A 119,046-nucleotide genomic window follows, 5' to 3' on the forward strand; every position below is an offset into this window, starting at 1 on the left:
GTACTGTATTATAATAAGTAAGTGAGAGCTGCTGAAGCCATGCATAGAAACAGTGCACATTAATCGTATTATGTTTTAGATTCAGTGTTAAAAAGATAAACATTAACATCTAGATTCAAGCAGCGCAGTGATGGATGACTGAGTTTCAATAAGCAAAAGTAATACAGGTGCCCATGGAACAAAACCTCAGTGAGAGATGTGTGTCTGAACTATTTTCTGTCAGAGGTAATAAATAAGTAAATCTTTAGAGAGCAGGAAGGTGGAGATATTTCACCTAAATCACTAGAAAATCCAGAGACGGAAAAATTAATTGTGTGGAGAACACCGCCCTCTGGAGGCCAGAAAGCGAAACTACAATGATACATTCAAATTTGTTACCTGATCAAGACGTGAGCTTATAAATACTGTGTATGAATACATTTGTCTCTTTGTGGTTATGTTACTGCCATCAAAGTGGTTAAAAGCATATTCATTGATATTTATTTTTACTCATTTATCTTAGCAGTGTGACGGAATTTAAGGAGAGTGCAAAACCATCACATTCAGGCAATCATTAAATGGCTTTTGTGGGATGTATCCAAACTGCAGGAGAGAGTAAAGTCTTCCTGCTGGACATTTCTGGACTCTGCTGTCCTGCATTTGTTCCTTTCCTCCTGCAAATATTCCTAAAATGACTATGTTGGGAATATCTGCTCCCTTTGACATCATACAGAGTATAGAGTAAAAAACTGTCTGAAACAGATTTTTTTTAGAGCAGACTGAAGCATGAGCTTTCACATATTCTGATCTCATATTTGAACCTTTGACCATGTCTAATAGGAACATCCACTAATGGAAAAGTGTGTAGAATGTACAGTGAACTAACTTTGCTGTAAATACAACTGTTAACATCGACCTCCACCTGGATGGATCTAAAAAAAATCATTTTTTTATTGATTAGTGAGAGGTGCTTTTGTTTGTCAGCACTAAGCCAGGCTGCCGTGCTCATTTTTTTTCTCCTGGCATGCCTAGGATGGAAAACACCAATAAACAAAAATGACCACACGCAAACAAAAATGTGACTAAGAAACATGAAAACAAGAGTGGGGAAAAGAAACTGGCTGAAAAAAGATAAAAGAAAAATAACAGCAAGGAGTTAAATAACAAAAACCAATCATTAAAAAATGACCAAAACAGGGCCAAAAGACCTACATAGGACCATAAAATGGCATAAAATACTAGAAAAACTATAAATGAATGAGAGGGCGTGGTTTGCTACACAGCCCCGCCCGTCGCCCTTAAACCCCGCCCCTCCAGTCTGCAGCTAAAGTCCGGTCGGTGTCCTTCACCAACAGCGGTAATACTGACGAAGGAAGGAAGAAACGGTGAAAATAACCACGAAGAAGAAGAAGAAGAAGAAGAAGTAGTAGAAGAAGAGGAGAGGAAGAAGAAGAAGACGTTTCTCCACAAAGTGCACAGGTGGGCCTTTGCCTTAAGACGCAGTTCTTCGTAATTCAAGAGAATATCGTGTGTGTGTGATTCGGAACTAACGGAGCGCAGCGGTGAGTTTTACACGTGGGGTGTGAATGAAGCACGCTTTCGTTAAACTGTGGGTGACTTTCAGATAAACGGGGTACTTCATCTGGGCTGGGGTCAAACTGCTGACTGTCAGGGTGGAGGTGACGTGGGAAAGCACGTGACGGAGACTCAGAGATAAGCAAAATATAGTCAAAGTGACCTTTAAGCTGCAGTTTGAGTGAAAGGTTTCGAGTGCGTGCAGCCATAGACATACACACTTAGACCGCCGCCATATTGGATGTGGCAAAATCGGCAAACAACATGACAGAGATGCTGCGCTCTGGTGCTGCGTGGCGTTGTTGGAACCATTTTACAGTCAAAACGGGATCACATGGTTTTACCTTTCACAGGTAAGACTGAAGAATTGATTTGGCCATTCTAGCAGTTTGAAAACAGGATTTTCAGACGCTGCAGTGACACTGTGGAGTCCTGCGGTGCACCTCCAAACAATGAAGTCAATCTACATTGGGCCGAACTAACAAATACAGATATGATACAAATACAGACTGATTAAGGTCAAATCAGACCTTCTGTTTGCTGCTGAGTATTTTTGCATTTGTGCTTCTTGGCCCTTGTTTTTGTGTAGTAGTAATAATAGGAGCATTTAATTTATGAAGCACTTTACAAAAGTTGGATACAGCGCTTTTTTTTGTTGTTGTTTTACCTTTTAACCATAATTTTTTATTGTATGCAATAACGTATGGATTATAATTTTAGTATACAGTTTTACTGTTAAAAGAAAATGAAGTAGATCAGTTTCTATTGCAGTTTCTTATTTTAATTCATAAACCTGCAGATGTTATATCTACATGTCAGGATCTGGTTATTGTAGACGTTTATCATGGCAGTAACAGTGTTACAAACATCAGTAGCTGTAAAGACTCATAAAAACATTAGAAATACAATTATGCTGCACCCTATAACATACGTGGATTTAACATTTTTAATTATCAGAGAAAGTTAAGGAAGTATTTTGTGCCTGGCAGTTTCCCAGTGTTTATTAGTGCATATTTGAATGTGTGAATGAAACGCACTAAATAACTTTGTAGCTTTATGAAGTTCAGTCCATTCACTTGGATTAGTTTATATCGCAGATCTGCCACATCCAATATGGTGGACGTGCTGACGTGTCACAGCAACAGGCCGTCTGCTCAGTGCGGCTGCTTATCTGTGTCTTTGGGTGCAAAGAGATGTTTTTAGCAGAGCGGCTCTGAGGCGTGTGACCAGGCCTTACCAGCAGGCTGATTTTCCATGATTTTTTTTCTCTCCAGTGCAGTGGAACTAGGAATGTGCAAATATTCACCCTCTAATTTCAGTGACAGCTCTGGCTTCCAGCAGCTGTGTGTTTCCAGTAGGTTGTGAAGCTGCTTGAGTTTAAATACCTGGGGTCAACCATCCAAATCAACTGACAGTGAAGAAGAGAGTGGGTGGAGACGAGTGTCAGGGGTGATTTGTGACAGGATGGCAGCAAGAGTGAAAGGGAACGTTTGCAAGATGGCAGTGAGACCTGCTATGATGGATGGTTTGGAGATGGTGGCGCTGACACAAAGACATGAGGACAACTTGGAGGTGGCAAAGCTTAAGATGTTCGGATCTTCACTGGGGGATGGACAGGATTAGAAAGGAGTCCATCAGAGGGACAGGTCTGCTCATAAAGGCGAGGCTGAGATGGTTTGGACATGTGCAGAGGAGAGATGGTGGCTCTACTGGACAAAGGATGGAGCTGCCAGGCAGGAGGAAAAGAGGAAGACCTCTGAAGGTTCATGGATGGGGTGGAGGAGATGCAGAGGGTTGATGTGAGAAGGGAGGAGTATTTCCTTCCAATTACAGTTGGTCTTTGTTTCTTCCTGAAATTTCTCCCTTCTGCAGTACACTCGGCATGTGTGATGTAGATTATTAATGATGAAAACAAAGAGTGCAAACAAACATGGATTCCCTCCTCTGTGGGCAGATGTTTAGACTGTGGCCACAGTAACTTCAACCTATAAATCACTGACAGGACAACCTGTCTGTTACTCACCTGTCACACCTTTTCTCTCCACAGAGCCCTGATGCAGGTCACTCCTCCGATCCTCTCAGTCACCCGGAATCGGGCTCTGGTTGATGAGAAGTTCAAAGTGCTGGTGGAGAATCTTCCTCCGGGATGTCCGGTAACCGTCCGATCCCTCCACCGCTCCGAGGACGAGGATGACTGGGAGGCCTACGGGCACTACGTCAGCGACCACAGAGGCATCGTGTCAGGTGGGCTCCTCTGTTTTCTTTTTTCACATTAAGAAAACAGTTACCTGAAGAAAAATTAACTAAACCAGTTAAGGGAATGTGAAGATTGGACATTATGAATGATGAATGATGATGAATGAAGTTTTATTGCCATGTGGGTGAACAAGTTCACACATTGGAAATTGCAGTTACAGAACACCATCCAAATACACAAACACAACACACATAGGGGGATATGTGTCCTTGGGTCATGCAGCCGTTTCTTACGGCGCTACCTTTGGCAGGAGGAAAAACAACACATCATGGGGAAGTTAGGTTAAAAAAAAAGTCATCTGGTACAGTGCTCAAAAAGAGCACTATACCAGGGTCCAAAAAAACCACCTTAGCAAAGCATTTGCACATGTAAAGCAAGGACAGCGGCGGTAGGTGAGGTCAGGGCGGGAGGGGATGCAGAAGGAGACGAGAGGTGGGGGCATTGTGGAGCCAGATGCCAGGTTCCAGCCAAAACAGTTTGCTGATAGTGGTGGAATTTCATCAGCGGCCGTGATACACCAGACCCAGCTTCACAAATCACAACGCGGAGTGGGGGGGAGAGCAGCCGCACACAGTGCCCTGGAGAGAGATATGGTTGCCAACCCAAGGCCGGCAGGGGAGCCGAATTCCTGATAACAGAAGTTGTTTTGGAACAGGCTGCTTGTTTTTCCAACAGCCTTCAGTCTTACTGGGAAACCATTCAAAAATCCAATATTCCAAATTAGTTGATTGCCGTCCTCACTGTGCAGAACCGAACTATATCTCCTGATCTAACCCCTCTCGCCTGCGAGCTCGCTAATCTTGCGGCTCAGGTCCACCAGGCTTTGAGTCTGAGTTTGTGCGGCTCTGCTCAGCCCTTCCACCTGGGTCGGCAGCCTCTGCAGATGTCGAACCGCCGTCCAGATTTTCTTAATTTGCCAGTAAAGCAGGTATCCACCGAGCCCAAACAGAGAAGATACTGCTACCAAAAAGCCGAATATGTAGGCGTCTTCCACGTCTTCCACTCCAAGGGCCGAGAAGCACACAGGTCTCCACGAGCTCCAAGAGTCGATGACGTATCCAACCGGGTCAGTTCCACTCGGACACGCAGGCTCCCCTGTCCCGGATCTCATAGTGGAAAAAATTCGATCAATGATGGAGAATGCCCAGTTTGCCAGATCCATGTTTCAATCTTGTTCTTATTCGGACAGTGTGTAAAAGACGCTCTCACAGCAAGCAGCAGCGGAGAGATGGGGAGGGCAGGGAGAGAGAGATAGTGCGACCGTCTCCGACAGAGCAGGAAGAGAAGAGGTCCAAGAGGTCTGTGTCTTGTTGTGCAGAGACATCGGCTGAAGTTAAAAATTACACTGATGGAATGCACTTTGACCACACTTTCCTTCTTTCCTTAGTGAAATTTTGCACAACGTGAGACAAACAAACATTATTCAAGTCATCAGACTTTGGTGGCTGGCACACTGTGGTACCTGCAGCCCATTCGGGTCACACATGTGTGGTCCAGTTTTTTTTTTTTTGGTTTGGTTTTTTTTGCATTTTTGGCCACAGCGGCTTTTTATCGGCAGCAGAGAGAGACAGGAAATGGGGGAAAGACGCAGGGGAAGACCACTCGGGCAAATCGGCAACAAGGCCGGGACTCAAACCCGCGCCACCCACACGCAACGCGGCATATTGCATGTGGTCGCCGGCTTCACCACTAAGCCAACTGGGCACCCCTGTGTGTGGTCCAGTTTAACTGACTCTGTTACACTGAGCTGAGCACGTTGTCTTGACTTTTTTTTTTTGAGCAGCATATTTTGGTAGCTTGAAGAGAGCAGAGGGTCAGAGGGTGCCGTTTTTATAAATGAACACATAAATGTTTGATTAGGCCAGTGAAGGCCGCGCCCCGTTAGGTTCGGCTTGGTTAACGCCAGGTCTCTGGCAAATAAAACCTTCATTGTAAGGGACTTCATCACTTCCAGTATCCTGGATTTTCTCTGTATAACGGAGACCTGGATCGAGGCTGGTGATTCCAGTGTTTTTGTGGAGCTTTTACCGTCTGGATTCTCCTACTTAAGTTCCCCTCGGACTTCCAGACGCAGAGGAAGTAGCTGTTTACAAGAACAACTTCAAATGTAAGCCACGTCATATACCATCCTCAAGCTTCGAGGTAACTTTATTTGAAGTGAATTGTTCTAACCCGGTGCTGTGTGCCGTCGTCTACCGTCCCCCGAAATTGACAAGGACTTTCTAGGTGAATTTTCTGATTTTTTTATCAGGTATAATGACTGAGTATGATCATGTGCTTATACTTGGAGATTTTAATATTCATGTATGTTGTCCTGCGAAACCGATGGTGAAGGACTTTCTTACTCTTATAGACTCTTAATTTGGTGCAGTGGGTGACCGGCCCCACACATGAACATGGTCATTCATTGGATCTTATTCTCTCTTATGGCTTGCCTGTGACTGATCTAGAAATAGGTGATAATATTATCTCTGATCATATGCCTGTCTGTTAAATGTTGTTCTATCTGCTGCCACAGTCAAACCTCTCCTTCCCGCTGGTCGTGTCGAGTTTTTAACCTCTTCTACTCTTGCACAGTTTTCTGCTGCCTTTGAGCAGCTTAACATTCCCTCTGACTTAGATACAGAGCAACTAAGTCTCTGGTTGACGGATCTTGTAAGTGTATTTTGGGATGCTGTAGCACCTAAGAAAATCATGCAGTCCAAAGTAAAACTGATCCGTGCTTAATGAACAAAACTCGCACCGCCAGGCGGGAATGCCGTAAGGCTGAACGTAAATGGAAGAAGGACAATTTGCAAGTTTCCTTCCAGATCCTCAAAACTGTTGGCGACACTATCAGAACACCGTCAGGGAAGAAAAAAGGGAATACCTATCCAAGATTATTGTGTCCCATCGTGATAACTCACGTATGTTGTTAAAATGATTGATTATGCCCTTAATGCCCCGCAGCCTGCCTGTGTAGAGGCATGTCCTAAAGCATGTGATGATTTTCTGCACTTTTTAAAGATAGGGTAGCTGCTGCAAGAGCCCTTATTTTACCACCTATTTATGATCCTTCCTGTATGGCTCCTTATCCAGCCCTGTTTGAAAAATTTGAATCAGTGAATCTGACTTTTTTAAAGGATATAGTCAAACATATCAAGCCATCAGGGTCTCCTCGTGACCCTGCTCCCCCTCAGTTTCTTAAGGAGGCCTTTCCCAGCATAGGACAGATTATTCTTGACATTGTAAACAACAGCCTGCTGTCAGGTACAGTTCCTGCGAGTTTTAAGCACGCTGTGGTGCAACCTCTTCTTAAGAAACCCGGCCTTGATCAAACAGTTTTAGCTAATTTTAGACCTATTCTAAGTTGCTTTTTATCTCCAAAGTTTAGAGAAAGTTGTTTCCACTCAGGTTACGTCCTATCTAGACGAACATAACATTGCGGAAGTTTTTCAGTCAGGTTTTAAGGCCCTGCGCAGTACGGAGTCTGCGTTAGTGTGAGTTTTTAATGATATTTTCAGGGCGAATGATGCCGGGGAGCATGTTGTTCTTGTTCTCCTCGATCTAACTGCAGCGTTCGACACAGTGGACCACAGTATTTTATTAGCTCGTTTACGAACCCAGTTTGGCTTCAGTGGCACCGCATTAGAATGGCTTAGGTCTTATCTGGCAGACAGAACCATGTCTGTAAGGTTAGCCGATTTTGAATCTTCATCTGCTTCCCTACTTTATGGGGTCCCTCAAGGCTCAATCCTCGGTCCCCTGCTCTTCTCACTTTACTTGCTCCCATTGGGCTCAATACTTAGAAAACATGGGATCTCCTTTCACTATTATGCACAGATAGCCAGATATACATGCCTTTAAAAAAAGGTACACACTCAATTAAGCCGCTATTTGCTGTGTCTTGAAGACATTAAGGCATGGATGCCTTAAATTTCCTAATTTTAATGATAAGAAGACTGAGGTAATGTGTTTTGTCCCAGTGGCTCCTACACACCATCTTTCATTGACCTGGGGCCCTTGGCATCTTATTTAAGGCAGACCGTCTCAAACTTAGGTTGTAAAAATTGATAGCGACTTTAAAATGATTCCCAGGTCAGGGCAGTGGTTAAGTCCTGTTTTTACCATCTTAGGCAACTGGCAAAGATTAAACCGATCCTTTCAAAACCACATTTTGAAACAGTGATCCATGCCTTCATTGCATCTCGGCTTGACTACTGTAATGCTCTTTACCTTGGAATTAGTCAATCCTCCCTTAAGCGCCTTCAGCTCGTCCAGAATGCTGCTGCGCGGCTTCTGATGGGGGCCAGAAGGAGAGAGCATATCACTCCTATTCTGGCTTCACTACACTGGTTGCCAGTACATTTTAGAGTTCATTTTAAGATTCTCTTGTTTTTAAATGTTTACATGGTCTTGCCCCATCTTATCTCTGTGAGCTATTAAACCCATACCTCCCAGCTCGTTGCCTCAGGTCGGCTGATCACCTGCTCCTAGAGGTACCAAGGTCGAAGTTGAAGCTCAGGGGTGACAGAGCTTTTAGTGTTGCTGCTCCTAAACTATGGAACAACTTGCCGTTGCATATTAGGAGCGCTCCTTTATTGGCGACTTTTAAAACTGCTCTTAAGACACATTTTTATTCCCTGGCTTTAATACATGCTGAGACTCGTTTTATTCGTATTATTTGTTTTATTGTGTTGGTGCTTATTGTCGTTGTCATTGTTATGTGTATTAGTTTATTTGACTCTATCTGTACAGCACTTTATTGCAATTGCTATTGTTTTAAAGTGCTTTATAAATAAAGTAGTAGTAGATTAGTCAGAAGTAGTTAAAGCCATATCCAAGGCAAATGAAAGGGCTACCCAAAATTTAAAGGGAGCGCCTTTATTCATATATGCAAAATCAATTTTCTTCACACTGTGTCAAATAACTTTCACACAGTCCAACCAAGCTTTCTCTGCCTCTGGTCCACATCCAAAGCTGTGTTACAGCAGGCAACGTGATCTTTGGTTTCTAGGTGCTTCTTTATTTTGGCACCTTAGGTAACACCTCCCGAGAAATGACACCCACCGGCAGAAGGCTGCTGACGTCCCCGGTCTGATGGAGGCATGACTCAGCTTTCACTCTTCTCTACAGAGGAAGAAGATCAGTCTGTCTTCCTCACAAGTGTCACCCTCCTCGCCTTCAGTCAGGCCCTTGGTGTATACTAGTACAGAAAACTTCAATTTAATTCATTACTTTTTGTGCTAATCCAATAATTAGTAAGAATAATGTTTGACACCATGTGAAAACCACTGTGCTAGGCCGGGAGTCCAGGAATTCTGGACTGGAATATCAGATTCAGGTTCAATAAAGCAAAATAAAACCGAATAAACTTTTGGGTTTTTTCTCTTGTAGTATCAGAGGATTTGAGTTTCGGAGGCACGTACACGGGAAAAGAGCCCATGGCTTTACTGTGGAGCATGCGGCCCGTCCCGGGCAGCCGCCCTGGCCTCAGGTAACAAGTGTTCAGTCTTGTAAGCGAGCTCGTGACATGGCTCTATAATGAGTTTTAATTATTGGATCAAGATGTCATCGGTCTGCATACAATGGCAAACAGCAAAGGCTGTTAGTCTGTGTTACAGATACAGACAGAAATCTGACACTTTCATAGGCAGGAATCTCAATTATGCTTCAGTACATGTAAAAAGACCTTTGGATGGCACCAAAATCCTGCCCTCATCATAAAAGACGGGTGAATGAGGAAGTGGGTTAAATCCAAATATGAAGACATGAAACGCAGCATTAAACTTATTCTGTGTGATTATCTCTTGATGTCGCTCCAGAACAAGCATCAAGAAGTAATGAATATTAATCTTCATATTATGGCATTTTAATTGTACTGTTTTGACAAAATGTGAACACACAGACTGAGTGCTGTTGACATTACTGAGGCTTTTAAGTAGTCGCTCCTCAGTTAATATGCATTAATCATCTCTGTACAATATCGCAGAGAGTCCAGACATCCTATATACCTGTGAAAGCGCTGACAAGGGAGTAATTTTACTTCTGATAGTTGAAGTAAACTTTGTCAATAATAATAATAATGCAGGACTTGAAGTTGCAGTGGAGTTTTTTCAAAAAGTGTTGTTACTTTTACAAAAGAGAGGATCTAAACGGTTACTGCGGCTAAAGGTGTCATTTTGATTTTCCTTTAAAAATATATTTTTGCCAAACACTGCAGGTTTAAATATTTCATGTCAGGTAAAAACGAGAAGAAGACGAAGGATGTACTAACAAGAACCCCCCCCCCCCCCCCCCCACCCGCCCCCGCACCCATCCTCGGTCCCCCCCTTCGACCCCCCCCCCCCCCGCCCCTCACACCACCCACCCCCCCCCCCCCCCCCCCCCCCCCCCCCCCCCCCCCCCCCCCCCCCCCCCCCCCCCCCCCCCCCCCCCCCCCCCCCCCCCCCCCCCCCAGCACTCTGAATAACTAAGAGATGGTCCAGGTCATCTGATCCTGTCTACCTATAAGCTATATCCAAAAGGAAAGCTCAGAGAGGGTGTCTGTCTCCCAAATCCAAACTGGGAGCTGGTTCCACAGTAGAGGGGCCTGAAAGCTGAAGGCTCTGGGAGCCAAAGGTATATGGTCCTATGAGGTCTTTAAGATATGATGGGGCTGCGTAGGATTTTAAACTGGCTCTAAATGAAACAGGAGACAGTAATGAGAGACTAATACAGGAGAAATATTCTCTCTCCTTGATCCCTGATAGATTCTGATTTGCTTTTATTAACGGGGCGTCTTCCTCACATGCAAAAGTTAGTCATTGCAGGTGGGTATCTGCAAATGTATGCCGTGTCTTCTAATATACCTTAGGGAAGCATGAGTAATGTAAATGGGACTGGTCCCAGTACAGAACCCTGTGGAACTCCATGACTAACTGTGTGGGCTGTTCTTTGTTTATCCTCTCATGTCATTACTGTTCAGGTTAAGGAAGCAGAATGTGTGCACCCCCATGGTGGTCAACATCTCGGTCCACAGTGGACACGAGGGCTTCAGGGACCGGGCCCCTCTGGCCTCAGCAGTCACAGAGAGATGGTACATGGCTCCTGGCGTCCAGAGGATCGATATTAATGAGCAAGGAGTGCGAGGGGACTCTGTTTATACCTCCAGGTACACCTGCGACACCTGAAATGATGGTTTTATTCTTTTTTTCTCTCTCTAAAATATGGATTTTGTTCATCGTTAGTGGCTGGGGTTTTCCTTTCTTAGTGGTGAAGTGTGATTGTTAAAGTGGACCTGTTCTGCTTGTCCTTATTGTCTGTCTCATGTATACTCTCACAGTGGGGATTTTCATAATAAACATGGCCTAGGTTTAAAAAGAAGGTCAGCATATCTACAAGTAACCCATGGTAACAAAGTAAAAGCTCAGGTTTCCAGGCTGCTCTAAATGCTCAGGCTTTGAACAGCATGTGGGTGGGCTCTGTGCCTGGTGTGACCATATTAGGGATGTCCCCTCTCTTTGACATTATACAGGTCCAAGAGTAAAAAAAAAAACTGTCCTCCTTCTGAGCTTTTGACTCACAGGGATTACTTGCACCAAAGTCTTTGTCCCGTTTGTCCACCTTCAGGTCCGGGACCCTTCCCTGGGCTGCTGGACCTGTGGGGAGGTGGTGGAGGCCTGGTGGAGTATCGCGCCGCCTTGCTGGCGTCTCATGGTTATGTTCTCTTGGCGCTGAATTATCTCTTGCTTAACCAGGAGTCGGCAAATGTGTTCACATACTTTGAGGTTTGTGTGAGAAATATAATATAACCTGTCCTGCTGCACCCCTACGTTTTCTGACTCCACTCAATCTCATATCTCCTTCTAAAGTAATCAGTTAACAGCAGAAAGGAATTAATCTGATTAATCTATCATCCAAAATCATGTGATGGATGGGGGGGGTTGTTGGAGCCTATCCCAGCTGTCATAGAGTGAGAGGCAGGGTACACCCTGTACAGGTCGCCAGCCTGTCGCAGGGTCGAGACAGACAACCATTCACACTCACAACTACAGACAGTTTAGAGTGGCCAGTTAACCTAACCCCAGTAAGTGCATGTCTTTGGACTGTGGGAGGAACCCACACAGGCATGAGCAGAACATGCAACTCCACACAGCTAGAGGCCCAGACCAGGGTGGAATCGAACCCAGACCTTCTAGATGTCCTTCTAGCTTTGAGGCAGCAGTGCTACCACCGTGCTGCCATGTATAATATTTAATGTTCTAATTTCCTGATATCTACCTCTCTTCAGACAGCGTTTAATATTATTAAGGACCATCCTCAAGTGATACCAGACAGAGTTGGAATTTTGGGCCTTTCCCTCGGCTCACTCGTGGCTCTCAGCTTGGTGGCCTACAGCACCGTTATCAAGGTCAGTGTTTTTTCTTTCTTTTATCCTTAAAGGGGACCTAAGGCCATTAAGCCACTCCCCTCAACCTGACTCCAGGTGGGGCCCAGGTATCCCTGTTCCAGGGTGCAACTTAAATTTCTTATTGCCTTATTATTATTGCCTTCCAGCCTCGTTGTGTTGTTTGCATCAAGCTGCAACCACTTTTATCTACCTGGGAGCACATTCATGTCCCAATTTGCAGACCTAAACAGGTGGGTCCCATGCTTTTCAGTCTAATAAGTTATTATTAACTGTTTATTAATTGCCTAAATATGTGTGATGACAGCCAATTTTCAAAGGTACGTGTGGATGAGGACAACAATCTGATATGGAAATATGCCCGCTCTGGAATTTATCGCTGACCCCTCAAAACTGTAGAAGTGAAGTGCTGTGAACTGAGGGCACTCGATAAGCTGGAACAGTTTAGTATTTGTAATATTTTTTTAAAGGTGTTCTTTATTGACAGGTAGGAAGAATTAACTGCCCGATGTTGCTGGTTAACGGCTTGTGACGATCAGAGCTGGGCCTTCGGTTTGAGACGGGCGGAGGAAGTGAGGTCACACACACTGGATGTCAAGAATACTGCAAATTTAGCAATTCTCATCTGAGTATTAGTACAACACTGTGAGGGGCAAATCACCATTCAAAGATGTTACCATTTAAAAATAAGAACCTGAGGTTAATTTGAGGTTGACCTCTGACCCTCAGATAGCCAGAATGATGCGTGAAGTTGGAAAAGAACACCTGCTGAGCAGATTAGCATACCCAGGCAGTGGACACCTGATTGAACCGCCGTTCTTGCCTCATTTTAGAGCTACGAACTTCATCATCAGAAACAGTAAACAGAAAGGTCGGTTTCACACACACGAACAGAGGCTCTGACTTCCTGTCTGTTACCTGCTGTAGAGTCTGGTAATAATGACACAAGTTCACATCAAGCACAATAATATATACCTCTGAAGTTTAGACTCAGAAATGGACGCCACATTACTCCCATAAAGAAAAATTGTTGTTTTTACACTTAATGTTGTACTGTAGTTTTCACACAGAGCTGGGTTAGTCTGCCACAAAAGAGAAACTGTAAGAGACTGTGTGCGTCTAATGTGTGCTGATTGCGGATCGCTCGTCAACTGAATCTTCCTCGGTCAGAAGGAATAGGCCAACTCCAGTGGTGCCGCTTAGAGGGTTTATTGAGGAGGCGATAGAAGCAGGTACATGGGAAATGATGAGGGTACAGAGGTTGTTGTAAGTATTTCTAGGTGCGTAGAGGTGTGCGTGTGTGGGTGTGTGTGTGGTTATCTGAAACAGAAAGCGAACAATAAAGTGTATATTAATAACCATATCAGTGGACTACAGCTTCACATGGATGCAGTATGAAAATGACCTGCAGTAGCACTGAAAATCCCATAGAGGGCAACATAACACCACACATGAATTATCGACTAAGTGCCGTATACGCCACGTGACGAAAATTATCAGAAAGTGAAATGAACGGTAAATCTAACAGTTGCTATTATAATCAGGGCATACTTGTCAAAATATAATACAGAACTTAAGTTATTGTCTTAAGTAAGCCAATGCAGAAGCAGTAGGCGGATAAGATATGAGGACAATTTTACCACCTGAGCTAATACCTAAAATAAACACCAATTTGGGTCAAAAAACTATACTTACATCATAAGACAAACACACAGCACTCATACACACAAGGTTAAAAGGGGATTGGCAGTGGATGGCGATTCCTGCTCCGTGGATGCTGTTCTCACGGCACTGAGCCCCACCGAAGCACACAAACCTGGCTACCTACGAGCGAGTAGAACTACAAAGCAAACAGGTGCATCATGGGTAACGTAGTGCCAAATGAGGGCACGGACTTTTAACAGAAACATTTGGGTTTTGATATTTATTAGTCAAATATGCTGTGTGGTGTGTGTGTGTGTGTGTGTGTGTGTGTGTGTGTGTGTGTGTGTGTGTGTGTGTGTGTTGCAGTGAAATATCTGTGGGGAGGACAAACCAAACCTCACTCGGACGCTCAGGAGGACTCCTGGAGGAAGATCTTGAGTTTTCTGCAGCTTCACCTGTGCTGCGCCCCGAGTCTCAAAGCAAAGCTGTGAAAGGTCACATGATGCTGTTCAAAATATTCCCATAATGTGCCTTTTTAAAAAAAAATTTTTAATGAAATGATGGAACTTCAATACTTGATTTGTAGTTTTAAAATAATATTTTTATCTCCCTCTGAGTTCCTGAGGGGCTCTGGATGTTCTAAGACACGTTTAGGCAACATCACATGGAGATCTGGGGCGGGGCCACTGGATTGGCAGACTCAGGTGGTGGTCCCCATCTTCAACAAGGGGGGCCGGAGGGTGTGTTCCAACTATTGGGGCCCTGATTATACAAGGGAGGCAGGAGAAAACCGAATATACACACACACACACACACACACACACACACACACACACACACACACACACACACACAGCTCAATGGCTGCAACACTTAGAGACAGAATGAAGAGTTGAGTCATTTGAGAGGAGCTCAGAGCAGAGCTGCTGTTCCTCCACAGTTTGTGGTGTTCAGGCATCTGGGATACCTGCTGGCTGAGGTGTTCCAGGCATGTCCTACTGGGACGAGGCCCCAGGGCAGACCCAAGACATGCTGGAGAGGTTATAGCTCGTGGCTGGCCTGGGAACACCTCGGTGTCCCCCCCCCGGCTGAGCTGGTGGAGCTGGCTGCAGAGAGGGAGGTCTGGGTTCCCCTGCTTAGGCTGCTACCACCGCGGCCCGGCCCCAGATAAGTGGAAGAAAATGGATGGATTGATTTTTCTTGTTTAATCTGAAAATAATCTTTAGAAAACAAATGTACTATTTTTGCAAGTATTGTTAGTATTTTTTGTTTAAAATGTGACGAACTATTTGGTTTATTTACTTGTGCTCTTTACCCTTTTTTTTTTTTTTTTTTTTTCTCTCTCCTCCTTTTTTTGCTCTCTTTCTCTCCCTTTTTCTTTTCTTTCTTTTCCTTTTCTTCAGCCTGTCAACTCTGGCACAGAGTTTGTTAAATTGTATGTTAAAAATAACTCAAATAAATAAAATAAAGGGTCAAACATCAACAAGAAGAGCCTATTGAGAACCTATAGAGCTCATCTTGAAATAGCAAATATGTTTGGCACAACAACGCATTCAGATCACAGTTCTGCTTGCAAGATCTGCCAGACATGACAGGCTTTAAAAAAGACAAAACAAATGTACTGATACTTTGCATAATATTTTGTATATGCAGTACTTTCACATGTACTATTACAAAAATAATAGCTCATCAATTAAATAAAATACCAATTGATTTCCAGTGAAATTTTTAGATATCGTGTTCTTTGATATAGAATTATATCAAAGAACAATTCATCAGCCCTTACAGAATACTGATAAATGTTTTAACACCAGTGTAATTATGTTTATTTTAATGTGATTAGTTTCAATAGCTCAGAGCTTTTAAATAATTTGTTCTTAGTGAGTGTATGTTTATGTAAGCAGTTAAAAAAGCAGGGGTCGAACAACTGAAGAGAAACACGTCACAAAAGTGCTGAAACATTAAAATTGTGTTGAAAAACGTTGACTTTTCTGTGTCTGCAGACAAATGCTGTATCAATATAATTATATATTAATATTCCTGCTTGTGTCAGCAAAAGAAAAGATATTCAGACACAAATTATAACCATATTTGTAAATATGACAGAACTCAATTTTTGTTCTATTAAGAATGAATGAGACTGACAGTTCATAACAGAGCTGTTATTGGCAGAGAGCAGCACACCTCTGAGATCCTCCAGGATGAGTTTGAGGCTGAGGGTCACACATGCAGACAGGCAGCATTCAGGAGGCCAGAGTAACCCTAACCCTGCAGAATCACTGCAGGAAATAAAGGGGTGCTAATGCCAAGCTAATAAATGCAGTCTTTACTAATTTTGGGTCAATGATGCTGAAAATTATTGGTTGGCTCATGTTTGCATGAAACAAGATGAGCGAAACCAGCAATGACTAAAATATGTTTGAAACTCTGATTTTTGGGGGGGAAAATGCCCAAGTGAGGTAGGTGCTAGCTTTCAGACAGCAGCTCTATTTAAACTTTCTCAAAATGATCACAAAGTGAGACAAAACAATGATGAAGAGATGCAAGATTACCACAAAGACACATCTTGGCTACAAATTGATGATAACCAAAATGTGAAACAACATAAGCAGAGATGCAACGCAGCCAAATCTGGGACACAAAACAAGCATAAATGCCACTGCTGCTGATCCTCCAGCTGCAGTGTGTTCTCCCTGCTCCTGCTGGTACGGTGATGGAAAACTGATTAGAGATAATGTGCAAAATACAGTGCAGGTTTCCATGAGTGGATCATGCTGACCTCTGCACCTCCTTTTGGAGTCACAGCAGCAGGAGCAGGGAGGAGTAAAACTGCAGCTGGAGGATCTGCTGACAGAGGTGGTGGGTCTGCAAACCTAAATGCTTAAAGTACTAACAAAGTTTTTGAAATTTGGCTCATAATATGAACCCTCGACTACGGACAAATCTTTCAGAGATTAACTTTGTAACTTTGTGATTTGTGCTTGCATTGTTGCAAAGTTGTAACTTTGTAGCTTGTATTCGTAACTTATTAACTTGTATTCTCAGAGAGAAAACATCTATGTTTGAGTTGGAAAACACAAGAAATACAAATCTTAAATTTATGCATGTTCATTGACTTACAATTTAGACTCCTACACATACATTCTTTTTGACAGTTATCTTACCCCATAGTTTCTTGAAAAAAATTAAAAGTTTTACATGAAAATATAATGTCCACTACAGAGGACGCACTGCACAGTGAGTACACAAACATCAGAGAGGGAAAGGTTCCTGCAAAGTTTGCTCAGAAACAGGAAAGAGCTAGAGGAAGTTGTGCTTCACATTGAGGCTACATGCAGGAACGTTGAGGGAAATGTGATAGGCAGGCAGAGTGTAGACTGCAAAGTTAAAATTTCATATCAAGCAGACTCCACAAACAACCTGCACAGACATAAACAAACTGTTCATCCATCAGTGCAATTAGAAGAACAAAACAGGATCAACCCCTCAAAGGCCCTTGGTTTTTCTGAGTGCCAGTCTGTTGTTTTATAATTTGCATTTGGAGCCCTCTATTTCAGGAACTCCAGGCCTCGAGAGCCGGTGTCCTGCAGGTTTTAGATGTGTCCCTGATCCAGCACACCTGACTCAAATGACTGAATTACCTCCTCAGTCTGCGGTCAAGTTCTCCAGAGTCCTGCTAATGACTTCTGTATGTGATTCAGGTGGGCTGGATCAGGGACACATCTAAAACCTGCAGGACACCGGCTCTCGAGGCCTGGAGCTGAAGAGCCCTGCACTACCTGAACCAGCGAGGCTTCAGACGTCATCAGTGACGCCACTCACCCTTAATGAAGCAAGTTTTCATGCGCGTTTCATAAAATGTTTTCTGGGGAACCAAAACCTTGGTACAGCAGTCCTAGCACGAATTCATACACATGGGACGTGAACGCAGCGTGACTTGAAACACCCGACTCGGTTAGAATGTTGCCAACTTAGCAACTTTTTTCTTTTTCAAAAAGCGGCTAACAACAAATTTACTTTTCCCGGTGACGTCGGTGACTTTTGGAGATAGGCCGGAAACCTGAAATCCTCGCCGTGTTTTGTGTACATACAACCTTCGTACTGCGTCCCTTCCTGCGCTTTGGCACCGCCCGGACCTCGCTTCCGCTTTCTGTGACAGCCGACGTCGCCTTTTCTTACACAAAAGTTGCCAACAGCGGCCCAGATAAAGGAGGAGGGCTGAATGTAGAGCTAGCAATCACACCCCACATAACGGTGTTTGTGTTAAATTTTGATATCTAACATTAAACAACAGTCTCAGATTAAAAAAGCTTAGGTTTGGGTGGAAATTTCTGCCTGTCAAAGTGAGATAACTGTGATGAAGAGTTTTAGGTTTATCAGAGGGGCTCTGTGGAGGGTGACCAGGCCACAGCTGCAGGAGTGTACCCGTACCTGTCACAGGTAGGTCGATTTCAGCGGACAGAGCTCTTCCTGACTGCTTCTAGTAGACAGATTTTCTTAGATCACACTGACCTCTGTAGCTTCAAAATAATTTTCTTGGAGAGAGGAAGGGGCTTAATTTTTAATTTAATTTTTTTTTAAAAATGTAGTGGCACTAAAGTTGTGCATGTACTCATTTTAATTTCAATTCCAGTAATTTTTAAAATAAGATGAACGATTAAAATGATTATTATGTCCACAACTTTTGTCAATTCCCTCCAGTCTCCAGCTTTCTTTCTCCTGAATTACATTTATTCTTGTATAAATATACGCATATAGATACAGAAAAGACACATTTGCCACAAATGGTGGCAAAAAAAAAAGAAAGAGCAAAGCAATTGTGAGCCACAAAATGACAGCAAACATATAAAGATAGTTTGATACAAAACAACCAGAAAGAATTTTTAAAATGTGATTTTTTTTTTTTTAAATAAATAAATAAGAGGTTTTGCATGTAAAACTGGGTTTTTAATGCTCTCTGGAGGCAGCGTTTTAACCTAGTCCAGGATCGGCAGGCTTAAGTGTAGACCTGTTCCAGTGTGGTCAAAAGTTACATGAACTATAGCAGTTGTCTCATCTTTCCTGTTCAGCCTGAATCAGCTGACACTGATTTCCTCATTCATTTAAACACAACAAAGTTCATTAATTTGTAGACTATCAGCCATGATGCAGATCGCTCCTCCGATCCTCTCCGTCACCCCGAGTCGGGCTCTGGTTGATGAGAAGTTCAAAGTGCTGGTGGAGAATCTTCCTCCGGGATGTCCGGTAACCGTCCGATCCCTCCACCGCTCCGAGGACGAGGATGACTGGGAGGCCTACGGGCACTACGTCAGCGACCACAGAGGCATCGTGTCAGGTGGGCTCCTCTGTTTTCTTTTTTCACATTGAGAAAACAGTTACCTGAAGAAAAATTAACTAAACCAGTTAAGGGAATGTGAAGATTGGACATTATGTCCAAGAGGTCTGTGTCTTGTTGTGCAGAGACATCGGCTGAAGTTAAAAATTACACTGATGTAATGCCACTTTGACCACACTTTCCTTCTTTCCTTAGTGAAATTTTGCACAACGTGAGACAAACAAACATTATTCAAGTCATCAGACTTTGGTGGCTGGCACTGCTCAAAATTTAAGTGAATGCTCGATCATCTCAGTGTATCACAGTCAGTTAAACTTCAGGGACATCAGTCTGTCTGGTTTGGAAGCAGAAACCACTGTGGATCCACTTTAGTTAAATAATTCTGTTATTTAACTCTGAATATCTGAATTACTTCACTTATGGCTCAGATTCAATAAAGCAAAATAAAACCGAATAAACTTTTGTGTTTTTTCTCCTGTAGTATCAGAGGATTTGAGTTTCGGAGGCACGTACACGGGAAAAGAGCCCATGGCTTTACTGTGGAGCATGCGGCCCGTCCCGGGCAGCCGCCCTGGCCTCAGGTGACGAGTGTTCAGTCTTCTAGGCGAGCTCGTGGCATGGTTCTATAAATTAGTTTTAATTATTGGATCAAGATGTCATCGGTCTGCATAAATGGCAAACAGCAAAGGCTGTTAGTCTGTGTTACAGATACAGACAGAAACTGCCCATTTTTCTGCCCCATTTCATAGGCAGGAAATGTCAATTATTCTTTAGTACACACAATCCCAAAGAAGGAAAGGAGTTTAAAAATATTTAGTAGAATGGTGGTCATTTTTCTTCAGTTCTGGCAAAAAAAACCCCAAAAAAACTTCTTTTGATGGCACCAAAATTCTGCCCTCATCATAAAAGACAAACTATAAGCTTTATCCAAAAGGAAATCTTGAAGAGGGTGTCTGTCTCCCAAATCCAAACTGGAGCTGGGTCCACAGCAGAGGGGCCTCATAGCTGATGGCTCTGGGAACCACAAGTAAGCCTGCAGTCTGAGGGTAAAATGCTTAGCTGGGGTAAAATAGTACTGTGAGGTCTTTTAGATATGATGGGGTCTGATTATTCAGTTAATATGTGAGGAGAAAGATTTTAAACTGACTCTAAATGTGATGGAGAGCCAGTAAGGACACAGTAATACAGGAGAAACATAATCTTTCGATGATCCCTTCTAATAATATTGCCTTAGGGAAGCATGTTTAATAGAAATAGCACTCGTCCTAGTACAGAACCTTGTGGAACTCCATGACTAACTTTTGTGTGTGGGCTACACTTTGTTTAATCTGTCAGATAAGTCATGTCATTACTGTTCAGGTTAAGGAAGCAGAATGTGTGCACCCCCATGCTGGTCGACATCTCGGTCCACAGTGGACACGAGGGCTTCAGGGACCGGGCCCCTCTGGCCTCAGCAGTCACAGAGAGATGGTACATGGCTCCTGGCGTCCAGAGGATCGATATTAATGAGCAAGGAGTGCGAGGGACTCTGTTTATACCTCCAGGTAAAATCCCAAACTGGTGTGTTTTAGCCTGATGTCATAGAAACACATGGGGAGTAAAGGAGAACTCGTGTTACACTTGGTTGCAGCTCCATATTTAAATTTGTGGACTTAACTAGAGTAGCTTTGCATGACTAACTGTTCTAGATAATCCTTCTTTATCTGCTGCTGGGCCTTGATGCAGTTCATGCTCTATCTGAAACAAGATGTTTTAGCTTCTTCCCCTTTAAGTCAACTTACTTATGATTGGCTGCCCCTCATAAACAGATGGATCAGTGGGTGGGTGGAGCGTCTGTGCCTGAAATTATCATGTGATGAATATCCTATTTTCTGACATCATACAGAGCTAAGAGTAGAAAAAGCAGTTTGAAACAGTGCGTTTGGTTCTGTTTTGTTCCCTTCAGGTCCTGGACCCTTCTCCGGGCTGCTGGAGATGTGGGGAGGCGGTGGAGGGCTACTGGAGTATCGCTCCAGCTTGCTGGCATCTCATGGTTATGTTTCTTTGGCGCTGGATTACACCAGGCATAAACACCCATCTGTAAATTTGGAGTTCAAATACTTTGAGGTTTGTGTGATTTACACACATGATAGTAATTAAACTCTGACTTAGGTCATTTAAAACAACAACACAAATAATAATAAAAAGCATCTTTCGATTTTCAGTGTAGTTGGACACCACAAGTGTCTTTTATATTTTTTTATATATATATATATATATATATATATATATATATCTCACACACACACGAAAAAGGGTTTCAGTATTTACTCTTTTTGATTTTCCGGTATCTCTCTCCTGTTAGACAGCATTTAACATTATTAAGGACCATCCTCAAGTCATACCAGACAGAGTTGGAATTCTTGGTAGTTCCCTTGGCTCTGTGGTGGCCTTCGCCTTAACAGCCTACAGCACTGTTAGCAAGGTAAGTGTGATGTGTAAGAGTTCCTCCTTTTTTTTTTTTTTCCAATGATGTTGGGGATCAACGATGATCAAAGTGATGAGCGGCATCTCGTAGGGGTTCGGTGTGTTGTGGATTGGGCAGCGGTCAGGCGTGAGGGCCCTGGTAGTCTGGTTGACACATTCCAAGACTGGTTTTAGAAACTTAGGAGGTCACATCTCTGATTGGGAATGCAAAGCTTGGGTTCTGGAACCAGCAGAGGGACTGGACTCTTCCACTCTGGAGCTGCCCTCGGTGAGAGGCCGCAGGCAGGGGTGGGTATACTTGTATTCACCTGCTTCAGTGGGAACGCCATCCTGATGGCTGTTTGCACCAAATAACCGTTCTTCTTAGAGTTCCTGGGTAGCGTGCTGGAAGGTGCCCTGTCTGGGGACTCCATTGTCCTACTGGGGGATGTCAGCAGTGGTGTGGGCAGATCAGGTGGTGGGAGAGGATGCTGGACAGGCCTGGCCTGCCCAAACATGTAGTGAAGGTCCTCTGGGAGCATCTAGCTGAGGCCCCAGTCTGTGAGATCTTCAATTCCTATCTCTGGCAGAACTTCAGCAGCATCCTGAGGAAGGCTGGGGACATTGAATCTGAGTGGACCATATTCCACACCTCCATTACTGAGGCAGTTGTACGGAGTTGTGCCTGTAAGAAAGCTGGGACGAGTCTTGGTAGTGTCCCCAAAACCAAATGGACACCAGAGGTGAAGGAAGCCATTAACCTGAGAAATGCTATCATGCTCGGAGAGCTTCTGGGTCTCCGAGTGCAGGCCTGGCAGCCATGGAGTAAGTCAGCCTTGTTCTGTGGAGGGTGCTTTGGGACTATGGGGTATCCGTCCCATTGCTGCAGGCTCTTTGGTTCACAGTGAGAGATTAAAATGTATTGCTGGCAATAAGTTGGACTTGCTCATGACTTGAACTAAAGTCTGTCATGGCTGCCCTTTGACACCGATTCTGTTCATAAATTATGGACAGAATTGCTTGGTGGGACGAAGTGGCGGACATTCTCCCTTTTGGTGGCCTCGGGATCACCTCTCTACTTTTTGCACCAGATGTGGTTCTTCTGGGTTCATCGTCTGATGACCCTTAGCTCACACTGGGGCAGTTTGCAGCTGAGTGTGAAGCAGCAGGAATAAGAATTAGTACCTCCAAGTCTGCGGCCATGGTTCTCAGTCAGAAAAGGGTTGAAAAATGTTTGGTTTTGTGCAACTTGATGTAGTGTTTCCCATTAATGTGCCTATATGGGTCATGCTGAGGGGGAAAAAAACCACCAAAAAATATAAAGTTTTTTCCACCTTTTTTCCCAGTCTGAATAAAATACGAACATCTTTAGATCTTTAATGCAGTTGCAGTTTATGTTTCAGCCACATTCATGGGAAATGTGCCACGTTGAAAACAAACTGGAAGCTGTTTTTAGACTATAATGAAATGTGCAACATAAAACTTGTTTATCATTGTGTTCCAGCCTCGGTGCATTGTTTGCATCAGCAGCAACAACTACTACCCACCTGGGCGCACACTCAAGGCCAGCTTTGAACAATTTACCAGGTAGGTACTGTTTGTCATTAAAATGAATGATTAGTATAAACTATTGTTACTAACTGTGTATTATAGCCAGGTGGGGATTGATGAGAACACCTATATGAGCTGGAGAAGTTCTGCTCTGGATCTCACCACTGACTCCTCGAACAACGTGGACGTGAGTGCTGTAGTGTCTGTAGGTCATCCAGGTCATGGTAGTCTTAAAGAAGTCCAGTCGCTTTTTTCAAGCTCGTAAGAGTCCTGTGTTATACTTAATACACCTGTACATGAAGCACCCGTAGAACTAATGGTACCTCTATAAGACTGAGACTTTTAGTACCTGTGGGATTTTTAAATCTGTGCTTGTTGACAGGTGGGGAAAATTAACTGCCCGATGCTGCTGGTTAACGGCTGTGACGATCAGAACTGGCCTGCAGTGGAGACAGCGGAGGAAGTGAGCTCTCACACACACACACACAAACTCAAATTTGGGTGCTTGATACCAACAGCAGTTAATATTCAAACATTCTCTGTACCAAAAATCTGAAACAAGATACAGTTATCTCTTATGTTTCTCTAAACAAGATATGATTGGCCAATAAGTCTGAGTACCGTCATTCCCTTTGTAATTGTTGTTAGCATTGCTTCAATAAATGTGTTCAAAATCTGAACTTTGTTGAAACATGTTAGCATAAATTAAAGTTGACCTCTGACCCTCAGGTGGCCAGGTTGATGCGTGCAGCTGGAAAGGAACACCTGCTGAGCAGATTATTGTACCCGGACACCGGTCACCTGATTGAACCGCCATTCTCGCCTCATTTCAGAGCTACGACCTTTGTAATAAATAAACACAAGGGTAAGTTTCACTCTTTTTTCATTAATGCAAATATAAAAATCAGCCAATCACATGGCAGCAAGGGGACCTGCTGAAGTTCAAAGTGCGCGTCAGAATGAGGAAGAAAAGTGATTTAAGTGACTTTGAATGTGGTGCCGTTGTTGGTGCCAGTCGGGCTGATCTGCTGGGATTTTCCAGCATAAACACTTCCAGGGTTGATAGAGAATGGTCTGAAAAATGCATCTTGAAGAGTGAGAGGATCCTGAGGAATGGAGAAGTGTGCTGGTACAGATCTTTAAGAACAGTAGTAGCTACAGAGGGATGAAGCTGATGAACCATCTGGAAAAGAGTTGTTGAAGCTGAATTAAGAAGGAGCTGTGTGGATTTAGACAAAGCAAATGACAGGGTGCCATGAGAGGAACTGTGGTACTGCATGAGGAAGTATGTGAGGCTGGTGCAGGACATGTATGAGGACAGTGGTGAGGTGTGCAGTAGGAGTAACAGATGGGTTTCAAGGTGGGGGTGGGAGTACATCAGGGATCGGCTCTGGGCCACTTCTTGTTTGCAGTGATGATGGACAGGCTGACGGATGAGGTCAGGCAGGAGTCTCTGTGAGTGATGATGTTTGTAGTGAGAGTAGGGAGCAGGTGGAGGAGACCCTGGAGAGGTGGAGGTATGCACTGGAGAGAAGAGGAATGAAAGTCAGAAGCAAGCCAGAATACATATGTGTGAATGGGAGGGAGATGGGTGGAAAGGTGAAGCTGCAAGGAGCAGAGATGGTGAAGGTGGATGAGTTTAAATACCTGGGGCCAACCATCCAAAGCAACAGACAACAACAAGAGAAGTGAAGAAGAGAGTGCAGGCAGGGTGGAGTGGAGATGAATGTCGGGGAGATTTGTGACAGGAGAGCAGCAAGAGTGATAGAGAAGGTTTACAAGCTGGTAGTGAGACCTGCTGTGATGGATGGTTTGGAGATGGTGGTACTGACAAAAAGACAGGAGGCTGAGCTGGAGGTGGCAGAGCTGGAGATCTTAAGAATTTCACTGGGCAGTTTGGAGATAAAGTTAGAGAGGCAAGGCTGAGATGGTTTGGACCTGTGGAGAGGACGGATGGTGGATATATTGGAGAAAGGATGTTGAAGATGGAGCTGAAGAGAAAAAGAGCAAGACCTCAGAAGATTCGTGGATGTAGTGAAGGACATGCAGAGAGTTGGTGTGACAGGAGGATGCTGGGATAGGGTGAGATGGAGGCAGACGATCTGCTGTGGTTACTCCTAAAGCTGAAGAAGAAGAGGTGGTCTGAAAAAGAGAAAATATCCAGTGAGCAGCAGGTCTGTGGGAGAAAATGTCTTGTTGATGTCAGAGAATGGCCACACTGCTTCCAGCTGATAGAAAGGGTAAACTCATTCAATTTATTGGTTAGAGCTCTCTCACTGTGTGTGTGTTGCAGTGATATTACTGTGGGGAGGACAAACCAAACCTCACTCAGACGCTCAGGAGGACTCCTGGAGGAAGATCTTGAGTTTTCTACAGCTTCACCTGCGCTGTGGCCCGAGTCCCAAAGAAAAGCTGTGAAAGGTCACATGGTGTCACATCACTGCTAGAAAACATGCTGCTGTGAGACACGGGCCACATTTTATTCTGATTATCTGCGTGCTCAAATTAATTACAACAGCAATTTTCCACTTTTTTTCCCCTGTACACCCACCAAAACACTGTACGTGTTGTACCCATGGCGGACGGGCAAGAGGGCAGACACTGTTCGGCCACACTTACCAAACTTCATGGTCAGATGGTTTATGACTAAAGCAAGGCTGGCATTGTGGGATCACAGGGGTCAAGATCCAGGTTAATAAAAGCTCTTTTAATGTGAAAGGGTGTGAGAATAAGTTTCTTCTGTGCACACTGCTTTCATAGGTTACAATATAACTCAACCCTGACAGAAAATCAAGAAATGTTATTGTAATGTTTTACTTTTTCTACTTTAGCCAGTTTATGTAATTATCTGCCTTGTTTGGTACAGTCGGTCCAAACTTCTGGCTGCATGAAGTCAAGATGTCGACGGCCATAAAACATCAAAACATGGAATTAAATAAAAACTGCATTTAAAACACTTTAAGTTTATTAAGCATGCACATCATCTGCAGTCTCTACAGTTTAAAAACTAAGGCAGATGTGAGCACATCGCTCCGTCTGCAGTAACAGTCAGTGAGATGGCATAAATAATAATAATCCAAAAACATTCAGTAGAGCATCCCAGGGACTCTGGTGAAGGCAAACACTTCCAGTCCTTATTCCTTCATTGAGGGCGACTGTGTGTAAAACAAAGTGTAAGAGCACGCTGGCCTCAGATCACCTGTGCAGTATAAGAGCCTGAATCTGCCCAACTAGTCGCAGAGTCGGTCTGCTGATCGGATAGTGAGGCGGCAGCGTCGCTTCGGGAGGCTTCACGGAGTACCTGCAGGGAGGAAACAGGTAGTCTGAGCTTTCAGACTTTCTCCTTAAACATTTCTTCCTCACATTATGTCTAATGTGAATTTCGGCCACTAAAAAAAGTGGAGCGTACCTGAACTCCTCCCTGAAGTGTGAGCGCAGGTGCTGAGCCAGCTGGCTGCTGTACTGCAGACAGGCCAGCAGGAGGTGGAGGCGCTGGAACAGCAGGACGGAGTGGGCGGGGCTCAGGACTGACTCCTGCAGGCCCGTCAGAACCAGCACCACCTGCTGGACCTGGTAATCAATGAAGGAGAGCTGCAGGGGGCAGAGAGGGATCAGGGGTCGAGTTCTTATTCTGACACAAACCTGAGATAAATCTGACGTGACCTTTACCAGGTGAGGATGAGGCTGCAGGACTCTGAGGATCCACCCGACAGACAGGAAGCTGTCAGCAGAGAAACACCTGCTGCTCTGAAACACAACAATTAAGTATGGGTTAGTTGTGCAGCTTTGTATGCGTGCTTTGTATTATTGTCTGTGTAACATCCAGAGGTCTCCGACATGGTACAGACAGACTGGTGTCCTGGTTTTTCTAAACCATTCATAAGTAGTGAGTCCTTGCTTGTGTTTTTTTTAGGGTAAAGTGCGTGCGAGAGGATGTTTGTGTTTACGGGACAAAAACAGGACAAACCAGGATTTTAAAGTGAAACAGCGTTTGGGCCACAAACTTTTCCAGCTCTTCTCTAAATTAAATATCTGTGGACTTGAGAAGTGCTGCATGAACGCACTTTTCTCACTTCCAGCTGAGACGCGCCCCTTGTTGTGTACTTTATCAAACTCACCACGTGGCCTACGAGCAGCAGCTCAAAGAGCAGAGAACTGGCGGCGTTCAGATACTCAGCGAGTAAGGCCCGAAGCTGTCAGAGACACGAGATTTAATGCATCGAAGGAACATTAAAGAAATGTGAGCAGAGAGCAATGAGCTCACCTCCAAGTCCATCAGAGATGCTCCACTATGAGTTTGTGGCTGAGGGTCACATATTAAGGCAAGCAGCATTCGGGAGGTCAGAGCTCCTCTGCAGGGAGAAAACAGTCAGAAGAGAGCAGCACGGGGCGGGAAGGTGTACTAACACCTGGAAATGAGTTAGCAGGTGGCTAACTTGTCTCAAGGGTTTCACAGGTCTACAGCAAACAGGATTTAAACTCCTGAGTGATCATTTTAAAGTGTCCTTTATTATTATTTCCCCCACTTATTATTTAGTATTTTTAATCCATATACAGAAGAAACTACCAAACACACACACACACACACACACACACTGGGGATTAGTCCTGCACCTGAAGCTTAGCAAAGCTTTCTCCTCTGGATCTCAGTCTGAAGGTCAACTTTTCCATTACACAGATGTCATTAAAAATGTTGGTCCGTTGTTTAAGGCTTGGTAATTCTGATTTATCAGTTTTTGTAGTCATCTTTTTTTTAACCACATTCTTTTTAAAAAAAACCAACACAAAACATCAGCAGTGCGGGGAATCTCAATATTTTACTCAGTATTTTCCCCAGAACAACTTTATTTTGGGACATGACCAAAATATATGCGATTGATTTTCCAACCCGCCTCAATTATGGCTCAACTTGGAGAATTTGCTTCTGATATGGTTATAAAACATTCTTTCCAACCAAATTCTGTCTGTTAATGTATCCTGTATTCCTTTTATGTTGATCCCTGAGCCTCTGGCATATTTTAGAAAATATCTTTTCAATATTCTTCTTGTAGGCATCAGTCAGAAAGTCAGTCAGCGTATTACCTTCCCTAGATGCTGCTGGTTTAAACTTTTTCACATCCTTACTTGTAGATACCTGAAAATAAATCTTTGTATTCTGTCCAAACACATTTTGTAATTCTGCAAAATGTTAAAATGTCTTTCATTAGAAAACTCATCCAATGATATGTGCCTGTAAATCTGTGGCTCCACTGCAAATGGATAAATGAGGACTGCTGGAGCCGACAGACGGCTGCGCTCACTTTTTGGCAGAGAGCAGGCTGAGTCTGGCAGCTTCCACCTCCGTCTCTCTGAACATGATGGCGAACGTCTCAACGATCAGAGTGCTCAGTCTGAAAGACAAACAGTCAATCACCTTTATTACCACAACGCACAAACACTGGAGTGGGATTTAAACAAAAAACAGCAGGAATGATGGGATCTGAGTTTTCCCAGTAACTGAGTTTAAGTTTGCTCTCTTTCTGGTAAGAAAACTCGGAGTTTCCCTCATCTACGGAGGATTCACTAAACCCTGGCTGTAATCAGCTGTCAGCCTGTCATTTAAACTATCCATCCACCATCCGTGGAGCCTGTGAACATCAGGTAAGTCACAAAAACACTGAGGCTTACAGTAGCTGATCTGCTGTGTCGAGTCCATCGGGGCTCTGACAGCCGTGAAGACAACCCTCCAGAGTGTGGACCAGGAAAGTACACACCTCACTGGACTGAAAAACAGAAAACCGAGTCATTCACCGCAGCTCGCAGGCAGTTTCTGCACATTTCACTCCCCCGGGGCAGTTTTCTTTCTTTCAGTCTCACCCTCCAGAAGAGCCGGCGTAGCATGACGTTGCGGTGAGCGGCGGTCCTCAGCTCCTGCAGCAGCAGGTACAAACTCTCCACGCTGATCCCGTCCTGCAGGAGCTCCGAGCTCAGCTGGCCGAACAGGTGAGCCGTCCGCTCCCAGCTACACACAAACAGTAAACGCTTTATTTAAACACAATCACTTATTTGATCTCATACTGGAGAGTGAGCTTATTAACAGTAACTGTGACCTACACTCGTATAGCAGCCGGTCTCTGTTATTAATGCTTTACCTTCAGTGAAACCAGAGCTTTTATGGCGCGGTCGTGGAGCGCAGCTCCAGCAGAAAACCTTTATGTGGGAATGTGCGGGATAGAGCTCAGATCATTTCAGCACAGCTAAGATTTCAGGTCACTGAACACATTTCATGCGCCTCATAAGCTAATTATTTTTATCGCCATTGCACTCAAATGTACACAGCAAACTGTAACTAAGCAAATGCATCAACATCTGCCAAAACTACAGCTCTTCATAAAGTGAAGTTGTGCAGTGTTCGGGGCGGCTGTAGCTGCTGGCTGTCTGCTGGGCTTCACCTCCACTAACTGCAGCTCTGCACTGCGTTTGTGGCGAGTCAGCATGCTGTGAGGTTCAGCTGCTCCAACAACTTTGAGTTTCAGTGAGTGAAATTCTAGTATTTTAATCTGCACCAAGCAGTCGTATGGAGGCCAAAACCAGTGGGTGATGTTACAGTGGCTACCTCCACCTTCTCCAGTGTGAAACTGATCCTCTACAGTTCCTGTTTCCACAGTAACAAACTGACCTGTGACCTTATTTTAAACAGGAAGCTACGCGCCCTCACAGTCTGCTCTCAGGTTGTTACCTGATGGCCGGAGCAGAGGATGAAGCACGGCACCTCCTTCTGTAGAGCGGATCTAACAGCAGAGTGGACCTCTGAGCACACAAACACACAACAGTCACACAAAGGGAACTATTAATATTGCGCTTTTATACCTGATCATTGAGATTTTTACTCCACACCCTGCTCTAACCAACCACAACATATCCAAAGCTAACATTTAATGTGCTAAACGTGCAGCTGCTTCAGCACAGCCAGCCTGAGTCTTCACTCACAATAATGAAACTGTTCCACGAGCTCTGCAGGTGGAAGTAAAGCCTGGACGTCCGCGAGACGGCATAGAGGTGCAGCTCCACCTCCCTCTCCTCCTTCCTGTCCACGCAGCCTCGTCTCAGCAGGCGCGACAGGACCGAACCGATCCTCCGCGGTAACTGCAACACCACAGCAGCACACGATGGGGGTGACACCCTTTCAGCAGGGTCATAATGGGAAAAAGATTTCGACCAAATTTACAGAGACGTGCGACAGACTGTCTCGTGGAAATGACTTTACAATAACCCAAGTAGATCTTTATTGAAGCAACCCATTCATACCTGAGCACTCTCGAGGGTCTTCAGGCTTTCCTCTGAGGGCGATGGAGATGAGGCAGGTGAGGTGGAGGGGGTGGAGGGAGGCTGCGGGACTCTCACGAGGCCCAAAGTCTCGGGGTTTGGGCATGAGGCAGAGCGGGTGTGCTTTAACACTGGTGGGAGCTCCTCCTTCCTCCATTGGCTGGTGGAGAGGAGAAACATAGACATCAGGTTTTATGGTTTGCTAAAAGTGGAGGGTAGGCCTATTTTACCCTAAACAAAAAAGCTAAAAAAAAAAGACCAAAACTAACAGTGAACTGTGTGTTCTACATCCTACAGCTCTGCAGCACTGAGCTGCACTGGAGCACAAATGCTGATAAAAGCCACCATCTCCAGCCTGGAAAATACGCTGTGCTTTTGGACGGGCAGTTCCCTCTGCAGGCCTCTCGATCGGGAATTTCAGCCACACTCTGAGTTTAATGCCTCTCTTATTGTTTTTCTCCACAAATGTTGGAGCCTATAAACAGGACAAGCCGTCAGCTGGTGCAAAGATTTACACAGTTGTAATGTTTATTCTCCTGAGGCTTTACGGCGCAGTTTGCCCAGTCGTTGTTCATCGTCTTCAGGTTAAACTTTTAAAGCACACTAAGGTTGGGGAGGGGTTAGGGTTTATATCAGTGAGGACAGAAAGACAGGTGTGTATGTTTAATGATGTCCCAGGGTGAGCAGAGCCGAGCAGCGGGGCACGTAAGCGTGAGACGGCTTTCAGACTTCCCGCTGTTTGCATCAGGTTTACAGCACTTTGTTGTAACCAGGCAACAGTTCAGAGTTGAGTGACAGTAAATCTGTTTCTTCCTGTCCTCGGGGATACCTGCTGTCTTTGACATCATACAGAGAAACTGTGTTTGGACCTTATTCTTCACCCAGATCCTCGGATCAGCTGCTGCGTAATTTCTGACCTCTCAGAGAAGTCCAGTGTGCCGGCTCAAATTTGGGTGCAAAAACCACCAATTCAGTTTATTTACCTAATAAATTAAATTTCAGTCCAATTCAGTTTCATTTATATAACACCAAATCACAAAAATGAACCTAACCCCACTAACTGCATGTCTTTGGACCGTGTTACTCACTCCACCTGTCGGCGTCAACGTTGGAAGATTGTAACTGGTATTTTTCACCGTTTTGTAACCAGTTGATAAACGCATGCACAGTACAGTCAGTGTTTCTGCTGCAAAGTCTACAGGTGTGACACTGCAGAGCAACATTAGAGTCACTTGGTGAACGGTGTTAAGCAGCAGGTAAACTAGTCCCTGGAGTTAATAAGTCATGAGCTACCTGAGACACTGATGGCGGTCATTATGTACTCAGGGAAAGTGGCACAGCTTTTAATAACAGAAAACCAGATTACAGTGTTAAAGTCATCTGAAGAGCTTTATTGTCCCCACATCTGAAACCCCTGTCGCTTCTCTTCAGGCCTGCAGACAGCAGCAGCCGTACAGATTTTACAGCTCAGAGTTTGTCCGACTCCCCTCAAGGAAACACAGACAGGAGCAGCAAAGTCCTAAAATCAGACGTGCAGAGCTGAAAAGCCTCCATCAGTCCACACAGAATCAGTAACTGAGGAAAACCAAACGATGAAACTCAGCAGAAATATACTCTCACTTCCACAACAGAAACACTGCTCAGAGTTCTGAGTCAGGAGTAGAGACACAGTAGAGGCACTTCAGGACTGCAGGAACCATCTTCATAGTTCTAACTCTTGGAGGAATCCCAGTTTTATGGTGTGTGTGTGTGTGTGTGTGTGTGTGTGTGTGTGTGTGTGTGTGTGTGTGTGTGTGTGTGTGTGTGTGTGTGACTGACCTCTCTGTGGAAAATCCTGGGGAGGAAATAAACACAAGATGTTTAGAGTTACAGGTAAAGAAATAAGAAGACACATGAGCTTCACTGTTATCTTCCCAGGGATCAGATCCCTGATTAAACTCAGTGGCTGAGATAAACATCGTCTCAGCAGAACGACACCTTTCATAATACCTCTGATGTTGTTACAAAAACGGGGGAAAACTTTAGTGTTGTAGCATCATGTAGTGACTGTCTGATATGAGTTACTGTGTGAATTACCATCTTTCTTCGTTACCTTGTAATGTGCTCGTTATTTCTGGACAGTGGCTGTTTTTGCGAGAGGGCGGGGCTACAGGAGGAAGCCGCTCCTTCTTGTCTCCCTTTAACCAATCATGTCGTTTCCCTGCAGGTTTCTCAGCAATGTAGATGATCCGTATGTGCTGGCAGCGTTCCCTGTCCTTCCCGCTGAGGAAATCTGGGAGGTCGTTCACCTGTGAGAAACAAAAACATCGAGGAAATAATCAGATTCTGTCCAGAAATACAAAATGTGAAAATATGAGAGGCCAGAATCTGAAATATGAAGTGTGCATTTCTCTTCATTGGCTCCCTGTTAAATCTAGAATAGAATTTAAAATCCTTCTCCTCACATACAAGGTCTTCAATAATCAGGCCCCATCTTATCTCAAAGACCTCATAGTACCATATCACCCCAACAGAGCACTTCTCTCTCAGACTGCTGGCTTACTTGTGGTTCCTCGGATACTTAAGAGTAGAATGGGAGGCAGAGCCTTCAGCTTTCAGGCTGTGGAACCAGCTCCCAGCTTGGATTCAGGAGACAGACACCCTCTCTGTTTTTAAGATTAGGCTTAAAACTTTCCTTTATGATAAAGCTTATAGTTAGGGCTGGATCAGGTGACCCTGAACCATCCCTTAGTTATGCTGCTATAGGCCTAGGCTGCTGGGGGGGTTCCCATAATGCACTGAGTGTTTCTCCTTCATTCACCTCTTTTTACTTTGTTTATACCCCACTCTGCATTTAATCATTAATTGTTATTAATCTCTGGCTCTCTCCCCTCAGCAGATGACCCCCCCCCCCCCCTCAGCCTGGTTCTGCTGGAGGTTTCTTCCTGTTAAAGGGAGTTTTTCCTTCCCACTGTCACCAAGTGCTGCTCATAGGGGGTCGTTCTGACTGTTGGGTTTTCTCTGTATTATTGTAGGGTCTTTACCCACAATACAAAGCACCTTGAGGCGACTGTTTGTTGTGATTTGGCGCTATATAAATAAAATTGAATTGAATTGAAATTGTGTGTAATAAAAGCTAAAACCAGTCTCCATATCTGGTTTCGTTTAGGGAATTAAAACTCTAAAATTTGTCAGGTTTTAATTTATTTATTAAGCCAGTTTTATTGTTTTATCTCGGCTGTTTTACTTTATTATACTTTACTGTATCATGTTCAGCTTTTCAGTGTTTTACTGAACTTTTTAGATAGTGTTGGATTTTATTTTAATGGCATTTTCACTTATTGAACTCCTTAAAAAATCTTATATAGCCTTTGTTTTATTTTCAGATTTACTTTTTAAACTCTTTATTCTGTTATATTCAGCTTTTTTAAAAACACCTTTCTATTGTATTTTATTTGATTAACATATTTATTTTGATTTTATTCATTCTATACAATTAAGTTCCTTCCATTTGTGCAATTTTTACTTATTTTCATGCAGTACTGTGCAAAAGTCTTGAGTCACCCTTCATTTCTGTGTAAAACGGGAAACAGGTGCAGCAATTTCATCCAGAACCACTAAAAATAAATAAATAAACTGATGAGAGATGGCACAAAACTTCTGCACAGTACTGGATTTAATTTTGTTAAATTCTGTTTTATTTAGCATCTATAATTATTATTTTTTTATATGTTGCATTTAATATTTTGGCTGCTGTAACACAGAAACTTTCCAACTTAAGTAAAGCTCGTCTCATCTTATTAGCAGCTTTAACTCTACTTTTGGTGCCTTTGCCAAAACAGTCTGAGATCAGCTTACTGAAAACCTGCGTTCTGTTTGTTACAGTGAGGAGGTCGGAGTTCCTGTAAGTTTCCATCTCTTCAGTGGGAGTGACATGCTTCATGTGCATCATTATTTATTCACTAAGAGGGCTCCCGCTGCTCCGAGTAGCCTCCAGAAAGTGGATAAATCATCCTGCTGAGGCCACAGAGGCCGACACAGGTCATCAGGTGGTAATCTGACTGTTAATGCAGACGGGATTAACTTTGTTAGGACCGAGTTAAACCTCTGACATAACGAGATGAAGTTAGAGGCTCAACGCCACTTTTCTGCTGGATGCTGCATGTTATGCAGTTCTGTATTATGAAGCAATGCGACCTATTTTCAGCTTTTACGGTTTAATTATAATCCGAGGATGACGGTTTCCCAATTAGCCTTTTGTTTGTGGTGTGGTGCTGTTTCTGCTGCTCTTTGGCAGGTTGGTGTTTAGCACAGATTAAATACAGATTACCGCAGTAATCAGTCAAAAAGTGAAGATGACTAAAGTCTGCAGAGCGCTCTGGTGAAGAAAGAAAATGATAAATTTTAAATCATGGATTATATTTAGGTAAAGTAAATGTTTGGTTGGTAATTTTACACCTGAAGCAAACTTTTTTTTTTACTTTTTACAGAAAAATAACTAAATGAAACAATCATGTGCAGCCTTAATCATACATACGCACATTACTGTTAATTACATTTGAGTCCTCCTGCATGAGGTTTACTACAGTTCAGGTGCAAAACCCTCATTCAGACTCTGGTTTGTCTCCATCAGCAGAAAAGGTGAGAAGTGAAACCTACAAATCAAACTGACTGATGTGTAATCTGAAGAGTTTAACAGGGATTACTCAGCAGAAGCCGGTTAGTCACTGAACACACAGCGTGACACACACACACGCGCAATTTAACTCGCTTCAGTCGTCATTTGGCTGTAACTAAAGATTATGTGACATCAGTCTCCAAAATTATTCAGTTTACTGTGAAAGAAAAATGGAGGTTACTGCAAGATTCAGCCACATTTATCTCCATTATTAAAATATGGAGTTTTAAATCCATGTGTTACTACTTAAATATGAAACTAAAATGCTGACTGTTAATGTGCTCGGTAAAAGTAATATTCAGCTACTCTGCAAATTTAAACTTTATTGGTTTTAACACTGCACTTTTTACAACCATCATCTCAAAGAGTGAAAGCCGAGCCGGCCTGTTGTACGTGAACAAATGATGCTTCAGCATCTTTCACCTCATACGAGTTACAGTTGCACCATCCACAGCTCCCATACAGACTCGTTATAAAACAGCTTCCAAATGTAATATTAATATTTATCAACATTTGCATTTAAAATTTAGACCCAGTGTCACGGTCAGCGGATGATACTGTCTGTGTGCAGTGTGAAAGAATGAGGACCCAAACGCAGGAGGCGGAGGCAGACTCACAAACCTAAAGCCAGCCGTTTTACTGCCGGCTGAAAACCCATCAGAGGCAGAAGAGGACATGAAAAGGGAACCGAGGAACCCACGCTACAAAAACTCAGCCTCACTGGAACCGGGATTCACTGGGATGAGGAAAACAGACAAACTGATGAAGGACAAGGTGAGACTGAGACAATATATAGACAGGAGGGTTCAGGGGAAGTGGAAACAGCTGGGGAGAAGAAAGGAGTACTGACTATCAAAATAAAACAGGACGTGAGTGTTATAACTAAATGGGGACGACAAACACACGAATAACAATAACTGAGAAACCGAGAACAAGATTAAATATAGTTAATAGGAAAATATGCAAAACACAATATGAACACCAAGCAAACCAACAATCAATAGAATATTTAGAAAAACAAAACTGGAAATGTTGAGCATACTAACCCAGGACCATGACAGACGTGATCTGGCTCAAAAAATAGAAAAACAGTGACGTTTGAAGGTAAACTGGCAAAATGCTACTTTCAGTATGCTTGAGTTCAAACCACTACTTTAACCTTAAATATGTGCTGTGTGTTAGAAAAGTGGAGTCAAAGTTTGCATTCAAATCACAGCCTCGCTGCTCATTTTAGATCATATTGAACTCAATTTTCTAGATGTTTGAAGACCCCACAGTAGGTTTATTTTCTCAATTAAGCGATGAATATTGATGGTCGACACAATAATATCCATGAAAGAAATAAAAACAGTCGTTTAATCAACTGCTGCAGCTCAAAAGAGGTCACCCAGGCTAAAATATTAAAATGCATTGCTTTAATTTTGTACTATTTTTCATAAAAGTTATAAAGGTTTGCTTTCCTTTCCTTTAAAATAATCACCAATTTAATAAATAGTAGAAATGTGCTTATCTTGCTTTCTCTGTTGATTTTATTTCAGTATCTACCATTTATTTATTTACTATTGATTGTACAGACAGGACGTTTGAACACAGTAGGCTTATGTTCTCGAATAATGATAACATTAAAATAATGTCCATACTTTTCTATATTCCTTAGTCAAAATATATATCTTAAATCTTAATATATATATCTGGTCCTATTTGATTAACAGCGGATTTCATGCCGTGTACATTTCTTCTCACTGGAGGAGTTATAAATTAATTTTTTTGAGATTTTCCAGGAAAAATTGGGCGATTATAAAAAGCGTTGGAGATCATTTTTCTGTCGTTAACAAACTGCTGGTTTCAGCTCTGAGCGCTACTTTGATGACTGAACCGAAACTGCAGAAACCTGCAAAAATAAACTAATAAATAAAAAAAAAAAAATCACTTTTCAATTAAAACTCACCAGCTCGATGTCACGCACACGCCTGAAGCTCACGGCCGCCGTGAGCGTCCGCGGCGGGTACTCGGTCAGGTACACGCACTCGTCGCTCAGTACCACGTGCATGTACACCTTGTTGATGGACTCCGACACCACCACGCACGGCTCGTAGGCTCGGATCCGCTCGTACACCACCCGCTCCACGTTCCGCTTCAGGAAGGAGTCCAGCCGTGCGTTTCGCCGGCACAGCAGCGTCCCGGAGCCGCTCTGGGCCATGTCGGAACCGCTCCGCGGAGGCGTCGGTAACTCCTCTGTGACTGTAACCTCCGCCCTGTCAGCGGGCAGGCGGAGGTGCATCCGTCCAGCTTGTACTTTACAGTTAAACTCCACCGGACAGGTGAGGAGACGAGCGCCGGTTCTGTCGCGTCTCCAGAAAGTGAGCAGCAGGTGAAGGTGCCGCTGACTTGGCCGGTCAGTGCGTCTGCTCTCTGATTGGCCCGCAAAGTGGAGCGGACCATTGCTGATTGGCCACACGTTAAACCACTATTTCAGGGAGTAAGACCCACTGCGCATGAGCGGATTAGCCGTGTAAGCAGGCCTGGGACGAATAAATGTAAATTGAATATTTAATAGAGTTATAAATAGATTTTTATTTCAAAATGTCTGAATTAATTTTCATAATAGTACTATTCTTAGTGGGTGATTTTTTTTTACACATTTAATGTAGATTTAAACGTCATTTGATATTTTACTGTAGTTTTTAAAGTTTTATTATAAGCTTTCATTGCATTTTCCGTCTAGATTAGTCTAAAACAGTTCAAATTAGAAACTGTAATGAATAAAATGATGTGTATCATAATGTGTATCATTATTAACGAGAAAATATTTGCTTTCACTTTTTGAAAGAACGGAGTAAGCAAAGTAAATCAGCATGGATGCATAAATAACAAGTAAATAAATAATAACAACAAAGCAAATCTAAAATAATTTGAAGTAATAAGTAAGAATAAATATTGATTTACATTTTTAACTGACATTTTACTTGCAGCTGTTAAATAACTCCACCATAGTTTGAAAAATGAAAAATACAAAAAAAGGAGCACTCACTCCCACCTGTCAAATGTAAATATGCTAATATCAATAGTAAAGTCGACATCAGTGTGTGTTTTCTGACTGCTGGTTATAATTTGATCTGTTCATTCACTGTATTTATTTAAATTATTTTGTTAATTTCTAACATTTTATTTGCTGAAAATGAACATTATATTGCGGCATTTGATATTGATCTATACATTAGATAAAGCATAGAAATGGATACATTTTATCTTAAAATTGTAAAAATCATATTTAAAAATCATGTTAATTTTTTGACTTGTGCCAAAATCTGTTCGGTGTTGTTGCACTTCCCAACTCTTACCACTAAAGGGCGCCAGACTGCAGATTATCTCAGTACGCGGCACAGTTTTCCTCCTCCACAGTTTCTTTGTGTCTCTAACGCTGTTCAGTAAATAATAAAGCATTGTGCTGCATCTCAGGGACAGACTGGGTTTCTGTAAACCAGGAAAAATGCTGAAAATGTGACGTTATGCCCTTCATCCTCCTCCTCTGCCTCATCTTCCTCAGGGTGACCCTTTCACATACACACAGAGGCAAGGCGCTGGCTGCAGCTTTGAAGGGGAGCTTTGTAACGGGGTGAAAAGATGAACAGTGCCACACACACACACACACACACACACACACACATCATGAAGGCGATGAAGGCAGTGCTGTTTCAGAGTCAGTCTTTTATACAGCTATAGAAAAGGTTTCAAGTAATCTTAAGTTGCAGTTCAATCATTTGACCTTCACCAAATTTTGTGTTTTCATTTTCTTCAGCACTGAAATGCCACCAAAACGCCACAAAGACACAAGACAGTGAAAGTTTATAAAGATTAAATGATAAAAACGAAGAAGAGATGATAATTTTTCTTCTGTTTAGCTGTCGGTGTTTGGAGTTATGTTTCACTTGTTCTAGTCAGCAGGGCTGCACTGTACTCCCTTATCATCATCATCAAGATCATCTTTCTCACCATCACTGTGTGTTTGTGTGCAGCTGCAAACAACAGCGGTGGGCTGACCGCGCACACTACCGTCTTTGTTCTGCAGAAGAAGAAGTAAACACATCTCCAGCCCAGAGCGGGAGAATATAGCCTCATGACACACACACACACACACACACACACACACACACACACACACACACACACACACCTACACACAAACACACACACACACACACACACACACACACACACACACACACACACACACACACACACACACACCTACACACACACACAAACACACACACACACACACACACACACACACACACACACACACACACACACACAGCCTGAATTTGGTTAGTTGTCACCTTTGTTGCACTTTGAAGGCGATGAGGTTTGTGCTGTGCAGAGTCATGTGTTTGGTGTTTCCTGTACACTCTCATGGCCTTTATCTACACATGCATTATTGAAATTACTGTTTAGAGTGTCTGAATTTGTTCAGTTTAGTCCTTTGCATTCCTATGCCAGGCTAGTTTCAGGCATCCTGGTTAGCAAATAGGTTTCTTGGGTTCATTAGGAGCATTTCAGGGCTGATGACGAGCACCTGAGGCTACGAAGTCGCATTCCTGGCATTTCTACGTTAGTGACTAGTAGTTCTGCTTGTTCTTCTTCTTCTGGCTGCTCCCTTTAGGAGTAACCAGAACAGATCATCTGCCTCCATCTCACCCTATCCCAGCATCCTCCTGTCACACCTACTCTCTGCATGTCCTTCACTACATCCATGAATCTTCTTTGTGGTCTTCCTCTTTGGCAGATCCATCTTCTTCCTTTGTGCAGTATATCCACGATCCCTCCTCTGCACATGTCCGGACCATCTCAGCCTTGTCTCTCCACAGTTGTGAACTGTACCTCTGATGGACTCATTTATAATCCTGTCCATTCTGCTCACTCCCAGTGAAGATCTGAACATCTTCAGCTCGGCCTCCTGTCTTTTTGTCAGTACCACCATCTCCAAACCATCCATCAGAGCAGGTCTCGCTACCATCTTGGAAATCTTCCCTTTCACTCTTGCTGCTCTCCTTCTGTCACTAATCACCCCTAGCACTCATCTCCACCCACTCCACCCTGTCTGCACTAGGCCTATAGGAGCATAACTAAGGGAGGGTTCAGGGTCACCTGATCCAGCCCTACCTATAAGCTTGATCATAAAGGAAAGTTTTAAGCCTAATCTTAAAAATAGAGAGGGTGTCTGTCTCCTGAATCCAAGCTGGGAGCTGGTTCAACTCCTGCCTGACCTCATCTGTCAGTTTGTCCATCACCACTGCAAACAAGAAGGGGCTCAGAGCCGATCCCTGATGTGCTCCCGCCCCCACCTTAAACCCATCTGTCACCGTCACTGTCTTGCACCTCACCACTGTCTCTGTCCTCATACATGCCCTGCACCACCCTCAAATACTTCTGATACTCCTGACTTTCTCATGCAGTACCACAGTTCCTCTTTTGGACCCTGTCAATTGCTTTCTGTAGATCCACAAAGACACAGATCAGCTGCAGCGTCGGCTCTGACTGTTGCTGCCAGGACAGTTACCAGTATAACTTAAATCAAAATAAGTAATCATGTCCTGAATTATGATATAATTCTTCTCATGAAATTAACATGCATGTATGTATAAATAATTAGAAAATGTATTATGATTAATTATGTATAGGTGAGAAAAGACTTTGTGCTCTGCACTGTAAGTCTTTACAGCTGCAACTTTAAAAACATAATATTGCACTTAATTATGAATTTTGGTATTTTAGTTGTTTTAATCAGTTAGTTTATAATAAATATGGAGACTTCTCTTCTGCAGATCCTTTGTGTTCAACCCTGTAAAGAACAAACGTCCAAACAAAAGACAAAGGAAGACAAAAAATCTCTCTTTCTGTGGGTGTTGAGCAGTTGATGGTCTGTTTCCTCCCAGCAGCAGCTGATCTGATCGGAGGCTGTCGGAACTGAGCCGAGCAGAGCCGAGCTGACGGCATCAGGTCGACAGCAGGAAACCCGAGCAGCACCAGGCGATAAATAGGAGGATTATTTCCCGCTTTAATTGCTCCGAACACGGTTAAACACACCGCAGGGATGACGGCTCTGAGCAGCTGGGAGCTGTGCGTAAAGTACGCGCTCTTCATCTTCAACTTCGTCTTCTGGGTAAGAATAAAAATTCAGGAGATGATATTTAAAGCTGCAAACACCCGTGTTAATTCATCTCCACAAATATCACGATTTATCTCTAAAATCTGAACCTTTGACAGTGAAACTCGGCTCTTTATTTTTGTGTAATGAGGCAGTTATCAAGTTTATTGCACAGCCCGCTTTTATTGAAGCGCGTTTTTAAAAGTCGTGTTTTTATCTGAAGCAGTTCCGTTTGCAAAGAACGAAATATTACATTTAAAGATGTTTTATTGAAGTTTGGTGCGGTAGGCGTCCTTCTCAGCGTGCGTGATAGCGTTTCAGTAAATATTATAACCACATTGTTATTTAAATCTTTTTTTTTATCATCTTGATTGGACGTGCACGTGTTCTTTTAGATTAATAATAAATAAATAATAACTTGAGCAGATGGGAGCGCAGGTTTCTGGGGGAAAGTCTTCTTTCAACTTGCAACAAAAATCGACATTTCGCATTTTTATGAGTCTAAAACAGTGAACACTGAAGGGAAGTGAATGGCTGCCACTTTCTGCTTTTTAAGTTTACTCTCAGTAGGAGCTCAGACAGAAATGAAACTTCCTCATTTAGTCTTTAGGTGATGGTGGTGGAGAGCAAGTCACCGAGGTGTTCATTTCTGTTCATTTCATAAACCTGTGCTGGTCTTATAGTTCAAATAATGCATTAAAAATCCAATAGGGGGCGTTAACGAGCCTAACATGTCATTCAGAGATGGAAAGCTTGTACAATCAGTGCTTTCACGCCCTATTAAAGTGTCCCGTGCAGCGAGCAAGGCAGTCTGAAGGCTGCAGCCAGAGACAGCAGAGGTCAAAGGTTCAACCTCTCTAGAAGTGTGTCTGAGAACAGATCCACGGGAAAATAAAACATTCTGTTACATGTTAAAGTCCTGCACACAAAATTTTATTTCATACATCAATACTGAAAATTACAACAGTTTATTAAGGGCAATATAATAAATAAAATAAATAAATAAAATCTAAGGCTGGAGGAGAGGGGTAACATTCACTAGGAAAAAATATGAATTTTCAGTGTTAAAAATGTGAACTTTATTCCTGAAAATTTATTATGTAAATCTCAAATATTTTGAGTTCAGAGTTCAGAGAAAAAATTAAATTTTTTTGGACCAACTTATTATTCGTTACCATATTAAAATAAAGAAAAACTCACAAATAGAAGTTTTTTTTTCCTGCATCTTTTTTTTCTATAGGATTTTTTTTGTTTAATTTCCTGCTGCTTTTTTCTTTGAGTCTTCAGGGACCCGACTACACTAAAGTTTCAGCTTGAAATTGCAATTTCACAGGACAGCATGGACTCCAGTGCAGCGGTGTATAAGCAGTGATCAAAGATCTGGTGAATCATGCAAATGGACTAATGGAGTCCAAGAATGAAAACACGGAGCTGAAAATTAGCTGAACGGATCATTTTTAAAGACTAAATTATATGTTCCTTTAAAAGTTGGGAAAACAAGCAACTGTTCCAGCTTTTTCACTCGTTTATGTCGAGCTGTCCACACCTTCGTCTGATAAATGATACATTTCAGTCAAGCCGTCAGAGCGCGAGCTCCTCAAACAACAGCAGTTTATCACCAAAGACATCCTCAAAGAGAAAGAGAGTGAAAGAAGAGAAGAACAGAAGAAAGGCAGTGAGAGATAAATGAGGCTGGGAACAAAGTCGGCATTGTTGGTTTCACTGGGTCCACCGGGAACTGAGGCGGTGTCGAGTCACTGCAGCAAACAACAGCGAGTCCCGGTCCCAGGAGGTGTGAGGATACACCTGTGGAGTCTTTGTCTGTTATTCTGCCAAAACAGGTTGTCTTTTTCTGGATTTGTTTTGGATTATTTCTTAGCCTACAGGCAGGAGGAAATATTGATAAAACATGCAGCATAAGACCAGCTGTGCAGCAAAGAGATTAAACTGGAAACAACACGTTTGTGTGGGTCAGAGATATCAGCGTTATTAGCTTCAACACAGCCTGTGTCTCAAAAAAGCATTCAATCCTAATAAGACAGCATTTCTTACACTTAACCAATCAGATTGCTTAAGACCCTGGAGCCAAAGTAGCACATTTTTAAAATGATGCTTTCAATCAGTTCCTGCCAAGGAAGTGCCAAAAAGTGCAGTTCCTTTAACTTTAACTTGAGACCAGTCTGCAACCATCTGGCAACCACTAGTCATGAGGGAAACATGAGTATTCCCTGACTGGTTGCTGGTAGTCACTGGGAACATGATTGCTAAAGCCCCAAAAACACAGGCCCACAGACCAGTCAGTGGCAACCACCTGCTGTTAGGGGAAAATGTGTATTGACCAACCAGCTGGCTTTGGTTGCTAGCAGATTGCTGCAGTCGTAGTTTACATGGAAGTGAAGGACTTGTCTCCAACTACTTTCTGAGAAAAGAAGGTTCGCCTTCAAAGTAAAAGTTGCCCCTTTTGAAACATGTTGGCTGCAGTGCTCAGGCACAGCTTTTACTTTGAAGGTGAACCTTCTTCTTTTCCAGTTTACATTTTCCAAGTTTTACTCCCACTCAGCTAGTAGTTAGCAAGTATTTGCACGAAAAAATAAGGCAACTACTGCAGTTGCATCACTTTGCCTCTCCGTGACTGAAGTCAGATAAATTACAGTGAGTCCAAATACAAAGTGAATTACTGTAAACCTTAAATTACATTTAATGCAGCTCATAATCTTTATTTAATATAAATCTATGTTCCTCACACAAGAGGCAGATTCAACAGCCTAATGTTCAAAGCTCAGCTACGGGTTTAACAGCCTGTCAGAATGGGAAGCTCAGTGTTAATTATCATTCACGTCCACCTGTGAGGCGTGTTATAGTTTTAATGATGGTCCATTGTGAATTATGAGGCAGCAGTGGCCTCTCCTTTCATAAAGGAAGCACTGAAGCATCTTTCTCATTATGTCTGTGGATACTTCAGGGTCACTTCACTCATTTTGAAACTTTCCTAAGAAAAACTCTCCTGTTAAATGCTTTCAGCTGGTGTTAAACCAACCAGGCTTTGCAGCACACATCTCCCTCCCTTTAGCTCCTCCCTTGGCCAGGTGAGACTCAGCAGGGCGTGGCTCACAAAAAAAGCTACCACTTCCTTTCACTTCCCTCCATTCTCCTTTCCTCCTCACTGTGTGACGGTTCGGCAGCGAGTTTTTTCTTCCAGTTTCTTCCGCTTAAGAAGGTCTGAAAACACTGAGAGCCATGGGGCCCAAGGAGTGCATCAAATACCTGGTGTTTGCCTTCAACTTTCTATTCTGGGTATGTAGCCTCATTTAGAAAATGTGAGCGGCCTGCACTGAGCTGGTGTTGAAGTGGTTTGGTTGGTTCCAGTGATCAGTGAGGGCGTGAGAGCAGACGCTGAGTACTGGAAGAAAAGCTTTAATCGTTCAGCTTTGTTTGATGGGTTTTTTCTGCTTTAACTTTTTCACATTAATTAGCCACAAGAAAGACAAAACTATTTGCAGCAGAGCTTTGAGAAGCGTCCCTCAAGTATAAATGGCTTTTTAGATGTGATCAGCTGAGGAAATTCACCTGTTGCTGCAGTCTGTCATCTAAAATTAAAACAGGAAAGAGTTTGTTTGACTGGAGACACAAAATCTAAGATTTTGGGTATATTTGATGTTTTAGGTGCTTCAAATCTCTGAAAACATCACTAAATTCATGCCAAATATTTTTTTAAATGTTTTATTTATTATGCAGTGATGCCAACATGATGCAGTCGCTGCATCGAGTCTTTTTAATTATTTGTGGGATTCAAAATAGCCTCACGCAGTCACGTGACATTTCAGCTGTTGTATCCATATTTTAATCGCAGGTTAAACTTCTTACTGCATTTGTGCGACTAACTTAAGAATTATAGTATCAGCTGGGCAGGGATAATTACTGCCTGACTTGGTGGTTTGTAGGTGCACTGAATGACACATCTCTTGGTGAACTGGTGGGTTTTTCTTCTTTGGAAGGCTTAAATTTTCTTTGAAACAGGACTGGATGTTATTCCCAACACAAAGACACGAGGACAGAACAAGGAAAACCGGATGGGTAACTTTGAGCCACTTTGTTTTCAATGTTAAGCCCCATTCAGGCACACGGGTTAAAGGATGAAAGAATCCTTGAGTTTCCTGATTAAATTTCAGGATGGGATCTTTAAATGTTGTGAAATTACAGGGTCAAGTCTAAGCAGACATGGACAGAGCGTGAGATAAATTTAAACAGAAGGTGAATAAATGGCACTAAATGTGCTTTAGAACTTACCCGAGTCTGAGGCGGGTTCTCAAACTGTGGGGTGTGGACCACAAGGGGAATGAAGTTAATGAATGTAACAGCAGCTTCATTCAGTAAAATTCAGCTTGGATCCTTTTTTATTGGTAATCATACCATAAAGTCTGAGAACCACTGATTCAGGCCTCCTGAGATGACCACATCAAGATACACAGCAATCAAATGTAAATGCATCTTTGCGTGTCTGTGCAGTCACAGCGCTGGAACATATTTAGCACCGATTGTGTCTCACACGCAGAGATGCTCCCGGTATCCACACCGCCTGCTCTCTTGTTGCTCTTATTACCTGCTGACATGCTGTACAGAACACAAACAGCTGCTCTGAGCCTAATCACTGTTTTGACGACGTGCGTATACAGTTTGTGTGTAATGACACCACATTCGGCTGTGAGTCGACAAATGAGGCGACGGCGTGCTCTGAAGAACCGCTCTCCTCCTGCAAAAGCATAAACACGAGATTAGACTGACTTATTCCAAAGACTCTGGACTGTAAGTCAGCCTCGAATGTTTCTGATTATTAACTTGAAGACATTTCCCACAGTGTGAAAGGCTATAGGGTCATCAGAACCACTGATTTTACACACGTGAAAGAACCAATATTAGGTTAATATTTGCAATAGTTTTGATGCTTTACCTGTCGTTACACTTCACCTGGCTCCATTCACTAAAACATCAGTTTTATCTCATGGAGAAGTTTTAGTGTGTGTGTGTGTGTGTGTGTGTGTGTGTGTGTGTGTGTGTAATATTTATTTATTTTTTAAAACAATTTAGACATTTAAAAACCATGTGGAAGAAGGCTGAGGAGGAGCAGCAGGAGTATGTGGCCGAAATGGTTTCGGTCCACTGAGTGGGGGAAAGGCAAAGTTTTCCTGCTTAAATGGAAGAGCTTCTTGGATGAGGAGAATCCACAGGAGCTGGAGGAAAACTGACCTTATTACTGAGTACATGCAAAAACACGTTTTGTGTTACCCTTTTTTTTTTTTTGCCCCCCTCTTCTAGTGCAGAGGTGCAGTTTATAGATTTCCTAAACACACCACGTGCACGCAGTCATATAGTTGGTGTTTTGTAAAGGGAACACCTGTTAGGACAGCTGCTGATTGTGTGTTTGTGGTTGCAGAACGGGCACACTGTGGGTTTCTGTTTTCGTGAGATCGTCAAGCGAAATTATTTGAGAAATGAAACCAAAGACAGACTGGTTCCCACTAACAGAGTTGAATTCATGTATTTTACATCATCAGCAAATATGGCAAAGAGGGCTGTTTGAGGGTTAAGACTTGGTTTAGGGGCTGGAGTCTGGAAGTTATTCGATGATTTAGCTCAGGGAAAAGAGGTTTGGGAACATGGGAATGTCCTCACAAAGGACCAAGCAAACATGCAGCAACCGCTTAGAACAAGAACCGTTCTAACAACCTGAAGCTGAGCACTGAGCTAAATCAGGTCCCCAGCAACAGACCTGTTTAAATGTTTAATTGGGTGGATAAACAGTAGTGGAACTAGGAGACAAAAAACAAAACTTCTCAAATAATTTTTAGGGTCTAATTTCAGTTCTCTGGTGTGAAATTTAAGCTGATTCAGCTGCAGGTGTGTGAAGTGTTTGTTAAAAGGGAAGCACGGAAAAAAGAGATGTAACCTTTGGGGACGTGTTGAACTTCAGTTAACCAACATTTCCCTAAGTAGGCAGTACTGCAGAATCAGTCCAGCTGCCTCATTGTGCACTGCTTGTTTTAATGTAGATATAATGTTCAGCTATGCGATCGTTAAGAGATTCATTTGGAGATGCAGAGCCTTTACCCTTAAAATTAACTGTATAAACACTTTAAGTGTGCAGGAAATGTACATTTCCTGGAACTGAGGCCAGTAACGGCGCCCCTCCTCTCAGAAATTATTCATCTCCATCGTTCCTGTTGTGTCTGCGTGGCTAATGGTGCTGCAGAGCGGCTCTGTGGCTAATGAGAGCCAACACGAACCCTCAGGAGGAAGGGCTGTTTTCATCTCCTCCACGCAAAACACTCCGAGTCCCCAGAGTGGGTTTGTGGCACACTAATACCAACATCCCCTCAGCAATCATGCCCCCCTCCATTTTTTTCTTTTTTTTTATTATTATTAATACAGAGTCCGTAATGAGACTCCTTATCTGGGTTAATTGATCTTAAAGAATCTGAACATGTTGGAAATCATGCACATGAGCTCTGCAGGCATTTTACTGTTACTCCCTACGTTGACACACAAAGTGGGCCGGAACAGTGTTTTTGGTGGTGTCAGTGAGTCGGGGTGCATCTACCTAGCACTATAGAATGAACATAAACCATTATGTTGGGGCAGGTAACTTCAAATGTGAGCGGTTAGATTTAAACTGGAGATCTAAAACTTAATGTCCTCATTTTTAAATCAGATATTGGACTATTTTGTTTTGTTTTTTGTCCCTCATATTTTGAAACATCCTGCAGAACAAACTGAGGTACACTAACTTTGTGTTATTCAAAGGTTGCATGAAAATAATTAGTGCAGATAAACGGGTTACTTTGCTGCACTGTGGTGACTTCACGGCTGTGGTGTTCATGGTCAGTGTGGTTCCATCGAGAACAGCAGAGATGAGTTTGAACTTAAGCTGATGATGCTTAGATTAATTCACTGAATTCCACCTTTATACCAACTGTGTACTATAAGCAACTGTATGCGGTGTACTGTAAAGACAGTATAAGTGGAATACTGTCAGTGGAGAGGATGGAAATCAGCCAAGATGTCTTGTGGCATATTATGTTGTTGAATTCAGCTATGTAAATCCATAAGGAGCAGTAAACCTCAGAGCAGCATCAGGTCAGCTGATCACAGCCTGGAAATAAATAAAATCTCAATAGAAGTTATTGTGATTCTTTTCCCCACACTGAGACGCTACAACCTAGAGTATCTTACGGGTCCCCACCCATCAAATCCCACTTTAACCCCCCATTGTACTCATTCTTCTGTTTAGGTGTACTTCTACTAGTATTAAATTAATACAGCACAAGGTTCAGTTAGCTTTGCACAAAAATAGCTGGTAGAAATGTTCCTCCAAAGAGCAAATTTTACTTTATTCCTTTGAATACATTTCAGAGCCTTTACCTTTTCACTTTTACTTGGATAAGGAAGTTAAATTGATAGTTCAACTTTTACCACTGTATTTATTTTTAAATACAAGTATATGTACTTCTACTTAAGTACAGAATGTCTGTATTTTTGCTGCTACTATGTCCAGAATTTCAATCACTGAAACTGAAGCAAAAAAACATGGACTGTCCATTAAATCTACTGATATGTGAAGACATCTGAAAACCCACTGACTAGATTGGACAACATACTGAATATATGTAATTTAGCTTTAGTTGAGGGTTTTTTTTTTTGTTTTTTAATCCAGTTATAATGAATGAAAGAAATGAATCCATATATCTGTCAACATATGATATATGATGATTAAATGGAGACTGGGTGGAAGATTATCTATCATTAACTAATACTTGCATTTTAAACAGTAACAGGCAAAGATTTTACCTTCACGTCTGCAGCTGTATAAAGACGTGTCGTCACTTGTGCAAGAAATGAGTCAGCTGTGCCTCACTGCTGCGTTTGAAATGATTAATCATATGTAAATGTCTGCCTACAGGTGACACCTATCTGCCCAACTTTAAGCACTTAATTTGATATTTAATACTGTTTAGAACATTTTAAAATATCTGCCATAGATGTTTTCATGCTAAGATGGACTGCTCCATCGACTGAGCATCATTCTGACCGTCTCGAGGCTTCTGCAGCAGTGAATCCTGCTATTCTAGCTCTCTTTAGCCTTTCTTCATTGTAAAACACCAGTGTAGAGATGGGAAGTGTAAAGTTATAAGAAGTTACAATAAAACCTGCAGAAACGTACACCTCGCTTTGATCTCTGTATAATGAGCAGCTGGTTTAAACAAAACTGGCTCTTGTTAGTTGACTGCAGAGCAAATAAACCAACAGCAGAGCATGGGTTCGGCATAAGCTCGAGGCTATATTTGAAGGATTTACTGATGATGATGATGATGATGATGATGATGAGCAGGTGTGTCTGACTCAAACCAAACCAGCGATGGCATGATGTCATATGCTGACAGTGATGGTGTTGGGGTGACTAAAAGGAAGATTTTGAGTCTACTTTGCCGTGATTCACACTGAGGTCACGTGTAGGTTGAGCTGAGCAATGTGAAGCAGGGTGGGTGGGTGTGTGTGTGTGTCATGTGACTGGAAAATTGGCCATCATACCATGATGTTGGAGGCGGATTAGTGACTGAGTACTGATGCATAAGGAAGTGTTGAGAATCTGACACTGAGCTGGAAAACCTGCCAAAACACAGCTGTGCAATTTGTGAGAACGAATACTTCTCAAAACGTTTGGCCACGATTAAGTCCAGTATTTTAGAGACCAGTGTCGTGGTGGTATGTTAACAGTGTGCTTTTCAGGAGTACAGCTTCAATATGATGGGTTTTTTTTTTTTTTTTAAATGGAGGTTTTAACAGATTACATAACTCTGACTCTTGGTCGCCTCTAACACCTATGTCAAGGTACTTTTATGTTAATAATAAAAAGGGTGAAATGCTCACGTTTAGTGAGCAATATTAGCTAATGTTGGCTTAGAAATAAAATTTACAGATTTTCATAATTTAACTAAAGAATTGGAAATAAATTGATTTGTTTTTGCAGCAGGCTACAAGTAACAAAATGCCCAAAGATACAATTAAAATGGTCCTTTGCTAAGTTTTTCAATATGTGTAGACGGCATTGGTTCATCCTCTGTTAGGCACCTTTTAATCCTTTGAATGATTCATAGATCAGTGTTAAGTAGATTAATAAGGAAACAAAATTCCACTGAAAATGATCAGCTATGAGGACTGTGCTGAAAATGGGTGAAAAAGCAGCCGATGTCCAAAGGGAAACTTGGAGCTTTAGAAATCCTGAAGACCTCCTGCACAAAACCACTTGAAAAATTAATAGTCTGTGCATTGTTCTGACTGGGAGGATGTTTTTGTTCATCACCTGAATCATAGTCAACAGACTGCAGTAGGAAACAGATGGAGGACATGTTGGGGCAAAGTGCTGCCATTCCCCAGGAATGCTTCATGCCGTACATATACTCCCTGTTGCACATCAACAGGCGTCAGCATCACGCTGCAGGAGTTATTTGGGTGGCAACAAAAAGCTGATGTAAACTGTGTTTTGTGGTTGCTGAGGCAATTCTGAGTCATTGTAGTGGGTAATTATTGTGGGACAAATATGGTTGTCATTTATTTAGCTGTGAATAACTTTATATCTGAGGGTTCACTCTTCATAGATTCCACACATATTAAAGTCCTGTTTCCTCGCTGTGAGCTGCTTGTTGATCAGGTTTGACTGCGTTCAGGAGAGTCGAGCAGCAGGTTTAGGTTCACTGCAGCACTCATGCTTTCATTTTAACACAGAACGTCATTCCAGGCTAGCAGCACACGGTTTAGTGCCAGTGAGGCGTCACATGATCATACCTTTAAAATATTATAGTCCTAACTGGAGTTAAAAAGCAGGATTTATCAGGTTACTACTTTGAACTGCTGCTACTGCGTGGGTGTCCACCTCTTCCATATTTCTCTGTGTGCCATTGTCTGCTGCCGCACCTCTAAATGTTCACATCAAAAGCTGTGCTTGCCTTCTTTGTGCTTGTTTCTGCAGGTCTGAGTTCATCATGCTGTTATAGGTTCTTCTGACTTAACTTTCAAATGTCCAAGATGTCCCAGCTTATTATTTATTTCACCTATGATGTTTCTAATGGTGCAGCCGATGTACATTACACTGCAGCATTTCCCCCTCTGTGTTTACTTTCAGTATAAATAATAAAGTGTAAATCTGTCATACAGTGTTGACCTAAGACAGTGGAGTGCTGTGAGGCAGGTCCAGGAGTGTCCTGTGGCTTTTAGTCGTACTACTTTCAAATCAAGGCTCATTCAGGCATTTTTGGCCTTCCAGCTCTTCTGTGTGTATCTAACCCTGATACATCTACACTCCTCTTTGGTTCTGCATGCTTCTCCAGTTCCATGCTTGTTAGCCTTCTAAATTACTATACATGTATATTTTTGCTGGTGGGCCAACTTAACCATTCAGAAACGGGTTCCAAAGCTGCCACTAGCCAATGAAATCTCATTCTGAAATGACCACGGGTGAGGGAGGTAGCTGCTTGTGCAGTTAGGCATCAAAATGAAGTAGAAGTTGATAACGATGGTGAGTGATCATGCTGTTGTTGTATATGGAAGTTGGTAATGTGTGTCCTCCCACTGAAGGAAACCTCCTTCAGTGACAGTAAAGATATTTTCCTCTTGCAGCTGGCAGGAACCGCGGTGCTGGCCGTGGGACTCTGGCTGCGCTTTGACTCCAGGACGGCAGGACTGTTTGAGGGGGAGGAGTCGCCCTCGGTCTTCTTTACAGGTAAGGCCTCTGGTGCCAGTTAAACCCTGGATGCAAAACACTCAATTACATGAAAACAAAAAAGGCTGTGAAGAAGACTTTGAGGTTGGAGGTGACTCTGTTACTTCTGTTAATGTTGATGCACTGCAGAAGAAATGAGGAAGAAACTTTACCTTTTTATTAAACCCTTTATAATTTACTGTATATGTGATTTTAATATGTTTAGTATTTGCACATGTTGGCCTTATAATTACAGCTGACATGTCTATGGTGTCTAAAGTGCAAACACAGGAAAGATTTTCTCACACTTCGTCCAACTTTAACCACGTTATGATAGACAGGAAGTGATGTTCTGCTCTGGAGATCATTAAAGTTTCATCATTTAGATTTGAGTGCACACGATGAGCCTGTATGTCTGTAAAAGCCTCTAGCTCCTCACTGATGGGACACCATCGGCGTTGGTTTCAGAGTGAGAAAAGTCGCTCATTGTGTTTCATTTTTGGCTCCATCCTGATTTAATCCACAGCTGAAAATTGTGCCCCAGGAACCGTTTCCTCCTGTTTATTAAAAACCACAACTTCAGTTGTTTTTAATATTTAATCTTTGCCTTTAAGATTTGTGGTGAAGGAAGTTTTTTCACTTTAAAGCAAAAGCACTGCAGCTGCTCATTTTATTTTTTTTTTTTTAAAAAAGGGACCAAAATAAAGGTCCATGGAGTTCTGATGGGACTGGACTAACCAGTGGGTGACTCCACAGTGCCTAGGCCCACCTTTTAATAGAGAGTTTGCGGGTGTTCGATGAAGCAGCACAGCTGAACTTGGATATAACCTGACCTCAGAGAGGCAGAGCGTTCAGAGGGGGCAGCTGAGGCCAAAGCCGGTCCACAGCGAGGCGGCTCGTCCAGCCTGGCAGATCCCTCCACACATAGCGTTCATTCTTCCCTGGTGCACAGGGACATCTTTGTTCCCGTACTAATATATTCTCGGAGGAACCGTCACAGAGAGATGGCCCTGCTCCCGCCCTCCTGTCTTTGTGTTTCGCTTCCATCAAACTCATAAGAGAAGTGGGCAGAGAGGCAACGGAGGATGGGCCTGACATGACAAACATCTTAATAACGGCTTTGGAGGAATATTTGTGTGTGGGGCTCATGTGCTCGTTGTTGTTATCCTACATTCTTTTAAAGCCTTATGATTCATCCTCAGGAAGTCACAATTGAAGTGTCAAATCATCACTCTGGAGCCGATTCCCACTCACGACATCATAATTTTACAATATTTTTGGTAAATAATTCGTCATTAAAACCATCTGGTGCCGGCCTTCGTGTTTGCTTGGACCGGAGCGACAGCAGCTCTGAATCAGCTTTGGCACGACATGCAAATCACCGATATAAATCTATATTTTCAAAGGAGACGTGACCTGTGTAAGCAAATCAGGGCTGATTCCCACTCAGCCTTCCCCACGCATCTGCACACGTGGTGAGACTTTAACTGGAACGCTACAATCCGAGAGCTCGTGGCTTCGGTTTGCTGTCAAACAGCCTCAGGTCTCTGTGAGCTCCTGGAAACTTTCCATTCGGACTCGGACCTGCTCTGCTGCTCCATGATTGGCTCACTGGATATTTGCATGGATAAGCTGGAGCTCCTAATAAAGTGCTCATTTTCTTACTTGGTCTTTGAATAATTAAAACTGTGCATTCTCATTTTGTTCGAGAGTCGAAAAGCCAAATGACTGCTGTCCAATCATGTGGAGTTGGTGTTGGGGGACGGGGTACTAATCGTCGATGACTCCATTAAATAATAAATGACTACTTTAGCCTTTAGTACCATCAGTATAATAGTGTTTTTAATTGTTTGAAAATAATTTTGCAATCCTCCAAAATTAACATCTACGAAGTAAATTAGAGGCTACTTCTTGATGTCCATGACATCTGTGTACTGTGTTAAGGAGTTATCGGCTGAAGCTGAACTAGGGCTTGGTGGTGTAGTACCACTTTGCACTATAAGAGGGTGCAGCGAGTAGATTCTAGTAGAACCAGAAATGTTGTTTAGGTTCTTATTTGGGGGGAAAAGGGAAGAAAAGAAACCTCTTCAGGGAAATGTGGGCAGGACTAAAAAGTTAGGAACCATCAGGTGTCGGTTTAAAGGGGGTCAGTCAGTAAGTCTGAACTGGTACTGAGGTTGAGATGGCATGGGCAGATGTTTTAATTTAATCACATGAATCTCCACTTCATTTTAAATGGTGCTTAAAGGGACAGTTCACCCCAGAATCAAACATGCATGCTTTTCCTCTGGCCTGTACTGAGATCAGCTGTAGAGATGTCACATCACCCACCCACTGATGGATGTCTTGTTGCAGGTGTGTACATCCTGATTGCGGCGGGGGCTCTGATGATGGTCGTGGGCTTCCTGGGATGCTGCGGAGCCATCAAAGAGTCACCGTGCATGCTGGGACTGGTGAGTGATTACTTGTTCTTTAGATTTGTCCTCTGTGTGTCCTTCAGAAACTTCCACATTTATATCATTTCTTTGAAGACTGCTGACTTTGAGTCCTTTACCATGAATTTGCTTCACGCTCAGGTTTTTCAGGTGATGCACGTGTGTTTGAAGGTGATTTTTGCGTAGCTGGAGGTGATCGATAATGTTTGAGGCTCTGCAGGAGCTGTATTCACACTGATCATCAGAAAAGGCTGCTTAATGTCACTGAGTGCCAGCTGGTGCAGCTCCATCAGAATAGTGTGCTATGACTCATGGGAGCAATTCGCTGTGTGTGGGAAGTGTTTCGTATTGGGTTTTTTTGTTTCATAAAATCATTAAAATATGTTTTTTCCTGCTGTTGATAGCAATTGGAAGTCATCTCAAATGGTGAAAGAATCTACTATAGGGCCTTAGCTCTGTCATCTGAAATCAGTGTTGTGATATCTTCTAATTTTATTTTTTCCCCCCACGGTTGCAGTTTAAGTTTTGAAACCCCTCAGTTTTACCTCCCACTCTGTCAGCTGAAGGGTGATGAGATCCACTCTGAGCTGTCATCCTGGGGAAAATGATGTCTTTCTGAATGCTTCATGCCTGGCCCACAGTTTGCACATCAGAACACAGGCATTTTTGTCTTCTTTCACCTCATGTTACCCTTGCAGTGACAGGACTTTCAGTTTTGATGCAAATTCCCCCTGCAGAGCAGTGTGTGGCCTACACAACAGCACTGAAACACGCGACAGTGATGTCCCTTTAAACAGCAGCTTTACAGGTGTTACTGATCACATGAAGCTTCATTCTGCAAATGGCATTCAAAGTTTGACTCACTACCTCCAGGTTGTTGTTTTATAGCTTCTGCTGGCTCTTCATACGTACTTCAGAAAGGAAGTGGTGACCAAAAATGGAGCTAAAAGAGTCAATATTCCAGTTTTATTCAGAGTGACTCAAAATCAATGAAATGAGGGGTATGAGCTGACGAGCAGCAGATGGAAGTATACTTGAATCAAAGTGTAAATATAAAGTTTGTACCCATGACTGATGGGTTAATGAATCAGTAAAAACAAGTTTCACACAAAATGGCTAAAAACTGGTAACTTTAGATGAGAGGGCCGGGTAAGGGTAAGAATGAACTTAAAAAAAACAAAAAAAACATTGAATTTCCCTTTTTAGGAATAATAAAATGCCTCCTCTTACATGAAACACCCAGTCATTTACATACTGAACATATTTTATTTAATAAAATAATTCTAGACTCAAAGATATTTTCTTGTTTTCCGGTTTAGTTCTTCCTCTTCCTGCTCCTCATCTTTGCCGCAGAAGTGGCTGCTGGGATCTGGGGTCTTTCCAACAGCGACCGGGTAACTAACACACACACACACACACACACACACACACACACACACACACACACACACACACACACACACACACACACACACACACCTTTGATTGGCATGTGTTGACTTTTTCCTCATGTCTTCAGGTGGTGGAGGACATTACAGAGTTTTACAAGCAGACCTACGCCAACTACAAGGACACCAAACAACCGGCACTGAAGGAGACGCTCCGCCTCATCCACTTTGGAGTGAGAACGCACACTTGGACACCTTTTTATCCATTTTTTTCCCCACATTTTGAAGAGGAACAAATGAATCTGTTGGATTGTCTGACCTCTTCCCTCTTTACAGCTGGACTGCTGCGGTCCTACAGGAACGGTGTTTGATGCCGCTAAAGATATCTGCCCCAAGCAGGAGGGACTGGAGATCCTCGTCACCAAGGTAAGGCAGCCTAGTCTCTCAGCCAAGTCAACAATAATGAGCTAAGAGAATCTGCTTACTAAAAAGGGCTGAAACTATCATTTTTAGTTTCTTTGGTTGCTACAAAGCCAGAGATGTCCCAAGCTGACATTTGCACACTTGCATGAAATATTTGGTTTAGACTAAAATGCCCAGCTCATGTCTGAGCAACTCAAACTCGGCGCAAAGTTGCCGTCTTTGCGCAACTGATTGTTAGAACTGCTGCAGATCACTTCACTGTCCTCCTGCTTTCCTCCTGTCAGAGCTGTCCGGCTGCTATTGACGAGGTGTTCAACAACAAGCTGCACATCATCGGTGGAGTCGGCATCGGCATTGGAGTTATCATGGTGAGTCTGCAGCTTACTGAAACCTTAAAGCTAATATTACAGTCTGTTTAACACAGTTTGGAATGGTCATGATGGAAATAAAATTGTGTTGTATCTCCTTTTTAAAGTAGTACAGGCTTAGAAAAAGGTGTGGCTTATGAGGACCATAGACAGAATAGAAGAGGGATATACCTTCCAGGTGTGACAAGTAAAGCCAATTCAGTAATGCCTTAAACCTGCATCCTTTTTAATGACCAGCAGGGGGTAACTCCTATGGTTGCAGAAAGACTTAAATCTGAGAAAATGACCCTGCTTGCTTCATGCAGAAGTGAGGTTATGGGCTCAGTCACGAGTATCACGTCTTAAACATGAAGCCAGATTTGTAAATCATGGTCATTGTAAGAGTCAGAGAATTATCCAGCATATGCTCAAATGATGACTATCCAATATCCAGTTTCTAAACCTCAGGGCCCGGTTGTTCAAAAGTAATCTAGTAGGATTAATCCAGGATTACGTGATTGGATAAGATCAAGTAATCCACTCCAACTTTTTATCCGAATTAAACTTCCAGTTTGTGGTGGTCAAAACATTCAAATAAGATAAGGACCCTGAGCCCAGCTGAGGGCTGGATTAAGGCTGAACTATCAAGGAAAAATAAAATGAAATCAAAGGCAGTCAAACACAAAAACCATAACTTATAAACTGAGTTAAGAGAATATTTAAACTTTTTAAGACCCCCCCCCCCTCCTTTCTTCCAAGGTTGGAGCATTTTTGTAATAAATGCTAAATGAATTATTAATATTGTGAAATTTCAATTTATCTTTTTTTAAATTCTAACACTGGATTACTTCTCATGTACTGTGTACAATGAGGTTTATCTCTGCCACCTTATTAACTCCATGTTCCTCTGCAGATCTTCGGGATGATCTTCAGCATGATGCTCTGCTGTGCCATTAAGAGGTCCAGGGACTTTGTGTAAAAACCCATAAAACTCTGTCCACCTTTAACGCTGTTGCTGCTTTAAACCATTTAAGTAAGAATAACATCCATCCGTCCGTGCGCTGCTTGGGTCTGTACAGGATGGCCTCGTCGACCTGTGAGAGTATGGAACCTTTGCAATGATGCCTCTAACTTATCCACTCTGTAGGGTCTGCGGGGAGGCTGTATTTATAAATGGAGTAAACTGAATAAAAGTAGTGCTTAGTTTTTTTTTCTTTTTTTTTCCTCCAATCTTTTAAATCAAAGTCCTGCTTTTTGTAACGGGACAGACTGATCATCCACTGAACTGAGACATTTACAACTCTGCTGCCCTCTGGTGGACATCCCCACTTTCTTTTAAATATTTTCACTTTAAGTTGCGTTTTCACAAAATGTGCTAAAAGTTTGCGCTAACGGAGCTTTTGCAGCTAACTGAATGTTAATGACCCATGTTTTACTTTAAAGCTGCATGTTAGAAGTTTTATTTATTTTAAGTTTTATGCAAATGATTTAATGAATGCAGTTAATATATCTTTAAGATGTCAAATAAAACAATGTCTTAAATGGAGTGTTAAGTGTTTATTTTATTTATTTTTTTGGTTTTTGTTTTTTAATTAAATGGGTCAAATCTGGTCTACTAGATGGCCTTAAATTTTACTGAAAATTTAACAAAAATACACCATTATTCCTGGAGCGAAGATTGAACCTTTTTTTTTTTTTTTTTTGAAGCCTAATGAAATAAAACTTGTCAATGGTATGATGCACTTTCCTTAAGATATCCAAGGCTGTTCATGTGTTTTCACAGTACTCTAAAATTACAGAAACTACTTTCTAATGAGGATTAGCGGGTTCTTTTTTTTTTCCATTTTATATTACATAACTGCATTTGTAAAGGTTTTGCTACAATTTTTTTATATTTAAGTAAATGGGAATGAAGTTTTTTTTTTTTTTTAATTTTTATTTATAAATGACTTGAATTTGTTTTGTAGGTCTCCAGAAGCAATGCACAATCTTCTTTAATAGGAGATTAAGTGTTAAAGTTATTTTAAAACCTGTCATGTCAATTAAATTGGTATTTGTAGCTGTTATTAAATGTCATGGTAGTAATGAACTGTGACACCTGAAGGCGAAAATAAAAGTTTAATTGAATTTCATTTACAAAATAAGACATTAAAAGCAGCTTTACCCAGAAGTGTGCTAGAAATGATAGGAAATCCGGTGTTACTGAGCTGGTTTAGAATTCTTAATATATCCCGTTTGTGAAGATTTCTGCTTTTATTGTGAAAAACTTTCTCTAGTAGTTGGAAAAAAAACTAGACTGTTTCTGAAAAGCAGGACTCATGTTATAAACGGCAAAACAAGTTCATATTTTAAACACTAGAATTTTTTTTTTTAAATATGAAACACAAAGACAGCCAAGCAGTGAGGTTTACAGTTACACTCCAACTGCCCATATTAAAAAGAAACAGTGGTTTCATATAAAACAAAACCTGATTAAAAGGAATAGGAGCTTGTGAGACATGATGCAAATATTTACTGAGCGTTAAGCTGGAGAACTGAAACCAGTTAGCATAAAGACTGGATATACTGAAAAATATCTTGTCTAGTTTCATCCAAAGGTAATAAAATCCACTCTAATGCTAATAGCACAAATAAAATGCTAATATCCAGTCTTTGTGCTAAGCTAAAAGAAGCTAACCTATATTAACTATCTGCAATCTTGTTCGACCCAAAGTGATGGAATGATAGCTCAAGATGGCTACAAGTGAACATGTCATCAGAAAAGGGTGGGGGGGGCAGCAATAATCCTGGATGTGGTGCAATGACAATATGTACATATGTGTTTATCTTTATAAAGACATTCTATCCAGTCCTTACATTGAGATATACCTTAAAAAGGCCATTTAACTCAATTTTTGTATTCAGGGTAGATACTGGGAACTTGGGGAATCCATTATGGCAACAACTGTCCTCACAATGCATTGCATTTCCCATGGTCCCCACAAAGACAGCTGTACAAATATGTGTGTGTGTGTGTAAATTATTCATCCCAGGTGAAATCATAAGGCTGGAAATCATCTCTCAGCTCTTTGCAGCTCTCTTCCTCCTCCTCTTTGCTCCTCTTTACTCCTTCCAGTCGGCTCGAGTTGGGATGTTTAGTACCGCCTCGCTGGCCAGAACCTCCCTGTGTGTGCACACACAAACCCCACACACAGTTACTTTAGGCGACACTAACATTGATACATCTCCTGCAGTCTAATTCTGACCTTCCATCATGTTTTTAAACCTAAAATTTCATGATTTACATTTTGGAAATGGCTATTTTTTTTGTTGCCCTTACAAGGGACTTGGGTCCTGCGATGTAGCTTGTATAAACAGATTCTGCAGCTGATGTCTTTTAACATTATCAGCCACAGTGAGTGATAACAGTCAGTGGTAATTAATGCTCATCCTCGTTACTTAAATTATCTTTGGTGTGTATTCCTTGTGTCTTAGCTGAGTTTCCTTCTACATTTTTTCAGTTCAGTGTGTTTGCATGAACAAAATGCATTAAAAGTATGTAGGATTAGCCAGTAGCTGTTCTTTCTGCAGTCTAGCCACTGATGTGCAAATATTACTAGAATGGCGTAAACTAAAATATAATTATCAGCAAATTCCTAAAGCATATTTTCTGTGAGCAGGTTTGTAGGTATCTGTTTTATATACACGTGACAGGTGATATTTCCCTGAGGCAGAAGTCCCACTGACTGACTAGCTCTCTGGCGCCCCCTGCGGAGGATTTACTTTTGTCAGTGTCTGTTTAAAAACCACACATTGTAAAATTTTTTTATGCCGTTTTGAAAATTGAGTCATTTTATAGTAGGGGGCCAGTAAAAATCTACATGCCCTTAATAATCTCATTCAAATGTGACTAAAAACTGTGGAAAATTACATTTTATTTGATAGTAAAACTGCATGATGTTTCATCAGAAATGCAGATTTAATTTAGCTTTAAATGATGACACAACAGTAGTGACATTTTCTTAATGGTCACAGTCTTTTTGTTACATTTACAGGGACTGACGCTCACCTTCCAAACTGCAGAGGAAAATGTTTTTGGATGCGGTAGTAGAGTTTCTCCCCTGAGTCCAACTCCACATAGAAATATGGAGTCCCTGGAGGGGCAATCTAAACACACAGGTTTAATTCAGTTTTTATATTAAGTGTTAAAAATCCCAGAATAGGTGAATCTTATAAAAACTGTCCTCCTGGTGTGTTTACAGGTACCTGTTTGAGATCAGTGTGTTCAGGAATCTCCATCATCTCCATCTGCTGCTCCTGAGCCTGGACCATGAACGCCTCCTTGATGTCCTCTGTGGTGCAGCGGTTCAACGGCACTGGCACAACCTGAATCACAATCATAATAAATAAAGTAATTAGTGATGTAGCACTAAATAAAAAGTAACTTCTTAGTTTCGTTTCCTGTGTTTCCACCAGGGGAAAGATAGTCCGAGTAAAGATACAAGGAGATTAGTTCTAATAGCAGTAAAGTTGTTGCAAAGTTTATAAATGATTTATTGCCCACCTTTGATTTACTTTGTGTAGAACTGGCTTTTTATACATCAGTGATAGCTTGAATTCTGTTTATCCAATTATACGGTCAATTTCAAATTATTTTAGTAGCTTTTCATAAAATGAGTTTACAAATTTAATGTTTTGGTTGATTATTTCTTTGTTGTAACGATGCTTCTTGGCAATAAAGCCTGTTTATTTCCCCTAAAATGGAGCCACATTTGTAAAGAAAATGCATTTGTGGGTTGAGCAGCACAGTTGTGCATGTGGGCTGCACCTATAAAAACCTGAACAAAGAAATAATCATCCAAATGCAAATTTCCTTCCTTTTACTGCAAAGTTTAGGGGGGTAAAATCTATTTTATTTTACTTAAAGACAATTTGGAGGTCTGTAATGATATAATAAACAAATCAATAAATCACATTTGTCAATCAAATCAATTATAACTGTGAAGAAGACAAAAGAAATGAGGAGCTGAGTTTGTGTTTGTGTTGTGTTTCTTGAAAGCAGTTTTCCAGTGTACTTATAATTTGAAGCTAAAGCTACAGATGCATCATCACAGAGTGGATTAAAACATGTTTTCTGGGTCGTGTTTCTACCTGCAGCTGCAGATGCTGGCTTCTGTAGTTCCTCTCAAAGAGCACACAGCGCTCTCCTTTGCTCTTATAAAACCTCCTCAGGGCAGACTTGTACTTCTCCATCTCCTCCACCACCTCCGAGCTCAGGTCCACCACCGACTGGTAGTGTCCGATGGGGAGGATCAGCACGTGTCGAGGAGTCAAGCCGCCTTTAGCCAGCGCAAGGTAACACTGCAGAACAAATCACTCTGCTGACTGGGCTCTAATGATTTTACACGATGGCAGGATCAAGAAACTGAAGGAGCCTACTGTGAAGTTTTATCTGTGGATGTGTATCTGTGGGCAGTATATACTCACATGTGTTCCTATGCTGATGACGAGGTGTTTCTCCACTTGAGGGCTGGCCAGACAGAACCAGCATGGACCAGAGGGCTGAGCTGCAAACAGAAAAACACAAAAGATCTGCAGAACATCAGAAGGCCATCATCAATAATGACACCATTTACAGACAGTAAGTGTCAGTTGTAAAGTATCTTTGTCTCCCCGTTGAGCCAGCAGAGTTTGCTCTTTTAGGTTTTTTAAATCTGTGTCATGGTAACCGGTAAGGTGGTCGGGGTGAAAGTTCACCTTAAAGCAACTCTTTTAAAAAGGTTCTCAGTAATAGTTTGATTTTCTTTCTTAAACCTGATCTAAACACTGATGATTTGTCCTTCCAGAGTGGTTGGACTCACGGTGCCTGCGGGGCTGCTTGGGCTGCCCCTGCTGATGCTGCTGGTCTCGACCTCGCCCGTCTCTATCCGAGTGTCTCTTCCTGCCGTGGCCCCGAGAACCTCCGCCCTGCTTCCCGCTCAGGTCAAAGAAGTACTGATTGGCCGGCTCCTGGTGCATTTACACACATTTACACACAAATACGTATTTAAAAGTGATCACAAATAAGAATCAGGATGAATTTCAGCGGGTGTGATTCTCCACAACGAGGCAATGGTGAGTTCACACAAACCTCCTCCTCTGTGGTACTGAAGGCTGTCTTTTGTGTGTCTTTCTTGTCTTTTGTTGGGCGTCTGTAGGGGTTTTCCGTAACATCCTGCGGTTGCTTCACCAGCTCCGAGGGATCCATGGTCTTCATGGGGATTATGTTGAAGGCGTACAGATACTGCAGACAGAAAGAAGATTTTCACATGTTCTCAGATGTTTCCACTGCAGGAACCTTTTGGCACAATCAGATCTGAGACCTGTGTTTCCTGCAGGAGAACCAGGGTCTACATTTAGATCTTTTGAGGGTGTTTTTTTTTTTTTTTAATTCCTGAGATTTTTGGAAAGCGGAGGGTGTTCCAGCACTGAAAATTTTCTTCAAGCTAAGTGAGCTGAATGCTAGTTACACTGTAGGCTGCAGTCATTCAGAGGCTGAAATTTGTCCACATTTTGAGGGATAAAGTTGATTCAGTTATTAGGAGCGCAAACAATGATCACTGGATTATTTGGAACTGAAGAAAACTTTGAAACACAATCTCAGGGAAGTCCTGAACTCTTTTCTCTGTGGTTTCTAAGCAGATTTATGGACATTTGTTTGCGTTATTCATCAGAGATGATGACATTTTCCTGATGTTAAACTGCATCTAAAACTTGCTATTGCTAGAAATGGGTTTATGTTTTTAAAAACTGCTGTTTTCACTCAGCTGTGCAGGTACATAATCTCTACAAAGCTGCTTTTAATTGTGTTTAATAAGCCTAACCAGTTCCACGTCATGCACAGGAAAATGCACCTTCTTCTTGGCGGGGTTGTTGACGGCTGCCAGGGCGATGAACCGGCTGACGTGTTGAGCATTTTCTTGAAGAACAATGTGATTCCTGAGGAAAAACGACAGTGAAATCTGACTTCTTCCAGAGGACTCACCCCCTGCTGGCTATTAGAAAGAACGCAGGTTTAAGGCATCAATAATCTCGCCAGCGTAAACTGTTTAATAGGGTCAGCAGTGAGCTCCCCACAGCACTGCAGTCTACCTGTATGGGAGCCTTTCATAGTGAGCGCCCTCTAGTGCTGCAAAGTGGTATCGTGGTTTCAGTTTGTCTGCAAGGTTGGCGATGACGTTGCTTCCACAAATCTTTGTGCTGACTTCCTGCAAAAGAGAGTTAAGATCCATTCAGGAGCTGTTAGGGAATCAAAACCAGTAAAATGAAGTGAGCAGCAGTAACGATGTCTTCATTACCGGGTTGTTTCCGTAGTGCCACACTCCCTGGGGCCACTGTGATGTCAGCAGGATGTCGACACCTTTGAACTTGGAGCTGCTGGTCAGAGGAGTCACGAGGGCTGCCAGATCTTTGGAGGTGAAGCAGTGAGCCGGGGCCGGTTCCTGCAGGGCCTCCCGACCGCTGACATATGCGATCTGCAGTCCTGACGCGCCGGTTAACACACCACGCCGGCCTGGAACGCACGCAGATGGCAGCATTGAATAAAACATCCCAGTTTGTTTACTGGGTCACTGGCGAAGTTTAAAAGTTTGCTGACATGTTGGTTTCATGTTTTTATTTAAGGTCATGAATACACATGTTTGCTTACCCAGATATGTGATGTTTTCAGCCAGCTCACAGCCATCGGTGTTTGGGAAATTCTTCACTGTGTCCTGGCTCACTGCTCCAAGGATGTACGTGTGGATGGGCGCTAAGGAGATGCAAAAAAAGACTTTTGAATTTCTACAGTGGGGAAAAAAAAGGGGGGGAAAAAAAGCTTGCTTTCAGCATGACCACAGGAGGCGCTGTTCAGCACCCCCTCTGCTTAACAAAGCTGAATATAGATGAGCATTTGCTAGGATTTTCCAGGTGTTTTCACCTTTCTTGGCTCCAGTTTTGTACTGCTGCCACTCTGCTTCCGCCTCCGGTGTCGTTCCAAAAAACTCTCCAACACACAGCAGCAGCTGTCGGAAAACAGACATCAAAATGACTATGGATCTACCACAACTTAGTACAACACAACAGACAGCTACCTACAGTGTTGTATTAGGGTTACTGAAAGTAAAACCCAAAGGAAAAACCCTAAATTTAAGATTTCAAAAGTTTTTAATTTATAAAAAAAAAAAAAAGGGGCAAATTAAGAAGGAAAGACTAGTAAAATTGCCAGAAAAAATGCCAACTTTATGATAAACTGGTAAATTTCTGAAAGCAAACTGGCAAAAATACGAGGGAAATTAATTAGTAAAAAACTAGGAAGTATATCAGCAAAAAATGTCAAAATTATGAGGAAAAAACTGAAAAAAACTCAAGTTTAACAGAGAACAAAAAGGTACATTTATGAGAAAATGTGACTAATTTATGGAAAAACCTAGCAATCTTTTTGGGACAGAATAACTGGCAGATTTAATCAAACAAAACAAAAAGCCTAAAACATAAGAAAAAAAGAAAAATGTAAAAAAAATTGAGAACCGGTCCATCTGACTCACATCAAACTGCCCGGTCTTCTTCTGGATGGCCTGGACTCGATTGAACAGAGCGTTCAGACGGCCTTCTACGTCCCCACATGCCAGGCTGGAGACACACACACACACACACACACACACACACACACACACACACACACACACACACTAATACTTTAACAATGGCAATCTAGAAAAATTATGGATCATTTCTGCTGGAAAAGAGCACCAAATGCTCAATCACCTAAAACTGTTATAATTTAAACAAGGTTTTTGCCTATTTCAGTATAATACATGTATGCCGCATTGTTAATGACACCGTGTATTTTCAATATTTTGTCTTACAATGTAACACAGGTTTGCAAAAAACCTTAAATATCACAAAGTTTAAAAGGAGTTTGACACGAGCTCGACAAAGACTTTAGATGTAATCTGGTGGAGCGCATGTATACCGAAACTTTTACTGCTATCAGATATCGCGTGTTTTTTAATAGATAACCTAGAAATTAGATTAAATTTTGAACGAAGTTTGACGGAAGTGGTCGCGTTTTTATATGAACTCGTTTACGAAAAGGGCAACAATTAGAAGCCCGTGACCCGCTGAGTTTTACGCGCTTTTTAAAGCTAAGATTTTCATGTATAAACATATTTAGCTGCCGTAGCTGAGGCACTCATAACCTAAACCACATCAAAAGAGCGAAAAGCTCAAATTTAAGCGACGCTGCGCCCTCGGAGCCGGAGCTTCAGTATCTACGGAGCGGACTTACACTCTGAGCGGCGTCTCCCCCATCTCTCCGCGTAGCTTTTTACTCTAAATCTTGAAATGTGTGATTTGGATTTTAGCAGCTTCCATTAACCGTCCGTCGCTGGTAACAGTCCGACTGAAACAAAGGAGGAACCATTTCCAATTTACGACCCGCGAGTACCTGATGTACAAAAAGCGGCTGCGTGATACACATTAAAACTGCCAAATGTATTAAATGATAGTGTATACTGTTAATATCTACAAGTCGCAAGTGAAGTAGATCAGCCTACATATCTTTCTTGTGACTACCCGGACACATTTCAGAGCGGACAGAGTTGTTGCCAGATTTGATCCGAGTAGTTTGACGAGCCTGCCTTCTTTTGATACATTATTGGTGTTTCTGTAGTTTCACTTTATATCTCTTCTTGATTAAAGAAAAACTATGCTTTTCTCCCCGAATTTTGCCGGTCTCTTGCGGAGCAGCAATCGTAGATGCGTTTAATAAAATCCGTGAAACATAACTGACATAAAAACTGAAGTCCTCCAGTTCGCGGATGCTATGCGGACCTGGCAGCCCACGGGCCTTCGCGCAGCCTCCATCCTGGCACTTTTCTCCATCCTGGTAACTCGCAAGTTCCCGGACTAAAAACAGGAAGTAAGTAGCCAAATCAAAAGTAAAATTCACCTTCTGTTTGGTGGTCGAAGCTGGTGAGCGGCTCCGAGAAAGCTCGGAGCGATAAAAAGCGCACCAAAGCCGAGAATAAAGCGCAAAAACAGCGTCTAACTGCACAGACGCCATAAGCTGCAGCTTGTCCACTAACATGGCGCCGGAGAGTTTCTTCTTTCATTCACTGCTTAGCTCTCAGGAGGCTAACGGTTAGCATCGAGAAGGCGTCAGGAAGTGTTTGTGGAGAAATGTCGGTCTTCCTTCATGTTAGAGTACCGCTTCTGTGCTTTTAAACCAAAGTGCGAATCTTTGTTCTAACGCTCATATAGCCGTAACACTGCAAGTGCATCAGTCTGCGCAGAATCTGCGTTTTCGCCAGTGTTTCAAAAGCAATGCGCGGCAGCGTCCGCCAAACTCCATTTAAAAAGCCGCTAATTTTACTTAGTTATATTGATTTCAAACCAGTTAACGTAATATTGAGTTTAAGTTGAAGTAAAAATCTTAAAGAAGTGACTCGGCCTGTAATTCGGCGCGTCTATTCTTCAGTATGTACGGTACATTTTAACAAATTACACCCTTCTTATTTGCTCCGTTTCCCCATGAAAACAGTAGAGGGCGGCAGCGGGCAGTTTGGGCTTATTAAATCACACAAAAGGATCAGAATGGCCTTAATGTGAGCAAGAAAATATAACGGATTGCACTATGTGTGGTGTCTACAAATCAGTTGTCTATAAATAAAGATTTATCAACATAATAATTACAAAAATACCCATGACTTGATTTACACGATGTGAACGCAATAAAAATAACAAATTTGAGTGTGTAAGGATCCCAGGCTATATAAGGTTTAAAGTAGTTATCATCTTCATAAAGCACTTCACAGCTGCACTTTAAAGCATCCACAGTAATGTTGGGGCTCAATAACAGTGGGGGCATTTAGTTTAAAGTGATGCTGTTCTTTATGCACACACTGCTGTCTATGAGCATCTATCAGATTCATCTTTGCAAAATCAACACATTCAATGAAGAAATTTAGAAAAATTTACAAAAGCAGCACTTATATAAATGTCGTAAAAGGGAATAAATGACCTGTTTTAATGACTATATTGTGCTTCATTTGTTGTCTGTTTTGATGCCTTTTTTTCCCCCCTAATTTATATCACCCACTCACAAACCCCAGATTTTTCCAGATCTTTAATTCAGGGAGGCCACACAAGTCGAGCTCTGTCGCCATCCTTGCACGTTTCTAGCTGAGCCAGGTGACCCTGAAGCACCTGCAGCCCTAATAAGAGCTGTTTGAATCCTCTAAATACTAAGGAAAAGTGCTCCTGTAGCAGGGAGACACTGGAGCGTCACCTCTGAAAAGAAAAGAGATAATGCTGTCCCACAATTCAAAGCATCTGTTCAGGGGTTAGCTGCCATAACCTGCTGATGTGATCTGAGTCTTGAACAACAGGCTGTCAAAAAGGGCTCAAAATGCTTAAAAAATAAAGGTTATGAGCTTTAGTAAAGGTTCAACATGCAGCCTTTAGGATAATTATTAATTAATTAGACCTGAGACACAAAGTCTGAATAAAGGAGGAGTTTCACAGTATCATCAGCAGGAAGGTGACTCAGCTGACACCGTCCTGCACAGCTAACTGGCAGGTCTCATACAGGGCCTCTGCATGTGCAAGCCACTTTGCAACCCACGTCCAGCACTCAGTGTTAAATCTGCGGTCACTGATGCCTGCTGAGAATCGAGCCGTACCACCAAACAGAAAATGATTTCAGACCGAAATAATTGTATTCTGACTCATTTTAAAAATGTGCGTCCCTTCCCGGTGTTTCCTCACAGTAAAAATGAGACCCGCACACACACCTGTGGCTGTGAGTTTTTTCTTTGTCTCTCAGCAGCGGCAGGATGAGTTCGACAGCAGAGGACGAGGACGCCGCCGCTTTAGAAACCGTCAAATCTGTCACGCTCACTCAAGACAGCGATGGCAGCATCATACTGCACTGTCCTCCCAACGGTGGGTCACAGCACACCTCGTTCTGAATCACAGTCACCAGCGTTGAGACCATAAAAAGTCAGCGACATTTAGTGATGATATTAAGACGTCTGCTAGCATCCATCCGTCAGCTGCAAAATCATGCACGACTTTAGGGTTTTAGATCCTGGCAGGGAGATTTAATTTTAGGGTTCAGATCAGTTAGGTTACACTTTGGATGATATGATTGATAAAAAAGTGGAAAAAAAATGTTAAGAGTAAGGATATAGAAATGTGTGTGTGTGTGTGTGTGTGCAGATGAGGACTCGGAGCCCCTCCAGAAGAAGCTGCGACTCTCCACAGATGAGCAGGAAAACTCGGACACTGCTCAGTTCTCCGTTGTCACTTTACCGACTCAAACGAGCTCTGGACAGTTCCCCGTTCATGCATACAGTGAGTTACACCCTTTATTTGTTTACGCTTTACAAAATTAATTCACCAGTAAGGTAACTCAGATTCATGGGAAACAGAGAACAAGATTCACGCTGCGTTTAGATACAGTTTGTGGGACCACTCGTGCAGACTGACCTCCTCAAAGGCTCGTTTTGAGCCATAAAAAACCCTCCAGATGTAATTTTCCTCATCCTGATTATGAATAGATCATATACAACAGACTGCTAGGTCCAGACAAATGGTACACAGCAATCAGGAGCTCCCAATTTTTATTCTAATATAAATGAATGTTGGCTGCTCTAATGGGTGTGATCGACTCTTCTTTGCAATTCATTTGTCTGTATTAAATAAAGCTTCAGATATTTGAAGTTTTTTGGTTTTCTGGCAGGGTTGAGCCCGCAGGCTAATCAGGTTCACAGGTAAAAGATTTTCCGTCTCGTTTCTCAGTGTCGGAGACTCAGGCAGAGAGCTTCGAGGTGACGATGACGTCCACGGCGGACAGCGAGCTCTCTGAGGACAGCGTCACTCAGATTCAGGTAATGATCAGGCTCCTCTTCACCAGGTGTTTGCACTGGTTTTGCTCTGCATTTTTATTATACAGCCAATGATTTGCAGTGTAGTCTCCTGTAAGGATCAGCCAGCAGTAAAAAGCAGCCGGTTTGCGATGATTTTGATCAGTTTGTGGTTGTGGTTGAATGTTGCCTTTGTGTTTGTAGATTCTGCACGATGATGACGACTCGCTGTCAGCCGATCAGAAGACGGAGGTGTCGCCCGTCAGTCAGGCCTGGTTCACGACGAAAGAAGACAAAGACACGCTGGCTAACAAAGGTACAAACGAAGGCAAAACTTCCACAGCAGACACTGAAGGCAGCTCACTTCCTTTTTTTTTTTTTAACTTCATACAAACTGTAGTGTGGGGAAAACAACTAGGCCATCAGTATTTGGCTTTAAACCAGCAAGATTTCCCCACAGCACCCAGTTCATGACTTGTATTTGGTTCGATTGGTGATTTGAGAACTGAAGGTGGCGCAGAAGTGCTTTAAACCTGTATTCTGTCTAGTGGCCACCAGGAGGCATAAAAAAGTCAGAATGTATAGAAGTCTATGAGAAAATTACCTAATTTCATAATTAATTTATCACCTCAGTAAATACTTTACCTGATTAGTTTATGGTCTTAGTCTCAAGTCTTACTGAATACATTTTGTAAATTATAGTCCCTATTAGTTTTTAGCAGGGCATAAAACACGGTATGCTTCAGGGTGGGCCTGCTTTATTATTGACAAGCTTCTCAGGACAGTTTCACAGGTATTTCAAGAAAAACCTGCTTAGCTCGAGGCTTCAAGGCTGGACTCCAAAAACCAATGGGTGACGTCACAGCGTGGTTTAAAACTGGTTTAAAGACAAAGAGGGAATATAAAAGATGGTGTTAACCACAGGTTGGGAGATTCAGTTCTGATGCCTCAAGCTGAGTGAGAGGCGGATGTGACTGAGGAAAGAAATAAGTTGCACGCTTCAAAGTTCAGGTCAGTGCATGCAAAACGAAGTAAAATAAATGATAAATAAAGTCAAACTTAAGAAAGAGTTAGAAAAAGACAGCAGCTCAAAGTGTAAGTGCAGTTAAAAGCTGATTTTTGACTCTAAATAAGATCATAATTTACAAAAGAAACATCCTGTTGTATTCAATGAGACTTCAAACCAGTGACTGAGACCATGAACTCCTCGGGAAAGAGTTCACTGAGGTCGTAGATCACGTGACCATTGGGGTCATTTTTCCATGGATTTTTAATACAGTTGGATTCCAGTTGGAGTCGCCCCCTGCTGTTCATTAGACAGAATACAGGTTTAAGGCAATGGACGCTTCATGTTTCTTTCCTTTTAGGCCATAAGTGGAAACAGGGCATGTGGTCTAAAGAGGAGATCGACATTCTTATGAGGAACATCGATCACTATGTAAAGGTACGTCGCTTTGGTTTTTGTCATCATTTCAGCCTTTATGGCATCTGAAGAAGTTCAGTTCAGCTCTTCGTCATGATCTCAGGGCCGCGGGATCGAGGACCCGGCAGAGATCATCTTTGAGATGTCCAAAGAGGAGAGGAAGGACTTCTACCGCTCTGTGGCGTTGGGGTTAAACAGGCCGCTGTTTGCTGTCTACAGACGAGTCCTACGGATGTACGACAACCGCAACCACGTCGGCAAGTGAGTTCACGAAGAAAAGATGGTGAAAATAAACACTGCGAGTTTATTGTTTTATTTATTTATTGAGTGGTTTGTGTTTTATGTAATTAAGGTACACTCCTGACGAGATTGAGAAGCTAAAGGCGTGAGTAAAACTTTGTTTTAAAGGAGCTTTTTGTGTCGCCTCCATTCAGAAATTGTCAGAAAGGATTTCATAACAAACACGTGTCGATGTGTTCAGGCTGAAGGAGAAACACGGCAACGACTGGGCGACTATCGGAGCCGCTCTGGGTCGCAGCGCCTCCTCTGTGAAAGACCGCTGCCGGCTGATGAAGGACACCTGCAACACAGGTACAGAGCAGCAGGCGTTAGTGCTCTTAGACCTGTTTAAGGTACGCTTTTATTCTGAAATTCACTCTGTTGTAAAAACAGGTAAATGGAGCGAGGAGGAAGAGCGACGCCTCGCCGAGGTCGTGTATGAGATGGCGGGGGTGTCGCCGGGGTCGGCGGTCACAGGAGGCGTGTCCTGGGCGACGGTGGCCGATCGAGTGCGCACACGCTCAGAAAAGCAGTGTCGGTCAAAATGGCTGAACTACCTGAACTGGAAACACAGCGGAGGGACGGAGTGGACCAAGGAGGACGACTTGAACCTCATACGCAGGTACAGCCGTGTGTGTGTGTGTGTGTGTGTGTGTGTGTGTGTGTGTGTGTGTGTGTGTGTGTGTGTGAGTGTGAGAGTGAGTGTGAGTGTGTGTGTGTGTGTGAGTGTGAGTGAGTGTGAGTGTGTGTGTGTGTGAGTGTGAGAGTGTGTGTGTGTGTGTGTGAGTGTGAGAGTGTGTGTGTGTGTGTGTGTGTGTGTGTGAGTGTGAGAGTGAGTGTGAGTGTGTGTGTGTGTGTGTGTGAGAGTGAGTGTGTGTGTGTGTGTGTGTGTGTGTGTGTGTGTGTGTGTGTGTGTGTGTGTGTGTGAGTGTGAGTGAGTGTGTGTGTGTGTGTGTGTGAGTGTGAGAGTGAGTGAGTGTGTGTGTGTGTGTGTGTGAGTGTGAGAGTGAGTGAGTGTGTGTGTGTGTGTGTGTGTGTGTGTGAGTGAGAGCGTTGTAGACGACATGAATCTGTAAGTTAAATGATGTGCTTCAGGATATCAGAGCTGGAGGTGGAAGACGAGAATGAAATCAAGTGGGAGGATCTCGCAGGCGGGTGGAGCAGCGTCCGATCACCTCAGTGGCTCCGATCCAAGTGGTGGAGCATCAAGAGACAAGTAGCCAATCACAAGGAGATCCCCTTCAGTGGTACACACACACACACGCATTTTAATGACCACATATGTTTCTTCATATTTGTCCAAGCCATGGGTTCTTGTCCTTCATCATCTCCTGTTTTTTCTCCTCCTTCTTCCTCAACTTTCTTCTTCTGCTAAGTCTGATTCTCCTAATTGTCCTTTTTTTTTATCAGAATATGCTTTTGTTTCTTCTCCTCCATCATCTTCTTCTTCTGATGTTTGTAATTTTCCATCTCCAGTCCTCCTGAAGGGCCTCCAGGAGCTCATGGCCTCCTCACAGTCAGCATCTGGTCCAGGCAGTCCCTCCTCCTCCTCGCTTCAGATCCGGCTCACCCGATTGGACGAGAGCAGCAACAGCAGCAGTCCCGCCCCCCAGCTCTGTGGCCGCGCTGCAGATTCCTGTACAGATCCCGCTGCAGATCACGCACCTGGGTGAGGCTCGCACACCTGCACTGAACCAACCACACTCTACAGAAGGTGTGGTTCTGTAGAGCTTCACCCGCAGTGAGACTCGTGCACCACCTGTGAACAACTAAATGTGCTCCTGCTTTCTTCATCTTTGATTTCTTCTCCTTTCCCCTCCTCCTGCTTTTCCTTCTCTTCTCCTTTTTCTTGTTGTTGTTGGTCTTCCTCTCATTCTTCTGGTGCTGCTGCTTCTTCTTCACCTTCCTGCTCTGCCTACTCTTTTTCCTCTTCATTTATTTTTTTCTTCTTCTGCTTCTTCTTCTTTCCTTCTGCTGTTGCTTCTTTGTTTTCGGCTAATTCTCATATTCTAACATTACTTATTCAGAGAGACGCAAAAATTGTAAAATGACCACAAAAAGATGCAGAAAGATACAAAACCACCATGAAAGAAAAATCGGACTCGGACACACAGCTCCTCCTGTGTTAAAACTGCAGCTGCGGATGCTCTTTGTGTTTATTGTGTGACTCCCGACAGTCGATCTCTTTGTGTTTCTGTGTTAGCTTCAGACTCGGCAGCAGCAGCGAGCGACAGTGAAACCATCACTCTGAACACGGGGGCCCTGCAGACCTTCGAGATCCTGCCGGTGAGGACCTTTTCACACCTCACCAGTTAACCCTCCGTGGTTAAAAACTCAGGCTTTGTGGGATTGATTTAAATAAAAATGAGATAAATGGAAAAGAACAATTATATTTTGTATCGTAATCATAAACTGTACATGCATGAATGTAAAACTTTAATTTTTTTCTTTCTGCAGTCCTTCCACCTGCAGCCCACCGGCACTCCGGGGACCTACTACCTGCAGACGACATCCAATCAGGGCCTTCCGCTGAGCTTATCCAATAACAGCACAGTTACCCTGACGACAAGTTCCTCGCCCTCGTCGCATGAACACATCATCCTCCACAGCCTGTCGGTCAGTTTTCTGCCCCTCTGAGTGTAAATCTGTGGGATGCGTGTGCGTGTTTTCACACGTTTCCGTGTGTTTTCCCTCTTCAGACCGATGGCCTCTGCTCCAGCGACGGAGTCATCATCCAGACCGTCACCTCTGACCCCGCCTCCTCCTCAGACCCCCTCGGCCAGTCGCAGCTGGTGGTGGAGACGGAGACCCGGAGCCAGGACGATCGCCTCGATGCCACGAGTCTGCTGGAGGGATCGGAGAGCGTCGTCACGGAAACTCAGGAGCCAATGACAAATGGATTCTCTGACACTGACAAAGTAAAAACCTCTGTTTTTCTCACATGCTTTTAATTTGAAAAGCCCTGCATTAACAGGCTTCCTGTAATATCTTTCTGTTTTTGTTGATGTAAAGGGGTGGACAAAATAATGGAAACACTGGCCAGTTTTATGTATCAAACCCTTTTTATGGACAATATCTGCACAGAATGTCGACTGCAGCTCATTGATGACAATCTGCTCCTCTAAAACGGTGTGTGTGTGTGTGTGTGTGTGTGTGTGTGTGTGTGTGTGTATCAGGGCCTGAGTTCCCCCCCGGTTGATGCTCCAGTGGTGCATTCTGGGATAACGTCTGGTGGCGCCGTGCTGATTGTGTCTCCTCCAAACATCAGCAGCACACTGACAGGTAACACACACACACACACTGGTGAAACTCACCCATCACTGCAGAGCGTGACGATGACCTTTCTGTGTGATGTAATGTGTTGTTAAGAGTGCTGCTGCCTTCATGGCTTTTAAATCATATGAAATTATGCATCAGTGCTTCTGTTTTCATCCATTTTCTGCCGCCTGTCTGGGCTGTGGAGGCAGCAGTCTAAGCAGAGACACCCCGACCTCCTGGGGGGGGAATAACTGTAGAAGTCTAAGCATCACTTCCTGTCTGTTTTTCTTCAGATCCCATCTTGGAAAACCAGGAAGTTTCCGACTGAGCCGGACTTCCTGCTGCAGCTGCTGCTCAGGGCAAATCTTCCACCTGTGAAACCTCCACCCGTCGGCTCGGTGTGTCGAACTGTGAGTTAGAGCCACTCGCTCCTCTCCTGTCTCCTGTTTAACGTGGGGATGTGAGCACTTAAAAAAACAAAGCATTTGAAGCCCCTGGATGAAATGTGAACTCCTCACAGCCGCCCTGCAGTGCCAAAGAGACTCGGAAGGCTGGACACTTTAATGTGACCGGAGCCTCGAATCTTAAAATCATCGTTTTTACATCTACGACACAATTATGTGGACACAGGTGCAAATAATGATCAAAACAACTGTTAAATGTGTTTTCACTGTTACCACCCCCGTTACTCCGGACACACAGAACATGCAGTAAGCAATATTTAAATATTACACTTTTCTCTCAACTTTTTCCACTTTATTCCATCATGACTGAAGCTGTAAGTGTATCTCCCCTCCCAGTGTTCACCGTTTATTTATTTCTGTCTATTAAAAAAAAGCAACCGAGATTTTTTGAAGACTTTTAACTTAACTTAAATTGTGAACCTGCTGTTTTTAGCAGAGTCTAACTTATTCTGTCAAATTTTAAATAAAAAAAAACTGAAAACTAAACAATCCTGAATCCACGCTGAGGTCGGCCTTTCTTGTTTTTCTACTTTTTTAAATATGCTCCATCAGTACTTTGTGTGTATTCAAAGCTTGTTATCTTTTTCCGCTATAACGCACAGCTCCATTGTTTCCATTGTTTAGTTTGCAGCTGTTAAAACCTGTAATACGGAGCAGAGAGACGGACGTGTCGCTGGTTTTGGGGGTTTTTCTGTGATTTGCTCGTATTCAGCGCTCCCAGTACACTTCCAGAGGCATGGAAGTGATTACACAGTGACAGCTGGTGACTCTAAAAATTGCATTATTTGGCTGCTTATCTCCACTTTCTTACAGTCAGTGTAAACAGGAGCAGTAAATAGGAGCCTCAGATGATTTGCAGCTATTGATGAACTGGCCCTTTAAATAGCCCAGAGGGACAGGCAGCTGTTTGAGAGTTGCTGAAGGTTTTGAACCCTTTTAAACCTGCTTCAGTGTTTTTGGAATCTGTGAGCTGAAGGAGCCTTTAAAAAAGTATAAAAGCACATAAATTAGGAGAAACAGGAGGAATAGATGCTCGATTTAGCAGGTGGAAAAAGTGAATGGAAACTTAACGGCACCTCCACTGGAAGAATCAGAACCTTTGAGACAAACTGTGACTGTGCGGCGCTCAGACGGACAAATCAACATTTATAAACAGCCAAATTAATAACAGTGCACACAGATTTATGGGTAAAGCCATTTACAGAGCTTTCATTCATTTCCATTGGTGCTACAGCTGGCCTGAGTGTGTGTGTGTGTGTGTGTGTGATTCAGCAATGCTTAGTGCAAGAATTGGCAGTCATTTAAATCCAACTTAAAATCCTCTCAGCTAGATTTGGACAGTAATTAAATACATCGGTGATCATCAGAAGAAGCAGACAGAAGGAAAACACAGATTTGCATATTTGTGATATACTGCTACAGCCGTGTGCTAACGTCTACAGTACTGAAGTGCTGCTTCCCTCCATGTGTTTACACACTCAAAACCTTCATTCAGTTTAAAGGAAAAGTCCACCTGGTAATCACCTGAGCAGGTAAAAGCAGCAGATTATTGTCTGGGCTAAGGAGCGTAATGGTTAATATACATAATTCACTTTGTGGTTGGATTAAAAAAAGAAAAGCCCAGGTACTGGCCTGGCTGGGGGGTTAACTTCAGCCAGGTGAGCCACCAGGTTTGTAATGACCCCTTAAGACTCGTTACATGTGCCGCTTTTAAATCGCTCTTCTGAGCCTAAATTTGCTTATATTTTGGAAGGCTGAATTAGCTCACTGACGCACACACAGTGATCACTGAATCAGAGAACTCCAGATGTGACGATTATTAGGCAACTTCTGAAGAGTCCATGTTTGTCATCTGGAAGCAGATTTATGGCTAAAATACACGTTTATGCCCTTGTTAGAACCATAGACTGTATATAAAAGATGAACATAGCCACTGTGATGTCACCGACTGGTTCACGAGGACTCAGAGTTCACACGTCGGCAGCCACCGCTATGTTGGTTTTTTGGAGCCAGGTCCAGTTGAGGGACCAGCAGCATCTACTGGCTACAGCTTCCTGTGTCTACACACCTGCCAGTCAAAGCAGCTGTAAACATGGGAGTCTATGGGGACTGACTCAGAGCGGGAGCCACCCTCTAGTGGCCACTAGATGAGCTGCAGGTTTTCTTGTAGGTTGCCACTTGGTGGCTCACTGAACACCTGTAGCTCCCCTGTAACTCTGTCGCCCTCCTGTGGATGCTTATCGCACACCAAAGCCTGACATTCCCCAGAGCATACTGGATATTTTATATACAGTCTGCAGTGATGGGGTTAAAGCTGGAAGTTGCTTCTGAACCAGGATCACTGCAGAAGTGTCTTAACCTGCTTGATTTCTAACAGCCAGCAGGGGGCGGAGCCTGTATTTCCAAACAGATATCAGATTATAGAGAAGTTGAGGGGGAAACAGCCCTACTTCCTGTTTCCCTTGATTTATGACCTGCATTAACTTTCCTGATGATTTATGGCCTCAGTTGCTAGTTTCAGGTCTTACTTAATACAACATGTTTATTTTGTAAATTATGGCCCCATTTAGTGCTATTAGCCAATGAGAGCACAGTGTTAAAAAAACTACAAGATAGTGAAAGTGAAAAGTCTGTGTTCCCCACCTCCTCCTGTTATGTTAACGGACCTCTGAAGGTGCTTTATTGGAGTCTAATGATCAAAACTGGAAAAATAACTTTCTAACTATATTCACATCTTTAAAGAACTAAACAAAACAACAGATTCATAACGACGAGAATCTGAGGTGGATTTTTCCTTTAACTGAGGCATCGTATGTGCATGTAAATACACTCGTTTATCATAAAGTTCGTCCTCCAGCAGTTTGTCTCCAGGCAGATTTTTGGCCTCTTACAGTACATCATCACTCCCAGTGTCTTTGCATGCGTCTGACTGGAACCAGTAAGTCCCACTGGTTTTGGTCCCACAGTCCTCTGCAGGTTCAAGTTAGTGTGTAAATGTATTTATTTATTTTTGGTCATGTGATTCCTTCCCGTTGGTCGATCCTGCTCGTCAAGGCCGTCTTCCCTTGTTCCTCCTCGTCTTCCTTGGCCCCGCCTTTACCTGACATCGTGGAAGTAGAGGTTGGCACATATACACAGCAGCACGATGGACGCCAGCATGAAGTAGATCAGATTCCTGAATTTGGGCTCCAGGTCGCCCTGCCGGTACCAGAATATCTGCAGGAGAGAGAGCAGATGGTTTCTGTTAATCTGTCGGCTTCTCTGTAAAGGTTCAGGTTCAGGTTCAGGTGTGCTTTACCAGCACTAACGTGGATCCGCAGGTTAACAGGATGCACACGGCGAAGAAGATATTTAGCGGCCGAGGAGGCAACGTGGGAAACATAAAGGAACAGATAACAGTCACCTGGAAGACAAACAGAGACAAACGTTCATTAATAAATGATTAATTTGCACATTCGTTCCAAATTCACTCTTTAGAGTTCATTAAGTTTACTTTTTCAAATAAAGTGTAATTAAAATACAAGGAAATACAGTGTATATAAATAAGTGTATTTTCTACAATAATTATTTTGGGTTGATCTGGTAACAAATTACTTCATGAGCTAACGCTCTGAGCTAACCGTCCCAGTCAGAGACAAAGACGAGCGAAGCTTCCAGATCTGAGAAGCGGAGCCAGCTCTGAGGCGCCGTCATTGTTTTTAATAGCCACCAGGGGGCGACAGCTGTAACTGCAAAAAACTCAAAACAAAACAAGCAACCAAAGAAACCTGTTGGTCCTACGGAGGCGTTGCAGTCACGTGACGTTAATTTGTTTGCCATTGTGGACCTGCTGTAGGGTCAATGAGGCCTGTGTGAGCCTCATTGACGCCTCAGGGCTGGCAAAATCCAAGTTTCAAAAGCTGCAACTTTTACTTTGAAGGCAAACGTTCGGTTTCTGGTTTGCGTTGCACCTTTTCAGCAACATACAGGCAACCACAGCAACCTGCTTCGGACAGCCAGGCACAGTGAGGGTCATAAGTTTTGTAATTCTGCCTCTGCACATCACCACAGTGGATTTTAATCAAACAATCAAGATGTGACTGAAGTTTCAGCCTTAACTGACCAAATACTTATGGACCTGACTGTAGTGCTGTCAGGGGTATGAATGCAAAGTTCATCAGTTCATAACGAGTCATCTTTTCTACGATTTCTTAATAGAAAAGACGAGTTGTGGCATTCAGGTCATCTTTAAGTGTGAGCTCCACCGAGTTTAAAGATTTGTGCTTCATTTCTGTTCAGATTTAATTCTAAATGACTCCATTCAGCAGATAACGGTGGTCTCTGATTGAGTAAAGGGCATGTTTGGAGTCATTTTTTGTTGTAATTTATCAAAAAAAAAAAAAGCAGACACTGCACTGAGACAGCAGCTTTTATTCTGCTGTCACATTTCTGACTGTTATGTAAACAGTGTTGCTGGCTGGTTTCACTTCCACCCACACAGGGGAGGTTTTTTCTTGTGTGCAGCCTCAGGTGTGGTGAGATTTCAGTTTTTTGGTCTCTATAAACATATAAACTATACAGGCCGACAGAGACTTCCTGGTGGGGTACTTACTAGAACAACCACAGACGTAAATCCCCCCACCGCCGTGTTGATGATTCGATCCTGTGAGAAACAAACAGGGTGAATGCTTCGCTTCTGCAGCGCGCTTATCATGCAGTTTAAAGCCCTGCTGTGCTCCAAGTTTGGATCTAGAAAAACTTTTATTCTTTAAAAATAAAACATGAAGTTTCCCGTATAAACGGTCTTTATATCATTTCTTCTGTAAAAATAGAGACATAAATAATGACTGACGTCACAACACGTACCCGAGCTGAGGTTTCTCCAAACAGAGGTCTGTTGTCCAGGCCGCTGGTGCCGTACGTCCTTGTGGTGAAGTCGTCCATGGTGCCCCGGCAGACGCGCTCTCAGCCCCGACCGATCGCTTCTCAGCAGCGCCGCCTCCTGGAAACACGGGGCCACTGCTGCCGCATGCTAGCCGGCGCTTTCTCCAGCCGCCCCGTCCCTCCGCACGCCGGGCGAAAGCCGTCAGTGTGGATGGAGTCGTGAGGACATTGTGGAGGGTGGGCTGAACTGGCCGGGTGGGCTGCTGCTCCTGCTTCACCTGAGTGACAGAAAAAACAAAGAGTCCGATCTCTGGGTTGAACCACGGAAGCAAACAGCATGAGGTGCCCTGATTTTAAAACCACAGATAAAGAGAAACTGTGACTGTGTGCGGCTGTCTGACGTCTCATCACTGAAACAGAGTTACCTTAAAATCATTAAAAATCAGAGGAACGAGATGGTTTTCTTTCCGTGGCGGTCAGACACTTCCGCCGCTGATCAAAGGCTACGAGAGAAAGCAGATTTCTACTGTACTTCCCTCTGCTTCACTTCCTCTTTGTTGAGAAAAGATAACAAACCACAGGCACTGATATCTTTTGAGTTAATGGTGTAAAGAAAGAGGAAGCTCAAATCAAAACTTGGACCTAATATGAAGCAGCTCTGAACCAACCTGTGGTGTTATTCTACGTTTTACCAGCAGCTCAACTGAAGGAAATGCTTTTGCAGCTTTACTGGAAGACGAGTTCTTTAACGATGAGTCAGCCACTGGTCTCGTTTAGTTGCTGCTTTGACTACTTGTACAAATGCTGACCTCATTAGGTCAAAGTTTGGCAAAGTTTAACAGAATGTGAGTGACAGAAAAATGAGGAAAAGCAGTGCTGTACTCTTACAGCCCTTTAATCTTATATAGCACCAAATCACAACAGTCGCCTCAAGGTGCTTTATATTGTAGGTAAAGACCCTACAATAATACAGAGAAAACCCAACAGTCAAAAGGACCCCCTATGAGCAGCACTTGAGGGGGGAGACACAGACAATGTGATAATTTACTCCGACCTTCTGCTTCGATAGTGAAACTGAACCTGGGATCAAAGCAGCAAACACCTGCTGCAGCACAGGCCTTATGAAAGCCAAATTTCCCCATTCATTAATATTTCATACACCTGACACACCAAATGGAAGAAGTATTTGCTTTATGAAGAAAAGAAAGGGACAGCTGTGGCTCGGGCAGGCACTGCAGCCACATCAGAATCAGCCATGCAAACTCCCTCATGAACGCAGAGAAACAACACTGGTGTTCACATGTTCTCCGTAATAGTTTGGATGAACCACGTGGATCAAACAGCTTCAGGTCCTGGGAAACCCCCCTGAGGGGTCCTGAGGCTGTAGGAAACAGCAGTTATGATTTTCACTCCTCTTCAGGTGAATTTTGCTGGAACTTCTTATGAACGGTTCTCTTATTTTTTACCTTCAAACATTTAAAGCTACTTTAAATGAAGTCTGGAACTACAGACCAGATCTCCCCTCAAAAAGAGATTTTACTCTCAAGATGTCCCGATTAAATAAAAATACAAATACAGTTTGAGTATTAAATAAAACGGCTGTGTTAGAAAATTATTTTAACAGAGAGGGATTCAAAACCTGAAGGTGAGCCTCATTACCCATTCATCTGTGCTTTGAGGGTCTGGAACTCTGAAAATATTCATAGCATGGAGGTAAACCTTTTACATGGCTTCATTAATATACTAAAGCTTTTGTGCAAACACATGAAACTACTGTGGCTGTAGAGAGGCAGAAGGGAGTGACGACACCTCTGCACAGGACAGAAACGCCTCCTGTCTCACGCCGTGCACACTTAACTGCTATTTTCACAAAAGCAGCTGCAGCCGTTTCTTCTTTTCTGGGTGAGAAGGCGTCAGTAAAGGAAATAAAACCCTCAGCAGAGCTTTCTCAGCAGAAAAGCACAACAGCGGTGAACAACAGCTCCTTTATAGCTGAGTGTAAGCCCGGCCCGGAGCTACATTCCTCCTCAGCCTTGTGATTCTCTAGGCTTCTTAAAAAGAAACCCTGAGACCTAACAGAGACGTCAAAAGAAAAATGATACCTCGATAAATCCTGAAGGAAGAACACAAACAAAACAAGAGCCTCACACAGGCACGACATCAAAATCTGCTCTTGAAATCTGTGTTTGGGCCAAACAGGTGAAACCGATAATGAGAGAGCTGCTTATAGTCACAACAATAAATAAAATGTGGATATTCTCTGGACAAAAACAACAAAAATCTAACAATAAATTCAGAAACCTTCTTCTATAAATGTACGACTTTATTCTCAGAGCATATTTAAACTTTTCTCACAAATTTTAAATTGTAATATTTATTTGTTTCCTCTCATTTTTTCCAGTAAGTTCACCGGTTTCTCTCAAAGAAAATCTGACAGTTTTAATTACCTAGTATCAAAGTAGACTGCTTTTAATTTGATTTATGTGCTTAAAAAAATGCCATTAAGGACTCAGAGTGGGCTGCAGGGCTTAATAAATGTAACAAAACAGTTTATTACTGTAATGCAAATGCAAACTTATTCATAAACAGCCTGACAGAGTGGAACACGTGGTAAAAGTTTGATTATTTACCTCTGAAATGCAGTCAGGTCTGAGTTATCTGCTCAAAAATGGCTCTTTTGATAGTGAAGGTTGCTGACCCCTGCACTGGTCAGTAAAAGAGGTGTGTAATCAGATTACAGGGACATTAAAACATTGACAAGTTGTTTAAAAAAAAAAAATCACAGAAAATTACTAAATAGTAATTTTTTTTTGACTCAATACCGACTTCCAGAAATCTCAACAACCAAACTCCGCACTTATATAGAAAAAAATAAGTCTTGTAGGAGCCTTAATCTGCTTTAAAATCCAGTGTAACATCCTGCTGTCAACCACCAACACCCACATTAATGTTATCTACCTTGCGGGGCTCAGCTGATAGCTTATGGTGCCAGTAATCGCCCAGAAAATACATTCAACTTGACTCAGAACAGCTCGTTAGCCTTATCTGAGGGTGAGCGACCATATAACAGCACTACGAGGAGAAAACGCTGGAAAATATCTCATATTTTAGCTGTCAATACTATTAAACACGCTAAAATATAAGAAGGTAAAAGGTAACCTTAAAGCTGCCTTTACTCGTGCTAGCTGACCTGAGATTTCCCCGTGATAAAGCAGCACTGAGGCAGGTTACCGAAGCTAAGCTAACTCTCCAAACAGCTGCTCGAGAAGAGCCCACAATTTTACGAAAACGGGGCTCTAATTTTCCTCTGAAACATACCTGCCTCCCAGTTCCAGTGTTGACCCTGCTGGAAACACAACTTCAGAGAAATCAGGGTCACAGTTAAAGGGAATTAATGCCCGGCAGGTCCGCTACAAGCTGTTATCAGAGCCGATCTGCAGGATGCCATTCCACTTCCTGCGGGTCCCACTGTACTCAAAATGCCTGCAGTTCAGTCTGGAGCACAGCAGGGGGCGCTCCTCGAAGAGCAGACGTGAATGGAGGTAAACGACTAAAATAGTTATTTACACTCACTTTTATCCCACAAAGGTCACATTTTATATTAGTTTTTGCCCGTACAGTATTAATAAAGCGTCCAAATTGAAATAAAACGACAGTACCTTTTAGTGTTTCTTACAGTGAAGCCGATTTTGCCCATTCTGCTAATGCTTGCGGATTGTTCGGTTAGGGATTTACGACAGCACACGCTCACTTGATGGCACATATGTAGACGATATATAGATGCGCAATTAAAACACAACACAAACTTTCACGGATCTATTACACGCAGCTGACTGCGATGGGTGAAGCTCATGCTATTAGAAGGAAGCTTTTACAAATTCCCCACTGCTGCCGGCTTCTTGCCTTAAAGCAAAATGGCGGCTGCCGTAAAGTGTCTAACTGTGCTGTGATGTCCCAAAGAATCACAGAATTTTTTTTTATTACACTTTGAACGTGTAAAGTATTTAAAGCAGAATTATATTTCTTATTTTACGACATCGTTTATTAAAAGCACGATGAAAATTGGGTCACGACACGAAATTTAAATTTTTGTGCACCCGTTCATTCTGGACCACCTCTCTAGCGCCCTCCAAGGGAAAGCGAGCCCCAAATGACGGCAGTTCCCGCTTCCATTAGAAGCTCTCTGCTGTTAAAGGGGGCGGAATTACTGTTGGGCCGACGGGTAGGCCAAACTCCATTCAGAAAGCCGGCAATTTAGGAGCCGCTCACAACCGTCAACAGCACCGCGTATATGTTTTATATAACAGGAGTCCATTTTTGAGATACAAAACAACCTATGGGCAAACAGAGATATAAACTAGAATTCAAAAGTCGGATTTTTATCTGTTTAATTAAATAAAGCTTATAAGCGCAATCGTACTACTGAGTTGTTTGTCAAACTTCGTCCAAAAAACAAGTAATGGTCTCTATATTACAGGCATGCTATTTTAACAAATTGCAATTTTAAATTCCCTGTGTTACACATCAGACCAACAAATGTGTACATATAATTAAAATGAGTTTTGTTTTGTTTTTTCAGCAAGAAGTGCAACACCCCTCCTAATCTTAATCACCCACATTTTGAATGGAGTCTGGTGTGAAGCTGCACCTCTGACATCCAGCAGCGTAAAGCAGGCCTGTACTGTAAGCGATGGTATTTTACTCACCCGCTGCCTGTAGCAGGGCCGTCTGCTTGCAGATTTCTCTGGATCAACTTTTTTTTTTAATTACAGGTTAATAAACATAAATGCCACACATCAGAGGGAGCTAAATAACTATTGGGCCTGATCTGAGAAGCAGTGGGTCCATACATAATCTCACCCCTCATGTTAGCGTCACATGAGGGGAGTGTGACAGGCCCTGAGAATAACCCCAGCAAAAGAAACCCAAAGGAAGAGAAAGTCATGAGTGAACATGCATGAAATCTGCCCCAGAAAAAATGCCTGCAATGATGTCATAGAAGCATTTTCTCAGAATACAGCTCATACTTCAAGATAATGTGACTTATTCACTTTCTGGCCCTCTCTTTATTTCAATACTTGACTCTCACATAAAAAGGGCCTTTCTTATACTTCTTACACAAGCATTATTAGCTATAAACCAGCAGCACAACTGATTGTTTGATACTTAAACTGGTTTCTCCAACTGCTTTCTTGCTGTCATGTAAATTAAACCCCAGTTATTTTCATATTTATCAGCTCTGATGGTCTGCAGGCGTACATTAGAAAACTGCAGTCAGTGCTGCATCATTGGGGCTAATTTGAAGCACAAATGAATTGTCTTTGGTAATAATCCAATTAAAAATAGTTAAAAATTATCCAAACAAAAAGTGAAGAAACACCCGCTGTGACTTTATGTCCAAAGCTGCTGTGTACTGTGTCAATGGGATGTTAAATAAAGTTGAACCAGGGTGGAGCGAATCACACCTGAGACCACAGTTTGAATCCTGCATGCATGTGCCAGTACGATGCCTTATTATATTTGCTCACACCCGTTCTCTGACTCGTTTCCTACATTTCCAGCCCTGTGGTCTGCGTCCTTTGGCTCAGCACATGGACTTTATCTCAGAGTTATCAGCAGTATAGAACGTGGCAGTCAAAGATGTCACAGAAATGCTGCAGGCCGATGTCACCAAAAGGACAAAGCACCAGGGTTCAAGTCCATACAAACCAGTTATTTATTGGATTTTACTGGAATACAAACTATACTTTAAACACTTTATTATTGGGTGAATATAATAAACACTAATATTTAATCACACTAAATGACTCATTTATTTTATATAACTAAGTGCTGTCTATTGATTTACATGTTTTAAATAAATTGCTTTAAAAGCCAATGACGTTTATATGTTCACTTCTCAAGTTAAGAATTAAGAATTATTATTGTTAAACTGACTGTATATATTACTATATATGGTAATGCTGTTCATATTGTACTGTAATTTTGCCAAATAAAGATTAAAACAAACAAACAAAAAAAAAAACAGCGCTCTTTGGTTGCCTGGTAACTAATGAATATTCTTCTTCTGTGTTGGAGGGCAGCGGTCATAAACTTCCTTTAGATGGCGCTAAAGTATATGCTATGTTAATGCTGAAAGTAACGTTGAGAAAACAGACTCTGAGATAGGGATTGAGAGATTATATTGATGTTAATTAAAAAACTGAAGCATCTTAAACTCACATTAATGAAATATCGCGAGATAAGGGTTTGCTAAAGCTATGAACATAGGCGTTTACGTTGAAAGTGGGTGGCGGCATAGACATATATACCTATAGGTGGCGGTATTGCCCCCTAAGTGCTCTAAAAAGAAACGAAGAAGAAGAAAAGCTCGATTCCGTGGGCGGGACAAACAAACACCGGGTCAGGAACCAAACATGCCGCATTCGCTAAATAATCAGTTTGAATAAGTTCAGGAGATTGAACAACAGCTTCGAGCTAAAGATGAGTTCCTTCGCGGGTCGAATGAAGGAGTACCCCACCATTTCTCTGGACCGCTTCGACAGGGAGAACCTGCACGCCCGGGCTTATTTCCTCTCCCACTGTCACAAAGGTGAGCCTGACGCCTATTGGCGTCACTAAGGTAGTCATTAAAATGGTAAATGTTACCTGTGTGGCCTCCTGATCTCAGGTCTCCTCCCTGCTTCACTGAACAGATCACATGAAGGGGCTGAAGGGACCGCTGCTGAGGAGGAAGCTGCAGTTCAGGTGAAGATAGTTTGAGTGCTTTTAAACTGAACGTGATGCTGAAATGTTTGGTCTCAGTTTTTCCTGCATCTGCAAAACAATAGTAATTAATAAAAACTAATAAATCAGCAAGAAGTCATCACGACCTCTGCTTTTACCGGTTACTGGTGTGTTGGTGATTCAAACTGGGGAAAGATTTGGGCTCAGATACCTTCTTACTGGCTCTGCCCTCCACTGGGAAAATGTGCTCTTCAGTTTCCATAATAATGAGAATATAAGCAGAACAGTTTCCATCCAGCCATCATGGCTAATCAGGGGCTTTTAATGATTTCTTTGAACTGTGCTTCTTATAGGCTGGAATTATTGTACAGCACATCTTTAATGACTTCAAGAGCTGGGTGTGCATGTTTGAGTTTATTTGGGATTTTCTCTAATCCACGCAGGGTCAGAAGAATACACACAGGCCCAAATACATACACACATCCCCACTGATATTTGGTTAAATGTCCCTGACCAAGTTGCTCCTCAACATGTAACCAGACCCTTTGGTAGTCATCAACAAGCTTCTGGCATAATTCTGGCTGGATGTTAAACCGCTCTTCACAATTTTTCTTGCTCTCAAACTCCTGAATCGGTTCTCAGATCCTGAAATTAAAACCTTTGATGAGTCGTAACTCCGTTTGTTGTTTGCAGTCGTACCGTCAGGCTTTACTGCTCCTTCGTGACCAAAGAGCTGCTGCTGAACAATCCCAAGTACGCTTTCTGGGAGGAATACATCGTGAGTGCCTCTCCCTGCTGCCCTCGGATTACTCAGCCTTTAAATAGAAGATTTCTAATGTGAGTTCTCTCTCCCAATGAGTGTTCAGGTTCCTCTTGAGCTGGAAAGCCCGACTCAGATTTCTCTCGTGGACGAGGCATCAGGGGAGGTATTCAGTTTGAGTCCGACTGTCTGTCGGTGTCACCTGTCAGTCTCGAATGTTGAACTAATCAACATCAGGCGTATTGGAGTGTGCTGTTTTTAACCCTGTTTTCTTCGGGACAGAAAGAAGACGTTGTGGTGACGTTGCTTCCTGCCGGTCACTGTCCCGGCTCCGTCATGTGAGTTAAATCTTTCCTAAGTTCTCCTTGATTTTGACTCTTCCCATAGGCCAACTGTTCCCAAACCTTCAGTCACAGCTCAGATCATCACACCAGTGGAAAATGTATCATTTTCTTTGTGTTTTCATTGATTATTTTAATCTTCTGATGTTGAAGCTGATTCTTCATCACTAATGATGAGATAAGATTCAGGATCAAACAGAAGTCAGAACAGGAAGAATGATAGTAACCCCATGGTTACACCAGGAGAACTCAATAATGTCAATCATTTAATTATTGTAGAAGGGAACGCAGTGGAAAAGGGAACAAAATGAATTCTGGATAATAAAGTAGTTTTTAGTTTTGTTTCACTGCAAATAAAATCAGTCAAATCTATTTTGCAGGTTCCTGTTTGAGGGTTCCGGGGGAACCGTGTTGTACACGGGAGACTTCAGGCTGCCTGTCGGAGACGCATCCAGGATGGAGCATCTGCACTCCGGCAGCAGGTCGGTCACTGAGGAACATCATCATCTGTCGTCTTTGAGCTGCTTACACGAGCATCAAACGTGGGTTTGGTTTGTTTCGAGTCTTTGAGCTCACCTGTGCGTCCTTCACAGGGTCAAAGACATTCAGAGCATCTACCTGGACTCCACCTTCTACGACCCGCGCTTCTATCAGATACCGGCCCGGGTACGTGTTCGTTTTCAGTCACGTTTACTCTCTGTGACACTCCTGTAATAATAAGATTATTTACAATTTACAGATAGAAACGGGTGCCAGTTTATTAGGTACATCTGGCTCAAAATAATACAGTTTCATTAATCAGTGATTGATTTGAGTGCCATACGTGTTTAATCTGTGCACCTTTATTGATAAAGAAGTCATGAGCTCACTGAGTTTTCCTTCATAAATCTTTATGCATCACTCAGGAAGTAATTAACATGACCGTGAGTCTTAAAGTCATTGAATGAATTAGATTATTGAGACTCTTTTGCTGTGTTGTCTTTGTTTTTGTTATTTAATCATATTAGTGGGTTTAGACCAAAGAACAGAAATCTATCCTGGTGTAAGGGAAGTCATCCTTCAGAGTATTCACACGTCCAAAACTGACAGTTTGAGTTTTAGTTTCTTGCAGGTGTTCCTAATGAAGTGGCAGCTGGCTGTATTTTATAACTCAGGAAGAAAAACTTTAGATTATGGAAGAGTTTAATCTCATGATCAATTACAAGCTTTAGGAACGTGTCAGTAATCACTGATTTTAATTTATATTTGAATGTTTTTTTTGTACAAGCTAATTAAACAGATGTGTGTGTGTGTGTGTGTGTGTGTGTGTGTGTGTGTGTGTGTGTGTGTGTGTGTGTGTGTGTGTGTGTGTGTGTGTCTTTTATAGGAGGTCTGTTTGACCGGCATCTCTGAGCTGGTTGGAAAGTGGATCAGTCAGAGTCCTCATCACGTTGTGTGGCTCAACTGTAAAGCTGCGTATGGATACGAGTACCTGTTTATCAACCTGGGAGACGAGTTCAACACACAGGTGACACACACACACACACACACACACACACACACACACACACACACACACACACACTTATTAACACACATCAATGTAGTTCAGTGAGAGGATTTCTCTTAGGATCGGCCTCGTGGGCCGGGTCATGGTGGGAACAGGTTGAGCTGGGAATTTCCGGCTTTTCCCAGCAACACTTTCCAGCTCCTCCTGAGGAATCCCAGTCTACACAAAATATATAATCTCTCTAGCAGGTCTTGGGTCTGCTGCCCGAAAGAACCTCCAAAGGGACGCATCCTGATCAGATGCCTGAACCACCTCAGTCGGCGCCATTTGTCTCAAACTAGCAGCACCTCTGCTTTGAGTTTCCTGTGGGTGTCTGACCCCCCCGACACACTAACGTGAAACTCATTTCTGTAGCTGAGGCTTTTTGACACAGAGCAGCCTTCCAGCTCAGCTCCTTCTTCACCTCAGCGGTTCAGTACACCGCCCGCATCACTGCTGTACTCATGACCCCTTACTTCCTCTGATTTATTACGGGTTCCCAAACAGGCTGATATGTTGGTGCTGAAAACATTTATAGCTCCACTCGCACAAGCCTGCTGTTACTCGGAGACCTGCAGTGATCTGTTTGTTCTCTGTGACCTTAATCACAGGTGAAGCTGCCATACCTGTGAAATAAGATGCTGCTACAAATTATTTATCCTAATTTCCAAAAATGTAGAGGTACCATACTGTGATTTTTTTTTTTTTTTACTGCACCCTCTTTCCTGCACACGAGTTATGGAAGCAACGTTGGCAGTTTGTTAATGAAAGTTTAAAGGTGTTTTGGGTGTAACTTCAAATTGGTTTGTGTCACTGCACTGCATGGAGGCAAAGTCATAGAAATGGGAAGTTCATCCTGCAGAAGAAGTCAAGTTTGAACCCAAGCTTGTTTAAAAGTAAGAGAGTGTGAGGTGAAGCAGCATTTTCTGAGAATGAGATGATATGGTGGAAAAGCAGCCAGTTCACAGAAAAACAAGGATGGAAACATTGATAACAATCATCATTAACCAGCACGTGCAATGTGAAAACATTTCCTATAAATGTAGGTCCAGTCCAAATGTTACTTCAGATTCGTTTCTGTATGAAAACATTTTTTCCTCCTGCAGATCCACGTCAACAACCTGGCGATGTTCAAGAAGATGCCGGAGATCCTGAGCTACGTGACGACCGACCGCAGGACTCAGATACACGCCTGTCGACACCCAAAGGTCCCGTTTTAGTCTCTCACACACGTGCTCGTGTTTCCTTTAATTCAGAGGTTTAGGTTGATTTTCCTGAACCTTGAATTCCTCTAAAAATGGCTTTATGGTTGGAGCCATTTCTTGTCCCTTAAAAGTGGGGTTTGTTTAAAGGTAGTTCAGCGTTTATGGAAATGAACCTTTTCCACTTTGAATACAACACTGATACCTCGGCCTGCCTTCCTCACCACTTTTTTTTTTTTTTTTATCTGATCTGTGATTTTTGTTTGTAGGACGATGAGTTTTTCCAAGGAAACAGGCTGCCGTGTGGATGCACAGCCGCTGACGGGATGCCTCTTCGCATCATCAGCATCAAACCGTCCACCATGTGGTTTGGAGAAAGAACCAAGAAAACCAACGTTATAATAAAGTGAGAGAAGCTTCATTGTTGCTTGTTATCAGTGAAGTTTGGTTTTTGTGTTCTAATAGTGTCATTTTTATGTGTTTATGCAGAACAGGAGCCAGTTCATACCGAGCCTGCTTCAGCTTCCACTCCTCGTACTCAGAGGTAAGGTCACAATGCATTTCCACTCAGGCAGTACATCAGTTTACTAAAAGATCCTAATCAGAGTGGAGCAGGAACATTTAAATGTCTAGTTGTTGTGCACAAGGGCGTAGGAATGAGTTTACTATTGGGGGGGGCATGTCCCCCTGGTTCCTACACCTATGGTTGTGCACATCTTCCTTTATCAGATATGCAGAAACTGTAGGAAAAATATGTGATACTGGAAACTTTGTTTCCATTTGTAGCCTTTATTGCATGCAGGCAGGTAAATTACGTGATGAAGAATTAGCCTTTTAATTCCAAAAGTGCAGTCCACAAATTTTCAACAGGGACGAGGTCAGGGCTTTTCCAGAAGCTTCCTACTTAGATTATTCATTCCAAAACCAGTTTGCATGCATGGCATCGTTGTCCTGTTGGAACATCCGACTGTGTCCAAGTTTCAGCTGCTGATTTGAGGTGAAGTTGAAGAATGTGGAGGTGGTCCCAGCTGACACAGGGTGAGCAGCAGCGTACAGGACCAACACGCACGCAGACAGACACATTCACTCACGCACGCAGACAGACAGACACATTCACTCACGCACGCAGACAGACAGACACATTCACTCACGCACGCAGACAGACAGACACATTCACTCACGCACGCAGACAGACAGACACATTCACTCACGCACGCAGACAGACAGACACATTCACTCACGCACGCAGACAGACAGACACATTCACTCACGCACGCAGACAGACAGACACATTCACTCACGCACGCAGACAGACAGACACATTCACTCACGCACGCAGACAGACAGACACATTCACTCACGCACGCAGACAGACAGACACATTCACTCACGCACGCAGACAGACAGACACATTCACTCACGCACGCAGACAGACAGACACATTCACTCACTCACTCACTCAGACAGACACATTCACTCACTCACTCACTCAGACAGACACATTCACTCACTCACTCACTCAGACAGACACATTCACTCACTCACTCACTCAGACAGACACATTCACTCACTCACTCACACAGACAGACACATTCACTCACTCACTCACTCACACAGACAGACACATTCACTCACTCACTCACTCAGACAGACACATTCACTCACTCACTCACTCACTCAGACAGACACATTCACTCACTCACTCACTCAGACAGACACATTCACTCACTCACTCAGACAGACAGACACATTCACTCACTCACTCACTCACTCAGACAGACACATTCACTCACTCACTCACTCACTCAGACAGACACATTCACTCACTCACTCACTCACTCACTCAGACAGACACATTCACTCACTCACTCACTCACTCAGACAGACACATTCACTCACTCACTCACTCACACAGACAGACACATTCACTCACTCACTCACTCAGACAGACACATTCACTCACTCACTCACTCACACAGACAGACACATTCACTCACTCACTCACTCAGACAGACAGACACATTCACTCACTCACTCACTCACTCACTCACTCAGACAGACACATTCACTCACTCACTCACTCAGACAGACACATTCACTCACTCACTCACTCACTCAGACAGACACATTCACTCACGCACGCACACAGACAGACACATTCACTCACTCACTCACTCACACACACAGACACATTCACTCACTCACTCACTCACTCAGACAGACACATTCACTCACTCACTCACTCAGACAGACAGACACATTCACTCACTCACTCACTCAGACAGACAGACACATTCACTCACTCACTCACTCACTCAGACAGACACATTCACTCACTCACTCACTCACTCAGACAGACACATTCACTCACTCACTCAGACAGACACATTCACTCACTCACACACTCAGACAGACACATTCACTCACTCACTCACTCACTCAGACAGACACATTCACTCACTCACTCACTCAGACAGACACATTCACTCACTCACTCACTCACTCAGACAGACACATTCACTCACTCACTCACTCACTCAGACAGACACATTCACTCACTCACTCACTCACTCAGACAGACACATTCACTCACTCACTCACTCAGACAGACACATTCACTCACTCACTCACTCACTCAGACAGACACATTCACTCACTCACTCACTCACTCAGACAGACACATTCACTCACTCACTCACTCACTCACTCAGACAGACACATTCACTCACTCACTCACTCAGACACATTCACTCACTCACGCAGACAGACACATTCACTCACTCACGCAGACAGACAGACACATTCACTCACTCACGCAGACAGACAGACACATTCACTCACTCACGCAGACAGACACATTCACTCACGCACGCAGACAGACAGATTCACTCACGCACGCACACAGACAGACAGACAGACACATTCACTCACGCACGCACACAGACAGACACATTCACTCACGCACACAGACAGACAGACACATTCACTCACGCACGCACACAGACAGACAGACAGACACATTCACTCACGCACACAGACAGACAGACACATTCACACCAACACGCATACACACACACCAATTTAGAGTGACCAATTAACCTAACCCCACTAACTGCATGTCTTTGGACTATGGGAGGAAACCCACACACACACACGGGGAGAACATGCAAACTCCACACAGCGACAGGTCTGGGCCAAGGTGGAATCGAACCCAGACCTTCTAGGTGTCATTCATGCTGTGAGGCAGTGGTGCTAACCACCACGCCACCGTGCTGCCCATCCTCCTCTGCGTATTGGTCAGTCCAGTGAGTGCTTTCAGATAAATCCTTTTGATGCTGGCAAAGACAAAATCCCAAATAAATTCAAACTTGTGCATCTAATTCTTGTTTATTTTTTATTTATTTTTTTTGATAGCTTTGCAGTGGAGAGAGACAGGAAAGCATGAGGGGGGGAGGGCACGTGGTGAATGGTGACTGGGTCGGGACTTGAACCTGCGCCATCTATACCGCCACACGCCCACTCAACCACTGAGCCACCCTGGCGCCCATTCTTGTTGTTTTCTTTTAAGTCATTAAAGATGTGCGCTGTACAATCATTCCACCCTGGACCCAGAAGAGTTCAAAGACCTCATTAAAAGCCCCAAATTACCACAGCATTCACGCCCATGAGTGGATGGGAACTTCTGACCACTGCAGCAGCAGTGCTGATGTTGCTAGTTGAAGATTGCTGTTTCAGAGGCTTTCTGTGCCATCTGCATCTTTCAGAAACAATACCAAGCAGTTTAAATTTTCTTCTTTTTCTTATTTTCTGTCAGATGTACACAGTTAAAATGATGGAAGTTCATATTAAACATGGCCAAAGTTTCATATAATTAGATCAGCATATGTACAAGTAATCCTTGAGTCACAGGCTCAGATTTTTTGACTTTTAGCTCTTGATGTCACATTTTTCCTGTTTAAGTACGACTAGTCTGTGTGCAGTTAAAGACAATGAGATTAACTTCATTAGATTTCTCCAAAATAAAGTATTTAAGTTTGTCAAACAAAACAGTCAGTCTTGAAGAATAGAATAGAATGTCTTTATTATACAGAATGTACAATGAGATTTGAGGGCCACTCCTGTTTCAGTGCTGTAGAAAGTCACACTTTCTAAAATATAATGTAGAACTTCTGAAAATATAGAGACAATAAAACAATGTATAAAAATATATACATATAATAATGAAGATGGTGAATATTGCACTAGTGAATGAATACTGGATATTACACATTATAGGAGTGATAGATATTGTTCAGTATGAATAATATAATATTGCACAGAGATGTGGGTGTTGCACAGTTACGGTGGGTGAGTGTGTGAGTTCAGGGTGGTGATTGCTCTGGTGAAGAAACTGTTCTTGAGTCTGTTTGTTCTGGCTTTGATGCACCTGTAGCTCCTGCCAGAGGGCAGCAGGTCAAACAGGTCAAAGCCAGGGTGTGAGCTGTCCTTGATGATGTTCCTGCTCTTCTGATACAGCGGGAGGTGTAGATGTCCATCAGGGAGGGGAGAGGGCAGCCATCGATTCTTTGTGCTGTCTTGACTACCCTCTGAAGCCTCCCCCTGTCTGCCTCAATGCAGCTGCTGGACCATACTGTGATACAGTACATCAGCAGGCTCTCAATGGATGAGCGGTAGAAGGTTTGAGTCCAAGTTGTTCTTCCTGAGGACCCTCAGGAAGTGAAGTCGCTGCTGAGCCTTCTTGATAACAGCTGTGATGTTATCTGACCAAGAGAGATCAGCAGAGATGAAGACACCAAGAAACCTTAAGGTGTGGACCCTCTCCACACGCTCGCCGTTGATGTAGAGGGGGGCTGGGTCAGTCCTGTGCTTCCTGAAGTCGATGATGATCTCTTTGGTTTTCATGGTGTTCAGTACCAGGTTGTTCTCTGAACACCAGGCTGTCAACTTCAGGACCTCCTCTCAGTAGGCTGCCTCATCTCCCCCTGAGAGGAGTCCGAGCTGGCCTAAAAGGGGATAAAACAGCTTGTTTCAGGTGGAGCATGAACTCAGGGGCTGCACCAAGGACCGCTATAAGATAAATAAGGATTATTGTTAACTGTGAATCATGCAAAGCAGGAAGTGAGCAAAATGGGTCCATTCCAAAGGAGTTTGTAACATCATGTTCCCCAGGTTTTAAATCACACACAGGTTTGATTGTTGTGTGTCCTCTGTGTCTGTTTGGTCTCCTTTAAACTTTGCTATGCTCCACTTAATTTTCAGATTAAGGACTTCCTGTCGTACCTCCAGCCGGTGAACATCTACCCCAGTGTTATTCCGATTGGTCAAACACTGACTGAGGTCACACAGATGTGAGTTAACTTTGTTTTGATTGTACAAATTTAAAAATAAAAACAGGAGATTAGATTTGATTTTAAGACATCTAAAAGTAACTTGGTCTTTTAATCATTTTACTGTCACCTTTCAGTGAAACACTGATGAAAAGCCGACACTTTATTCATTTATATAACAATTAAAAAGCAGTTTGATACCACGCTGTCTCTGCATGTTTGATCAGGTTGAAGCTGATGTGCAGGAAGCAGTCTGATGAGGCAGCGTTCATTTACAAACCTCTGGGAGTCCTCAAACGCAACAGGGAGCACCGACCTACTTACGGTAACACAAACACGCTCATAATGACAGGTGCTCTCCACAACAGCACGCGGGCCTGCCTCCGCACTTGTTTACAGATCATGGCTCGCCCCAGTTTGTGCCTCTCATGCGTTGCCTCTCATTCAGCTCACAGAGCCGAGCGTCTGGTTTTTCAGAAAAAAACACGACCGAGGCGACGCCTTTAAAACCATCCAAACAACAAGCAGAAATGTTGTGCGGTGTACTGCAAACATAAACGAGCTAGAAAAATGGAGCTGATGTACAGGACAGTTAAATGAGCCTCTAATTTATGTTTGTGTGTTCAGACTCGGAGAGTGATGATGAGCTGTTTGACGGGCTCGATCTGGGACCAGTGAGGAAGAAGATGGGACTGCAAAAAGGTAACAAGGTGTCCAGCTACACCTGCCAATCAAACAAAGTCTTAATGAATCCCCAGCTTCCCTCAGCTTTACAGAGCTTTATATGGACTTTCAGGAGTCTGGATTCTTACTGCTCTCATATTTAACTGTATTTTTAAGCCTAATACTTTGGTTTATATTCCTGCCGTGCCGTCTGACATTTAATAAAGTTTTATACTCCTGCAAAAATATGAGTGACTTGTATTTAGGAATATAGTGCCTCAGAAAAATTAAAGGGAACACTTCATTATAGAACCATGAAGTCCCACCTTCCTTTAGTGGAACCTGTGCTCAGAGCCCAGCACAGTTTGATTGGCCTTTGCTGCCTCAGATGGCTCACGCTGGATTTGCCACAGAATCTCATCTGTGGAGAGGATGGGGGTGCCAGTGGTGGACCTGCCAGTTCTGGTGCTCCCTGGTGAATGCTGAATGAGTCGCACGGTGCTGGGCTGTTAGCACCGGTCCAACTAAAGGATGTGGGGCCATCGTGCCACCATCAGGGAGTCTGACTTTTGGTCAGAAACATGCACACGATTAGCTGAGCTGCTGGAGTTCATTTTGTAGGGCTCTGGTAGTGTTCCTCCTCACACAAAGGGCCCTGTCCAGCTCTCCTCACGTAACAGCCCATCTCCTGGTATCTCCTGCACACATAGATGTGCTGGAGGAGCTGGACCACCTGTCTAGCCTGAATGGGCTACCAGCAGTGAAGAGGACACCAGCAAATGCACGTGTAGACCCAGCAGGGTTTCTGCTGTACGACAGGTTTGATGTCTTCAGGGGTGCTGCATGTTTCACATAGAAGATCAAATGTTCAGCAACATGAGGAAGTGATGCGATACACTGCAGTATTTTATTGTCCTTATCACTTTGAATTGATCTGAGTACTCCACTGTTACAGCTTGCTAAATTGTGAGTTTTTTTTTTTCTTTTCTTAGAGAAAACTCCTGAAACGACAGCGCCCCCTGTGTGTGTGGAAGAGTCTTTACCGCTGACCATCACCAACACCCAGGCAGCTGGACATAATTATGTCGACTGCACCGAATCCAACGGCGAAGAGGACGATGAGGAGGAGGAGGAATGTGAAGAGGGAAAGGGAGACGTAAACGTGATGGAGGAGGGAGAATGCAAACAGCCGGAGAATGTTTCCTCTCAGGCTCCGAAATGGGAAGACTTCTTCACCACTGAGACGCTGACTGACAGCCAGAACAGCCTCAAGAGCCAATCACAGTCCTGCTGCTCCGAGATGACAGGCTCAGTGACGCCTGAACTCTTCAGTGATGAAGAAGCAGCCCCTGATGGCTTTAGCCTGACGCTGTCTGCCTCTCTGTCCAATCATTCCTCACAGAACATGGACTCGTATTTACCCGACACCCTGATCCTCCAACCAGCGCGGGATGGGCAGGAACAAGGAGACGCAAGGACCAGCGAGACCCAGAAAGAGGAGGTTGATGATGTGTTCATCCAATCAGAGCCAGAGGAGCGGTCAGAGTCTCAGCTGTCGTCAGACTTCGATATTCCCTGCACGCGGGAGTCGAAGGCACCGCGGCCCGATGAGCTGTCCCAGCTGTACAGGAAGCTGGCTTCAGGAGAAGACGTCAGGGCTCTGGATTATCGAAAAGAACATTAGAGGAACATTTTAGAGGAGAAACAGTGGCTCCTAAAAAACTGGACAGGTGCGAGTTAAAGCCAGTGTGAGTGTGCCAGGACTGCACACTCACACTGTGAGCTTTAGGAGACCAAAACAAGCATCTGTCAAACTTTACAGGTCATGAACCTGCAGCTCAGCTTCACTTTATAGCAGAGTTGGTGAGAGTGAACGCCCCTCTTTAAGATCCCTGATACCACACCAGTGCAGGAAGAGGGGGGGTCAGTGTGCACTCAGTCAACAAGCACCATCCACCCTCCACAATGCACAGTGTGTGACTCTTTGACCTACAGCAATAAATCATCTAGCTGGTCATCAGGGACCATGAATTGACAAACATTTAACTTTATACCCTTTAGACCTGTAGTTCTAACATGTTCAGTTTTTGTGTGTAAAAGCGCTCATCTTCATGACCTTTCACCGATAGCTGCGGCTCAGGTGGGATCTGAAATAACTCACATGGTTTCTGCTGTCACATTCCTCCTGCAGACTGAAGCGAGAACCTCCTCCAGCTTCAGCATGACCTCCAAACCACACAGACCTCAGTTTGTTAAACCACACACACTCATTCCTGCACACTTCAAGCCCATTGGTGGATTATTGCACCTGTGCAGGTCACAGCTGGCACTCATTCCTTCTGCTGGCAGTTTGTGGTTTGTTCTGCTTTTCTTCAGCAGACACGTCAAAGCCAAACTTTTGTTCCAAAAACAAATAAAGTATTTATTTTTAACCAAAAAGGAAATGTCCATTATTCAGTACAAACATATGTTTGAGGAGGGGAAAAAAAGCATGTGCGTGTGTGTAATTATTATTATTTTAGTTTATATCTAACAGGCTCCTCTGTGCTCTAGTCTTGGTGAAATTGTAGTTTCTGGTATTATGTAGCAGGTATCTGTGTGGTAAATGGCCTGGTACTTGTACAGTGCTCTTCTGCTCTAATTGAACACTCAAAGGGTTTTTTTACTCATTTACTTCAGTGGATCTGTGTTGAGGCGGACCTGTGGTGGGCACCTTGGTTTGACTCTAGTCTGCCTGTGGAGTTTGCTCCTGTTGGACCTGCATGGATGTCTCCAGGTAATCTGGGTTCCTCCCACCACATGCATGGATCTGGCTAATCTGTGATTCCTAAAATTGGCGGTAGCCATAAATGTGTCGTCTGTCTCTGCGTTAGCCCTGCGACAGCCTGGCGACCTGTCCAGGGTTTACACTCCCTCATGCTGTATGATAGCTGGGATGGGCTTCAGCCCCCCCCCCCCCCCAGCACTGAACTGGATACACAGAAGAAAAAGGGTTGATGCATATTGTCCAAGGATACTTTGACATGCAGACTGGAGGAGCTGGGGATTGAACCACCAACCTGTTGCTCCTGTAGTGGTACGGATATAGCTACTGTACTCTCATCCAAATATCACTTATGGCTCCAAAAAACACGGAGGAGACTGTAATGCTAAAGCTGAAAATGTCCACAAACAGGTGGGTGACCACATCCATCTTTAATATTCAGCTTATGGGGACTGACTTGCTTTTGGAGTCAGCTTCCAGAGGCCAAACTGCAGTTTATGGCACTTTTCTGCAGGGAGCCACAGAGGAAAGATAGCAAAGACAGACTTACCTCATGGTTTCACCATCTTTGATGTCCATCCAGAGTAAAGTGCCTCAAAACATCTGTTTGGAAATCAGAAAAAAAGACCACTCAGAAGAGTTATTAAGTATCCAGTGATATCATCTGTAGGCACTTTAAAAATAATAATAAGGGGGTTAAAAGTGAACATACCAGCTGCTTTTTATGGGGTCCTCGTCTCCTGATGAATTTAGAAATTTAGAAATCATCTCCCTGGACTGGATTTAAGTGACAGCAGGTAACAGCAGCAGGAATAATCAAACTCCATCCATCCTTTAAATATTCGGTGGTGAGCTGATTTGAAGCTGCACTTCTGCATTTATATTTTTATTGATTTAAAGACAAAAAAAGTTCTCTACACAGACCTCACAGACACAGGCGATGTAAAACTCTCCAATGTAATGAACACAGGTAACATGTTCATAAGGTTTACAGTGAACACAGTAAATCGTTTCATCACATCTACGAATTCTTAAGAATTGAAACTTCCAGTAACAAGAAACTACCATCACGATTTGCCCAACAAAGATTTTTGGCATATATTCATATTTTAGAAGCTGAAATAGTTGCTTTAGAAAATAAAACTAACTGCCACATCTGGATCCTGATGTCCTCCACTAAAACTGAGAGGCTTCTTAGCAGAAGAGGGAGGAAAGAGCCGGCAGCAGTGAAGCTGAATGACGGCAGCTTTCCTGCTGAGTTTCATGTCTGTGGTTACTGTGGATGCTCTGAGGGGAGGCCGGTTCACCGACGTCACCTCACAGCAGACGCCGCTCGCCGTCTGTGCCCCCACAGGGCTGAGACAAGAGGCAGCAGGTACTCATTCCCAACAAAGCAAACCTCAGGTGAGCTAAGGTGAGGTCTGCAGAGAACTCACTAAATGTCCTAATCTTGTAGTCCCATCCATTCATTCTCTGCCACTTATCCTGGTCAGGGTGGCTAATCCCAGCTGTCATAGGGTGAGAGGCAGGGTACACCTTGTACAGGTCACCAGCCTGTCGCAGGGCTAACACAGAGAAACAAACACACACCTGTGGGCAATTTAGAGTGACCAATTAACCTAACCCCAGTAACTGCATGTATTTGGACTGTGGGAGGAAACACAGGGAGAACATACAAACTCCACACAGAGAGGCCCGGGCCAAGAGGAATCGAACCCAGACCTTCTAGCTGTGAGGCAGCAGTGCTAATAAAAATAATAAAATAATTTTTAAAAAGTTCAGTGAAGATGTATCATTTCATTCAGCAGTATTTCACCCCAAAATGAAGTGAAATTGGCAGAGATGGCAGCCATGTTTCGTCTTGTTAATCACAAGGTAGACCGGCTGAACTCTGCCTCATTTTTTTTTTTTCAGTCTAATAAATGTAATTTTTTAAAATACAGTCAGGCTATTATTTGGTGACTCGTGAACTCATCAGGAAAGGGTTTAGTGAGGTCATAAAGGAAGTGACAAGTAGAGCCATTTTCCCAGACATCTATACAGTTTGAAGTCTTTTCAACTAGAGGGGCTGCCCCTTGCTGGCTATAAGGAAAAAATGCAGGTTTATAGCAGTTTGACATCAGCTTCTATGAAGCAGTATTAGGACTACATTGGGAAACAAAAATTAAATTGTGAATTTTGAGAATAAAGTCAAAATTTTGAGATTAAAGTTGTCATTTCAAGTCAAACAGCTGCCACGGCTGCTGTACCCTCTACTAAATGCATCGGGTGGAAGAAACAACTTGATCAGCTGTCTTATTGTGTCTCGTGATTCTACATGTCCCCTCTGTGCTGCACGAAGATGCTAACGTCCTTATACTTATCACTACATCGTGTTTATGTAGTAAAAGAAATAATTTCCTTGTTACTAAAACCAATTCTAAAGCATTTGAGTGGCACTGCAAATTGTTTGGAAACAGGTTGCCTCCAGCCAGCTGACCTGTGCAATTGTATTGCGCTCAAAAGTGGTTGTAAGCGTGGAACAGCCTCAGCCTCTGGGCAACCAGTTTGTCACTGCAACTACTTGCAATCACTGGGCAACCACCACTTTTTCCTAGTTGCAAGAAGGTTGCCGTCCTATTTTTGCTCTGTGACTGAGCTGTAAGCTGCAGATCGTGTCCTGCGAACAGTTTAATCTCGTGCGAATCATTCAGATCCAAAGAGTTTTGAAGGAGTGCTCCAAATCCAAACTGCAGAAGCATAATTTAATACTTGGAGAGGCAGTTTTTAGCTTTTATGGCTTGAGCTGCTGGAACAGTCTGTTGAAACCTCGCAGTCTTCTTACCAGCTGTTGGAGTTTGATGTGATGCCATCAGGACACACCATCAGTTTGGGTATTTTCAGGACATTTGTTTACAATACAAAAACACATTCCCCTACCTAATAACTTCACGTTTCATCCATCAGAGGAGCTCTGCCATAATATTCACCAAACTGTACAAATCTTGGTCGCTGCTGGCAGCAACCAATCAGCATGCAGCCTTACGCCACTGGAGCAGCAGAGTGTGACCGATTTGCTTGCAGACTCTCTAACCAGTTTATCTGGGGTCGCTGCAGTTGTCTAAACCAGGTGGAGATGATCCTATTAAAGCCCTCTGAGGGGACGCTGAGATATGAAATTGGCTCTGCTGGGTGCTGCTGCTGCTGCTCAGCGGACACTCGATGGGTTCCTGATGACAACACAGAGGAGCTGATGGACGCCTGCAGGGTTTCTTTTTTCCTCACTCGACAAACTCCCTCTTGCTGTGTCATTCTTCCTTTGCACCTGTCAGTTCACAGATAAGCACAGACAAAAATAGGATTCAGTGGGCGCCATCGAGATCTATAAAGAGCTCTTAGTTTGGGTGTCACTGTGTCCTAAAGGTCATTACCAGTGTTTTTCTTATTTTAGCAACTTTTTTCACATTTTTAGATTTCTGAATGTGTTTTTCAGACTTTCCAGATGTTCCTCTGCATTTACTGGTGTCACATTATGCCAGTTTATAATTTTTTTTTAATTTCAAGCAAAATCCTCTGAGGCTGAAAAGTGAAGCCAGTGTCCAAATGTCAAAAAAAAAAAACTGCAGCTCCTCCTGCAGCTCCATATTGGTCCCCATACACTCCCATGTTAACATGTTCAACTTTACAGTAGAAACAAACATGTTTACAGGCTGATACAAAAGTGGTTTGAGCCTCGGTGGATAGTTTAAACCTTTAAATGTAAAACTGTAACTCGTGCATCTGGAAACTGTTAAGGCTTAAAGTTGGGAGGGTGGGTGACACACAGGCAGCTGTCTCACTCATAAACTGGATCGCTTCACTGTGTGCGGTTTGTAGCATTTCAGTGGATTATCAGACTAATAGTTTAATGGTTCAAACTTCTGATAACTATGTTTACAAGAAACAGTTGATTGATCACAATCCACACAGCGGTGTCACTACAGGGCTTTAAAAAAAAAAAAAAAAAAGAAAGAAAATCACTAAGGGGGCAAATTTCCCCGGCTGACGGGCCGGGTTGCACCTCTAGGTGTGTGTGGGGTTTATCCCCCTCACAGCTGAGAGGTTTGCTGAACGAGGATACGAGGTAGAATGATGCACTGATCGTGGGCTGAACTGAACTGAATGATGGAGCAACATGTCACATGACAAACATGATCATCGAGTTAACATTTTGGCTCCATGTCCGGGAAACTCCTCAGATCTTAATCAGATCGAGAATCTGTGGTCAGTTATTAAAAAGCTGGTGGACAAGCAGAAGCCCAGAAACTGGAGTGGATCTCCATCAATCATAACACAGAACTGCAGGAGTTATGAAGAAGAAGGGTTGACAGTGTAAGTGTTGACTCTTTGCATACATTTATTTGCCCCAAAAAAAAAGTATTTGAAATATTTATAAATGTTCTTCACTGTAAATTGTGCCACGTCTGCAGCTTCATTCGTGTCGGCTGGCTCAGCTTCATCAAACTGGAAATACTCCTGAACAGTTCAGTTGTAATAGTTGATTTACTGCATCTTTCACAGCTCACTGAGCTCAGCTGCATTTTCAGTGTTACTGCCCTCTGCTGCTGTTTTCATGCACTGAGCTACAACACATAACAGCATCTCCGTATTGTTTTAAATGAATAGCAGGACCTGTTTTTTGACTGTATTAAAATGCTCCAAATACCTGTTATACAATCATTTCGCCCACATCACCTTCTTTAAAACTCTATGATGGGAAACTGGCTGTGATGAAGAACTGCACTCTCCAAAAACTGAACTGAGGCAAAAACACTGGTATGGCCCTTTAAGTGCTGACATAACATCTCAGGTCTCATTAATGAAGCGGTGGAGAGGAACTGGAGGAGGAGGTCGTCACTCACACACTGAAGCATGCACAGGCCTGGCTCTTCATTAAAGCCAGAGTCAGTCCCCCCACAGCGGCTTCCTGAGGGAGAGCGAGTCTCTCTGTGGCTCTGCAGCAGAGGACGAGTTAATTAACTTCCACAGAGGCATCAAACAATACGTTTAATGTACTCATAGCATCATTACATTATAAAACAGAGCTGACATGTCTCTCTCTCTCTCACACACACGCACACCCGCATTACCAACTAATGCACAGTGTTCTGTCTCCCAGGCTCTCATGACCCTGAAGATTCAACAGGAAATTGAGGCTGCGCGTGTTTACTTGGTCATGAGTTCTGATCATATTTGGGATGTGGTGTGTGCACAGACATCTAGTTTGTGGGGTTGTGGTCCTTCCTTGTTTACATGTTTAGATTTTGCAATGGTCTCAAATTTTTTTCTGCTGCTGCTCCGACTTAACCCCGACCGACCACGCAGTAAACAAACCAGGCAGCTGCTCGGTGGAGCACAAAAACTCAAAGGAGGTCAAAGAAGGTCAGACTGAGTCTGGTAATCATTTATGCCATTTAACTGGTTTAGTCTACCATACATGTTACACTTTATACCTGGTTTTGAAATAGCTCCATTTACGTTCTGTGCAAAAGTCTTGAGCCACCCTTCATTTCTTTATATTTTATTCCAAGGAGCCGAACTTTGTCATTTTTTAAAAGTGGTCTTGAGTAACAGTTCTCCAGTAACAGTTCTGAAAGTATTTCAAAGTTTTTTCTTCAGACAGTCCTTGTAACTGATCATTTTCAGAGAAATTTAGTTTTTGTTAAGCCATTTAAAACTGGCCTATGAATCATTCAAGCTCCTTAAAAGGTGTCTAAGTCAAGGGATGAACCAGTGCTATGTCAGTGTCCACAGGTCTGACGGAGTGATGAATCCAAATTTTTGGGTTGAATCGTTGTCAGTGTGTGTGGAGGAGGTCGGGAGACAGTTACAACAGTGAGTGTCCAGAGCCATCTGTAAAACATGGTGGAGGCTCTGTCACCATTTGGGGATCCATTTTAGCCAGTGCTGTTGGAGATCTTATTAAAATTAATGGAATTATGAATGCAGAAAAGTACAATCAGACTTTTGATCCGCCATGCAACACAATCTGGAAAACATCTGATTGTCAACAGCATCATTTTTCAGCATGACAACGATGCCAAAAAACTGCCAATGCAGTAAAAGCAAACCACACAAAGGAACACTGTCAGCCATGAATTGGCCTCCCAGAGCCTGGACCTCAAGATTATTGGAGCAGTGTGAGATCATCTTGACAGAATGGAACAAAATGCAGCCAACATCCAAAGAAGAGCTTTGAACATCCTTCAAGAAGCCTGGAGAACTATTCCTGAAGACTACTTGAAGAAATGACAAGAAAGTTGCCTAAGAGTTCAGGCTCTGTTGAAGAATAAAGGTTATCATACCAAGTCGCTGTACACATTTTCCTAGCAAAACAAATTAGGGGTGGCTCAAGACTATTTTGGCTTTAGAGCAGTGAAACTAACTCCAGGTGTGAAGTTCCTGCTCAACCTGTGGTTTAGGGTGAGCATGTATATAAATGAGACTATCATCAGCATAGAGGTGTGTTTTTGCTCTAATGACCTTACCCAAAGCAAAAATAAATAAATAAATAAATAAAAAAATAGGAAATGGATCTTTGTGGAATACCTTTGGTGACCCTCAAGACATTGCGATCTATGCTAAACTGCAGAGCCAAACTCAGTCCAACCTACAAGAACCTGTTCCAGTTTTAAGGGAGTTCGTCTTCCCCACTATCACCAAGTGCTGCTCATGGGGGATCAATAGATCATTAGGGTTGTCTCTGATGTTGGAGGATGTTCACCTTACAACATAAAGTGCCTGTAGATCACTGCTGTTGTGAATTGGTGGTATATAAAAAAAAAAAAACAAACTCAAGTGAAACCATTTCAGTGGATACAGTGGAAGCAGGTGTTACCTCTAAGAGCACCAATCTGGACTTGGGGGATGCTGCTCAGGTCTGTAGGCAACCCCACATACACACCTCCATAGTTCCTGATCTCGCGTGCGCGCGCGCACACACACACACACACACACACACACACACACACACACACACACACACACACACACACACACACACACACACACACAGTTAGCTGCACATTATCAGCTCATTAGATAAATAGATTAAGATGAGACACAATATATAACAAGATTTGAAAATTAAAAGTGAATGACTCACTTCCGTTTGTCGTCTTCTGGCACCAGCTCGTCTGATCTGTCAACACACACGCACACACAGTCAGCTAATTTCCGATAAAACGAAAGGTCAAACAACAGCGACACGTTTCAAGATGAAAATATGTTTGAAAATGTACTCACAGCTTTGATGAAAACTCAGCAGGACCTGAAGTCAGCGACAGAAACGAGATCAATCGAGAGTTAAATTCATTTTCTGCTCACTGGAATCACTTCTTTAAAAACAAGTTGACATTTTCACACACTGAACACTCAGTATCTGTTATCTGCCTCGGCATTAATTTCATCTACAGCAGTGAGAACAACTGTAAGAAAGTAAAGACAGACAAGAAAATCAGACGAGAACTTTATTTGGATATTTGTGGTGAAATTTTGGTATAAATGGAAAAGCTGCTGAATTGTTTCAGGTTTCCTCGTCTCCTCTTTTTCCTTCATATGTTCCTTCCTTCCTTCCTTTCCTTCCTTTATTCTTTTCCCCTTTCCGACATTGTTTTCGTGGCATCATTACTTCATCGATTTGACTTCTTTCCATTTGTGTTTCCTTCTCTCATTTAAGTAACCCCAACATGTGAATTATTGTTATTTCTATAACCTCCACCAAAAGAATCAGACAGGCCAACTTCATGTTTCCTGAGAGACAAACTTTAGGTCAAAAAGACTCCGCATATAATCAGCAAGCACCAAATAACTGATAAAACAACAAACTGTTGCAAATGTGAAGCATTTTACATTAAATTGGTATGCAACATATGCACCAATAGAAACAACAAAAAGGACACACAAAAAGATCACAAAGAGACAAAAGACAGTGTAAAATGACTCAACAGATGAATCAGTTTGAGATGCAAATCCACCTGAAAGTGGCCTGAAACAACCAAGAGGAGACATGAAACAGTCATGAGATGGAAAATTACCAAAATGAGGCTAAAAATATCCACAACAAAACAATAAGACAGCAACCAAAAATTCCTCACAAAACCATCATGAAGACATGCAGAATGACTAAAATCAGACATAAAATTACCACAAAGATACATAAAAACCATCATAAAAGTAACTGAAAGCGATCACAGAGTCCAAAAACCCCCAAAAAGTCAAATCAGTGGATCCTGCACGCTGATATAACCCAAAACACAACAAACTGCAAACTGAAACCTTAAAGATAAACTGATTGTGTGTTTCCAGCATGTCACAAATCCCTAAAAACTCTGATTAACTGATTCTAAGCAGCCAGTTTGTTTTCACATAGAATCCAAAAGTGGACTTTCATCTCCTGCAGCTTTGTTTGTGTTTAGCTGCTCAAAAACTCTCCACACTGGACCTCTAACAACTGCAGGACAGAAAAAACACTGCTAGGATACCTTGAATATTTCTAAAGGCAAAAATAATAAACAACAAATCTGTCAGCTGCCCTAATAATATAACTAACATGTTCCATTTTTCAGTGTCCTCACCTCCAGTACTCTTGCTGCTGCTGCTGCTGTTAGTCATGTGTTTGGTTGGGGAGGAATTTCCACATCCCATCTCGGAAAGAAAAGAAAAAAAGAGGAGCAAGAATAATAGGAAGCGATGGAAGAAATGAAGCGAGGAGAGCGGGTACGAACAGAGAGGACAAAAACCTCCCTTATTCCTCACTATCAGCTGAAGCGCCCAGCGTGGAGGATTAAATGACGCCAAGGAAAGAGAGGAGGTGGAGGAGAGGGAGGAGAAACGGAGAGTGTGTTGACCCCTGCTGCTGAGGGAGCAGAGCCTCTCGAGTGTGTGTGTGCGCGTCGTGCTTTTAAATCGCTACACAATATTGAAGGAAGTAGATCAAAGTCAGCTAGAATTTATTTAATTGGTGCATTTCTGCTCAAATGGAGCTGCGATGGGATTAGAAAGTAAGTGGTGACAGACAACCCCCCCCTTTTTTTAAAGTGCTGGAAACATATCTGAAGCATGGATAAGTTACTGATCAGGTCAACCACAACAGGAGCAGGGCCTTTGGGTGCAGAGAGGGACCCTGATACACAAAATGTTCAAGGAAAACATACAAAAAGAAAAAAGATAAAAACCAAAGAGGTGTAAAAGTGACAAAAAAAAAAAAAATTCTACAAAAATTAATTGAACCCTACCACAAAAAGACAAACTGACCAAAAAGATGGGCAACATGAAATTAAAATGGCCAAAGTGAGACCCCCAAAACCAGCAAATCAGGCACAAAACCAGTAGACAAAATTGCAACAATGGGGAAAAAAGAAAAAAGATGCAAAGCAACTAAAATTATTGGCAAATCCAGCACAAGGAGGCATGAAACAATACTACCAAAGAGAAAAACAAACAAAAAACCCACCAAAAAGGGACCACAAAAGCACCACAATATTCCCATATGGAAACAGAACCAACAGAAACATGTAACCTACGAAAGCCAAATTTACCACTGAAATTACCACAGTGGTACACAACACACCCCAAATGATGCACAAACTCTACACAAGGAGGCCCAAAAGCAAACCGTGCAATAAAATCCCTAAACCACCACAAAGAGCAAGATATGAGAACAAATGTAGGTGCAATCAGCAAATTCTCCACAAGGGCCCCAAAATTACAGGACTGAGATTTAAAGTGATCAAAAGCACTATAAAGAAAAGCAAAGTGACCAAACGCAGACTAAAAGAGAACAAAAAAAATACCTCAATGATGCACAAAAGTATCGCAAAGTAGCCAGAAGGAACTAGAACTACAAAAAACACACACAATAACTCAAATACGCCAGAATTACCATACAGCTAAGCAAAATAAGATGCAATAACACATAGAAAAACCACCATAAAGCACAGCAAAAGTACCAATATTAGATACAATATAACCACAATTAAAGTTACATCCCCAAAATGATCAGGGACTCAGAATCACTACAAACCCAACACAGAATCACACAAAACAACCTAAACAAGAAGCAAAATGTCACAACACACAAAGGGACCAAAACAGTGCAGAGACAATGCCCAGTCTAGAACAGTTTCCACATTTTTCACCAAAAACAGGCACCATCACGCCAAATTTCCCCACAAAATAAAACATGAGCATTTTGCTGCTGCATGCTGATTGGTCCATTAAAAGGTTAATGACACGATAAAATGTTAGACGTTAATCCACAGCAGAGACCTCCATGTGTGTAAGAAGCAGATGTTGTGGAGGTTGAGGGTGACATTATCAGGAGGCTGCTGCTACTGGCTTCATGTTTTAATCACAGGGCACTTCATGCCTTTGATTAAGGCATGAAGTGCCCTTTGATTAAAGCTGTGCTGTAAAGTGGCTCCTTGTGCTGTGATGTCCATAAGGCTCGAGGAAAGGTATTTCATTACAACCTGTTAAAAAAAAAATCTACAACATGGAACTTCATCTCAGGTGCTATCAAAAACATTTATGGAATTTTTAACCATTCTTCCAGAAGCACATCTGTGAGGTCAGACACTGATGTTGGAGAGAAGGCCTGGCTCACAGTCTCCGCTCTAATCCATCCCAAAGGTGTTCTATCAGGTTGAGGTCAGGACTCTGTGCAGGCCAGTCAAGTTCTTCCACACCGAACTGGCTCATCCAGGTCTTTATGGAGCTGCTTTGTGCACTGGTGTGCAGTCATGTTGGAACAGGAAGGGGCCATCCCCAAACTGTTCCCACAGAGTTGGGAGCATCAAATTGTCCCAAATGTCTTGGTCTGCTGAAGCATTAAGAGTTCCTTTCACTGGAACTAAGGGGCCGAGCCCAACTCCTGAAACACACCCCCACACCATCAGCTCAAGAACACACTGTTCTTGAGCTGATCTGAAGGCCACATGAAGGTTGGAGGTCTGTATTGATTGACTCTGCAGAAAGTTGGTGACCTCTGTGCACTATGACCCTCAGCATCCACTGACCCCACTCTGTGATTTTACGTGGCCTACCACTTCATGGCTGAGTTGCTGTCATTCCCAATCACTTCCACTTTGTTATAATCCCACTAACAGCTGACTGGAATATTTAGTACTGAGGAATTTTCAGGACTGGACTTGTTGCACAGGTATCATCCTATCACGGTACCACGCTGGAGTTCACTGAGCTCCTGAGAGCGACCCATTCGTTCACTGATGTTTGTAGAAGCAGTCTGCATGCCCCAGGTGCTGGTTTATACACCTGTGGAAGTGACTGGAACACCTGAACTCAATGATTTAAATGAGTGAGTGGATATTTTTGGCAGTATAGTGTAGATTGTGATTGCCCCCTATGTAGCCCGAAGATCAGAGTGGGAGTTCTTTTACTTCCGGCGCCGCGCGAGCAGGCAGCCAGTTTCAGCAGCTCCGCACTAATTCCGTGTTTTTTCTCATTTTGTTTAGTATTAGATGTGTTTTTGTGTTTCTGTATCTTCTGCTCTTTTTCCTCATGATGGAGCAGACTTTTTTCTGGAAAACTTTGTTTTTATTTACCCTTTTTATGGTGTTTATGTTTGGAGACTGCGAGAGTGGCCACGCTCCTATTGTTTACTCTCGGGACCAGCTGATCTCCATCGGGCGCTCCGCTGTGCCTACTCCTGCAGAACGACTCGATATTCCCCGCGAACTGAGAAGGAAGAGACGCGGGAGACGTGCGGGCATAGGTCGTCGTTGCCAGGGGAGAAGGTACAGGCCCGTCATCCCGTCCATCATCATGGGAAACGTGAGATCTCTTCCCAACAAAGTGGACGAGCTGGCGGCGCTAACGCGACATCAAAGGAGCTACCGGGAGAGCTGCCTCATGTGCCTGACGGAGACGTGGCTAACCGAGCTAACCCCGGACTCACACATAAACATGGACGGCTTTCATTTGATCCGTGCCGACAGAACCAAGGAGAGTGGTAAGAAGAGGGGCGGGGGTCTGGCTGTGTTTGTGAACGATAGATGGTGCAACTCCAGACATCTAACCATCAAAGAGACGCTCTGCAGTAAGGACATTGAACTGCTCGCTGTTGGTATGAGACCGCACTATCTTCCTCGGGAGTTTTCACATGTTATTGTGATAACTGTGTATGTGCCGCCCTCTGCTAACGCTGCTGCAGCCTGCGATGTCCTCCATGCTACTACCAGCAGACTCCAAACACAGCACCCACAGGCCCTCTTTCTGATCTCAGGGGACTTTAACCACGTCTCCCTGTCCTCCACTCTCCCCACCTTCACCCAGTATGTCACCTGCCACACCAGGAATACCAACACACTGGATCTACTGTATGCCAACATCAAGGAGGCATACAGCTCATCACCTCTGCCTCCCCTGGGGGGCTCAGATCACAACCTGGTTCATCTCCAGCCTGTGTACAAACCCTTGGTACACAGAGAACCAGTTGTGACACACACAGTGAAGAAATGGTCTGAGGAGACTGAAGAAGCTCTGAGAGACTGCTTTAGCTCCACTGTGTGGGAAGAGCTTTGTGCCCCTCATGGGGAGGACATCGACAGCATCACGGACTGCATCACTGATTACATCAATTTCTGCGTGGAAAACACTGTGCCCACCAGGAGGGTACGGTGTTTTTCAAACAACAAACCCTGGATCAACTCCGAAATAAAGGCTCTCCTGAAGGAGAAGAAGAGAGCCTTTAGATAAGGAAATAAGGAGGAGCTGAGAGCCGTGCAGAAGGATCTGAGAAGGAAAATCAGGGATGGAAAAAACATCTACAGGAAGAAGATGGAGGACCAGCTACAGCAGAGCAACATCAGTGGGGTTTGGAGGAGTTTGAACTCAATTTCAGGCCACAAACCAAGCCCTAGGGTTGTGGGAGACTTAGAGTGGGTTAACAACCTGAACCAGTTCTTTAACAGGTTTGACCAGCCACCCACCCCTCCCCCAGCCCAGTCCCCCCTGCTGTCAGCCCCACCATCTTTAATGACTGCCAACCTTTCTTCTTCTTGGGACCTCACACCTCTCAGCTCTCAGCCATCACCCACCCCCTTCACTTCTGAGGACTCCATCTCACAACCCCCATCCCCCACCTCCATCTTGTCCCTCTCAACTCATCATGTGAGGAAGGAGCTACGTAAGATCAAGGTGCGAAAGGCTGCTGGTCCAGACGGCATCAGCTCCAGGCTCCTGAGGTGCTGCGCAGATCAGCTGTGTGGCATCATGGGATACATGTTCAACCTGAGCTTGAAGCTGGGGAAAGTACCACAACTGTGGAAGACCTCCTGTGTGGTACCGGTACCAAAGACCAAACATCCAAAGGATCTTAGCAGCTACAGGCCGGTAGCCCTGACATCGCATCTAATGAAGACCCTCGAGAGGCTGGTCCTCAACCATCTACGCCTCATGGTGTCGTCTTCGTTGGACCCGCTGCAGTTCGCCTACCGGCCTGGCATCGGGGTGGATGACGCCATCATCTACCTCCTGCACCGAGCTCTGACCCACCTGGAGAAGCCTGGAAGCACTGTGAGGATCATGTTCTTTGATTTCTCCAGTGCTTTTAACACCATCCAGCCAGGACTTCTGAGAGACAAGCTGGAACTGTCAGGAGTGGACCACCACATCTCCGAGTGGATACTGGACTACCTCACTGACCGCCCACAGTACGTGAGGACACAGGGCTGTGTCTCTGACAGGCTGGTCTGCAGTACGGGGGCCCCACAGGGAACTGTGCTGGCACCGTTCCTCTTCACCCTCTACACTGCAGACTTCTCCATCAACTCCCCACGCTGCCATCTGCAGAAGTTCTCTGACGACTCTGCCATAGTTGGCCTCATCACAGGTGAGGATGACTCAGAGTACAGACAGTGGACTCAGGACTTTGTGGACTGGTGCCAGCGGAACCACCTCCTGATCAACGCCGCTAAAACCAAGGAGCTGGTGGTGGATTTCCGCAGGCGCAGACCCACCACACGGACACCGGTGAACATCCAGGGAGTGGACATTGAGATAGTGGACTCTTATAAGTACCTGGGTGTTCACCTAAACAATAAACTGGACTGGACTCATAACACTGATGCACTCTACAGGAAGGGTCAGAGCAGACTCTACCTGCTGAGAAGGCTGAGGTCTTTTGGAGTGCAGGGGACACTCCTGAAGACCTTCTATGACTCTGTGGTGGCATCAGCCATCTTCTATGCAGCAGTATGTTGGAGCAGCAGCTTGTCTACAGCTGAGAGGAAGAGGATAGACAAGCTCATCAGGAAAGCCAGCTCTGTCCTAGGATGTCCTCTCGACTCAGTGCAAGTGGTGGGAGACAGAAGGACTCTGACCAAAATAACATCACTGATGGACAAGGTCTCCCATCCCATGCATGAAACTGTTGCTGAGCTGGAGAGCTCCTTCAGTGACAGACTGCTGCATCCTAAATGCACAAAGGAGCGTTACCGCAGATCCTTCCTCCCAGCAGCTGTAAGACTTTATAACCATCACTGCTCCCAACAAAAACCACAATAGCCTACACAATGTAGGATAATATATAATATACTGTAAATAGTCCGGCCTGTTAAGGTTCAACACACAGGCACATCATGTACATTGTATATAGTGTTGTTATTATTATTATTAGTAGTATTAAGGTTAATATTGTTTGTTGATTTTATATATATTCTTTTCTTAATAGTGTGAATTATTATATCTTTATTTATATTTATAATAACTGCGGCTGCTGTTACACCCAAATTTCCCCTCTGTGGGACAATAAAGGCTGTTTCTTCTTCTTCTTCTCAGTTGTTTAGAAGATCTTTGATGAGGCTTTCACCGATAAACAGAAGTCCAAGTCTCCTTCCACTCAAAACAAAGACAAAAATAAGTCTGGAGTGAAACTTTATTGTTCCACGTGCCCAAACTGAGGAGACCCTGGTCTGTGGTCTCTGGTTCTTGACGACAGATGATGTTGAGAACCAGCAGGAAAAGAAAACAGTCTGTTCCACCATGACGTCTCAGAAGTACTTTTATTATTGTTATTGGCCTCCAGCCTCCTTCCTCACTGCTCCTTTTGTGCTTAAACCTAAAATGAGTCATGCCGCCCACACTCTAACCTCACATCCAGCCTCGCCGCTGCTCTCACCTCAATTACAGGCGACAGCAAAGTGACTTTCAGGAAATAATTGATTGTTCTCGCCGTCTCCAGCAGGAAGTAGAAAATGACTTCTGGACTCATGCTGAGAGTTTTTTCATCCTCATCAAAAAGTTTCAGCATGCTGAGTCTGGAAGATTCAATGAAAAGATTTTTCTGCTATAATAAAAACATGACACAGGCTGCATTAGAGTCAACCAAATACATGGATAAGAACAATTACAAAAAAACCAAAATATATAAAGGAAGCATGTCTAACAGCTTAATTTAGCCGATTTTTAGCTTTTTTTTCCCCCATTCACACTGATAAATACATTCTTAATTTGCTGATCTGAACCTTCAAGCCTGAAAAATGAAGCCAATGCTGAAAGCTGCAGTTCCTCTAATCGCCTCTTGAGGCCGTCTCCAAAAGTGAGTGAGTCCCCAAAGACTCCAGTGTTGAAATGTCCAATTTAAAGCAGAAATAAACACGTTTACAGCCTGATACAAAGCAGTTTGGGTCTCTGCCTCTTGCCTTATGTCAGCTGGGATAGGCTGCAGCCTGTCAAAAATAACATACAACATACAATTTGGTCCTTTAAGGTAACTTAAATTGATTTTTGACATCAATTTGTCCACAACAGAGAACTTTAAATCAAAGAACTGATGGGGTTGAAGCGCCGACTTTCAGCTTTAATTAAAGGGGTTCAACAAGTATTAACTGTTTATGAATTAAACATCATATCAGAGATGTGTTGGACTTAAAGTCATAATAGTTGTTTCTTTTCCTGAAAGCGTTAGTTCATTTGGGACTAAAAAAAAAAAAAAAAAATTAAACAAAAAGGTTTAAATTCCTGTTTGTAGTTCATTTCTAACAAGTTTAAATTTAATTAAAGGTTTCTCCTCGATACCTTTGGTACTAAAAAGTGGTGACGTTTGGACAAAATGACTCAAATTTAAATGTGAATCTTTGAGTTGATTTAATGCAGTTTGTCTAACCTTCGATCACAATATGTGATGTACACAATTGTTTATGTGGTGACCAAAGGGGTTAAAGAAAGGCCTTTAAATATGCTTTGGAAGTTTATCCAGAAATCCAGAGTTCAGTGAAAACAGAAGCTTGAATGGGGACAGTGAACACCAACAAACGCGGACAGCATGACGAGTCAAATCAGATTAATCTGAAAATTGGCTGTTTTTCCGTAAAGCTGCACCAGAAGGTTTATAAAAAGCGCACGACCCCAAGAGTGCAGTTCCTCATTAAAGACACAGAGGGGCAGTATTGTCTATGAAACTGTTGTGTCAAAATGTACAAAGAACTGACAGGAAAAAAGGACGAGCTGCGGCTCTTTAGGCTTGACGTGCAATTTAGAATAAAAGTTAGACATATGTTGCACATGAGCGTGAAATTTGCTGTTGTCCTTTTAAATATTTGTTGGAAAAGTTGACACACACGATACGATTCAGTGTATATAAAGAGACGCCCAAACTCACCTGTGCTACCTTTCCTTACTGCAGCTCTCTGCTCATTAGCTGCACCAGTGCAAATCACAGACTGGATGGAAGCCCATTAAGGACACAACGAGAAACTAAGTAAAATTTTCTGAATCACATATGGAAGTTTGTTTGAGTAAAACTGTTAGGAAAAAAAGAGATCACAATGTAGAAATCATTTGACCTATTTGGAAGTCCATAATTGACAAAAATAGTCACAAAAATATGGGAAAACATGTGAACCAAAAATGAAGAAATTAAGATGAAAAATGTTAAATATTTAAATACATTTTTGAGAAATTATTAGTCTTTAAATTTCTAACTAAAATATAATTCTGAAATATATAATTTATATTCATAATTTATATATAATTTTTAATTTTTTAAGGCTACTTATAGTAGTACTTCCTGTAATTAGAGTATAATTTTACATTTAGTTTTTGTAATTAAAACCACAAGATATAAAATATATTAACCTTCTATGTAAACAAACAAACTTTTTAATAAATACAGGTTTTTGAATTTATTTTTTTATTTGACAATTTTCACCAAATCACAATAAAAAAAAGTACATTTTTTAATTTTTATCATTAAAAAAAATCAATTTCCTGGCTTCAATATAAATACAAGATTTTTATTTTTTTTAAATGAAGCAACCACATCAGACATAAAGAACCACAGACACATCTCATTACATTTTTAATGATTTTTATATTATAATCATATTTCCTTTAAGAACCAGGTTAACTGAGCAGTGGCAGTTTACTTCAGGTCAGATCCAAGAAAGAAGAATTCAAGAAAGTGAATGCATTTTTAATTTTAATGAAACGTGAAGAAGGCAAAACAAAGTGACCAGAGCCTGCAGTCACAACATTCCCAACATGGCACAGAGGACTTTTAGAAAGCATGTTTAACATGAAACAGTACAAAAGTAGAAAATACATATTTGGCAGGAATAATGTTTGAATCAGGGGGAAAAAATCTGCAGAAGGCCGCTGAGTTTCTGTCCTGAGGGTGGGTAAAATAACCCAAAGCTGCTCTGTGTGGAGATTAAATCGGGACTACACCCCTTGTTTTGACATTGGAGCTGCTCTGAACTTGATATGCATTTACATACATGGGCTGTACATAAATATAAACTGTGTACAGATACTTTATGAGCTGAGGCAGAGGGTTCAGGCTTAAATCATCAGGTTTTAATTATAACTGTGGCCTGTGACCCTCCTAATGCTCAGGCTTTTGTTTACATGTCCACAGATTTTGAGCATGCTGTAATTATCGGGAAATGTATTTTAAGGCAAGTTCTGCAGATAGCAGGAGTATGTTTTTACTATCATCTGCAAGTGGATTTCTTCATCTTTATTATATGTGCTATGAGTTGTAGGAGGACAGATTTATGGATGTGACCCTGCAAATATAACCACCAACAACGAGCAGCCAAAATCAGCACCACTAACCTCCAGTTGGCTTTACAAGAGGACAACTGGCATTCATAAGCAATTTTTGTACTATAAATGACACAGTAACCTTTGTTTTTTAAGGTGGAAATGAATTAATTTTAGTTGGCAGGCATGCTGCACAGTCACTTCCACCAGGTGGAGTTGTTTTAGCTTTAGATTATACTTCATTATCCATTTTTTATTTATGTCAGATTATTTCCTCTGCCTAGCTCTTCTCTGTAATCTAATATTAAGGTGATGAATAAATAGATTAAATAATAATAAATAAAATAAATGAAGAGGCCAATAAAATAAACAAAAGTCATAAAAATATCACATTATATATCTTAGAAATTATTCTGTGACACCTTAATTTAGCCTCCATTAGATAAATCTGTCCAGTAAGCATGAATATATTAGATAAGCAGAAATGGATGAACACGTTTGATGACAGCCTGAGCCTCGTCATCGGAAACATTTAATCTCACAGCTCACATCAGCGTCATTTCCACACTGTAACGTCCTGAATACTGCCTGCTTTCTAAAACCAGCAATCAGTGCCTGCAAATGCTACTTTTAAATGCTCGTCCAGCTCCCCGTGTATATACAATTACAGTCACACTTTAAAAAAAAAAATCTAATCTCAGCAGAGAGGACCAAATCCTCGGGCAGCGGCACCATTTTCTGCTGTGTGTGCTGTTTAAATACTGCAAACTCTGAGCTGTAATTTGAAGAAATCCACATTTAAAACCTGTTTCTTCCTGTCAGACTGCACAAAATTTTTTTTCTGCAGAGGTTTCCTCCTTAAGGATTTTTTTCCTGTATATTTTCTCTATTATTAATAAGGCTATAAAATATATTTTAAACTAAATATTTTCAAGTATTTATTAAGCCTTTTAAATATTGCTCCAATCCTCGAGAGGGAAAGTGAATCTGTGCAACCTTTTGCTTTTAGTGAACAATAACACACAAACTGCTAACTTGAAGTAAAATATTTGAGGCAACAGAAAGTCCAAAACTGAGGAACTATTGTAACTTATTAGTTGTGTTTATAAAGCCTCCTGAGATGAAGCATAAACTGGTCCAAAACATACTGTAGTCTTATATGAAGTGTGTCAAATTATTGGGCTTTTAATGGCCAAGCTACACCAGGTAGCTTGGCCATCCTGCTCAGGGGCATGTTCATTTTTGACTAGCCAGTTAGCTATTAGCTGTTAGCCCTTTTTGAGTTGTAGCAGTAGCACAAACAGAGGTGTTACTAATGCCAGTTAGCTATGAAAGTGTTATTCTTTTTTTTATCACATATTTTAAATTTCAACATAAAAAAGCCAAAGTTAATCTGAAGTGCCAGACTGAAGAATTTGGAAAGTATTTTAGAAGCACCTTGCAGGTTCTGTCACCTGCAAATGCACTGAAAGGCGAAAACAAATCACAGTCAGAGCTTTGAAACGTATCTGGGTGTCCATATTCAGGTTTTGAAGACACTTTCATAAAATCCAATAGATAACAGATCTGTCGCACATCCTTATCCACTATTAGTTACTCTGAGGCTGTTGAATGGTTTGAACCAGCTATAGTTTGACTAAAGTGCTGTTTAGGAAGGTAAAGTCAAAGTGGAGTTGCAGGAAATTTTAAAAATCTAAGTGGAAAATTTGTTGCATTAAAAAGCTAAATGTGTACCGTATTTTCCGGACTATAGAGCGCACCATACTATAAGCCGCACCTACAAATTTTTTGGAAAAAACTGGAAACATACATATATAAGCCGCACCGGGCTATAAGCCGCTGGTATCTCCGCCGCTCTCGGTTTTCCACAATTACTCGGCACTCAGCAGAGGGGGACAGACAACCCCAAATTTGAGTTATAACAAGTCAATTCACCATTGATTCGTTCACG

General features: G+C 42.8%; 8 protein-coding genes, 1 long non-coding RNA gene and 1 pseudogene across 11 annotated transcripts; 5 read left to right on the plus strand and 5 right to left on the minus strand.

Moving 5' to 3' along the window:
* The first annotated feature begins 1,745 nt into the window (after positions 1–1,745).
* On the plus strand, positions 1,746–15,102 carry LOC115773791 (acyl-coenzyme A thioesterase 1-like; annotated as a pseudogene).
* Positions 15,103–17,604: 2,502 nt separating this feature from the next.
* LOC115773424 (peroxisomal succinyl-coenzyme A thioesterase-like) lies at positions 17,605–25,872 on the plus strand. The gene is made up of 11 exons (XM_030720150.1): positions 17,605–18,263; positions 18,956–19,158; positions 19,640–19,739; positions 20,518–20,702; positions 21,104–21,264; positions 21,503–21,622; positions 23,108–23,190; positions 23,257–23,341; positions 23,537–23,617; positions 23,884–24,019; positions 25,448–25,872. The coding sequence occupies exons 1-11, from the start codon at positions 18,181–18,183 to the stop codon at positions 25,570–25,572; spliced, it is 1,362 nt and encodes a 453-aa protein (XP_030576010.1). The 5' UTR covers positions 17,605–18,180; the 3' UTR covers positions 25,573–25,872.
* Positions 25,873–26,210: 338 nt separating this feature from the next.
* On the minus strand, positions 26,211–37,558 carry c23h12orf56 (chromosome 23 C12orf56 homolog). Its single transcript, XM_030720506.1, is given in 16 exon segments — positions 26,211–26,455; positions 26,564–26,745; positions 26,824–26,901; positions 27,273–27,347; positions 27,419–27,506; positions 28,455–28,544; positions 28,822–28,916; positions 29,011–29,155; positions 29,873–29,943; positions 30,124–30,279; positions 30,442–30,619; positions 32,278–32,293; positions 32,552–32,747; positions 37,065–37,448; positions 37,450–37,488; positions 37,490–37,558. Coding segments are annotated over 16 exon segments (1,968 nt in total). The 3' UTR covers positions 26,211–26,349.
* Positions 37,559–41,058: 3,500 nt separating this feature from the next.
* Positions 41,059–58,153, plus strand: LOC115773675 (CD9 antigen-like). 2 transcript variants are annotated; one of them, XM_030720533.1, is made up of 8 exons: positions 41,059–41,279; positions 51,933–52,035; positions 54,370–54,467; positions 55,769–55,843; positions 55,969–56,070; positions 56,174–56,263; positions 56,545–56,628; positions 57,521–58,153. In XM_030720533.1, exons 1-8 carry the CDS (start codon positions 41,211–41,213, stop codon positions 57,584–57,586), a joined length of 687 nt encoding a protein of 228 aa, XP_030576393.1. In that variant the 5' UTR covers positions 41,059–41,210; the 3' UTR covers positions 57,587–58,153. The 2 variants fall into 2 exon arrangements, with proteins under 2 accessions (XP_030576393.1, XP_030576394.1); XM_030720534.1 differs by lacking the exon at positions 41,059–41,279 and adding an exon at positions 44,416–44,558.
* Positions 58,154–58,711: 558 nt separating this feature from the next.
* On the minus strand, positions 58,712–66,153 carry cwf19l1 (CWF19 like cell cycle control factor 1). The gene is given in 15 exon segments (XM_030720106.1): positions 58,712–59,712; positions 59,715–59,770; positions 60,656–60,753; positions 60,853–60,972; positions 61,738–61,947; positions 62,074–62,153; positions 62,448–62,595; positions 62,717–62,869; positions 63,480–63,564; positions 63,718–63,833; positions 63,924–64,138; positions 64,274–64,375; positions 64,544–64,628; positions 65,151–65,235; positions 65,894–66,153. Coding segments are annotated over 15 exon segments (1,662 nt in total). The 5' UTR covers positions 65,917–66,153; the 3' UTR covers positions 58,712–59,626.
* A 229-nt stretch (positions 66,154–66,382) lies between these two features.
* dmtf1 (cyclin D binding myb-like transcription factor 1) lies at positions 66,383–75,402 on the plus strand. Its single transcript, XM_030720281.1, is given in 18 exon segments — positions 66,383–66,526; positions 68,432–68,550; positions 68,827–68,961; positions 69,409–69,497; positions 69,678–69,789; positions 70,841–70,917; positions 71,000–71,157; positions 71,249–71,281; positions 71,378–71,487; positions 71,569–71,797; positions 72,271–72,422; positions 72,652–72,782; positions 72,784–72,844; positions 73,379–73,461; positions 73,633–73,791; positions 73,875–74,093; positions 74,352–74,457; positions 74,727–75,402. Coding segments are annotated over 17 exon segments (1,998 nt in total). The 5' UTR covers positions 66,383–66,526; positions 68,432–68,441; the 3' UTR covers positions 74,762–75,402.
* Positions 75,403–76,012: 610 nt separating this feature from the next.
* On the minus strand, positions 76,013–84,554 carry tmem243b (transmembrane protein 243, mitochondrial b). Of its 2 annotated transcripts, none has more exons than XM_030720676.1 (5): positions 84,467–84,554; positions 79,743–80,038; positions 79,489–79,539; positions 78,196–78,300; positions 76,013–78,113 (listed from the first exon to the last, which is right to left on the minus strand). In XM_030720676.1, exons 2-5 carry the CDS (start codon positions 79,818–79,820, stop codon positions 77,994–77,996), a joined length of 354 nt encoding a protein of 117 aa, XP_030576536.1. In that variant the 5' UTR covers positions 79,821–80,038; positions 84,467–84,554; the 3' UTR covers positions 76,013–77,993. The 2 variants fall into 2 exon arrangements, with proteins under 2 accessions (XP_030576536.1, XP_030576535.1); XM_030720675.1 differs by lacking the exon at positions 84,467–84,554 and adding an exon at positions 83,079–83,365.
* A 1,287-nt stretch (positions 84,555–85,841) lies between these two features.
* dclre1c (DNA cross-link repair 1C, PSO2 homolog (S. cerevisiae)) lies at positions 85,842–98,736 on the plus strand. Its single transcript, XM_030720524.1, has 15 exons — positions 85,842–86,352; positions 86,456–86,507; positions 87,180–87,264; positions 87,353–87,412; positions 87,529–87,584; positions 87,968–88,069; positions 88,181–88,253; positions 88,954–89,094; positions 90,222–90,323; positions 90,587–90,723; positions 90,807–90,861; positions 95,577–95,665; positions 95,872–95,969; positions 96,272–96,346; positions 97,300–98,736. The coding sequence occupies exons 1-15, from the start codon at positions 86,244–86,246 to the stop codon at positions 97,989–97,991; spliced, it is 1,926 nt and encodes a 641-aa protein (XP_030576384.1). The 5' UTR covers positions 85,842–86,243; the 3' UTR covers positions 97,992–98,736.
* On the minus strand, positions 95,194–100,649 carry LOC115773666 (uncharacterized). The gene is made up of 4 exons (XR_004019111.1): positions 99,784–100,649; positions 99,622–99,674; positions 96,634–97,967; positions 95,194–95,320 (listed from the first exon to the last, which is right to left on the minus strand). It is a non-coding gene; the product is annotated as an uncharacterized LOC115773666 (long non-coding RNA).
* Positions 100,650–100,728: 79 nt separating this feature from the next.
* On the minus strand, positions 100,729–107,836 carry LOC115773586 (overexpressed in colon carcinoma 1 protein-like). Its single transcript, XM_030720401.1, has 6 exons — positions 107,666–107,836; positions 106,335–106,359; positions 106,195–106,230; positions 105,928–106,004; positions 103,952–104,044; positions 100,729–102,375 (listed from the first exon to the last, which is right to left on the minus strand). Exons 1-5 carry the CDS (start codon positions 107,733–107,735, stop codon positions 103,995–103,997), a joined length of 258 nt encoding a protein of 85 aa, XP_030576261.1. The 5' UTR covers positions 107,736–107,836; the 3' UTR covers positions 100,729–102,375; positions 103,952–103,994.
* Between the last annotated feature and the right edge of the window lie 11,210 nt (positions 107,837–119,046).

Source organism: Archocentrus centrarchus, chromosome 23 (assembly GCF_007364275.1).
Source record: "Archocentrus centrarchus isolate MPI-CPG fArcCen1 chromosome 23, fArcCen1, whole genome shotgun sequence".
NCBI lineage: Eukaryota > Metazoa > Chordata > Actinopteri > Cichliformes > Cichlidae > Archocentrus > Archocentrus centrarchus.

What these genes read in the sequence shown, in the direction of transcription:
- LOC115773424 (XM_030720150.1), top strand. Translation starts at nt 18,181, where the DNA reads ATGAAGAGTTTTAGGTTTATCAGAGGGGCTCTGTGGAGGGTGACCAGG. An exon ending in GACTCTGTTTATACCTCCAG is followed by an intron (nt 20,703 to 21,103) that starts GTAAAATCCCAA and finishes TGTTCCCTTCAG; the next exon opens with GTCCTGGACCCTTCTCCGGG. An exon ending in CAGTGGAGACAGCGGAGGAA is followed by an intron (nt 23,618 to 23,883) that starts GTGAGCTCTCAC and finishes TCTGACCCTCAG; the next exon opens with GTGGCCAGGTTGATGCGTGC.
- tmem243b (XM_030720676.1), bottom strand. Translation starts at nt 79,820, where the DNA reads ATGGACGACTTCACCACAAGGACGTACGGCACCAGCGGCCTGGACAAC. An exon ending in TTGGAGAAACCTCAGCTCGG is followed by an intron (nt 79,540 to 79,742) that starts GTACGTGTTGTG and finishes TGTTTCTCACAG; the next exon opens with GATCGAATCATCAACACGGC. An exon ending in GCGGATCCACGTTAGTGCTG is followed by an intron (nt 78,114 to 78,195) that starts GTAAAGCACACC and finishes TCTCTCCTGCAG; the next exon opens with ATATTCTGGTACCGGCAGGG.
- LOC115773675 (XM_030720533.1), top strand. Translation starts at nt 41,211, where the DNA reads ATGACGGCTCTGAGCAGCTGGGAGCTGTGCGTAAAGTACGCGCTCTTC. An exon ending in TCTTCAACTTCGTCTTCTGG is followed by an intron (nt 41,280 to 51,932) that starts GTAAGAATAAAA and finishes TTCCTCTTGCAG; the next exon opens with CTGGCAGGAACCGCGGTGCT. An exon ending in TCGGCATTGGAGTTATCATG is followed by an intron (nt 56,629 to 57,520) that starts GTGAGTCTGCAG and finishes GTTCCTCTGCAG; the next exon opens with ATCTTCGGGATGATCTTCAG.
- dclre1c (XM_030720524.1), top strand. Translation starts at nt 86,244, where the DNA reads ATGAGTTCCTTCGCGGGTCGAATGAAGGAGTACCCCACCATTTCTCTG. An exon ending in CCTCTCCCACTGTCACAAAG is followed by an intron (nt 86,353 to 86,455) that starts GTGAGCCTGACG and finishes TTCACTGAACAG; the next exon opens with ATCACATGAAGGGGCTGAAG. An exon ending in CTTTCTGGGAGGAATACATC is followed by an intron (nt 87,265 to 87,352) that starts GTGAGTGCCTCT and finishes ATGAGTGTTCAG; the next exon opens with GTTCCTCTTGAGCTGGAAAG.
- LOC115773586 (XM_030720401.1), bottom strand. Translation starts at nt 107,735, where the DNA reads ATGGGATGTGGAAATTCCTCCCCAACCAAACACATGACTAACAGCAGC. An exon ending in CAGCAGCAAGAGTACTGGAG is followed by an intron (nt 106,360 to 107,665) that starts GTGAGGACACTG and finishes CGCTGACTTCAG; the next exon opens with GTCCTGCTGAGTTTTCATCA. An exon ending in CCAGAAGACGACAAACGGAA is followed by an intron (nt 106,005 to 106,194) that starts GTGAGTCATTCA and finishes ACGCGAGATCAG; the next exon opens with GAACTATGGAGGTGTGTATG.